Source organism: Rhineura floridana, chromosome 3, assembly GCF_030035675.1.
Source record: "Rhineura floridana isolate rRhiFlo1 chromosome 3, rRhiFlo1.hap2, whole genome shotgun sequence".
Classification (NCBI taxonomy): domain Eukaryota; kingdom Metazoa; phylum Chordata; class Lepidosauria; order Squamata; family Rhineuridae; genus Rhineura; species Rhineura floridana.
Genome location: NC_084482.1, coordinates 21604147 through 21721635, shown reverse-complemented (window position 1 = coordinate 21721635; position 117489 = coordinate 21604147). Strand labels below are relative to the sequence as shown.

At 43.6% G+C, this 117489-nt stretch overlaps 1 protein-coding gene across 2 annotated transcripts; it reads left to right on the top strand.

Moving 5' to 3' along the window:
- Window positions 1-41305: 41305 nt before the first annotated feature.
- On the top strand, window positions 41306-106884 carry FAIM2 (Fas apoptotic inhibitory molecule 2). 2 transcript variants are annotated; one of them, XM_061614923.1, is made up of 12 exons: window positions 41306-41480; window positions 44335-44524; window positions 64182-64282; window positions 67298-67362; window positions 69475-69528; window positions 75405-75455; window positions 77924-77963; window positions 80367-80404; window positions 86598-86685; window positions 87734-87829; window positions 94734-94787; window positions 102449-106884. In XM_061614923.1, exons 1-12 carry the CDS (start codon window positions 41466-41468, stop codon window positions 102596-102598), a joined length of 942 nt encoding a protein of 313 aa, XP_061470907.1. In that variant the 5' UTR covers window positions 41306-41465; the 3' UTR covers window positions 102599-106884. The 2 variants fall into 2 exon arrangements, with proteins under 2 accessions (XP_061470907.1, XP_061470908.1); XM_061614924.1 differs by lacking the exons at window positions 41306-41480; window positions 44335-44524 and adding an exon at window positions 47711-47790.
- Window positions 106885-117489: the final 10605 nt, after the last annotated feature.

Sequence of the window (117489 nt, the reverse complement as noted above, 5' to 3'; positions counted from 1 at the left end):
CTGCATCACACTGCTCAGCTCCTGTTGCAAGATCATTTGTATGCCAGCCATCCCCTCCTTCCTAGTTTCAGGACCTCTGAGAAAGCCAGTGTTGTTGGAAAGCAAATTTTGTGCAACTGTTTTGGCACCACTCCCATCAGTATAATGTAAACCAAGGGATATATTTATAATTGTTTGCCACAAGTGCAACAGGTAAAGGTATTGTCTGCCCTCGTGATTTCCTGTTAAGCAGGCAGAACACTGGATCTCAGTCTTCTTCTGTTGACATATAGGACTCAAAATATAAAGTTCAGCCACGTTGCTAATTATCAGTTCCCAGCACTGCATGCCAATTTCCCCCCCCCCCATGTCTTTATTTTTAATGGTGCCTGGCATGTTTTTCAACATTTATTTTGTTTTATAACTTTATTCATAAGGACTCAAAGTAATTACATAACATTTTAAAATTTAAAAACTAACAGTGTTTTTGCCCACAATATTTATTATAAAACTGGACAATAATTTTTTTTGCATCTAGTCAGTACTGGCTATATTTTCCTGGTGCTTTTTAATTAGATCATTTCTCACTCTCTCTGGCCTAGTTGATTATGGAGATAACTGGGCTGTACCATTTCAGACTACAGGTAAGCTCTCACATCATTGCATATTCTTCCATACCACAAAAACAAAAAGCAAATCTTCCACATGGAAAACTGGATGGGAGAGAGAAGATTTTCAGCCTGGCCTTATCTCACCCTCACATTTTGTTTTCTGTGTGGAAGGACTGGGGTGGAAGGAATGAGGCACAGCACGCAGTCATGTGAGCACACCCCTGCAGCCTGAAGTGGTATAGTCCAGATACAGATTAACCACTTCAATGAGGCAGAGGCCTTTGCCAGCTAACACCCATCATGCTCTTACATCATATAAAGAAAGAGAATCCAGGATTGTGATATGCAGATGAAGGGGCAAGCCTATGCAAATGACATTTGGTTCAGTTCTAAATGGCTCCCATTGAATTCTGTGGGACAAAGTAAGTAAGTTGCCTGTGGGGACAAAACTGACAGGACAAAATTTGCCCCTTGTCCCAGATTCTTTATCTCCAGGGCATGGGGACAGGTATACTATACTTGAATTTACCCCTTCATCTCATATGACATAGTGGCTGCCATTAACTCGGGGGGGATTATAAGTATTACACTTAGGGTAGGGTTGCCATATTCCAGTTCCACAAATCTGGGCAGGCTAATTTGCATATTATTTGCATATTATGTGTATTAATATTTGGATTATCCAGTTGTTTTCTTCTTGTGCCTAGGAATTACCACCAAAAATTTGGGAAAGATGTGAGAAATCTTTTTTTTAAAAGCAACATTTTCAGCCTTAAATGCCTAGACTAGTTTCCAACACTATGGAATATTTATTGATTGATTAAGAGGATTTATATCCTGCCCTTCTGCTGTTAAAAACAGAGCTCAGCACAGCTTACAAATATAATAAAAACAATAAAAATACACAATCAATATAAAAACATAATAAAAACACAAAATAGCAACAAACTTAAAGTAAGTCAGGGCAGCAGTACGGTTAACCATTACATATACGATATATTTCAGAGATGTGGTGGGTGGAGAAAAACAAGAAGCCAAAATGTTAGGAAAATGAGTCTTTCACACCACATGCTCAGTTCTAAATACTGTTGCAGCAAGTTTTACAAGTTCCTCCAGTATTCCACTGGTGCAGTACTCAGACATTCAAAGTATCTGTATGTTTCTTAGGTTTTATAAAAGCAGAGCTTTGCTTAACTCAAAATTTCTTCTCCCTTTGATCAACCACATCTACACAGGTTCCACCTCCATACTCAAAATGAAACTGGGCCTGAAAGTGTGCAACAACCCCAAACATACCTTGCTAATTAGATTACCAATGCCAGGATGTCTGTCTTATCGACTACTCTCCTGCTCCCTCCCCCCACCGGGCATCATGAAAGACCCAGTCCTGGGCTCAGAAAGAAAATAAATATCTGGTCCTCTTCAAAGTACTGATAAGCCTCTTGTTTTAATTAAAATAATAATTATAAATTCTTGCTCTTATCACTAATGGGAGTTAATTACCTTGCATATGTTGTTGTTGCTTCTATGGCTGTAACGGAGTGAGGTTAAAGATAAGTGAAATGCAAACAGGAAAAAAACAACACAAAAGGCAGTAACACTTTCCTAAATGTAATACCATACCAACCACAACTCCTATGAGTAAGGCAGAAAACTCAGCATCCCACAACCAGTCAGGATTCATAACCAAAAACCCACACTAAAAAAATCCTAGCAGCCAGTCAGCCAAGGTCACAGAAATCCCCATGCAGCACAACCCGACCTGGGGACTGCAGTTAATGCAGAATGCTGCAGCAGAATTGCTGACATGAGGGAGATCCTATCAGCACATAATACCTCTGCTCTGAAATCTGTATTGGTTGCTGATTTGCTACCAGGCCAAGTTCAAGCTGTGCTTTCCATGTTATGGGTGCCACATAGTACTTGTTCTGCTCTTGTAAGAAATCAGTCCTGTAAAGTGGCAGCGCCTACGCTTTGGAACTCCTTGCCTATTGACATTAGGCAGATGCCTCTTTTCAGCACCTGCTAAAATCAGTTTTCTTGAAGCAAGCCTCTCCAGGCATGTAGAAGCTATTGTGTTTTTAAATCTGTTTTTAACTCATTGTTGGTTTTATTATTTTGAATGTTTTTAAGCATCTGTCTTTAACACTTTTGCCAATAATTTTATTGTTTTAATTCTTTCTGTAAACCGCTTTGAGATTTTTTACAATAAAGCAGTATATAAATGTTGTAAATAAAAATACATAAATAAATGTTGGAGTCACTGTGGCCCTTGAGTCTCTTCCCACTTTTAGGAACCAAGGAATCTGCCTTATACTGATTCAGGCCATTTTGTTCCATGATTTCTTAAATGCAATACCATACCAACCACAACAAGATTCCTATGAGTAAGGCAGAAAACTAAGCATCTCACAACCAGTCAGGATTCCTAACCAAAAACCAAAAAATAGGATAAATGAAGAAATATTTATATAAGCATGACTATCAAATATATTTATTATTTACACAAACTGTAAATATATTTATAGTGCAATCCTAGGTTTATTTATTCAGAAGCAAGTCCCAGTGTATTCAGTGGGGCTTTCTCAAACCGGGACAGAAATGCAACCTCAAGTGATAAGCAGCTTCATTCACACAACCCAAAATTCAGAATCATGCCACTTTACGCTGTTTTGCAACTGTTTATACTTGTTTTTATGGTTATTGGATTTTAAATGGCTTTATTTCTTGTTGTGAGCTGCTTTGGTTACCAACCCTACCTCACAGGGTTGTTGGAAACACTCCATACACGCATACGCACACGCACACACTGCAGATGTATAAATACATACAGCCCATATAATAGTTTATTGTCAAACCAGTTGGTCATTGCAGAAAAATCAGTATTAGTTTTAAAAAATCAGTATTAGTTTCTACAAAATACAAATTGTAATACCTAAGTAAGCCCTGCCTACTTGCTTTAAAATAGGACTGGAGGGGGGACAGAAAAAGTTAGAACACAAACACAATTCTTTCTTACATTCACTCCAAAGTCCCATTGATTTTCAGCACATTCATAACCATGTCTACTCAAAAGTAAGTCCTATTGAATTCAATGGGATTTACTCTGGGCATATGGGATTAACATTGCTTTTACAAAAGCAAGTATTGGGAAGGTTTTCAAAACACTGCCCAGGATCTGATTACTGCACACGAGAGGAAAAAAAACCTGAAATGTATATACTTACCCAATTTATGAGCTTTTCAGATAAACAGGGGGGGAAACCACCATTTTCTGGCATTGCAATGATGTTTTCTAGACGCTGCCTCAGGTCAATCAAACTAAAACACAACCCTGGCTTCACTGATTGGCTGAAATCCTGAACGGGCGGGGTTAAAGCTACAAAGTGCTACACAGTACTGTTTAAAGAAAGATTTAATAGTCAGGGGGGCAGCTGACGTTTTTATGTATATCTCGAGAACCGAAGCACCTAGAAACTTAATTTTTTAAAAAAATTAAAGCTGAGAATCCGGGCCACCTAAGGGACTAACCGGGCACCGGGTGGCATACAAAGAATCCGGGTAAAACCCAGCTAACCAGGCAATATGGCAACCCTAACTTAGGGATGGTGATGCAATTGGACAAAATATGCTCTTTACATCAGTTGGCTGATTTAGCCACTAGAGACAGGGACTCCATCGAGACCATTGTGGTTCTATGTGGAGAGTAAATGTAGCACTGCTCTCTGAGATGAACAGGCCCCCTTTTCACCCACTCTCTGCCTATTACAATGATAGACATTTCACATGTCTGTTATGTAGAATAGCCAGTTTTCAATACACTGTCACTTCGTCACGCTTTAGCAGGATCACAGAGAGGGACAGAGAAACAGAATTCAAGATGCTCTCTTTGGAAAGAGGACAGAGGCTCATTGCTTCTTCCCCTGCCCTTCCAGAAGCAGGTTGATACTGAATGGAACAAAGTCTAGTCCACAAATGACTCCATCCCAAAAGCAATCTGGTACTTTACCCTGGATCCTGGATCCTTTTCCAGCATAATAAAACTGTAGTGTGTGGGTGCTTCCAGACTAGGGTTGCCAGGTTTTTGGCCTGAGACTGATCCTGTATCATTAAGAGAAGAGAAGGTCAGCCAAGTGCAGGTGTTCTTGCAACTCTGTAATGGGAAAAACCACAAGGTGGAATTCTCCCTTCCCCCTGCACAACTTTGAAAGATACAGAAGATCTCTTGGTTGCCAGGCCTGGCCTCTCTTCTCCTAAAGATACAGGATCAGTCTCAGGCCATGGACCTGACAATCCTATTCCAGACTGTAAATATTTTGCAGGAGTAATTCAGTTGCATAACAACACTTTAGGTTTGATTATTTAAAGTGGATTAAAATGCTCTATTGCCCAACAAATACACTCTTTTTTTAAAAAAAATTGAGGACTTCTGGTTTGGAAAGTGACAGCCAAATGCAATAAAATGTGTGGGATGGACGAATGACTAACAAGAAGACACTCCACGAGCAAATCAGGATGAGTGCTCAAGAAAGATGATATCATCTAGTTTTGCGTAAGCTTGGTGCAAGTAAATCAGGATGAATGCTCAATAGATAGGTTGTCTGGAGGGGCCTGTGTGTTTTTGTGTGTGTTGCAAGTGTGCAGCCTTTGTCAGGGATGGGGAACCCATGGCCCTCCTGTTGCTGTTGAACTCCAACCTCCCACAGCCCTAGCCAGCATGGCAATGGTTAAGCGAATTGCAGTCCAACATCTGGAAGGCCAGAGGTTCTCCATCTCTCAAGAGTCAGGCTGCAAACCTACACACCTCAGAGCAAGCTTCCCTGAATTCAGTGAGAATTACTCAGCAGACATGCATAACGGTGCCACTGCCGCACTGTCAACAGACTACAAGTACTACTGGATGATGAAGAAGGTTTCATTACATTCCCATTTAGATTTTTTTAAAAAGGTACAGGTGTAATTTCCAGATTCACAGCTGCCAGCCCATGCTCCTGTCCAGACTTTGCAGAGAAAGTGGTGTATTTGACTTTCCTCCTCTTCCTTTGCCAAGCCTATAAGGAAAGTTCCCTGGTGAGGCAGAGCCAGATTAAATAACAACGTGGCAGAACGCAATAAAGCACTCCATTGAGTAACAGCATCCTGTTTGTCATGTCAGACGGGATGGATGTCAAGAAGGAAAGCATTTCCTTGGCAGGCAAAGGAATCCAGAGGCAGCATATGCCAATACAGTTGTCTCTGTGCTGTGGCTCATGGGCATAGTTAATCATATGGGTCGTTCTGCTCGACCTATGATTACGGGTGATGAGGGAGCAAGATTTGGCACAACTGGCAATTTTTCAAAGGTAAAAACCTAAGAAGAGCCCTGCAGGATCAGGCCAAAGGCCCCTCTAGTCCAGGATGCTGTTCTCATAGTGGTCAGCCAAATGCCTATGGGAAGCCACCAAGCAGGACCTGAGCGCAACAGCACTGTCCCTGCTTACGTTTCCCAGCAACTGGCATTCACAGGCACATTGTTAAAGACGCTGAGAGTTGGTAAGAGATCCTCACTCCCCTCAGAGAGCTACAGTTCCAGAGTCTCCTAGGAAGGGGGATTGATTCCGATAATTGTAGCTCTGTGAGGAGAATTGGGGTCTCCTAACACCTCTTAAGAAACTATGTTTCCCAGAATTCTTTGGGGAAAACCGTGACTGTTTAAAGTGGTACGATACTGCTTTAAATGTATAGTGCAGCTGGAGCCTCAGTCCAGCAGAGCTGGCCCAGAAACTAGCACATTTACCAAATTAATTAGATCATAGCATGGGTAACTTAGGATCTTTGGAGTATCTCTGTAAGGTTTTTGGGGAAAGAGAACAGAGATGAGATGTTGGGACTTAATCCAGAAAAGTTTTTATTAAAAGGCAAAAATAGACAAACTCACAGTCGAGTAAATGAAAGCAATCCCAGAAAGGAGAGAGGAGGAGGAGCTACAGCACCAAACTAAGACTTTGTGGCTATGCCCAGGCACAGACAGGGCTATAGCTCAGTGGAAGAATATCTGCGTTGCATGCAGAAGATTCCAGGTTCAATCCCTGCCATTTCCAGGAAAGGCAGGAAGAGATCTTCTGCCTGAAAATCAGGCGAGCTACTGCCAGTCAGTGTGGACAATACTGAACTAGATAGACCAGTGGTCTGACATAGTATAAGGCATCTTCCTACATTCCTACTAGGGTTGCCAGGTCACGTGTCCAGTTTTCACCTGGAGACTCTGGAGTTTTGGGGTGTTCTCTGGGTCTCCAGGTGAGTCACCTTAATCTCTGGACTCTGCAGGTGCTGCCTCCACCCACCTGAGCAGCATTCCATCCCCTTCCGGGTCACGTGCCTCCTGACAACCACAGGGGCTGATGGGGGCTGTAGGTTTTATGAGTGAAAAGGCCCGCCCTCAGCATGACGCATGTGCACACGATGCCGAAGACCGGAAGAGTGCTTATGGGTGCCAGTGAGGACTAAACATGGTGGCGGTGGGGGGGTGCAGCAGTGGGGGCGTCCGCAGCAGCAGCTGCAGGAGTGGCGGGCAGGAGTGGGAGCGCATACAGCTTGGGCTTGGCCAACGAGTGCCTGCAGCTGCTGGAGAGCCTAGAGCACGAGATCGGGGCAGCACTGCAGAGCGTGGGTGGGTGAGTGGGCGGGGTCTTGGGGAAGTGGATGGAGCTATTGCAGTCCCATGGGTGGGGCTTGGGGATCCTGCCTGGGGAGGGAGTGGTCTGTTAGCCCCACCCACCACTGACATCATTCAGGCATGCCCCTATGACATCACTAGGGCCCACCCCCAAAATCACAGGGTTTGGGATGCTTCTGACCTGGCAACCCTAATTTCTACAGAGGGAAGAAGCAGAACAAGGGAAAGGGATGAGAAGGGGAAATGAGATGAAAGATCAGGTGGAAGGGATGAGTGAAGAAATGGAGAGAGATTTTACCTACTCTTAGACTGCTGAGACAAACAGAGAAATGGAGTTTCCAGTGGAAGATTAATTCCCAGCAGGGAGGTCAGGATTCCCAGGACACAGTAAGGTATCCAGTCCACTGAACAGAATTGGAAGTGGCCCAACATTTGGATGCCCCTAATACTGGAGGATCCAGTATTACTGGGCCACAGTAACAGTTCCACTTGGCAAAAAAACAAGGATAAGGTGCAAGGCAGGGGTCAGGCCAGGAATTTTGAGAGCAAATGAGGATGAGGAGCTCGGAAGACAATACGATCTTTCTCGAAAGACATAGTCCAGGGGTTCAAAAGCAATTATGTTTTTGAACAGGACTGTCTACTTGAAAGGGATTTTCCAGAGAAACAAAGCTGGATGGAGATGTTTAGGGGTACTCTCTGAAAAAGGGATGTGTGATGAGTGGTTTTGGTGCTAGGTAAAGGGTCAAAAAAGCACATGCCTCTTGGTATTGTCAGTGAACAGGGCCGGTTCTAAAGGGCGGCCAGGTGGGGCACTGGTCTGAGGGCCTCTGGAGCTACAGGGTAACAGGGGGGCCCTCAGCGGCCTCTCCTCTCCCCTTCCACGATCCACGCCCCCCCATGCCCCCTACTTACCTGTCTCCTGCCTTTTAGTATTGCCCTTAATGAAGATGGCGGCCGCGGTTTCCCTAAAGTACTGAAGCCCCTGCCGCCATCTTAGTTGATGGCAGAGATGCATGTACATAGCACGCATGCGTGCCATCAACAAAAATGGCGGCGGAGGCTTCATCCCCTTAGGGAAACCGCGGCTACCATCTTGGTTAATGGCAATAGTAAAAGACAGGAGACAGGTAGGTCGGGGGCCCATGCATGCGCGAATGCAAACGTGCACATATGCTGGGGCCCACGGCAAGCCGATGCCCGAGGGCCTCAGCATGCCTGGAGCCGGCCCTGTCAGTGAATGAATTCACAAGGGGGAATTTGGCTTGGCGCGTTCAAGAGTTCCATAGTCCAGGGCATCCAAGTGTTAGGCCACTCTATTTTCCATTTCAGTGGACCATTCTCCTGCATTGCCAGCTGTTACCAGCTTGGCAAACATAGATGAACAAGACGGGGTGCTGTGGCAACAAGCAGTTTACACTGGTTGAATATCTGCTTTTTGCATAATTTTGCAGTGCCCCATCAGATTTCATATAATTGGGAGTAACTACTATTTAAACATCCTACCTTCCAGTTGTTGCTGAGCTACAACTCCCACAAGCCCCAACCAGCATGGCCAATGGCCAGGGATGATGGGAGTTGTAGTCAATAACTTCTATAGGGCATCACAGGTGAGGCTGTCGATGTGCTAAACCGTTGCCTGACCTCGATAATGGACTGGATGAGAGCTAACAAACTCAGACTCAATCCTGATAAGACTGAGATGCTGTTGGTGAGGGGTTTCTCTGATCAGATGGTGGATATATACCCTGTCCTGGATGGGGTTACACTCCCCCTAAAGGAGCGGGTTCGTAGCTTGGGAGTTCTTTTAGATCCTTCCTTGTCACTAGAGGATCAAGTAGCCTCGGTGGCACGGAATGCGTTCTACCATCTTCGGTTGGTAGCCCAGCTACGTCCCTATCTGAGCAGAGAGGACCTTACATCAGTGGTACATGCTCTGGTAACCTCGCGACTGGACTACTGCAATGCGCTGTACGTAGGGCTGCCTTTGAAGACAGTTCGGAAGCTTCAGCTAGTGCAAAATGCGGCTGCCAGACTGATAACAAGAACTAAGCGGTCCGAACACATAACACCTGTTCTGGCCCACTTGCACTGGCTTCCAATTTGCTTCCGGGCTAAATTCAAAGTGCTGGTTTTGACCTATGAAGCCTTATACGGCACGGGACCACAATACCTGTTGGAACGCCTCTCCCAATATGAACCTGCTCGTACACTGCGCTCTTTATCGAAGGCCCTCCTCCGAGCTCCGTCCCACAGGGAGGCTCGGAGGGTGGTTACAAGAACTAGGGCCTTTTCGGTGGTGGCCCTCGAACTGTGGAACAGTCTCCCCGATGAGGTACGCCTGGCGCCGACGCTGCTGTCTTTTCGGCGCCAGGTTAAAACCTTCCTCTTTTCCAGGGCTTTTAATCTAACTTAATTCTGTTTTAAATTGTATTGTAATTGTTTTTAGATCTCCCATTCTCTGTACTTTGTGGTTCGTTTTATTGGATTTTATTGTATTTTGTATTAATTTGTTGTTCACCGCCCAGAGAGCTATGCTAGTCGGGCGGTATATAAATTTAATAAATAAATAAATAAATAAAAACCAACTCCCTGCCACAAGGCAGGGCTATGTTGATGTGATCCTCCCACTGAAAAAGATACTCTGTATGAGGAACCTTCAAAGACTCTTGCTTACTTCAGGGGAGCAACAACTGGTCAGGTACCAAGACTCGGGAGGAGAGTGTAAGACTGGGGAGGTAGGCAACAATGCATTCAAGTAATTTTAAACTCTGAACACAGTGGTCTTCCAGTGAGATTGCTGCTTAGATGGCAAGGTGCATTACTCAATTTACTTAAAAACAGAGTGAGCCAGCCCTGCTGTGTTTGGGGGCCCTCCTGCTCATCCTGCTAAGTAGGGCCCTGCCCCAAAGTCCTATCCTAAAATACACCTAAAATAGGGTAGGGGTGAGGGAGAAGCTTGTAGTTTAACCATGGTTTATGAAGCCGGCAACAATTCATCCAAATCAGGACAAAGTAAACAATGGTTGTCGCCATCCATAAAGAGCATTTTTCCCTCCATAATCTTGTTTTCAAAACAAGGCACACAAGGATGCAAAAGCAGGAAAGAGCCCAATGAAACCAGACCAGGAAACATAATAGGAAATTACACTTTCTTCAATGAGAATAAACAAGGAAAATAAAGAGGAAAACTCAGGCATGAGAAGTAGGGAAAAATATGATAGAGTTCACTGAAGACAGGCCTTCTTAGAAGATGTACCCTGAGTGGCTGCTGGGGCAGTGGTCATAAAAAAGCTGACCTATCCGGAGCTAACATAGAATATTGGTATAAGCTAGTCTGGAATGAAGCATTGTTAGATAAACTAACATAAAAACTCAAGAGTCTCTAGGGGTCAAAGTAAAAGAGATATGTTTATTTTTACTTGGTATGATTTTGTACGATACACGAACCAGGAAGAACATGGTCAAGTTCCTTTGCCAGCAAACAGATGGATTTGGTTTCTTTAAATGGGTTTTCTCCCCCTCTCTTTTTTGGTTTATCTCATACCCAAAAAGGAACAGGAAAGAATACATACCAGTAAGATGAGCAGTATATTGAAAATTGTAAATAAAAATACCCTGGCATTAAAAGTTGGATTCCATAAACATGCTGTAATACCACCCAATATGAGTTTCTTTTAAATTATTTTGGAGTATTTACGTTTGTTTATATTGTATGATGTATATATGACGTTTTGATTGTTTTATTATGTTCAATAAATTAATAAAGTTTTTTTTTCTTAAAAAAAAGGTGAACAGTAAAGTGCTTATCTTGGACCTTGACACTTGAATCTGAAATCTCTTCTTGATGAGCACTGGCATAGAATTTTTTTCTTAACAGCACAGTTAATGTATTTTTGCCATATCTGGAAGGCTTTCCTTTTCTTGTCAATGATATGTTGAATCTCACTATCATTATCATCAAACCAGTCCTGATGTTTCTTAGTTTGGTATCCAATAGTTTGTTCACATGCTGCAATAATGGAAGTCTTCAGTTTAATCCAGTGCTCCTCAACGTTTTCAGGGAGTTCCACAGGTAGATTTTCTTGAGAGTTGTTTGAAAGCAAGCTTGCTTAATAGGATCTTGAGGTGCGTGAATGTTCATTTTACGCCTTGGTTTTCTTCCTTTGAGCCTATGTTGAGGAACATTATTAATGGCCATAGTGGATCGAATTAATTGGTGATCTGTCCAGCAGTCATCGGCACTGGTGAGGAGTACATCACGACGATCTCTGGCACGGACAATTACGTAATCCAGGAGATGCCAGTGCTTAGACCGAGGGTGCTTCCATAATGTTTTAAATTTATCTTTCTGGTGAAAGAGTGTGTTTGTAATAACAAGATTATGCTCTGCACATTTAGTCAGAAGTAGAATGCCATTCAGGTTGCTATTGCCAACTCCTTCTTTCCCAATGGTTTCTGGCCATAAATCGAAATCACACCCAACTCTTGCATTGAAATCACCCAGGAGGATAATTTTATCCTCCTTAGGTATCTCTGAAAAGATGGTGTCCAGTTGGGTATAAAAAATTTCCTTGATGTCTTCATCAGCATCTAATGTTGGTGCATAAGCACTTAGAATAGTTGCCTGCTGGTTTTTGGTGCGTTTTAATCGGAGAGTTGAGAGTCGTTCATTAATGACAGTAGGAACTTCTGACAAGAGCTTCACAAGATCATTTTTAATAGCAAAGCCTACTCCATGTATTCATCGTTCTTGTTCAGGCAGTCCTTTCCAGCAGAAGGTGTAACCTCCTTTTTCTTCCTTCAATTGTCCCTCTCCTGCTCTTCGAGTTTCTTGGAGTGCTGCTATGTCAATATTAAAACGTCTCAACTCCCTCGCAATGATGGCAGTCCTGCGTTCAGGACGTTCACTATCTGTATTGTCCAGCAATGTCCGTAGATTCCACGTTCCAAAGTTCATTTGTCTTTTGCGATGGTGACCCCACTGGACACAGTGATCTAGTCAGGGAGAGAGATGAGGCAGACTATGTTTAGGGCACCTTTTCTAGCCCCCTCCCTATACAGGGTGAGCAGAGTGGATCCTGAATAGGACTGCTCAGTCATCGATACAGCTGCCGAACTACTCAACTGCCTCGGTCCTTGAGCCAGGACGACTGAGTCTGTATCCCCCTCTCATGTGCCGGTCTATGACTAGGGGCTTCCAGATTTCACAGTCCTGCCCCCGTTGCCATTTGCTGATTGCCATGGGACTTTTGGTTTGGTTTGGCTTGGTTGGAAGACGCCTGTGCATGAATTTGTTTTATGTGGGGAGATCGGTGCACGACGATCAACACACAATCTGGAATTTAAACCTCAGCGACCGACAAGAATACATTTCGAACACTCTCTCATCATCCCATCCACCTTTATAATCCGCCGTGCCAATACTAGAAATAAAGCCTTCTCGACCATAGCGCCCATCCTATGGAATAATCTGCCACCAGAGATCCGACGTTCTTCTTCACTCATGGACTTTCGCCGTCAGTTAAAAACTTTTTTGTTTCGTTTATCTTTTAAACATTTAATAGTTAATTGATTTTTAATGTTGTTGCTGTACTTTTATTATTGTTATTTTAGATTGTATTGGATATTGTTACTGTTCGCCGCTCTGAATTCTCTGAACTAGGGCAGGGTATAAATTATTAAAATAAATAAAAATAAAAAATAATCTTGACAGAAAAAGGCTTTGATCCAATGGCACGGATACCACAATGTTTGGAAGTTTTTATCTGCTGCAGCCTTCATCCGCCTTCACAGCCATTGTAACATACACATTGTTATCCTCCGCCTGTTCTGCCGTTGTCCAGTTCAGAGTGAGAACCACCAGTTGGAGACGAGGGTGCAATCAATTCTTGTTTTATTAAAGTAATGGATACATCAAAGGCTGTGCGCCTCATAGAAACCCCTATGCTAACTCACTACAATCCCTAACTGCAATCTAGACATGCTGTGCAACTTGTGAGGAAAGTTGACTCAGCGCCCACTTCCAAGCGCGGTAGCCTCAAATAGGAGAGGTCTTGGGGCATAACCTCTCACTCCGTCACACACATGCCTCCTTCTGCCCTGTCTGCTTCTCCTGACGTCGTGAGCACGGTGAGGGGGGGCGAGCCTCCGAGGGCTCATCGGAAAGCACAGGTTCCTGATCGGCAGGTGGGAGAGCGGAGGGCGGGGAAGCGGAGGGTGTTTCTAAGATACTGCTTGGTAAAGGAGGAGTGTCTGCTCTCTCAGGAGCATCCCCCAACAGTCCCGTGGGAGTGCTGGGGGCTGAGCGCTGTCCCATTGAGGGGCAGGACCAGCCATGGGAACTGGCGGGGCGGGCGACTCGCTCTCTTCCCCAAGGTTGGGGTTAGACTCAACAACAGCTGGATCGTCCATGCTCCCTAACGGCTGAAGCTTCTGAAACTCACGCCTTCCCCTTCCTTCCTCGGGAAGGAGGCTGGGTCCGCCACCCCTGGGCTCAACAGCCATTGAGGACTTTCTTGGATCGTTCTTTGTCTGGTTCCTTTCCCTTGACCTTACTGCCATGGGTGACCCTGCTGGGAGTACATGACTCCCAACGGCATCGCTCACAGGGTTCACTGGAACACGCAAGCCCACTCACCACTGCAAGGTGACGATCCAGCGAGGGGGGTTCAGTAGCACCATCTCCGTGGCTAGGTTCAGAATGTTCCCAGAGTTGCTCAGAGACCACAAAGAACAACCAAGGTTTCTAGAATGTCAGTGTGTGTGAGAGAGACTGACAGTATGTCCAGCTGAGAGGAAGAACTAGAGCAGGGATGGGGAATCAACCTGTGACCCTCCAGATGTTGTTGGACTTCAACTCCCATCAGCCCCAGCCAGCATGGCCAACAACCAAAGGCATGATGGGAATTGAAGTCTAGCAACATGTGTAGGGCCACAGCTTCCCCACCAACTGAATTGACAAGAAACATACTGGGATTTGTTACACCAGGTTGGAGATTGTTAACTTATAAATTTCACTATATACTGGGAGGGGTGGGTGGGTATTTTAAAAGGATTATGTTTGTTTTGTTCTGTTTAGCCGTATACAAAGGGAGTTATGTGGTAGGTTTTAGGGGCAAAGTGTTGTTAGGGAGGAAAGCAGAGGATGACCAGGATGATGTGCTTCATCAAAGAACCGTCGCGTGCAAGCGATTTCACCCAGTTGACATTAGCATGAGAATAACTCACTTATTAACTGATCACACAGAGAAAGGGATGAGCAAATGTTCTCTTAGGAGAGGGGGTCACATTCTTTTGCTCTTGGTGCTTCTTTCTAGGTAGATGAGGCAAATGAAGAACAACTGCTTCTAAGGGCATATTCACCATCTCATGTTGCCAGTTCATCATCTGGTGAGCGGCAGACAGGCTGTTGTTGCTGCAGGTACAGATGCAATAGGTCAAGCCTATACATCTTCCTAGTGTGAATCCTTCTGTGAACCTTCTGATTGTTAAAGGGATCTCTACAGTTGCAAGGCAGCGTGTGCAAATCTATCAGATCTGCATGGGAGGGGAATGAGTTGAAGTGTCCATGTTGTTTATCTATCAGAGTGGGTTTTTTTCAGTTGTGTGAAAGGTTAGGTAGCCACGTGGCCTACTTTACAGAGGACAGACTTCTAATTAGAGGCTTATCAGAGGACAGTCCTCTATTTGAAGGTGACTTCTATTTGAAAAACTGCCAGATTCAAGACCAGTTTAAAAATAAAGGGTTATATCCTTCTCAGAACTGCTCACAATAGACTCACAATAGTGAACCTAAGTTAGTCATGTCTAATAATTTCAGTGGGTCTACTCTGAGTCAGACTAGCATTGCATACAATCCAAGGCACTTTAAGAATAGATAACATGGAGGGTCTTGAAGTTGCCTGTCAACAAGAAACACTTGGAGAGCAGACTGAGCAAACACACGTTACCTGGTTACAGCCTTCCTACTATGATGAGATGTTTTGTATTCCTAATTCTATTAAAATTCAAGCAATTATTTTAAATTTGCCTCTATACATATGAATTAGCATATTCAATTTTTCTTCTTCTCTCGTTCTAGCAGTGCTTGAGTGGCCACCCTAGTTAAAGGGAACTCTGGCCTTGGCAAGGAAGCAGGCTCCTCTGCCATTTTAAGTATGTCTCTTGACTAGGGTTGCCAGGGTCAGTCCCTGAGACTGATCCTGTATCTTTAGGAGAAGAGGGCAGCCAAGTGCAGGTGTTCTTGCAACCCTCTAATAGGAAAAACCACAAGGTGGAATTCTCCCTTCTCCCTGCACAACTTTTAAAGATACAAAAGACCTCATGGAGGCTGGGCCTGGCAACCAAGAGGTCCACTGTATCTTTAAAAATTATGCGGGGGGGGGGAAGAATTCCACCTTGTGGTTTTTCCCATTACAGTGTTGCAAGAACACCTGCACTTGGCTGACTTTCTCTTCTCCTAAAGATACAGGATCAGTCTCAGGGATTGAACCTGGCAACCCTACTCTTGACTCAAATATCTCAATTTTATCTGGGAAAATAGACTGAGTTAATACATAGGCACCCAGGACAAGAAAGCTGCAAACATGCTATGACTGTTATCCATTAACACAGATAGGAGTGGCTCTCGTGGTAATACTGCATATTTTTCAGCCCAAGAGTTGCATTCCTTTCTGGGCAACCTTCCAAGGGCCACATACTAGTGGTGGTCGGGGCCAGAGGCAAAAGTGGCTGGAGCAATTAATGTAATTTTTACCTTTGTACGGTAGGCAAGTTTCTGCACACAACCCTCTTTATCCTCCATCCAGGCAAGCAAGAGGCATTATCAGAGTTCAAGGTCACATTCCAGCCAAGCAAAACCACTAAAAGGAGGCTGTGAAGTAGGGCTGTTGAGAAGTGTGTCCTGGAGAGAGTTTTGAGTGCCAAACAGAGAGGCTGAGAGAGCCATGTTTGCCTCCCAAACCTGAGATTCCCCACAGTGGTGTAGTCGTCCAAGGTCTCAGGTGGTCTTAGACCCCTTACTTTTTTGGGAGCAGGGTGCCAGCAGGGTCCCTATGTCTCCAGCATCTTATGAGCCCATCGGCATGAAAGGAGACTGAGCTAGCTGCAGAGAAGAGTCTTCTAACATGCTTCCTTGTCCTTTCCTGCTGATTGGAGTCAATCAGAGTGAATGGAGACGAGTCAGCCACTGAGAAGACTCTTTGCAATAGGTAACACTCTTCTCTTTTGTGCTCATTGTCTCCTAGGGACGTCTGTTGTTGTGGGAGAAGGCATTAACAAGGATCTAATTTTTAACCCCGCAGGAAAAGGAGAGAGAGAGGCATAGCTGTGACTAACATGAAGGGACCCTGCACTTCTGAATTTGCCACTACACTACTGGATCCCCATCCTTGCTCTAAACTCTAGCTTGTTGTCATCTTTGCCATTACGTGTCATCATGGCTGTTGGTTATAGATACAAACATGAGTCATTTGGGTACACATGTGTATTATACATGTGTAGATGAAGACATGTGGTAACATTGGCTTTCCTTTGAAACTAATTGTGGGTTTCTCTATGAGATATTTAGTTTACCTATATGCAGCAGCAAGATGGAAATGTTGGGGAGAAACAATGATGGTAAGTCCTCTTCCCCAGCTTCCAGGTGGTGGACTTTCTCATGGTGAATAAGTTTCCTTGAAAACCCACCACTATTAATCTTTCCCTATAATGTGTGCAGCCACAGGGATATGCTGTTGTGTTTAAGAGTACACTCTCAGCCAATAGCAAAGCCCAGCATCGCTGGCCAATGCCCTCACATGAAGTAAGTACCCACCCTAGATCATACCCTCCATAACCTCTGCAACACTCAAGTATTCCATGGCAGGCAACATAACAAGAGTCCTGCTGGATCAGACCAAAGTCCTATCTACTGCAGCATCCTGTTTCCCACAGTAGCCAATCAGGTGCTTCCAGGAAGCCCAGAAGCAGGGCATGAAGGCAATAGCCCTCTCTTGCTGTTGTTTCCCAGTAACTGGTATTTAGAGGAATATGCAGTTATTTATTAATTAAAATGATACGCTGGTTTGGATGCAATGTTAAACCATCATTTTGCACAATGAAAATGAGCCTAGCTCACATGCTCCCACTTGGTCCTTTGATACATGTGCAAGGAATTTGAAACTGTTTGCCTCTGTTTCAGATTAGCCATGTCATCTGAATATGACAAACTGTAGATAATGTAAAGTTTATATTGTAAACTATGGTTTGTTGAGACAAGCCAGCTTAGGGTTGCCATATTCCATTTCCATAAATCTGGGCAGGCTAATTTACATATTATGCAAATTATTTTCTAATTATGCAAATTAAGCATATTAATAGTTGCATTGCTCACCTGCTTTGTTTTTGTGCCTAGTAATTACCACAAAAAAAACTGAGGATGTGAGGAATTAAAAAAAAAAAACAACCTTACATTTTCAGCCTTAAATGCCTAGAGCCTGGTTTCCAACACTATGGAATGTTTACTTATTAAGAGGATTTATATCCTGCCCTTCCACAGTTAAAAAGAGAGCTTAGGGCAGCCTACAAACATAATAAAAACAATAAAAAATACATAATTGATATAAAAACATAATAAAACAAAATAGAAACAAACACAAAACAAGTCAATGCAGCAATATAAGCAATCCAGCATAAAACAAAAAACCTGCAAAGCATCAATTAAAAGCAATATTGTGATAGGGCGGTTGTTTGTACCAACAATTAGGAAATGTGAAATGAACACACCACTACAACTTGTAACAGAGATAGAAATAAAGATTTCAATATTATCAATTCAATCAATCATCTTATCTAAAGAAAGTAGTGTCTGAGCATGTGAGAAGTGTCTTTAGTACACTGATTTTCACATACTAGATCAGGGAGAGGCTAAATGCAGCCTTCTATGATAAAGGCTGGAACTTGATGGAGGCTTGAGTGCTGGCACCTCTTTTTTAAAAAATAAAATAAAAAATGCAGTGAATTTTAGAGACCTGTCAAGCTGTGCTAGCATTAGACATGGCAGCTGTTCCATTCTGTACAGGAAATGAAGTAGGGTGATCTTTGGTGGGGAGATGCCTGCCAGTCATTTAAAAGAAGGAAATGTATTTTTAAAAAAACGTTTTAGCCTTTTTTGAATTGCTAAACAGAGGCTCTGCCGGGCAACAGGATGAAAGAGGCTGCATTCCAATTTTACTAGGGAGTAAGCACCAATTAACAGGGTGGAGCAGGGCCAAAAAATGCAAATGCTAATACCTCAGCCTTTTCTACAGAGAGGCTTGCTTTTATATTTGTATTTGTTCAAGGAGGGAGCATTTGGTGGATTCAACCCCCTTTATTCCATCCTTCATTATGGCAGGCAGACCCATCATTATGGTAGGCAGACCCATTATTCATCACATAAGACACATACCCTGAGACACAGAGGCAATTAAGATGAAGGCTGCTTCTCCTTGCTGACTCAGCCAGAAAGTCTATGGGTAAGGGGTGGAGCTGCATGTGTTGATCAAGTGAGCATGTGCAGTTTTCTAAACTGCTGGATTCTGCATATGCAGCAGGCAGGCAGGCTAAAATTCTTGATTTTCCCAGGACAGCTGTGGTGTCCCTCATTGGCTAAGAATAATGAAAGGCCGCCCTGGGCTCCTTTTGGGAGGAAGGGTGGGATATATATATATATATATATATATATATATATATATATATATATATATATATATATATATTGCTCACAAATGGCAGAAAAGTGCCTCCACATTTTGTCTTGTATCTCTGGATCTGCAAGGGCTAGACACTTGCTTTTATTTTATTTTTTTAAAGAAAGCTGGGAATCCCTGCCATCTAATGCACTGAGTGGACACCAAACCTGGCTAACTGAGCTGTATGGCAACCCTAAACCAGCTTCAAATTATAATTTAAGACGACTTGTTTCAACAAATCATTGATACTACAGTTACTACAGTTTAGGGTTTGGATGGAAAGCTAAACCGTGGTTAATCTAAAATGGAAGTGGAAGCTTCTGATTTCTACCTTATCGACAGGTGGAAGGGGGTAGACAAGTTTGGACTCACTGAGACACATTGTCATAATGCTAAAGTTTAGTGGAGAACCCATTATGTGAACCACGCTGATTTGTAGAGGGCTCCCTGAAGATAAAAAGTTTCAAAACCACTCTTTTTTAGCATTATCCCTGAGAAAACGGCTTGGGTTGGTTGAAAGTTGCCTAGTTCTGCCCTAATGAGCATTTTCAACAAAGGCTCCATTTATGTGATAAAGGCTGAAGTCTTCCTCTCTGCTGGTGCGTGATCAGAAGATTTTATTTATTTATTTATTATTTTGATTTATATACCGCCCTTAGCAAAAGTAGCTCTCAGGGCGGTGAACAAACAAAGTAAAATACAATATATCATAATAAAAACCACAAAAACATATACAAACAAACAACAAAAGACACAATAAAAACGAAATACAGCACAAATTAAAGAAAATACAGATTAAAAGATTAGAAAGGTTAAGAAGATTAAAAGATTAAAATGCCTGGGAGCATAAAAAGGTCTTTACCTGGCACCGAAAAGATAGGAGTGTAGGCGCCAGGCGTACCTCTTCGGGGAGGCTGTTCCACAACTCAGGGGCCACTACAGAAAAGGCCCTAGATCTGGTAACCACCCTCCGGGCTTTGCGATGGGTTGGTACCCGGAGGAGGGCCTTAGATTCTGAACGAAGTGAACGGGTAGGTTCATAGCGAGAGAGGCGTTCCACAAGGTATGTCCTTTTGGGCAGCCAGAAATAATGAAGCTATAAGATTTATTCCCTCTTCCCACACTAATTGGATTCAACAAAATATGTACATTGCAGTTGTTTTGTTGGATATCTAGATCTGATATACTGTTGTCGGTTTTGGCTCTGCATTGGAAAGAGCAACAGAACAAGTCACAGCTTTTAAATAGAACATAAAGTTGCAACCAGGGACTGTCTAAGCTCATTTTTGCAGCAAGAATGGATGGGAAATTCCCTCAGCCGTACTATGGGAGTCTGGCCTGATGCGTTAAATGCCTGTCATGAAGCTCTTGCAATCCTGTCCAGTTAAACCTATCATTAAATTAGCAACGTCCCCTGGAGTCAAGTATAAAAAAAGGAAAAGGAAAAGGAAAGCCCAAATTACATGTCTCATAGGTCGTTAAATGCAAGCTAAGCACAATAATTCATGCTCATAAAAATCCTGACTCTGAAGGCAGTGCTGTGTTGACTCATTTCTATAAAGGCAGAAACCTGGTTATATGCCCCTTCTCCCACTACTAGGGATGGGGAGGGGTGATTTGATGCACCGCTCATTTGAAAGTGAGTCTGTCCAATTTGCACTTCCGGAAACAATACATAAACTGAAACATGCCATCCTTGGAAATTTGCACTTTTTTTGCTGTGCAACTCTCCAGCCAAGTAACGTGTACAAAAATTGCATGTACTTGGGTAAAGTATGCATGCAAATGCACATATTAGTGAAAATAACATGCAATGTACATAAGAGATTCACTCTCATTCCTGTATGGAGGTACATACAGGAATGAGAGTGAATCTCTTATGTACATTGTCATGGATGATCATTTAGAGCTTGCAAGATAAATAAATTAATCCAATTCATTGATAAAAATTGTTTTTGGAAGAGAACTTTTAATTAAAATTAGTGTCCTTTTCATTGGGAACACCTCTCCCCCACTTTCACCCCCACCAAAGCTGTGCCTTTCCATTGATTTTTGCATAGCTAAAGCAGGTTCTAGGTGGAAGCTAAATGAGGTTCTGCTAGTGCTGTCACACATGTAGCTTATGCCCAAGTTAGACAGGATCCTCCATGTCCCTTCACCAACTGCCAGTGTCATGGGCATTTGCAGGAATTTTTCAGGGCAAAAAACACTGCAAACAGGCTAGATTCTCTCTCTCACACACAAAGAGAATTGTCCCTGTACATTTTACCTCATAAGTTCTAAAAGTCCAAGAAACTTACTCTTATTTTTTTTAAAAAAAACTGAAAGCAGGGGATTATGGGTCATCTAGGGAGGGCAACTTGCTTCCCTGCAGACACCCATAGTTTGTGCCACCTAATTCATTCAGCTTTGGCTCCCCCTCTGGCAAGCTGCAGCTCTGAGGGGGTCCCATGGCAAATGCCATCTAGTAGGCCCCCTCCTACATTGGCAGGCCCCTGGCTGTGAGCTTACCTGGTGGCATCAGTGGGTGGCTATTATAATTTTCCACAATGCCCACCCCCAGTGTAGTGTTGCTTCAAGGAACAGGCAACAATCACCAGTCTGCTCCCACTCCACACGCACGGCAGAACCATTCCTGAAGACGGGGAAGGGGGGATTTGGCAACTTTACCTTGATGGAGTTGCAGCGAACCTGATAATTGGAAACAGATGGGAAGCTACAATTTCAAGTTAAAATACTTGTGTGTATCAGAGCAGTAGCTGTGACACCAGTAAAAAAAAGCTCTGAAAATTAAGAGAGTTGTTGGAAACCACTTTCCATTAGCCTCAATCACCATCTAAAATGTGGAGATCATAATACAGGGTGGTGGTCATAACAGAAGTTAGAGAACCATTAAATCACTAATTGTTAAATGCTTAACTATTTACAATTCTATTACTGGGTTTCTTATTGACACTTAAACAAAAAGTAACCATAAGAAAGGAGGCACAGTATTGACAAGCCAATAATGGAGTGGTAAATTATTAAGCAATTAACAATTAGCAGCTCAATGTGTCTCTGACTTCTGTTACAACCACCACCCTGTATTATAATCCTGTATAGATATAAAATTAGTATTTTTAAAGGTGGGGGGAGAGATAAGTTAGAAAATCATGACCAGGAGGGGACAGAATTTCCAAATGAGCCATACATATAGGAACATAAGAACATGAGTCCTTCTGGATGACACCAAAGGCCTAGCTAGTTCAATAATCTGTTTCCCACGCTGGCCACCCAAATTCCTCTGGTAAGCCCACAAGCAAAGCAACAGCCCTTTCCTGCTGTTTTTCCTCAGCAACTGGTATTCAGAAATATTTTCCTCAAAAGATGCATTTCTAAATATATTTTATCCCCTCATCAAAGAAAATGCTTTGAAAGTTATACATCGGTGGCACCTCACTCTGGTCAAACTGAACTATAACAAATCCTCTCTGTCCCCTCTGTGCTGAAGGGGATGCCCGATCCGTGGAGTTTTCCTACAGTTATGGTGGTTTCGCTTTTCTGACTGCTATCTCTTTAAAGCCTCAGGTCAGCTCTTGGTTGAAATAGCGAGCATAAAGCATAATCTGATCAGATCTTTTTATATAAGAGGGGCTGCCTTATAGCATGGGAATATCACCTTCCTTAGAAATGTATCTTGAATCTGCTGAGCTCTCCACTACTGCCTCCCCCACCCAGCCCCTTCTAGTCTCAGTGGCTCCACTTTATATACCTGTGCACATTAATTGCACCTAAATCCACACCATAATGGCAGGAACATGTTCTTCAAGGGATGATGACCCAATCATTATCCTAAATGGCAGAATTTAATCCCTGGGAGTGTCTTGCTTTTGGAATGAGCTGACAAGTCTTTGATCCTCCTACCCCAGCTTTTCCCAACTAGTGGGCCACCAGATGTTGTTGGACCACAACTCCCATCAGCCTCAGCCAGCATTGCCAATGGTCAGGAAGGATGGGAATTGTGGTCCAACAACATCTGGTGGCCCACTAGTTGGGAAACGCTGTCCTACCCCATTCACTGCCACACCTAAGAGTTTTGTTTTTATTTTTTAAATCCGCTGGAAGTTAGGATAGTTTTGCATTTGCCTCCAGTTCTACTGGGGCCATTGAGCTGGAATTAATATTGCAGGTGCATTTTAAACCCAGAATAGATTTGACACTGGATTGCACCTATAAAGTGAAATTGCAAATCAGAGCTAGAGGGTCCTGCTTGGGCAAAATAACTGAGCGATTTTGATGGCAACAGAGATTAGATAAGAGTAGTAAAATTTCAGCAAGAGGGAGGCAGGGAATCTGCACAGGCCTATCTGTGAGACCTGCAGAAAATGTTAACATAGGTTGCTAGTGAAAGTATACTGTTTGGAACATCTTCATGCACTGGGCAAAGTGCAAATGGCATGATGTCAGTGCACCCATGGAGCCAGTCCACTGCTCCTGCAGTGACTCACCTGCCTGGGAGGTCAGGTAAGCTCCTCTGCTCCCCCCATACCGTCTGCTACTGCATACAATCCTGTATATGTCTACAGAGAAGTAACTCAAGCATCATTTAGTTTAATAGGACTTACTCCTAGGTAAGTGTGTATTGGACTGCACTCTAAATTTTCTACTTAAATAAATCACAAGCATAGAAACAATGAAATAAGTCTGTTTTATTGATAATTTTCTAGGCGCCAGACTTCAGAAAACAGCCACTTTTCTGATTGGGATGATTAAACGCTTGCAGTGAAAAGGCAATACAGCAATGATGTTCTGATGCCTTTGGGGCAGGAAGCAGCATCACCTTCCTTCATACGGTGATAGCTGCCCCATCAAGTTTTTTTCATTCTTTTCCCTTCATTTAATGGCCTTTGATATTAGCTTTCATAGTTGACATAATCCCCCCAATCCCCCAGCTCTCCACAGCAAAAACATAGCTGTGTGCAAAGTATTATTTGTTAAAGAATCATTCTCATGCTCAAGCTAGACTGGCATATTTGTTATTTTATTTATTTATTAGATTTACATCCTACCAGTAGGAGCATATAATTTTGAAGATCAGGTTCTCTATTTTTAATTTGGAATGTCTATTGAATTTTGAGTGTCGAACCCTTTTGGTTTCTCCACCTCTGTTGCAGACTCAAACTCAAAACTTAAATTGTTTTAAAAAATTTTTTAACTGTGTTTTAAATTGTTTTTAAAAGATAAGTTTTAAAATTTGTATGTTTGCTTTTAATGTTTTTAGTTGCTGTAAACTGCCGAGAGAGCTTTGGCTATGGGGTGGTATACAAATACAATAAATAAATAAATAAATAAATAAATAAATAAACAAACCGTATTTGGGCCTTCACGTGATTTAGAATGGCGTGCAGGGCTACATGCGTGGACCTGCCCTGTACTTGTATCCCTGCTGGCCCCACACCCCCTACCATCCACGCATTGAGGGCACATCTGTGGATGGGAGGCTGCTCTAAATGCATAGGATCTCTTCATATGATATGGAACCCCTGCTGCCCTGGGCTCCTGCTGGGAGGAAGGGCAGGATATAAATCAAATAATAAATAAATAAGACCCCTCTCTCTCCCTCACCCTATTACACTGCGATAGGGCAAGGACAAGGAAATCTCAGGCCTGGGGACTGAATGCTGCCCTCCAGACCTTCCTGTTTGGCCCTTGGGATTGTTTCCAAGCCACACACCCTATCCTAGCCACACCCCTCACTCCAGGCCACGTCTCTTGCCAGTCCTTTCAGAAGTAGCCACGAATGCGCCAGCCTCACTAGGCAGGAATGTACTGAATCCGTTTGGAGGCGTTCCATTGACAATGCCCAAGCACTCTTTCTCTGGGCCTGGTTTCATAACAAACCCCTCTCCTCTCCTCCCACACTTCTCTGCTCTGAACAGCCTTGATTTCCTTTCAAAACAAACTGGAAACTGATTGACGTTCTTGACATAGCTTCTTTTGGTTCCTTTTATTATTTATTATTATTATTTATCATTATTTATTAAATTTATACCCTGCTTTATGGCCAAAAGGCCCTCAAGGCGGCTTACAAAAAACACAAACATAACAATACATCAATAAAACATAATACATCAATAAAATAATACAATTCTCAAAATTAAATAACAACTCTCACAATTAAATAACAAATAACATTTGCAGTAACTAGATATAAAATAAAGTAGTTCCCACATCATAGCATAACAGTTATCAAAAAACAAAAACAGAGCGGTAGGAGCAAAGACGCTGTTGTTGAAGCTCCTTACATTTCTGGCTATCTGATTTGTATTCACACAGCCAGACGTGGTAGTAAAACATCTGACTATAAAGATTTTATCGGAGTGACAAACAGTCTTTAGACATGGAAGAGGTTTATTGCACTCATATCCCGCTTTCAGGCTTCCCATAGACGTTTGGTTGGCTACTGAGATAACCTGATGTTGGAACAGATGGGCCTTGGGCCTGATATAGCAGGGCCCTTCGTATGTGCTTCTCACGGTTCCTTGGGGCCAATGGAAGCTTCCCTCCCAATGCAAATTACCACTTCTGAGAGCTGATTTTTATCGAGACCACAGCAGTGAGGAGGATTAAACTCTCTCTCCTCCATCTCCTGTAATCCTGATGTTGCTCATCCCCTCCACAGTCCCCACCATTGCTGCTATTTCCTTAAAAAAACCCCAAAACTAGAATCATAGAATCATAGAGTTGGAAGGGGCCTTGTAGGCCATCGAGTCCAACCCCCTGCTCACAGCAGGAAATCCACAGCATAGAATCATAGAAAAAAACATTCATGTTATATGAATCCAGGCAATTAACATCACATCTTACAAATTCTTCCAACGTATGGGAGGGGCTGTTAGTCATCTAACCCCCCCTCCTTTCTCTGTTCTCAGAGCAGCTCACTGTCCAGAATTTTGCTTGGCTTCAGCAAATCAGCAAAACAATCCTCAGACATGACCTACAATTTAGCCTCGATGTTTTCTTCATGATCATAAGTTTCCAGCCCACCCTGGCCCCCCGGCCCAAGTAAACTCTCTCTCCCCCCCCCCTCCCCATGCTTGGGCCCTACCAGTGGTAGATATAGCAGTGCAAATTCTCTTTTGCATTCCGTGTTTACAGAACACCATTTGTCTCTTTTGTTTTGTTTGCGTACATTCATAGTTTGATTGATAATCTTGATTCTGGATAAATACAAAATCTTTTTAGGGGCATCAGTTTTGGGGCATATTTTTGTAAATAGCATAATACTGATCTGCCTACAGAACATGTCATGTTCTTGTGGGTTAGATGGTTCAATAGCTGGCATCTTTCTAGCTGCTGATTAAATGGCCGTAGGTGTTGCCTTGTACGTGAAGTTTATAGGTTGGGTTCTGTGGTTAACTAATTGCTGCATACACAATGCTGTATAGCATGGTGTCAGATGCTGTGGCTTGATGCTTTTACCTAGAGGCATCTCCATGTTGCAAACTTCCTTGAAGAAATGAGTTGTACTGACACTAGAGTAAGGAAGGATGGGACCAATGTTCCCTAAGTACTAAATAGTGCTTATGAATGATATGCAAAAATGCAGAGCAGGGACAGTGGCCTTCCAGAAATTGTCAGACTATAACTTCCATCATTCTTGACCATTGGCCAAGTTGGCTGGGCTGCTGGGAGTTGGACTTCCAACTGCATGTGGAGGGCCAGGACCAGTGCCAGGCATGACTGGGCCCTTGGGCACCAGCCTGCCCTGGGCCCACAGCACCCACCCACACCTACATCTCCTGCTGAGGTAAATGCATCAGCCTCTTAGAGAAGCCTCGGCCACCACCGTGGTTGATAGCAGGCATGTGTGCAGCATGGCCAGCATTCACCCCAACACGAGAGGTAGGTGGGGCATGCAGGTGGTCATCGCGGGCCTGCATGGTTGCAGGGAGGGTGCCTGGGAGTTCCCTCTCTGCGATCCATGTCAGGGTTGGGAGTCGACGCTGCTGCGGATTGTGGAATGTGAGAGCTACCCACCCACCCTAAGGAGGGGCCCTAGGAGCCCTCGGCTAGGGCCTGACCTGGCTGCCCTCTGGCGCTGGCCCTGTAGAAGGCCACAGGTTCCCTGACCCTAATATAGATCATTTTGGGGGCAAAAATTACAGCAAATCCCATGCAACAACAGTCCTAGACAAAAATATCCCAACACAAACCCACCCATACACTACGCTCAACATCAAAGACCCTCCTCCGGGTGCCTACTCCAAGGGAAGCTCAGAGGATGGCAACAAGGGAGAGGACCTTCTCAGTGGTGGCCTCCAAATTATGGAATGATCTCCTTGATGAGGTGTGCCTGGTGCCAACACTTATCTTTTAGGTGCTAGGTCAAGACTTTCCTCTTCTCCCAGCCATATTAGCATGTGTTTTTAAATTGCTTTAAAAAAAAATTGTATATTTGTTTTTGTTTTTAATTGTTGTAAACTGCCCAGAGAGCTTCAGCTATGGGGCTGTATATACATGCAATAAATAAATAAATAAATAAAACAGATTTAGGAAAATGAGTGCACTGGAGGCATAAAGAAGTGGAATTGCACACATAGGCCCCACCCTTGTCCACACCACACTGTCATGTGAAGGTCTGGACAAACCATAGATGCTCACAGTCATGCATACAGAAGCCCTGTAAGAATTGCACCTAAGAACCCTGAGGTCCCAATCATAAGAGAGCCTAAGCCCTTTGTTAAATAGCTGATTTAATATGGAAACTTTGAAATAGCCATTGTCATTGGTGACCACTCGTAGCCGAGTAAGATTGACTTCCAGGGTAAGGTCTTTAACAGCGGGTCCGTAAGTGACCGTGGAGGCCAATTCTGGATCCACACAGCCTCCCACAGTGAGGACATAGGTTTCCAGATGGAAGATGGTCATGATGAGGATCTGCTTGACGTGCCTTCCACTTAGCTCGTTTGTCCCATTCGCCCTGTACTTGTGCTTCTTCAAAGTCCATAGCACCTTTGATAATGGCCGATCTCCAGTTGGGATGCTCTTGGGCCAAATTGCACAATGTTAGGCATGCATAACAATTTTTCACTGAACTACCTAAAATGTAACCCTAGCAAAGAGCAAGTAGTATAACAAATATCTATTTGGCAGGTCGATGCTTCCGTTGTGAAACCTGCCCCCCCATCCAAGGCCATAGCTGGCATGAGCAGGCTGGAGTGTATGTTTGTAGAAGGGGGAAGTAGAGCCTAAATAGGCATTTCCTAGGGATGGGCGAATCAGCCAGTTTCACTTTTGCTCCATTTTTCGTTTTCCAGTCTTGAATTCAGTTCTTCACATTTCCTTATTAGTTTGCTCCTTAAAAACAGGCCTTGTGAAAAATCATCAGCATTTAATGCAAATTCCTCCTAATATACACGTTTGTATACAATATTGCTCAATACACACTTTTTTGCAAACCACTTTTCCCTAAAACAGTGCATTATTATATGTTATTTTCATTTTTATGGACATTTTACCCCAGTATATGCATTTCTTGTACACGTTTCTTCACTTGAGAACAGCATTGCAAAATTTGGATAAGTGCAAATTTCAAAGGATTGCTATGTTTTGGTTCTCATATTGTTTGGGGAAGTGCAAATTAAGTAGGTTCATCTTTAAATGTGAACTGAATTGAATGTCTGCCTCATCCCTAACACTTCGACTCACTATTTTCAAGTGGGATTCAATCACATGCCAACAAAATCAGGTTGCACAATTACAGCTGATTGGGAGGCCTTGTGCAACGAACCCGCTTTCCTACAAGACTGGACTTTTTATAAAAATGATGGGAGCATGCAGTGGAAAGTGTGGGGTAACGCTTGATACAACTTCATCTAACCTCTCCACTAGTGTTGCCAGGACAGAAGCATTCCAAACCCTTAGATTTCAGGAGTGGGCCCTAGCGATGTCACAGGGGCGGGCCTGAGTGATGTCATTAAGCATGACACATTAAGCATCAACCATAGTGCCCAGATCATACCACTCAAACAAACAAACCCTCTGACTGAAAATTTAGATAGAAATCTTAGCTAAATAAGATTGTTCCCAGGTCCAGCTGAAATGACAGGACCATTTCTTCTCACCTGCTTAGGGAGCCTGGATAGGGGACATTTAATCTAGCCTACTTGCTTTGGGCAAGAGGGGTTTAAGTGCCCTCAGACCAGACCAGTCACTAGAATGCCATTGTAGGAAGAAAGGAGCCTAGTGTTGTGGAGATGTTGGATGGAAGCACTCAGGAGTAAAGATAGATGCCCCTGAAGTCTGCAATTCTGAACACACTTATTAAGGAACTGAGCCCCATAGAACTCAACAGGACTTACTTCTGAATAGATATGGTTAGGATTGGCAGGGCTGGCCCCAGGCATGCTGGGGCCCTTGGGCATCAGCTTGCCCCAGGCCCCAGTGTGTGCACATGTGTGTGCATGCATACGTGCGCATGGGAGTCCCCCATGCCCCCCCACCTACCTGTCTCTGCTTTCCCTTCCCCTGGAGCTACAGGGGCCCCTGAGGGGCCCCTCCGCTGACCTTCCTCGATCTGCAGCAACAGCTGTGGATCTCAGGGCAGAAGCTTCCACCTGCCCACCATTCCCTCATCCCACCTACCTGTCTCCTGTCTTTTAACATCGCCATTAACCAAGATGATGGACACAGTTTCCCTAAGGGGATGAAGCCTCTGCTGCCATCTTGGTTGATGGCACGCGTGCATGCTATGTGCGTGCATCTCTGCCATCAACCAAGATGGTGGCAGGGGCTTCAGCACCTTAGGGAAACCTCAGCCGCCATCTTCATTAAGGGCAATGCTAAAAGGCAGGAGACAGGTAGGTGGTGTGAGGGAATGGTGGGCAGGCGGAAGCTCCTGCCCTGCAATCCGCGGCTATTGCCGCGGATTGTGGAAGGGGCGTGGAGGGGCCCCTCAGGGGCCCTTGTAGCTCCAGGGACCCTCAGACCAGTGCCCCACCTGGCTGCCCTTTAGAACCGGCCCTGCCTGTTGGTAAGGCTTGACTGGGGATCCTCTGCAAAGATATCCATATCCAAGCAGGGTTGGCAACCCCCTACCTGGTATGCCCTGCCTGCCTTTTAATGTGCCTCTCCAAACCTCCTTACAGACCTGACCATTCACTGCAGAGAGAGATTTGAGAAATGAGTAAAAGTTAAGAAGAATCCCTACCCTTTTCTGCCTACCCTATGGGCTCCTATAAACTCACTCTGACAGCCAACCCAATTCCAGTGAGTAATAACTGACACAAACACATGGTTTCATCTACATTCATGGGAACAACAGCAATTGAAGCCACACATCCCAGTAAATGAGTTCTATTTTACCACTAAAAACACATGCAACCAACAAGGTGCACCATCACCAGTGGGTTTGAGGGGGTTGAGCTGAGCGTATAGAACCACTGTTGTTGCTTCTATGGACTAAGGGAGTAAGGTCAGAGGTAACTGAAATACAAATAGAAAAAGAAATAGACAGTGATGATTTCCTAAATGCAATACCATACCAACCACAACAAGATTCCTATGAGTAAGGCAGAAAATTCAGCATCCCACAACCAGTGAGGTTTCCTAACCAAAACTAAAAAAAATCCTGCCAAGATCACAGAAATCCCAGTGTATCACAAGCTGACCTGGGGGCTGCAGTTAGTAAAGAATGCTGTGGCACGATTGCTAACATAAATGAGATCTTATCAGCACATCATACCTCTGCTCTGAAATCTGCACTGGTTGCTGATTTGCTACCAGGCCAAGTTCAAGGTGTGGTTTCCATGTTATGGGTACCACATAGTACTTGTTCTGCTCTAAGAAATCAATCATTTACTGTTGCAGTACCTATGCTTTGGAATACCCTGCCTGTTAGGCAGGTGCTTCATCGTACTCATTTTGGCACCTGCTAAAAACATTTTTGTTTAGACAAGCCTACCCAGTAATGTAGAAGCTATTATGTTTTTTATGTTTTTAACTCATTGCTGGGTTTTTTTATTTTGAATGTTTTTAAATAACTGTCTAACTGTTTTTGCCCATAATTTCATTGTTTTAATTCCTTACTGCTTTGAGTTTTTTTACCATAAAGCGGTACGTAAATGTTGTAAATAAAATACATGAATAAATTTTGGAGTCACTGTAGCCCTTGGGTCTCTTTCCACTTTTAGGAACAAAGGAATCTACCTTACAGACTCAGACCATTTGGTACCATCTAGCTCAGTACTGATGACATTGGCTCTCCAGGATTCCAGGCAATAGTCTTTTCCAGAGATTGGATTTTGGACCTTTGCATGCAAAGCATGTGCCCTACCACTGAGCTACAGCTCTTCCCCTGTTTAAAAAAGTATCTTTTAAAATTGTTCTTTTCAATTCACTAATGAATGCACAGCACATCTACGGCAGATGCACACCATTCATTTAAAGCACATTCAACAAACATTTGAAGCACACAAATACCACCTCAGAATCATGGGCATGTATAAAGAGCACGTATAAAGAATGGAAGGAAGGACACATCACCAAGGAAGAGTACCGACGAGCGGCTCGGGCTTGCAGGAATAGCGTAAGGAAAGTTAAAACCCAGAATGAGCTGAGGCTGGCGAGGGAAGCGAGGAACAACAAAAAGGGGTTTTTCAGATATGTTCGAAGCAAGAGAAAGACCAAGCAAATGGTGGGACTGCTGCTCAGTGAGGATGGCAAAATGTTGACAGATAACAAGGAAAAGGCAGAACTGCTCAACACCTATTTTGCCTCCATTTTCTCCCAAAAAGGGAACAGTGTGCAACCTTGCATCAGTAGCAATCTCAGTAAGGGGTCGGGACTGCAGTTCGAGATTGATAAGGAGATAGTCAGGAAATACCTAGTTAACCTAAATGAGTTCAAATCTCCAGGGCCTGATGAACTGCATCCCAGAGTATTGAAGGAACTTGCGGATATACTCTCGGAACCTCTTGCCATCATCTTTGAGAAATCATGGAGAACGGGAGAGGTGCCGGAGGATTGGAGACGGGCAAACATCATCCCGCTCTTTAAAAAGGGTAAAAAAGAAGATCCGGGGAATTACAGGCCGGTCAGTCTGACTTCAATACCAGGAAAGATATTAGAACGGATAATAAAAGAGTCCATTGGCAACTATCTAGATAATAATGCTGTGATTAGAAGGAGCCAGCATGGGTTTGTCAAGAAAAAATCCTGTCAAACTAATCTCATCTCTTTTTTTGATCGGGTCACTAGCTTAGTAGATGGTGGAAATGCTGTAGATGTCATCTATCTAGATTTCAGCAAAGCGTTTGACAAAGTCCCCCACGACCTTTTGATTAGCAAACTCGTCAAATGCGGACTACATGGAAATACTGTCAGGTGGATTCACAACTGGTTGGAAAACCGTACTCAAAGAGTGGTCGTCGGTGGCTCTGCTTCGGACTGGAAGCAGGTCTCAAGTGGAGTGCCACAGGGTTCTGTCCTGGGGCCGATACTCTTCAACATTTTTATCAATGACTTAGATGATGGGGTGGAGGGAAGCCTTATGAAGTTTGCAGATGATACGAAACTGGGAGGGATAGCTAACACAATGGAAGACAGGAATAAAATCCAAAGGGACCTGGATAGACTAGAAAATTGGGCTGAAATTAATAAAATGACATTCAATAAAGACAAATGCAGGATTCTGCATTTAGGCCACAAAAACAAAATGCACAGGTACAGGATGGGAAATACCTGGCTTAGCAGTAGTGCGTGTGAGAAGGACCTTGGAATTGTAGTGGATCGCAAGTTGAACATGACCCAGCAGTGTGATGCTGCGGCAAAAAAGGCAAACGCGGTTTTGGGCTGCATAAACAGAACTATAGTTTCCAGGTCGAGGGAAGTAATAGTCCCACTATATTCTGCATTGGTCAGGCCTCATCTGGAATACTGCGTTCAGTTCTGGGCGCCTCATTTTAAGAAAGGTATAGACAAGTTAGAGCGGGTTCAGAAGAGGGCGACGAGGATGATAGCCGGTATGGAGAACAAGTCTTATGAGGAAAGGTTGAAGGAACTTGGCATGTTCAGTCTGGTGAAGAGAAGGCTGAGGGGTGACATGATTGCACTCTTTAAGTACCTGAAGGGCTGTCACATAGAGGAGGGTACAGATTTGTTCTCTGCTGCCCCAGAGGGTAGGACTAGGTCTAATGGTTTTAAGTTGCAGGAGCGTAGATTCAAATTGGACATTAGAAGAAACTTCTTGACAGTAAGGGCAGTTCGGCAATGGAACCGACTGCCTAGGGAGGTGGTGGGATCCCCTTCGCTGGACGTCTTCAAGCAGAGGCTGGACAGCTATCTGCGGGAGATGCTCTAGCTGTGGATTTCCTGCTGTGAGCAGGGGGTTGGACTCGATGGCCTACAAGGCCCCTTCCAACTCTATGATTCTATGATTCTATGGCATACGTTTTGCATGCAAAGGTCCAAAATTCAATTTCTGGAAAAGAATAAAGCCTGGAATCCTGGAGAGCCAATGGTAGTCCATTTCATCAGTACTGAGCTAGATTGTACAAAATGACCCGAGTCTGTAAGGCAGATTCCTTTGTTCCTAAAAGTGGAAAGAGACCCAAGGGCTACGGTGACTCCAAAATTTATTTATGTATTTTATTTACACCTCTTTATTGTAAAAAAAAAATCTCAAAGCGGTTTACATAAGGAATTAAACAATGAAATTATTGGCAAAAACAGTCAAAGATAGGCATTTAAAATAGTTCAAAATAATAAAACCAACAATGAGTGAAAAAGATAAAAAACACAGTAGCTTCTACATTCCTGGGTAGGCTTGCCTAAACAAAAATGTTTTTAGCAGGTGCTGAAAATAGTACAATGAAGGCATCTGCCTAATGTCAATAGGCAGGGAGTTCCAAAGCAAAGGTGCTGCCACATTAAAGGACTGATTTCTTACAAGAACAGAACAAGTACTATGTGGTACCTGTCACATGGAAACCACATCTTGAACTTGCTTGGTAGCATATCAGCAACCAGTGCAGATTTCAGAGCAGACGTATTTTGTGCTGATAGGGTTGCACTCATGTCAGTAATTATGTTACAGCATTCTGCACCACCTTAAGCCCCTGGGTCAGGTTGTGCTGCGTGGAGATTTCTGTAACTTTGGCTGACCGCCAGGATTTTTTTAGTTTTGGTTTTTGGTTAGGAATCTTGACTGGTTGTGGGATGCTGAGTTTTCTGCCTTACTCATAGGAATTTTGTTGTGGTTGGTGTGGTATTGCATTTAGGACATAATCACTGTCTTATGTTTTTCTTTTTTATTTGCATTTCATTTACCTTTAACCTCACCCCTTTACATCCATAGAAGCAGCAACAATGGTTCCATGCACTCAGCTCATAAGAACATAAGAAGAGCCTGCTGGATCAGGCCAGTGGCCCATCTAGTCCAGCTTCCTGTTCTCACAGTGGCCAACCAGGTGCCTGGGGGAAGCCCGCAAGCAGGACCTCAGTGCAAGAACACTCTCCCCTCCTGAGGCTTCTGGCAACTGGTTTTCAGAAGCATGCTGCCTCTGACTAGGGTGGCAGAGCACAGCCATCATGGCTAGTAGCCATTGATAGCCCTGTCCTCCATGAATTTGTCTAATCTTCTTTTAAAGCCATCCAAGCTGGTGGCCATTACTGCGTCTTGTGGGAGCAAATTCCATAGTTTAACTATGCGCTGAGTAAAGAAGTACTTCCTTCTGTCTGTCCTGAATCTTCCAACATTCAGCTTCATTGAATGTCCACAAGTTCTAGTATTATGAGAGAGGGAGAAGAACTTTTCTCTATCCACTCTCTCAATGCCATGCATAATTTTATACACTTCTATCATGTCTCCTCTGACCCGCCTTTTCTCTAAACTAAAAAGCCCCAAATGCTGCAACCTTTCCTCATAAGGGAGTCGCTCCATCCCCTTGATCATTGTGGTTGCCCTCTTCTGAACCGTTTCCAACTCTATAATATCCTTTTTGAGATGAGGCGACCAGAACTGTGCACAGTATTCCAAATGCAGCCGCACCATAGATTTATACAACGGCATTATGATATCAGCTGTTTTATCTTCAATACCTTTCCTACTTATCTCTAGCATGGAATTTGCCTTTTTCACAGCTGCCGCACACTGGGTCGACATTTTCATCGTGCTGTCCACTACAACCCCGAGGTCTCTCTCCTGGTCGGTCACCGCCAGTTCAGACCCCATGAGCATATATGTGAAATTAAGATTTTTTTGCCCCAATATGCATAATTTTACACTTGTTTATATTGAATTGCATTTGCCATTTTCCCACCCATTCACTCAGTTTGGAGAGGTCTTTTTGGAGCTCTTAGCAATCCCTTTTTGTTTTAACAACCCTGAACAATTTAGTATCGTCAGCAAACTTGGCCACTTCACTGCTCACTCCTAATTCTAGGTCATTAATGAACAAGTTGAAAAATACAGGTCCCAATACCGATCGTTGAGGGACTCCACTTTCTACAGCCCTCCATTGGGAGAACTGTCCATTTATTCCTACTCTCTGCTTTCTGCTTCTTAACCAATTCCTTATCCGCAAGAGGACCTCTCCTCTTATTCCATGACTGCTAAGCTTCCTCAGAAGTCTTTGGTGAGGTACCTTGTCAAAAGCTTTTTGAAAGTCTAAGTACACTATGTCCACTGGATCACCTCTATCTATATGCTTGTTGACACTCTCAAAGAATTCTAATAGGTTACTGAGACAGGACTTTCCCTTGCAGAAGCCATGCTGGCTCTGCTTCAGCAAGGCTTGTTCTTCTATGTACTTAGTTAATCTAGCTTTAATAATAGTTTCTACCAGTTTTCCAGGGACAGAAGTTAAGCTAACTGGCCTGTAATTTCCGGGATCCCCCCCAGATCCCTTTCTGAAGATTGGTGTTACATTTGCCACTTTCCAGTCCTCAGGCACGGAGGAGGACCTGAGGAACAAGTTACATATTTTAGTTAGCAGATCAGCAATTTCATATTTGAGTTCTTTGAGAACTCTCAGGTGGATGCCATCCAGGCCCGGTGATTTGTCAGTTTTTATATTGTCTATTAAGCCTAGAACTTCCTCTCTTGTTACCACTATTTGTCTCAGTTCCTCAGAATCACCTCCTGCAAATGTTAGTTCAGGTTCAGGGATCTGCCCTATATCTTCCACTGCGAAGACAGATGCAAAAAATTCATTTAGCTTCTCTGCAATCTTATCGTTCTTTAGTACACCTTTGACTCTCTTATCATCCAAGGGTCCAATCGCCTCCCTAGATGGTCTCCTGCTTTGAATGTATTTATAGATTTTTTGTTGTTGGTTTTTATGTTCTTAGCAATGTGCTCCTCAAATTCTTTTTTAGCATCCCTTATTGTCTTCTTGCATTTCTTTTGCCAGAGTTTGTGTTCCTTTTTATTTTCTTCATTTCGACAAGACTTCCATTTTCTGAAGGAAGACTTTTTGCCTCTAAGAGCTTCCTTGACTTTGCTCGTTAACCATGCTGGCATCTTCTTGGCCCTGGCGGTACCTTTTCTGATCTGCGGTATGCACTCCAGTTGAGCTTCTAATATAGTGTTTTTAAACAACTTCCAAGCATTTTTGAGTGATGTGACCCTCTGGACTTTGTTTTTCAGCTTTCTTTTTACCAATCCATTCATTTTTGTGAAGTTTCCTCTTTTGAAGTCAAATGTGACCGTGTTGGATTTTCTTGGCAATTGGCCATTTACATGTATGTTTAATTTATTAGCACTATGGTCACTGCTCCCAATCGGTTCGACAACACTGACATCTCGCACCAGGTCCCGGTCCCCATTGAGGATTAAGTCCAGGGTTGCCATTCCTTTGGTCGGTTCCATGACCAACTGGTCTAGGGCATAGTCATTTAGAATATCTAGAAATTTTGCTTCTTTGTCGTGACTGGAACACATATGTGGCCAGTCTATGTCCGGGTAGTTGAAGTCACCCATTACTACCACATTTCCTAGTTTGGATGCTTCCTCAATTTTATATCTCATCTCCAGGTCTCCCTGAGCATTTTGATCAGGGGGACGATAGATCGTTCCCAGTATTAAATCCCTCCTGGGGCATGGTATCACCACCCACAATGATTCTGTGGAGGAGTCCGCCTCTTTTGGGGTTTCGAGCTTGCTGGATTCAATGCCTTCTTTCACTTATAGAGTGACACCGCCACCAATATGTCCTTCCCTGTCCTTCCGATATAGTTTATATCCAGGGATAACTATATCCCACTGGTTTTCTCCATTCTACCAGGTCTCCATTATGCTCACTATATCAATGCTCTCCTCTAAGACCAAGCGCTCCAGTTCTCCCATCTTAGTTCGGAGGCTCCTAGCATTAGCGTACAGGCACTTGTAAGCAGTGTCTCTCTTCAAGTGTCTTTGGCACTTGTGGTTTGGCCTGTGGTAATTTTGCCCTTCTGAATTGATATCCTGTGCACCTGCTCTCACAATGCCTACTTCTAGGCCTACCCCTTTTAAAATTTCATCATTTCTTTGGTCTTTATCCCAGGGGGGAGGTTTATTCTGAACCGGACCTTTCTCAGCTCCTGTCAGGTTTTCCCCCTCAGTCAGTTTAAAAGCTGCTCTGCCACCTTTTTAATTTTAAGTGCCAGCAGTCTGGTTCTATTCTGGTTCAAGTGGAGCCCATCCCTTTTGTACAGGCCCGGCTTGTTACAAAATGTTCCCCAGTGCCTAACAAATCCAAACCCCTCCTCCCGACACCATCATCTCATCCACGCATTGAGACTACAAAGCTGTACCTGTCTGGCTGGTCCTGCACGTGGAACCGGTAGCATTTCAGAGAAAGCCACCTTGGAGGTCCTGGCTTTCAGCATCCTACCTAGCAACCTAAATTTTGCTTCCCGGACCTCACGGCTGCATTTCCCCATATCATTGGTGCCAACGTGCACCACGACCACTGACTCCTCCCCAGCACTGTCTACCAAACTATCTAAACGACGGGCGATATCCGCAACCTTCACACCAGGCAGGCAAAACACCTTGCGGTCTGCACGCCCATCCCACTGTCTATGTTCCTAATGATCGAATCGCCCACTACAAGGATTCCTCCACCGCCGGAGATATATCCTCGGAACGAGAGGATAGCTGCTCATCCCCCAAGGAATGGGTTCCTTCTAAGGGATCGTTTCCCTCTTCCTCAGCTGGATGCTCTCCTTTCCTGAGACCATCGTTCTCCATGATAGCAGGAGAGCTATCATCCGTGGAGTGGGACACAGCTATAGTGTCCCTGAACGCCTCCTCCACACACCTCTCTGTCTCTCTCAGCTTTTCCAGGTCAGCCACCTTGGCCTCAAAGAAATGAAGTTGTTCCCGGAGAGCCAGGAGCTCATTGCACCGAGAGCACACCCACGACTTCTGTCCAACAGGCAGATAGTCGTACATGCTGCAGGCAGTGCAAAACACTGGAAAGCCCCCACACCCCTGCTGGCTTCTTACCTGCATAGTTTTGTTTGAGGTTTATTAAGTTAATGGGTTGGAAACTGCAGTTTAGTTGAGGTCAGGGAACAGACGGGCAGAGTGGGGGGCCCTGGCCCTGGCTCAATCCCCTTAAACCCACTGATGATGCACCTTGTTTGCATGCTGGTTTGTTTCTTGCCCAATAGTGGTAAAAGAGAATTCACATACTGGGAATTGTGACTACAATTGTTATTGTTCCCAAGCTGATGCCTGTGAAGGTAGACCAAACCATGTATGTTTTCCCTCTGTCAATTATTACTCATCGGAATTGGGTTAGCTGTCAAAGTGAGTTTATAGCAGCCCACAGGGTAGTCAGAAAAGGGTAGAGACTCTTCTTACTCCTCCTCATTTCTCCAATCTATTGGGCTAGATTAAATGTTCCCAATCCAGGCTCTATCTTTTAGCTAAGATTTCTCTCTTAATTTCCAATAAGAGAAATTTTTGTGTTTGAGTTGGATGCTCCAAGCAACTGTGGTTGATGCTTAATGTATCATGCTTAATGACATCACTCGGACCCACCCCTGTGGCATCACTCAGGCCCACTCCTGTGACATCACTAGGACCCGCCCCTGAAATCTCAGAGGTTGGGATGCTTCTCACCTGGCAACCCTAGCCATAATTCATCCATTTTATTTTGTGTTATTATATTTGTATCCCATATTTCAGATGAAAATGGACTCCCAAAGCAGCCCTCAGCCATTTAAATTCTGTATGCAATGCCACTGGCAAGCACTATTTATGTTTTGCAAGCAGCAGGTAAGACACAAAAGAGAAGGGGGGAAAGTGGAGGCGTCTTTTGGCACCTTAAAGACTAACAAATGTGTTACGATATAAGCTCCTGTGGACTACAGTCCACCTCATCAGATACATGAATTGGGTCCTAGTAAAAATGTGCGGGTAGTCTGCAAAGGCTTATGCTGTTATAAATTTGTTAATCTTTGAAGTGCCACAAAACTCTTGGTTGTTCTTATTACAACAAAGTAACTCAAGGCTACCATTCTGGGGGGGGGATATAGAGGAGAAAGATCAGTGTTGGCCTGGTGTGGGGAACTTTTGGCCCTCCGGATGTTGCCAAACTATAATTCCCATCTGCCATAGCAAGCATGGCCAATGACCAGGGATTAGGGGAGTTGTAGTTCAGTAACAACTAGAGGACCAAAGCTTCCCCATACCCGGTGCTGACAATGTCAAGAACAAAAGAGGTGAATTGTTAATACTTGCACCCAATTGAGGCTAGGCAGTTCTTATCCTGCTGGTGTTCTTGCTGGTGAGGAGATGGCTCATGATTTTTTTAAAAAGGAGCACAACAATAAAAATTAGAATATTAAGGGGGTGAGCAATTAAGACAAATAAAATATGTGCTGAGCTGTATAAGACATTAGAGTTTTAATGAAAATAGTCCTGTAAGGCATCTAGACCAAAAGGCACATAATGCATAAGTATGTGCATATGTGTTTAAAAGAGAGGAATATGGCAATAAAATTCAAGTGTTGCGAAGAGTCAACTGTTATATGTACAGAGCTACTGTGCTGTTTTAAATGACGTTTTCTTCAGTTAAGCACTTTTAGTGTCTAGTGCTGTTTTAGTGATATATATATATATATATTGTACACCAGTGTGGTGTAGTGGTTAAGGTGTTGGACTATGACCTGGGAGACCAGGGTTCGAATCCCCACATATCCATGAAGCTCACTGGGTGACCTTGGGCAAGTCACTGCCTCTCAGCCTCATGAAAATCCTATTCATAGGGTCGCCATAAGTCGGAATCGACTTGAAGGCAGTACATTTACAATTACATATTAGGGAAGGGTGAGAAATTAGATTCAGTTCTCATTTCAAGCTGAATCTATCAAATTTGTATCTTCTGAAACAATATGAGAACTGAATCACAGCCATCCTTTAAAATTCATACTTATCCGAATTTTGCAATGCAGTTCACCAAACAATATTAGTCAAAATGTATATATTAGGGGAAAGTGTGCATAAAAATGAATATATTTGTGAAAGTAACATACAAAAATACATTATATGATGAGAAATTGCTTTCCAAAATGTGTACATTATTCAAAACTACCTTCAAAAATCATTGGGAGAAATATGGACTACATTGCTGGGAAATTTTCATGAGAATTTTTTTATAAAAAATTCACAAATTGCTGCAGAAACAGGCAGAACTGATTTTAAGATTGGAGAAATGAGAGACAAGAACTAAAATTGACAGATCTTTCCATCCCTTTTATATATATACATATGCACACAAATCATTTTCGGATGCCTTTGGATGGGTGAAGCGATGTATAAATACGATAAACTAGCTGGCTGACTGTGTAGGAATCGGTCTGGAAGCAATTGTGGCAATCTCTTCCCCTTACTGTGAGTGTCCCTGAGCCATCAGATGTGTCCCAGGGCCATGCTGGTGCTAATTGCTTCCTGGGCAGCTGTTTGTAACAGTAGCAAAATAGCGCATCTCGGTCTTAGAAGAGCATCTTTCCTGCCTCTCCTCTGCATCACCTTCTCTCTCTCTCTCTCTCTCTCTCTCTCTCTCTCTCTCTCTCTCTCTCTCTCTCTCCTCCCCCTTTGTTTGTTCACTCTGCCATTCTGGTGCTCAGCCGTTCAGCTTCATTCTGGCATTTGCTGGGTTTTTCTCTCACCTTGTGACACTGCATCACACTCCAAAGGAGCCTACGTCAAAAAGCTTGCACTGTCCCTCCTTGCCACCCCCACCTTCCTTCCTTGCATCCGCTTTCCTCAGCATCCCCCTGTTCAGTAGCATGAGAATGGTACATTCCCACCTCCACCACCAGAAGGGGAGATGAGATCTCGATGTTGCTAGACTGTAAGAGCATCATCATACCATGCTGCAGAGGCTGAAGTGACACCAGGGAGAGAGAGCAAATAATACACAGTCAGTCAGCTGCTAAAGCAGAGGTCTGGAGGAGGAATAGCTCTCCTCACTTTCCCTTCCTTTGAAGTGCCATTCTGTCAGGCAGAGGAGCATCACTCCACGGGAAAACATGACACAGGGAAAGGTAGGTTGGGAGCAGGGCCAGGTGCACCGCTAATCATCAAGCTAGTTTGTAGGTGCTTCGCTGAACCTAGCCAAGTGTAAGGATAAATGCAGTTGTGGGGCTGGTATTATTTCACCATCAATTAATTCTACTACAATTTTGTACAAGAGCAAAACATCCACCTGCTTGCCCTTTGCACTAGACCATCTTTAAAAAATAATAATTAAAAAAGATGGGGGAAGAGCACAGGGCTAGTGATGGAATTGATATCAATCACCCTGTTTTATCCCATATCATTTCTCACCGGGACTTGTGTTCCTGCCAGACCTGAAAAAGTGCTACTGAGATCTTGGGAGAATCAGAAACCCAGATCTTATTCATTCCTGGGGGTTGAACTAAAGGAGATGGAATTTCATCTCATTCCACCTTGGTCTCCCCCCCCCCCCCAAAAAAAACCCTTAAGAAATCAGTTGTCATGAGGACACAGATGGGCTTTGAATGCATGTTTTGGTCTTTAGCTGTCTGTAGATTTTAGGACCCTGGACTGCTAACTATAATATAAGCAATGAATCTATGGTGGTGCAAGGTCAGAGGGTGCTGCCATAGCTTATGTTGACTGTTCCATAATTCTGGGCCTCTCACCTGTGCACAAGAGGAATTATGTAATCCAGGGATGAGTTCTTTTAAATACTCTCTTGCTTGTGGAACAGAACCTGGCCAGGGGATGCTGATGTTCTGCGATCAGATTATACTCCTGTGCCTACTAGAGTATACATAGCAGGACAGGTATGAAATGCAAAATGTTTTGCACAAGCTGTACCTAAAACAGGTCTTTTGCAAAAATCTATCCTTTCTTCCCTGCCACCCACCTCCCTCCTCACCTTCTAGGTACTTGGTTCCTTTGAATTAGGTCATCTCAATCCAGATGGCACCACACTGACGCAACTCTGGGAATAACTCTGTGCGTCTCTGATTTGTTTAGATGTCTTTATGTGCAGGTGCCAAAATAAGCATCAGGCTACAGTAGGAGCTAAATTGTACTGAAGTCAATAGTGCTTATTTTTAAACTGTTATTTAAGACTGTGTGTCAAATGATACTTGATCACATTGTGGCTGCTGTTGTTTTATGTATTTTTCACTGCTGTGAGAAAGACTTTGGTAAGGATTTGTGTTTCCTGCTCAAGCCATATTTGGACAGGCTAATGTCATGAATTAGTGTGGGCATTATGGAGGGAGGAATAGAAGAGGAGGCAGAATTTGTACAGTTATGACAACAGAAGGCTGAGTATCCTACAGTCTGCAGAATGAACTTGTTCACTTTTCTAGGTGGCTAGGCTGAGCTTATAGTTGCACTAGGTAGCTGGGCTAAGCCTACAGTAACACGAAAAGCCAATCAGTCTAGGAAATGTACACAATTTAAATATGTACACATCTACAAAACAAAATGGCATGTGACAGGTGTGGGGAACCTGTGGTCCTCCAGATGTTCTTGGACTCCAAATCCCATAATCCCCAGGTAGCACTGCCAACAGCCAGGGATGATCAGAGCTGTTGTTCAATGATATCTGGAGGGCCACAGTTTCCCAAGCTGTGGCATACATAAGTAAAAAATGGCTTTTATAAAATGTGGGGAGGGGACATTTTGCTGTAACCCTACCAGAACCTCTCTTCCTTCTTTAAAAAGACCACCAACTCAGGCTTCAGGATTAAGGTTCCCTCTTTCAAATACTATTGGTTAATATGCAATGATTGTCAAGATGTCTTAGGCAGGGGTGTAGTCATCCAGGGACTCGGAGGGTCTTAGACCCCTTACATGTTTGGGAGCAGGGTCTCCAGCATCCTACAAGCCAATCAGCATGAAAGGGGAATGTGTTAGCCAGTGAGAAGAGTCTTTTATCATGCTTCCTTGTCTTTTCCAATCAGAGTGAGAGGAGGTGAGTCAGCCTCTGAGAAGACTTTTCTCAGTAGCTAACACTCTCCCCTTTCGTGCTTATTTGCTCCTAGCGATGTCTGTTGATGTAGGAGAAGGCATGAACAAGGATGCCATTCTCAACCCGGCAGGAAACAAATGGGATGAGGGAGGGCATGGCTGTGAAGGGACCCTACACTCCTGAATTTGTCACCACATTTCTGGTCTTAGGAAAAGATCCATTTCCAAGACCCTACTTGATATGTGTGGGAAGCAAGCATGTCCTAAATACATATTTTGATTTAAGTGTCTAGCCTGAAATCATGTTACCTATGTGAAATATAACCCTTCTTTCCTGAAACAAACAAATTGGTGAAGCCTAGCTCAGGCCTGCAAGTAGCTATGTGGGTGGATGGTTGCTGGAGATGCACGTAGCAAACTTTTTATACACAGGTGCTCCCTTCATGGTTTGGGCGGTATGCAACAGATGCATTAAAATAAAATAAAAACAAACCTGTATTAGTCAGGGACTGAACCCAGAACATCTGTATGCAAAATATGTGCTGTACCACCGAGCTATGGAACCACCCCAACATTTTATAGCACCCCAGCTATTAGTAAAACTGAGTTAATAGTTACCATGTACCAGACATTCCTGCAGCATTTCTGCTGGGTTGGCTCCAGAGGGTGGCAAGGCCAGGCATCTAGCAGAACCCTAAGACAAGTCACAGGGCCCATTGCCCAAAAAGTATCACCATTCTTTCAGATGCAGACAATTCTTTGTATCCATGCCCCACCTCTTGCAGGCCAAGAGGCCTGCTGAGGGTCCCTTGATCATGTGCCCACAAAATCCTGAAACTGGCATTTCATTTTGGTTCTCTCTCCACCTTGTCCCATGTAAAGCTTACAAAGCACAAGGAGGTTTCTGTCATTCTTCATGTTCCATTTTTCTCTTTTGCTCTGCAGCTCTCTGTGAATAACAAGCCTGCAAACTCTGAAGGGCAACAGGGAGATGCAGAAAAAAAGGACGACACAACTGTCCCATCAGCACCTCCAACCTACGAAGAGGCAACTTCAGCAGAAGGGTTGAAAACCAGAACATTCCCTCCCCCTCTGAATGCTCCTCTCCATCCTGCATGGGCTTATGTGGATCCCAGTGAGTTCCCTTTATATATAGATTTTAAAATGGTGTTCTGAAATTTAGACTACAATCCTATATCCACTTAGCTGAGAGTAAGTCCCAGTGAAGTTAATCAGACTTATTTTTTAATAGATACATATAGATTTGCACTGTTAGTGACTTATCACCCAGCATGAGTAACTGTGGTGGAATTATGCAATTATGTGCAAGCATGGTCTGAAATTTAGGGTTAGTTTCAGAGGACTTATTCTTCCTCTGAAATGATAATATATAACCCATTGCTTGCAGGAGAAAATAGATACCTTCTTTTCTAGATTGTACCTCCATGGCAGGGAACCCAGCACTCAAATTAGGAATTGACAGAAACTGTAGGTATCACTAACTTGAGTTCTGAAATTATTTTAATTAATTTAGAAACCAATTCCAGAGTCCAAATTAATTACAAGTAAGTCAAATAAGTCACATTGATGACGATGTTGGAGTGTGCCAGGTTTTCACAAGTCCTGAACAACCCAGTCTGGTGCTCTCCTCCAGATGTTTTGAACTCCATCTCTCATCATCTCTGACCATTGGCTATGCTGATTGGGGTTGATGGGAGTTGGAGTCCAAAGCATCTGGAAGAGAGCACCAGGTTGGAGAATCCTGGTATAGAAAGAGATAGTTGCCATATTTTGCTCATTACTATTGTTGGAAAGAACTGAATACTTTAAGATGGAAGGCAGGAAAATAGTCGTGCATTGTTGTCTTCTTTTTTATCATCACTTTTCCAATCATATCTTCAGATTTGCTGAAGGGTAGATTTCTGCATTGGTGCTGCAAAGTCTGTGCATCAATTTCTATAAAATCTCCTCTGGCTATGTCAAAGTATTCTCATTAACAGCCAAAGCAGTCACACTTCCTTTCTTCCTGTTTTCCCTAAATGCCATCCCAGACAGCGATCTCTGTGGGTGAAGCAACGAACCAAACCATGTCTTGTTTGTTCAGATGTAACATCAAAGAAGATTCAATCCATGGTTTCAGATCCTAATTTGACAGCTGCACTTAAATCATGGTTTGCCAGATGACACTGGTTCAGGTATCATGATAAACTATTGTTTGACTTTGCGTCCTATGATTTGGCATTATACCTGAACCACCTCTGAATATTATTTATTTGTTGTTGTTATGCGCCTTCAAGTCGATTACGACTTATGGCAACCCTATGAATCTGTAACTTCCAAGAGCATCTGTCATGAACCACCCTGTTCAGATCTTGTAAGCTCAGGTCTGTGGCTTCCTTTATGGAATTGATCCATATCTTGTTTGGCCTTCCTCTTTTTCTACTCCCTTCTGTTTTTCCCAACATTATTGTCTTTTCTAGTGAAAAATGACTTCTCAGTTTCATCATTTTAGCTTCTAGTGACAGTTCTGGCTTAATTTGTTCTAACACCCAATTATTTGTCTTTTTCGCAGTCCATGGTATGCACAAAGCTCTCCTCCAACACCACATTTCAAATGAGTTGATTTTTCTCTTATCCGCTTTTTCCACTATCCAACTCTCACATCCATACATAGAGATTGGGAATACCATGGTCTGAATGATCCTGACTTTAGTGTTCAGTGATTATTATTTATAAAATTTATATCCCGTCCTTCCTCCCAGAAGGAGCCCAGGGCAGCAAATAAAAATACCAAAAGCTCATCATTTGTATATTGGGTAACACAGGAAGGTCAGTGCAAGAGCTTCTATAATTTTCACGGTGCTAGGGAGATGGTGCAGCATTACACGTGTACCAATGTTAACATGAACCATGGTTCTTATTAATATCAATGCAGAATGACCATGGTGAGGAGACTAGGAATGTTGTATCTGCCCTGGGCCTATGATAATGGCTGACCAAGTAAGGGTAACATGCGATGCACATATTTGCCTCAGTCTGTTCCAGCATTCATTTGCCCTCGCATTTGGTAGTTTCTGTTTATTTTGTATAAGTATGTCTTCCATTTTGCCGTCCACTGATGTGGAAATATACATATTTTAAAGTGTATTTTTCTACATGGTAGTACACAACAGACACAGATTTCTCAGCCATCAACAAATTTATTTATTTATTTATTTATTGAATTTCTTAGTTGCCCATCTGGCTGGCTATCCAGCCACTCTGGGCAACGTACAAAATAGGCATACAAATATAATAGACATTAAAAATCTGAAAACAATAACGATAAAATCTAGCCCACCCCAAAAGCCTGCCTGAAGAGCCCGGTCTTACATATCTAAAAATTAATTACCTTCCATGTGTTTGTTTTTCAAAGTTCATGAATTTCCTGAGGGGTGGCCCTATTAGTCTTTTGCAGCAAAAGGAGTCTTGTTTCACCTTAAATACAAAGTTAATAAAGTGGCTAGTGGCCCATCACAAAACCATCTATGACTGCAGACCTAACCATGTCTACTCAGAAGTAAGTCCCATTGAATTCAGTGGGGATTACTCCCAGATAAGTGGAGTTAGGATTGCAGCCTATCTCATTACTTTGATATCACAGTTCAGTATAAACTTCTCATTTTGTTTTGTTTCCTTAACCCAGGCATCACAAAGGGACAGTTTAGCATCCTGTTGATATTTTTCTCTTTGTGTCCTGGGTTGCATGAATTCCTGTGGATATACTATACATTTTCCAAGCACTCACCTTTGCTGAGTTAGCTTACGTCCTTTTTAAATGCAACATTTTATTTCATGAATGCATATTTTATACAGAAAATGTTCCTGTTTCTGCAGCTGCTGAAACATAGCACTCAACCTAATGTATGCTTCAAATGTTAGTAGTAAACATAATTTTGTATTTGAAAGCTTGAAACTCTGTGTGAATGTATTTCCTCATGTGAAATGAACAATTGTATTTTTATTTTTAAATGTATATCCTGCCCTTCCTCCCAGAAGAAGCCGACTAATGAATTTAAAATTCACAGTATAGTACAAAGGAGTTTGAGTAAATGTCTAGTAAAGAACATCAAGCTATAAATTAACAAAACTTTTTTTGGGGGGGAGAAGGAAAGGAAATTTTATTTTAGGTTTAAAACAAAGATTTAGGAGACAGATGGCAAAAAACGAGCAGTTAAATTCAGATGGTTCTCCCCAGTTTAACAAAGAGGCTCCAACTTGAACTGAGAAGCACAGATAAAATCCATAGAAAACAAGAGATGATTGCTTTCCATGTGAAAAGAACATTAATGAGTGATGCATGGGGGCCCAGCCAAGATGGCCACCTAACAAGACGTTACTCTGGTGCTCTGCAGTTTGACTGTAAGAAATAATCTCATTTCTTATATTGCTTATATTGCTTTTGCTCCAGTTATCTAGTCGAGGCTAGTTAAAGTTTTTGTCTGACTGGTGAAGTGTTTGTGAATCCCAGTGATTGCCAAGCCATGACGTTCTTGAGCGGAGTATTCCCCGATAAGCAAACTTCATTAATTACAGTAGAGTGCTTACTTGTTTTGGCTACCCACACTTTTTTTATCAGTTTTGTAGTACTCCGATTGAGTGTGGCATTCTTGAGTTTGCTCCAGCTGCTTCAGTCAGTAAGAGAGCTGGAATTTATTTTTATTTTTATTTTCTATACATAAGCTTTGATATCTAACTCTGCTGGTGATGGAAGCCGTGGGAAGCTGAATGTAACTTATCGCGATGGACTAGCAGGATCAGCAGGCTTAAAATGATAGGTTTGAATTATACTTAGTTAACTCCTGGGTTGCCAACCAGCAATACCTCAGGAACCTTTCAATACTCAAGCAGATGGTCCTCACTAGGGAGGGATATAAACAACTCAGATTAGTCCCTGTAAAGGAGGATGTCTCAGCAACTAGCAGAAGACATAATCAATGCAAGATCACAGATTTTTACTGTTTAAATCAGAACGTTCAGCCTGACGCGAACTCTTTGGATGTGAGGCTGACAGAAGAAAATGGAACCTGTCTAGATTGGTCCTTGGGACCATATTGCCCAATGGATCCTCCATTTGGAGATGCTATGAGGGCAGGCGAGCGTGCTTTGGCAGAAGAACTGAAGCATGCCAATTTTACAGCTATAGATGCCAGGCAGGTCCGGAATTTTCCCCAGTCACAAATGTGTGAGAGCCTTACGAATGTCTCCTTGCCCCACCTTCAAGAGAAGGTGAAAACAAACAACCTGGATGACAGTACCTCTTTTTCACCCCAGCCCTTTGTGTCTCCACTTAACCAATCCCCAAAGCACACAGGAGCTCCTCATGAAGATCCTGAGCCTGATACGGTGGCTAAACTTCTCAATGCACAGCTTGAGTTAAGTAAAGACTTGTTTTTAAATTGGACGGATGACCTGATGCAAATTAAGAACCTCCTTGTCTATTGTATGGCCCAATTGTCATTGTTGACGGCTACCGCTCAGTTTTGCGTTGGAGGATCTCCCCAGTCTCATTCCAACGATGCGATAAACTCTGAGTTGGTTTCCAAGTCTCGAGCTGATAGGGATCTTGATACCCGACGAGAACTTAATCCCTCGATGGAAAAACCGGCATACGAGATACAATTCTTGGATGCAAAGCGCCTTAGCCTTGCAAGCTCTCACCACTCACACACTAAGCGCGATAAAAAAGTCGTGGCTCCTTTAAAAAAGGACCTTAAATGGAAGAACACTAAGCTTCAACCTAAGATTCATATAAACCAAAATAAGAAAACGAAAAACATTAAAGTGCTCGGCAGTTCCAGGAAGGTATCAAAAATGAATTTTAATAAACTTTTTAAAATTCTGGACTCGAAGGAGAATGAGCAAATAGCTCTGGCCTCGGTACGACAAGCAACTAAAAACAACAATGAAACTAAATTTAAAAAAGTAGAACAAAAACAGACTTTCATGATGTGAAGCCCTGAAGCCACATGCTCAGATGAGATGGTATTAGTCCCGTCGGAGCATCAAACAAATTTGAATTCGCTCAATAGGGGTGTTGCCTCTCTAATTGGAGTGGAGGCTTGTAAGAACTTAGGGAACCCCAGATTGACTTCTACAGATAAAAAGAAGTGGTGTCTCCTGCTGGAGGACAAGATTCTAGTATTCTCCAATTACCCTAAATCATACAGATGGCTGTCACAGAGGAATTGCAAAATCCATCTATTGCAGCTTTTACCAGTCGCCATCCAAGCGCATTTGGATCTAACTCAGTTGAGAAGATCGAATATCTCTATTACAACTCAACCATGGCTCGAGCATTGGTGTCTTCACCTCTGTTTCTGTCACAAACTTAGTTTATTCTCACAAGGAGGAGATCCAAAACAGAGGAATTGGGGTTAAAAGATACTTCAGAAACTATTCCCCCCCTCTCCCTTTGATCACACACAGCTTGGAGAAATGTTCTATATCCCCAAGTACGGCGAAGGAGAAAGTTCTCATCGGAACGGATGTTATTCATTCCAGCCCTCCCCCACATACAATTGATAGCCTGGAGCCAGTTAATTCAGAGATAATACAAACAGTGAATAGTGCAGCTTGGGTGAATTCTGCCCAGAATGTGACGGTTCTGGCTGTTGAGAACTATTGCCCAGAGGAAGTTTTAGTTATAAACAGCTTTGGATCGCTACCCATACAGGATCAACACGAGATCTTGCTTCGTTTGGCATCTCTGAAAGATACCCTTACGAATCTGTCTAATCACAATCGTGAAGCTAAGCAGAATGCTCCTTGTCGGTCAGTGCCAGACTCTAGGATTGAGCCAAACACTATTCCAACTAAGAACTTACTGGAGCATAAAATATGTTTGGCAAGAATAAACCAACACAGTTGCCCAGTGTGGATGCATTATTCTCCTTCTAAATGTCACCCCACTAGTTTGCTGGACCATCGTGTGTTAAGTCCAGAAATAACAGTAATACAGCCAACAGAAGGAATGCATTTACTGTCGTCGCCCCAACGACTTTCTCTTACAACAAAGGAGGGCCCACAATACTCTTCAACCTACCATGATTATGCAAATCCTGAACCAAAACCTTTTGATTGGATGGCTGTACAGTGCTTGGAGTCCAACGAGTACAATCCCCCAGCTCACAATGATAGGGCCTTGGCACTTTGTACTCAATCTGCGCCTATTGGCGTTCCTCCCGCAAATTGTTGTGTGTTAAGGGTCCTTCCAGATGCATTTGACAAAATTGATGAAATAGACTGACTATGTTCGTCGCTTGACCTTTACCCCGCAAAAACCTTTCATAAGCCTGACCAAACATCGGTGTTGTCCTGGAATGTTGCGGGCTGGGCAAACAAGGCCCGGGACCCTGAATTCCAGGATTTTATACAGGGTCATGACATCATTCTCCTTCAAGAAACTTGGCTTAGTGATGATCTATACCTGAGTGATTTTGTGATACATTCGCTCGCAGCGGCCCCTAGTATTGTGGGTGGTCGGCCAAAAGGGGGCTTATCTATTTTAGTTACAACTAAACTCGATACTCTCATTATGAGAATAGGGGTTTTGGATAATTGAGCGCTGGCCTTATTGCTTAAATTTTCTTGTTTTACTGTGTTAATAATTAATGTGTATATCCCCCCGCTTCATAAGCAAGCTGAGATTAAAGACACCTGGAAAAAGCTGGAGGGTTCATTAATAAGCTCCTGAGTGACCATCCAGAAGCCTTGGCCTTGATTGCTGGCGATTTCAATGCCAGGACTGGCGCTAGTGATGTAAAATTGTACTCGCATTATCAGCTTCCCCTGCCAAATATAGAGTTGGAGCACCCCCTCCCTCTGAGATAATCTAAAGACCAGAAGTGTAATTTCGCTGGGCTGTGTTTAATACAACTGACCAAGTTTTTCTTGCCGAGACACAGAATAGGGCCTTTTCGATGGCTGCCCCTAGATTGTGGAACTCCCTCCCTAGCGAGGTTCGGTTGGCTTCCTCGCTATCGTCCTTTCGTGCCCAGGTGAAGACTGTTTTATTTAGGCGGGCTTTTAACTGAAAATGTTATAGTTTTAATCTATTTTGATTTAATCTATTTTTAATTGTTTTTAACATGTATATTGGTTGTTCTGATTGTTTATTGTTTAATTGTGAGCCGCCCTGAGTTCCTCGGAAGAAGGGCGGGGTATAAGTATTTTAAATAATAATAATAATAATAATAATAATAATAATAAATAACTTCCTCGATTTAGTGATTCTGAATGGATCTATAAAGGGAAACACCTGGGGTGAATTTACATTTGTATCCAGCTTGGGGGCCTCTACCATTGATTATTTTATAGTTTCTTATACCTTCCTTAACAGGGTGCACTATTGTGAGGTGGGGACAAGGGTTGACAGTGACCATCTTCTACTGTCTCTGTCCCTTAACCTTGGAGTCCAGGCAAACCACCTGGAGTGTGTACCCATGATGGATCTGCTGGTAGAATATGGATCCTTACGTATGAAATGGTCCCTGAAGTTGGGTGACATCATGTTAAAATTCCTTCAGTCTGAGTCAGCTTTTTGCCTGCGTGAATCTATACTAACTGCGCAGACTCCTGATGTAGCCTTTGAGTCCTATCAGGAACTCATATCTCTCATCTGCCATCTTCTAACTCCAAAAAATATTGGAAGACCGGGGACTTCTCATCCCAATTCTAAATCATGGTTTGACCATGAATGTGTCACTCTAAGGAAACTACTTTTAGGTAAATATAAAACTTACAGATCCTTAGACCTGCCCGCCCTTCCCGAAGAGTACCTTGAGCTTAAGAGAAGTTACAAAGCCTTAATTAAATCAAAAAAGCAGCAAGCTAGGAGGGAGGACTGGGAAAAGTTGATTAATGCTGCTAGAATAAGGGACTCATGTGCCTTCTGGAGACTGGTGTCCAGGGGTGGACAGTTTGTTGCTCCAAATGCGGATTTTCATATCCCACCTAATGTATGGGAATCCCACTTTAGGATGCTCTTTTCTACGCCCCTTACTAAGGAATATCCACACGTGGAGACTAGCCAACTGGAAGTGCTCCTGAAGTGGCCTACAGTCTCTGTTTCGGAGATTGTTTCCCTTATTGACAAACTTAAAACGGATAAGGCCCCAGGAAGTGATAATGTGCCCTCAGAACTTCTCAAAGATAATGTGAATTGGTGGGGCCCACTTTTGGCTGCCCTCTTCACATTTATAGATCAAACAGTTCGTATCCCTGAGGATTGGAGGTTGGCTATTGTAATTCCTGTCTTCAAGAAAGGGAAATGATCCAACCCCGTTAATTATCGCCCAATCAGCCTACTTAGCATAGTCAGCTTTATGCTTCTCACCTTCTTGACAAGTTTCAAAAGTGGCTTGATGGGGAAAAAAATTTAGATGATGAGCAAGCTGGCTTCAGGGTGGGACGCTCCACCCTTGATCAGGGTTTGTTCTTGCAGCACCTTGTAGAGAAGTGTATGCCTCCCGCGGGGGGAACTTTGTATACAGCATTTATCAATTTTAGATCCACTTTCGATTTGATCTCCAGGAATAAATTATGGGAAAAACTGAGAGAACATAATATAGATAGGCGACTTCTCCTCCTGATTCAGGGCCTTTACGGGCACACCTATCTAAAGGTTAGGTGCAACCAAGCAGGCCAGCTAACTGCCCCTATCCCGACCCTCAATGGTGTCAAGCAGGGCTGCGTCCTTGCGCCATCGCTGTTTAATTTCTATATAAATCGGTTAATTAAACACCTTGCTGGGGAAAACGCTCACCCGCCTATGTTGGCGGGAAGACCACTGTCGTCCCTTCTGTATGCGGACGATGCTGCCCTCCTGTCTTTAACATGTGTGGGCTTACGTCGTTAAGAGCACCTAGCCTTTTTTGTAAGACAGAACATCTTACAATTAACTATGAAAAATCTAACATAGTAGTATTTACCCGTAAAAAACTCAAACATTGCTGGAGGTTGAATAATCACCCGATTGAACAAGTCCCCTTTTTTAGATTTTTTAGATTTTTTAGATTTTCATTCTTCGGGTTCCTGGAATCTAAGAAACGTTGCTGCAAGTGCCAAAGAAGCATTAAGGTGCTTCTCTCCTTCTTTTTTCCCAAGGGGGGTCAATATATTCCTGCGGCAATGTTGGTCTTTAATTCTAAAATAATATCCCAACTTTTATATGGTTCTCAATTATGCACCCAGGGCAATTATGCCCCTTTGGAACATGCACAAGCTAAATTTATCAGGAATATTCTAGGGTTACCTTGTTGCGTTCCAAATGTAGCGTTACGCCGAGAGACAGGTATTTTGTTGGTTGAGTCCAGGGCTTGGGTGCACAGGATAAACATGTGGTTAAAGTTGATCTTCTCCCCCCTGGGACTCGCCCCATTAATTCTTATTGATTCCTACCAATCATGTTGGAAATGTCGGGTGAACTCCAAACTGCTGTCTTTGGGTTTCTCATGGGCAGCTGTATTACAGCTGGGATATTTCAAAGCCAAACAACTTATTTTGACACGTATTAGGGATATTGAACTTCAGTATAATTCGAGTCAACTGTGGACGCCCCTTAATATCGGGCCCAGTGTAAAAGCTCCCGCTCCCATGTCTTACTTAACCTCTCTGAGTATCCCCAAGTATAGAAGGGCATTCTCTCTGGCTAGGTTTAACGTTCTCCCCTCTGCTGTACTAGAGGGAAGATATAAGAACGTGCCGCTCATAGAACGAGTTTGCATTTGTAGCTCTGGAGCGGTGGAAGGGATAGAGCATGTTATACTACACTGCTCTTTATATACAGATCTTCGTATCTTGTTTATTTCCCCCCTTTTTACAAGACTTAGACCCGTTGAAGATAACCAGGTTCATGTTTTACTTGACGACCATGATCCATTTATTATGGATATGGTGGCGAGATTTTGTGTGGCGGCCATGACACGTAGAAAGAGTCTGGCCTAAGTATTTTAACTTCATTATGACCTTTTTGTACCTGGTCTGACTAATGTGTGTAATTTTGTTGTTTTAAATTTGTTGGTCTTGTACCGTAATAAACTAATTCATTCAATGAGTGATGCATTCCATTGGTTTTTAAAATTCAGAATAGGAAGTGGAAGAAGGTTGAAATCTTATCCCTGCTTACCTGGGAGTAAGCCTCATTGAATTCAAAGGGATTTACTTCTGAGCAGGCATGGTTTGGATTGCAGTCAATATTATATAGGGCACCTCTGACAATAAACACTTCAGAAACAAGAACAGCATAAATGGCAGTAGCAATTATACATCCATGAATATTCAAGTAACACATATTACAAAGCAATTTATGTATCTAGTTATGTTTAATGTAAGTATGCTTTTGAAAAAAATGCCATTGTAATGAACTAAGGCAAAAAGCATTCATAGCAAGAGTCTGTGCCACAACAGGGCTTGAACAGGTGGATAGAAGGATATCTGCTTGATAGTCCATTGTCAGTGGATTCCTCTGACATCCTTAATTATTTCCCAAGATATTTTCCATGATGAAGCAAAGGCCCCAGGCTACATCTGCCGCCTGAAGGTTCCATTCCTGTGTCATCACAATGATGTGATCAAGGAGGATCTTTCAGAATGGTTACTCTCCCATGGATCTTCATACCTGTTTCTTGCTGCCAGAGCCTTCAGAAGACAACAGACATGTACTTCCTACATAAAAGCAGCAATAAGATGGAAACACTAGAGAAATACAGTAAATGCGAATGATGAACAACTTAATTTTTAGCTTAGATTATAGTGTAATGATATTCGTGGTTTAAAATAAGGACGACTGAGTGGCTGTGAAAAGGCATCAGTGAATGTTGTTTTGGTTCAGGTGCTTGTCTTAGTTCTTAATGCGAACAATCTGATTTAACCAACAAAGATTTCACAGGTAATTAATACATAAACCTTGCAGCACAATGGCAGAATCTAGCTACTGGCAAATCAAGGGTTGGAGTTGCAAATGCGACAATAACACAGATAAGTGAAGAGACAGTATCCACCCTTATCACTAGTTTCCCATGTCTAGCAATCCAGGCTCCCCACCCCACCCCAAATCATAATGAACATTCATGTTCAGTATTTGTGGCCCTGGCTATCTGGGCAGACTGCAGGTTCTGCATTAGGACTGAATCCTCCCTGATAAGTCATTCAAGGGTTCAAGGAAAGTCCTGTTCTTGCCATGGTGTCCCCATAGCCTTCTTTGAGACACTTAATGAATATATGCATATGGCAACTGTATTTGCCCCAGCACCCCAGAATGAAGACACAATAGTATTTGGAATTAAAGTGTGATCCCACCGTGCTTCTGGTGGCCTCATCAGCTGCAGAGCCCCCCCACAACAGAATCTGACAAAGCACAGCAGAGACATATCTCTGTTACATTCTAATCCCCACCAGAGTGTAGGCCAGAGGTTAGGATGGCTTTGCCCATTCAGAGATACCATGGATCAGTTTACATATTGCCAGGGCCGGCTCCAGGCATGCGGGGGCTCTTGGGCATCAGCTTGCCCTGGCCCCCTGGTGGGTGGGTGTGCACGCACATGTGTACGCGTGTATGCATGTCCCCCCGTGCGCCCCCCGGCCCCCCTACCTGTCTAGTCTTTACCATTGCCCTTAATGAAGATGGTGGCCACGGTTTCCCTACGGGGAATGAAGCCTCCGCCGCCATCTTTGTTGATGGCACACGTGTGTGCTATGCGTGCACATCTCTGCCATCAACTAAGATGGCGGCAGCGGCTTCAGTACCTTAGGGAAGCTGCGGCCGCCATCTTCATTAAGGGCAATGCTAAAAAGCCGGCTGACAGGTAAGTGGGGGGCGTGGGGGGCATGGATCACGGAAGGGGAGCGGAGGGCCCCTCAGGGGCTCCTGTAGCTCTGGGGCCCTCAGGCCAGTGCCCAACCTGGCTGCCCTTTAGAACCGACCCTGCATATTGCCCTTATAATGTTCCTTGGTCTTGATTTTTCACAGCTGAATGTGTAAACTGCCTGAACTGAAAATTCCCTTGTTTGAGGTTATATGAGATGAACTGAAGATTTTCTCCTCCACTAATGATTCATTTGTGGTGGCACATTCACATATGCAAATCATCACTTTATGTGACAGGCAATGAGTGATTAACATCTATGTGTGAACTGGCGCATAGAAATCTCTTTCTTTCCTTTTTTTACATTCCATCACAATCTTTGAAATTAGGTGAGCATGCATTCTTGACTAGGAGTAGGTAGTAGAAGGTGTAGGCATCTAATCTAGCTTCCCATCTGGCCTTCAGCATATCTCCCCTGATCCCAAGTAGACGCACCCTTATTACACACACTGACTGCCTTTGCCCATTCAAGCCAAGGCACAGGTGGAGGGCTCTTTAGGCCTCTCCCACAGCATGATCAGCAACCAAGGTTTTGCCTACGTTTTCATTCCTTATATAGCACATGCAAAGGGAAGTATTCTGATGATTGAGGCTCTGCTGTCTTTCACCTGGGACCTTCGCTTATATCGGGGTGGGGAACAGGAATTGGCCGGCTTGACAAGGAACAAGGCTTGCCAAGGTGTGGGGCTCTTTTTCAGGTTCTCAGTTGTTCCTTTTCAGCCACATCTTTACCTGCCCCACACCTAATATACTTTGGATTGCTGCACTGAGCAGAGGGTTGGATTCAATGGCGTTATAGGCCCCTTCCAACTCTACGATTCTATGATTCTTTGATTCTAAATCATTGAAAAATTGTGCCTCTTTACTGGTGTCTCAAAACCTGGTGACTGAGGTGGACTGCCTCACCTTGCCTAATGCTAGGGCTGGCTTTAAGTAGTATACGTCTTGTATGTTTAATGAATATCTTATTTTGCTGGTTTTATTAGAAATTTTACATGTTGTTACCTGCTTTCAACCCTCAGGATAGGGTAGGTTAGAAATCTAATAGACATAAAAACGTTTTTTACTTGATACATCCTACTCTGCTTCCTGAACTGTTGTAAGAGGCCAAGAGTCCTGGTTTCAATATTCCCCAACCTGTTCTAACCACCGAACCTCATTTTGGGGCTTGATTAACCATAACCCAAAGTAGGGTATAGTTTCTGGACAATGGAACACATCTCATTTTGATGCCCCGTACTCTTAGAAATATATGGCAGCTCTAGGAAAGGGTGCTAATAGGAGAAGATTCTGTAGAGTGTTGTACATCCTGTAAAACTGCAACTCCTGAACCTTGGTGACGTTGGCAAAACATCCCTAGGGAGAGATTGCCTGTGAGCTTGAAAGGGTGGTTTAAAATTAATAAGCCCCTAAGCTCCTTACTTGCCACTCCCTTCAGACACTTAAACCTTGATAATCTTTGCTTTCAGCCTGCCACTTCATAATAGTTAAGTATATCTGGAAAAGAAATTGGGCTTAGTAGTAAAGAATGGCAAGCCGCAAGATCCCATATAAATACACTGAGGAATTGCATCATGGTTTGTTGACCACTAAAAGCCCGTGCAATTAAAGAGTCTCTCAAAGCCTCTGACATCTTTCATAGAATGGGAAGGGAGCAAATGCCCAATTAACACCTGCCAAAAGTGTGAACCTTTGTCGAAGACAGTGGGGTTTGCAGGATATTGGGGAGAAGGAAGTAATAATGTGCTGGAAGTTCACATGCAAGAGCAACTTATGTTATGCAAACCAGACCACGATGTGTTACAAGCAGAAAGACAATCTGTGCATGAAATAAAATCATGTGGCCAAGAGTTCCTTGATCTCTACCATTTGAGACTGCAGGTGGACTTTGCATGTTGAAGCTTCTCTACAGTTTGAAAGTCTTGGCAGAAGCTCTGAACCAAGTGTTCATATCAATAGAAAGTTCAGCTCAGAAACCAAGTGATTCATATAAAGGTGTAGTTCCAGGTGACCTAATCATGCAAGCAAAGCTACAAGGCTACAAAGCTATAGAGCAGGAGTGGGCAGAGGTAGATCATGATCTACTGGTTGGTCTCTGGGTGAGTTACAGTTAGGGATGGGGAAGAAATTTTATTCAGTACATGTTTAAAACCTCCTGTATCAAATTCACACTTTCCAAAACAATATGAGAACCAAAACATAGCCATCCTTCAAAATTTGCACTTATCCTAATTATGTGATGCTCTTCTCCAATGAACCAGCCAATGTTTATGAAAATGGATATATCAGGGGAAAGTGTGCATAAAATATATTAGTGAAAGTAACATACAAAATGTGTTATATTAGAAGAAATTGCTTGCAAAATGTGTACATTAGTCAAAACTGCATAAAAATGTACAGCCACTGGTCAGGGATGATGGGAGTAGTAATCATGTAACATCTGGAGGGCACCACATTAACTACCCCTGCTGTAGAGTGGCTACCAGGCTTAAACACAGAATTTTGGTACATTGCAGCAATAAAAAATTGAGTGAGCCTTTCAACAAACAACCAAATCTATCACCATTTTAAACTGAATAACATTGGCAGTTTAGGCACTACAGCAGTTTGAACTCAATGTTTTCATTGATACAAACTCTTTAAATGAAGTTGTCTGTTACATCCCAACCACTTTTGTCTCTGAGGAGGATAGAGTTGTCATAATAGGTGATGTCAAGATAGTTTAATCAGAGACAATTAAACTAAGCTGAGGGATTCCTTCTGCACTAGGAGTAAAGGAGAAATATTCCCTGAGAGACACAACTCATATGCTCACAACCTAATATTCAGTAACAGGAAAAGCCTCTGGCTCACAGTTGAAAGATAAAGGCATCATCCAAGCCCTAATTGCAATATCTAAAAAGTATTTATATACAGGCGGGCCCCGCTTATATGGCCGTAAAGCAGAAATTATGGCCCGCCGTAAAGCAGAAATTGCCGTAAAGCAGAACCCCATTCACTATAATGGGCCGCATCGCATGAAAATGACGCAAAAACTGCGCAAAACATCGCAAAAGAGCAAAAAATACCTTTAAAATTGAAAATGAAAGCTGCCGCATCAGTGGAATGCCTTAAAGTGGAACGCCGTAAAGCAGGGCCCTACTGTACTGCCCTTAATTTTTTAACAACTACATTAAAAAGTATATGGTGAGTGGTGGCAACACTTGCCATCTCCAAAGATAGAGAATTATATTTTTGTATGTTTGCTGGTGTTCTTCTTACTTTGCTTCTTTCCTGTGTTATTAATGTTTCTACAGAGAATCTACACTAGAAAATTTTATTTCCCTCATTATTCATCCTAGAAATCTGTGTCAAATTTATTTTTATAAATTTCAAAGCCTTTTTATTGGTCAGTGTCATATGATGGTGAAGATAGCCTTTTGTGTTTCAAACTGGAAGTTATGTCCTATTTCCATTTTGGGTGCATTAACAGTGGAATTTGGACCTGCAGTTTGATGAAAAATCAGACTGATTCCAATATGTTGCTACTTTAGCAATGACTCTAGCTGTTGGAATAAAGAGGATGCATATTTTCAGCCTGCTATGTTTAAACCACTTCATTTAAGGCAAGGTGGGCACAGTCAATTAAAAACATAGAGCACACCTAGAAGTTTGCTAGAATATATTTCACCTCCCACTGTTTTATCTTGTGCAAATTGAGACACTCCTGAGGTCCACTGGAGACTATTTTGCAGAAGTCAGTGCCCTTATTCCACAATTATGTTTGGAGTTTTTTTAGTATAAATTTTGCAAAGAGTTGCTGTACTTCACATATTCACAGAAACAGAAACAAAAGAAAATGATTTCCTATAGGAAACGTCACTAAAATTGCAAAGTAAATCAGACATATTTAAAGTGACCATCTGTACTATATCAACTGTCTTAATAATGTTGCTTCCTCCCGGCTAAAACAAGATCAGCACAGCACATGTCTTCTTTCTGTTATTTGGGCTGATTGCAGGTGTTGCCACCACTCACCATATGCTCAGAGGCACATGTTACCAAATTCTTCCAAGCTACACAGGAAGTGGATTGGACTGTGAAAGACTAACCCAAATGGTGTTTGCATTTTGACCAATTTGTAGGGCAGTCCAATATCTCAGAGAGGAGTTCAGGTCTCCTGCTCCCCTGGTGCATTCACTATAGCTGCCCAATTTCCCTGCTTTTTAAAGTTTGATAGAATAGCTGTGGGCTATAGGTACATTCTTAAACCGTAAGGTTTTTTGCCTATTAGTGAATTTCCCTGCTTTTTAATCCAGGAGGTAAGAAATGGGATCCTGTCCAAGTTTGCTGAGAATGGATTGATCATTTGCATGCTTATTGAGTTCAATGGGATTTACTCCCCTGCAATCATGCTTAGGATAGGTGAAACTGACCACAGAGGACTGGGAGGGGAGGAGGCAGGATGGAAAGGGGAGGAGAAGGACAGGTTTGATCATTTGCATGTTTATTAAATTCAGTGTGATTTACTCCCGTGCAATCATGCTTAGGATAGGTAAAACTGACCAAGGAAGGGAGGGCTGGAGTGGGCAGGGGAGGAGGAAGGGAGAGGAGAGGGGAGGGGAAAAGCAGGTCTGATCATTTGCATGCTTATTTTCAATGGGATTTACTCCTATGCAATCTTGGTTAGGATAGGAAACACTGGCCATGGGGGAGGAGGAGGGGGAGTGGGAAGGAGCGTATTGGAGGGGGGCAAAGGAAGGTGGAGGGGAGAGCAGGTTTGATCATTTGCATGCTTATAGAGTTCAATGGTATTTACTTCCGTGCAATCATGTTTAAGATAGGTAAAACTGACCATGGGGAGGAGGAAGGGGAGGAGGGGGAAGGGGAAGGGGAAAGAGGGGATTGGAAGGGGATGGGGAGTGAGGGGCAAAGGAAGGGGGAGGGAAGGGGCAAGAGGAGGGGATAGGAGGAAAGAGAAGGGAGGGTGGGTTTGATCATTTGCATATTTTTTGAGTTCAGTGGGATTTATTTCTATGCAATCATGTTTGAAAATGAAAATGGACTGCCTTCAAGTCAATCCCCACCTATTGCGACCCTTTGAATAGGGTTTTCATGGTAAACGGTATTCAGAGGTGATTTCATCATTGCCTTCCTCTGAGGCTGAGAGGCAGTGACTGGCCCAAGGTCACCCAGTGAGCTTCATGGCTGTGTGGGGATTCGAACCCTGGTCTCCCAGGTCATAGTCGATCACTGACCCAGGGAAGCGGCAGGGAGTGGGAGTGGAGGAGATTGGGTGGGTGGGCACTGGGCAGAAGGGAAGCCCCTTTCCTTTCCAAAAGGAAAACATTATAAACAGAATCATTCTTTTTCAGGCTTTCCCCCAGCTTTTTATTCTACAGCAGACACATGTAGCCTCCCACCCAAATTTAAACCAAAGCTTTCCCTGGCCGCATGCACACCAGGCCCTTATTTCACTTTGGACAGTCATGGCTTCTCTCAAAGAATCCTGGGAAGTGTAGTTAGTGAAGGGTGCTGAGAGTTGCTAGGAGATGCCCTGTTCCTCTCACAGACCTTCAATCAGAGTGGCTGACTGTTAAACCATTGTCTCAGGGGAATAGGAGTCTCTTAGCACCCTTCACAAACTACACTTCCCAGGATTCTTTGAGGGAAGCCATGACTCTCTCACATGAAATCAAAGTCTGGTGTGGGTGTGGCCCTCTGATTAGGCAAGCCCAGCAGCTGTGAGGCTTTTAGAACTCTGACAGTTGGTTCTTACTGAGCATGCTCGGCGCTATCATTGGGTCCCAGCCAAAATTTATTAAATTAATTAAAAATCAGCCAGGCATTTTTTAAACTTTTAAACTGCAGCAGATGAAGGTCAGAGTATGGGGCAACATCAGTATTAGGATTACAGGTACTCTGTGAACATTGCTGATTTTTAATGAATTTCAACAGATTATGAGAACAGAGAAAAAAGTCCAAAAGGGCTCTGAGGTTTTTCTCTCTCTTTTTACACTTTGAACTGTCTATTCTCTCTGACTGTTTTGTGTATCACCATGAAAATTGACAGCGTTGTTAAGCAAGTGTTTCTGAGTTTTCAATTTAACATTGCGGAATGTGAAAAATCCCCGCTGGCTAGATACTTTTAAATGCTTTAAATATGTTTTTATTCTATTTTTAATTGTACTGCTTTATCAATTCTTTAGTTGCCACCCTAGGCTCCATTGGGAGGAAGGGTGGAATATAAACTGGATAAATAATAATGCAAACCATTGATATTTAGTACTATCTGAGCCTTCCCCACAGTAGGCAGAATTTCCACATTAGTTACTTTCACAGGACTGTAACATTCTGTTACTGTATTCAGTAACCTTCTGTCAAACTCATCAGTGAAAGAGGAACACTTCTGCTCTTCCATATCTATCCGAAATCTACATGTTAAATTCTCCACACTTTCCTCCAAATAATACCAAGAGCCACTCAGTACATTAATCACAGCTTCAGAATGAGGATTCTATGTTGTGGTCCCTCATGTCTAAAGTGCCCTTTCCAACCTCTTTCCGGTAGGGTTGCCAGGCTCAAGGCCTGAGAATGATTCTGTATCTTTAAGAGAAGAGAAAATTCAGCCAAGTGCAGGTTTTCTTGCAACACTATAATGGGAAAAACCACAAGGTGGAATTCTCCCTTCCCCCTGCAGAACTTTTAAAGATACAGAACACCTCTTGGAGGGTGGGCTTGGAAAGAGAAATTTAAAAACAGAATCCTATACGCTGATATAATATAGTATTGCATTGTTCTGAAAGTGGTGGTGAGGGGAGAGGAGTTTGAAATGTCCCTATGCAACCAAAGAATAAACTAGCTTAGTGACCCCTCACATTTAGTTCAAAACAGAAACATTGCAGGGTTGCCCCTTTCTTGGGACACTCACATGATCCTGAGAGAGTACAAAGTCTGCCTGGGCTCCCCAGGCCCTATGGCCTTTTGATCCTCTTCTGCAGTTCATTGGCCAGAACTGGAACATGCAGTTTTCAGTGTTATGCTGGGTTTGCCTTTGCCTTTCCCCCCATTATATCTTTGATCTCTGATGCTGTCACCTGTGACATCTTTTAAAACTGCTTGTCTTGAAGATGGGAACTTTCAATTCACTTCACCTTCAGAAGTAAATCAAACTTTGTGCTTTACGTCCCTGTGATGCCTTTTCTGTTGTTCCTCATTTACCATAGCCACAATCTAACAAATGTTGTCAGTTTCATATACTGACCCAGTTTGCATATCACAATAAACCATAGTTAATAGGTCTGGGCCACTTTGCTCCTCCTTGCTAGTGCAACAGAGAGACAAACCATGACTCCTTGCTTAGCATTATATCTGAATCATGGTTTGTTTTGCTCAAACAAGTCACAATCAATAAGCCAAGAACAAACCTTGGTTACAGATCATGGTTTGTTTGGAGTGAAACAAATCAAGATTCCCAGCTTGGATGTAATGCTAAGTCAGGGATCATGGTTTATTACTCCTGTGCACTAATCATGCTTAGAATTTTATGTGCACTAGTGCAAAGTCATGCTTTGAATTTTATAATGCCTGTAAAAGGCTTACATGTGACCAAGATGCAAGGGGTTTTATTTGCTTGCAAAGGCTTTTGGTTATGGGCAGTAAAATTCATTCAAAAACATGCTTTTCCTAGTGTGATGGAACATTGTGCTGTTGCTAATGGTGATTTCAATGTGCAAATGCTGATCTGATGTAGAAGATATCTGACTTGCTGAAAATATTTAGGAAATCCATGGCCGAATGGCACACCAGGAAAAATTTGTGCTGCTTTGAAGAGAGATGTGCTCTACTTACCTCCAGGAGAGAGCTATGGAACAAAACTGGACATTTCTTGTTTTCCATCCTTTTTAGGTACCAGTCCTAACTATGGGAGTGGATACTCAGGGGACACTGAAACACTCACAACTTTCAGCTGGGATGACCGCAGCGTGCGCAGGGTGTTCATCAGGAAGGTATCATCTAAAACAGCTGACTGTTGTCGTATGGGGAAGGAATCCATTGGGGAGGATGTAATCATGGCTTGGGTATGTGGGCTATTGAACCCCAGCAGCACCTCAAGGTACCACCTTCTGTCTCAGTTCAAGTCCAAAGCAGAGAGGCAAACTTTTTCCAGCTTTGCTCTGGTGGAGAGACTTCTAAAGCTGCAGGTCTGTTAAGCTCAATTCAGTTACTTCTGAGTAAACATGCATAAGGTAACCTGTCCAGCTGCCAGTTGGCACCTAACCAGAGCTTGGAAGATTACTTTTAAAAAGTAATAAATTACAGTTACAGTAGGGCCCCGCTTCTCGGTGCCCCGCTTTTAGGCTTTCCACTAATATTGCTCCAGTAGGGTGATCAGCTGTAGGGGGGCTGGAGCTCCCCGCACTCCAGCTGATCGTGCCGGAGGAGGGGAAGATCTGATCTTCTCCTCCTCTGGTGTAATCAGCGGGTTAGGTTCCACACCCCCGTGCTACAGCTGATCCACTTTCCGGCGGTTTTTGCTTTCCGGCGGGGGTCTGGAACCTAACCTGCCGTATGAGTGGGGCCCTACTGTACAATTACATGGCCCCAAAAAGTAGTAATTACCATTACAATTACAATTGCTCTGAAAGTAACTGATCACTTTTTCTTAAAAGTAATCACTACAATTACATTTCAGTTACTTTTTAAAAAAAATAAACTGCCTACCAGGTGCTGGCCTTGGCTGCTGCACATCTAAGTAGCTTAAAACAACATTAAAAATAAACCCACACATACAGAGGTAGTAGAATAATTCTTTTTATCCATAAAATAGCAATGGTGGTCTCTCCACTGGTAAGGGAGGTGGGGAGGGAGGCAGAAGCCACTACTCAGACCTTTGCATGTCAAACCAAGTGCACCCCCCCCACTCAGCCAGCAAGCATAATCTCTTAACCACCTCCTGGATCCTGCCCTGCCGCCAACTAAGGGACACTCACTCAAGCAAACATTTTTCCCTGAGATTCAAAAAAATTAAAATACTGCAAATACAGCACAGTAGCCAGAGAGGGTGGTGGAGGCCACATTGTGTGCCAAGTGCAAACATGGTGTACATACACGCACACACACGTTGTCATCTTTCACCTCCACAGTTCTTTATCTCCATTCTGCTGCTGCCTCCTTCTCCTCCTTTATCTGTGTTATTGCTCTCTGGCTCCTTTCTCCCTCCACTCCATTCTTCTCCACCACCATCCATTGTTTTCTCCACTCCACTCCTGTCTCGCTCTCCAGCTCCTCCCTTGTCGCCTCCTACCCACCCACAGAGCGTGAGAGAGGAGTGATGCTGCACAGAAGCCCAGTTTGAGGCACATGATTTTCATCCACAAATCAGAGGAGCAGAAGACTTCCCCTGCTTTCCCCCCCCCCAAGTAATGCCCAAAAGTAATGCTGGAAATGCTACAATTACTCCACAAAAGTAATAAAATTACTCCTAGTTCTATTACTATCAAAATGTAAAGGAATTACCCATTCATTCCTCAAAAAAGTAATAAATTAGAAGTAATTCATTACTTGTAATGAATTACTTCCAAGCTCTGCACCTAACAACCCCAGTCCTCCTTAGCAAGATTGTAACGGATTCACTGTCTGGGCCCTTCAGGGGTGCTCTACAGCAGGAGTGAGAAACCCCAGGGCTGTGGGTAAAACACAAGCAGTCAGTTTGGACTTTAGCAGCCTGCAGAGAGGAATGGGAATTGCTGCACTGACTGCAGCCCTGCTGCCTCCAGCCACTTCCACAGTCAGCATGCGAGCCCTGACAGATTACCCCCTAGGCCAGTGGTTCTCAATCTTTTTTGGTTCATGGCGCACTGTAAAACATATAAAAATTTTCTGGCGCACTTCGTGTACAAAATTAAAAAGATATTAATATATTTTAAACTATGAATAAAAATATCTTAATAATAATATACTTTCATAATATTCGCGGCACACCTAGCCACCTCTTGCGGCACACCAGTGTCAGAGCTTGGAAAAGTTACTTTTTTAAACTACAACTCCCATCAGCCCCAGCTAGCATGGCCGCTGGATTGGGCTGATGGGAGTTGTAGTTTAAAAAAGTAACTTTTCCAAGCTCTGACCAGTGTGCCCCGGCGCACCGTTTGAGCATCACTGCCCTAGGAAATGTGAGCCTCAACAGAAAAAAGTTTACCCACCCCTGCTCTAGAGTAGAGATGTGCTAGAATTCCACCCAATTCAGATGTGGTATCTAATTTTCCATTAATTCACTTATTTGCTATTGTTGCAAATCCGATTTTTATGTAGTGATTTTCCATGGCTATTTTTGCAGACAGTTTTTTTTAAGTGTCTAAAATATCAATATTAACAGCAATTTTTATCGCTATTTCCTTCAGTGTATCAATATTTCCTTTCAAAATATTGATATTTAATATCAATATTTTTCTGAGGCGGTGGGGACCGGATCTGCAAAAGCAGCGGCTTGTAGACAGAGAACAAACTCAAATTGATACCAGCCTGTTAGGACAACAGAATGCTTTCAAACTAGCACTGGCCAATGGATCCCATCCCTACTCCCCTTATGCATTTACAAATATGTGATGGGATTGCACCTACCAGCTCATGTCCCCCTGCACTGTGCCATCCATGTTCCTGCCCCAATGGTCCCAGAATTCCCATTCAAGCGGAGGAGCTCTTCATGTGTACCTCTGTATGAGCATATGGCCTTGTCTCCCTGAATGCGGAATGCACTGCCTAAAGGGGGAATGGCCAGAAGATCTGCTTGCATGCTGGGAGCCATGGGATGGGGGAGAAACCAATGGGTGTGATCCCACATACCCCGCATGGCTTTGTGACTGTGTGAGAGGGGTGTGTGTTGTGTGAATCTCTATCAAAAGACAGAGTCGATGGGCAGGACTATCTTTCTTAACAGCTCAGGTCCCACAAGGAGGGCATTTGTCAAACTTTGGCTCTATGCACCAGCCATGCTGATTTCTAGCCTCTTTTCCCAATTCCAGGTTTACAGCATCCTTTTGCTTCAGCTTCTTGTTACAGTCAGCATTGTGGCTCTCTTCACCTTCTGGTAAGTCTCTGGGTTCACAACAAGTGTTTTGCTCTGGGTTCCTTTTCTGGTTTGACTGATGTTTCCTAATGACATTGTGATTCCTGCATGATTTCTCTCTGTGCATGGAAAAACAAGGAGCAAAACATGCATGACGGTCTAACTTGTGGACTATCTGACCAATCTCTGTTTAAGTCCACAGACTCTTATTCAAGCCGACAAACCTGATTGGTGGTTTATACATATTTATTTACTGACCGTGTGCCTGGGGCATTAAATAGAATGAGAGCAAACTATAAGGCATTGTTATAGTATTCCTCAAAATTCCTTGGATATTTTAACCAAAGAGGAACATCCACAATTGCCTTGAATGTTACTTTCAGGGGTAACCAACCTGATGCCCTCTGGATGTTGTTGGGACTCTAACTCCTATCCACTCCAGCCAGCATGACTGATTGTCAAGGATGATGGGAATTGTAGCCCACAACATCTGGAAGGCACCATGTTTGCCACCTCTACTTCAGGCGAGATTTGGTGGCAACTGCTCAAAAGCTCTATGGGCCGCCACCTGTATGAATGGGGTGGCTGCCTCTTACATTAAGAGCTGAAGAGAAAGAGAGAAATTTAATGTAATTTTATATCTAACTATCGTGCCTTTCTGCATGCTCAAGCTGGCTATCAAAATCAAGATAAAAATCACCAAAGAAAGAAAGGTGTCCTTTGCTCTGCTTGTGAAGTGGCCCACAGAGGGCTAGTGCTTGGGTATTTCATCCTTATCTGCCTTTTGCCACCATAAGTGATACATTAGATATCACCCTCTCTGTACCCGGCAACTTCGTCTTGAAGAATAAAACTTAAGGATTCTGCAGCACAGTTGCATGCACTTTTATTCATGGCCTCACTTACAGTGGCTGGCTGCCTGATGCTCAAATAACCAAGATGAGCAATGCCAAGGGCTACCAGCATCAAATTGCATGTAGCATCAATAATAAATTGGCATCACTTGAGACCTTTCAGGCCATTTAATCACCCATCTACAAAGCCAACAGCCATCTCCCTGGAGCAGAATAAAGGGAAGAAATCAATGGCAATAGGGCTGATTGTGATGCACTCTTCAATTATCTTTAAGGCGGTGTGGAAAGTTAGTAGCATTGCTCCCCCTTCTTTGAGCACTGGGAGGTTTGAGGGCTCTTTCCAAGAATGGCATGTGGTGTTCGCAGGGTTTTGCTCTAGAAGTACATGAAGCATTAATTTGCCACATCTGCATCCAAATCAGCAAAGAGCTATGCAGAAAATGCCTCAGAGAAGGCTCCCTCCCAGTACTGGGGCAAAATGGGTAGACTATTCCTTGGCACTGATGCTGGGATGGGACCCAGTTCCCTCCCCCCAATGCTAACACAGTAGCAGCCATCAGCCTGTTATACAAGACTGAGAACATTCTGACTAGTCCCAGATCTGATACAAACCTGTAATTAGACCCTACAGCATGGCTGGCTCACATTCTGGGGTGGGGTGGGGTTGAGGGTTGCATTCACCCTTGGCCAACTGTCTGCGGGCCACGTGGCAACAGTGGGTGTGGCCAAACATTTTCTCATGCAAATTCTTATATGCACACCTGCACACAGATACACATACAGGGACACAAGGCTCCTCCTCAACTAATACATGCGGGCCATCAGGGGGGTTATTGCCACCTATTTGTTCATCCAATGATCAATCTGATGACTGGCGGGGGGATACATTGCATTCTCATCAGGCTGCTTGACTCCACCCAACCCAGCACTGTCTCTACTTTTTTTTTTTAATGATAAAAATTGGTGGGTCTTTCAGAAGGGCTGAAAAAATGCTCGGGGGCTGGATCAAGGTCCCCATTTGCTGGTTAGTTGTCCATGCTCTACAGCAATCACCCCATTTAGCAACATAGAACAGTACATTATGGCTACAGTGGGATGGAGAGGAGGCAAGAGAGGAAAGAGGCAATAGTTGAGTGGGGGCACTTGAGTTAAGTGTGGCTCATACAGATCATGTCCAAGCTGCACAGAAGAAGGCTCATGGATCAAGTGTTTTGGCTTCCATGCTCTGCTCTCTATGAATTATTCTTATGTATCACGTCTTTCTTTTCCTTTACTGCAGTGAACCAGTCAAAGGATACATCCAGGCAAATCCAGCCTGGTACTGGGCTTCCTAGTAAGTACTAACTTTACCTCAGAAATAATCTTTATTCCTTTTTTTTAATGTGGCAGAAATTGATGGCATCCCTGCCGCCGCCAAAAAAACCCACACCCTAACCAAAACCTGTACAAAATGAACCTGCGGCTTCAGTGGCATTGGGAATTGTCATGCAGGCAATCAGGGCTCACATTGTGAATGTGATGGCAGCCAACCATATTTAGCTTTATGACAGTGTCACAAAGCTAGCTGAGAGTGAGGGCAATGTTTTCTGCATCAAAATTGCCCTCACTCACAATAAACACTTTCACCCCTTTTCAAAAAATTCCCAAAAATTGCCAAGGGAGGCACTTTTCACACCTCAAGAAAATATTCTTGAAAAGCAGTTACCCTTTTCAACTAGCTGCAATGGTCTGACTCAGTCTAAGCCAGCTTCTCTTGTTCCCAACTCTGCAGTAACTCCTTCCGCCGATAGGAATAGCCTGCAACACTATTTGTTTTAGTTTGCATTTGGCCAATATATTTAGAATCTGCCTCTCCAGTGACTATCATTTCCCTGGGTTCAAGCAACTTGCCAGTACTAGAGTCTATATTACTTTTCCTCCGGCCCCGCTTCTAACCAGAGCAGTAGCCTGATGTGACAAAATTAACCGCTTATCAGTGTATCATGAAAAGCTTCATCTGTGCTCAGTTTGTTTGCGTTAGGCAGCTGTTAAAGGAACAGGAAGGAGTGGGCTAAGGTGGAGGAAGAGAAAAGGTGAAAGCACAGTGTGGCCAGATTGTACCTGAGTCATAGATAAGCCTTTGAAATCCACTTCACATTAACCAGCTGTTGAACCTAAATGATTGTGGGAAATGCCAACTTTTCTTCAGCTACATCCCATGGTGTTAAAGGTATTTGCTGATGTGGCACATGCTTGTGATGTCTGAAATGTTATTTCTGGCATTTTAGAGAGACAAATTAACATAACCAGAAGGTGTGCAGTGCTGAATGTTGAAATGGGCATGTGACAGCAAGGCTCAGAACCTCCAGCCTATGTTTTAGGCATTTATTCAGAAGAAAAAATTAAATAAGACTTTCATTAATGTGGTGGTTAGGGCAAACATTTATTGCTTATGGCCAGTTACCTTTGCAGAAATTCAGACGTGCTCGAAAGTATATTATATAACAAATTAGGTTGTGAATATAAATACTAAAAAAAAGTATGTCTATAAAACAGGAAATAAAAGACAGCATCAAGTTTTTTTAAAAAAAATCAATAAAACAAAGGATTTTTTAAAAAAAACAATAAAAATAAACAATAAAATGTCAAATCAGAGCATCACAATGACAATGTACTGTATAGATATCTCAGAAAGTTTTTTTTTGCACAGAGTGGATATGTTTAATGCTTCTTTTAAGTATTGTTGTGCATTTGTGTATTTGTATATGTTCAGTTTGGTCTATGACCGTAAATAAAAATCAGTCAATCTGATTGTTGTAGCAATCAGCTCAGAAAGAGATACTCTGTCAGTCACACAGAGAAGTGACCACCCAATTAGGACTGGCATAGTTAACAGCACATGACCACTTCCCACAAATTACCATTTCTAAGAAAGGGTTGACAAATGCCCCATAAAAGAGAACATATCTGAATTATAAACTATCACAGAAAACATACAGGTCTCACAGTGCACAAAAATGTAGCCAGTCCAACGTAGCTATATATGACACACAGGGCTGGTTCAGGCATGGGTACTCATCATCACTCATTGATGACAATCAAAACCCGATTTCTTAAATCTATTATCTGTTCCTGCAACTTCTACCCTGCTTAACCAATAAAACTCACAAATATTAAAAAGATGAACACAACAGCACTCTGAAATAAAGCAACAGATAAATAAAAATCAATCCAGTTGGAGAACAGCAGCAATAACATATATACCCTCTAATAATGTTCTTCTGGAAAAGCCTGATAATATAAAACCATTTTTGCTGCCCACCTAAAATCAATCAGCAAAGAGGCCAGGCATACATCTTTTGGAAAGCTGTTCCAAAATTCAGTGCACCATGACCAAAAAGGCTCTACCCCATGTATCCCCCTGCCATACCTTCGGATAGCAGAGGAACCCAAAGAAGGGCCTGCATCAGAAGAGAAAGATAGCTCTTATCTGGTACATTCTTAAGATAATTTGGCCCTGACCTTTGCGGGCTTTGAAGGTCAAAGCCATAAAATTTTCACATGTGAATGACCCAATTCAGATGAATCATCACAGACAGAACTTTCATCACACCTTGTAATAGCAAACTCAGGTGTAGCAGGTGTTGAGAGCCAATTGATATGTAGCCAACACTGGGCCTCTGAGAAAACAGGGAAGTATCACTGTGCTCTGGAGAAGTCCAAGGTTTGTACAACTACAAAAGAAAAATCTGTAAGGAGGGAAAACTAGGAGGATTGAGCATGCTCAGTGGCTATGGAACGTTGGGGGGGGGGGAAATGGGGAGTGGGAATGGAGTATTCTGGGACATGGCTGACTGACTGGAACACTGAATAGGAGCACTCCATGCTGCAGCATTTTGTCACATATCCTACTTGTATCCGGGGATGGGTGAGAATTTCAATTCAGTTCGCATTTCAAGCAGAATTTATCAAATTCACAATTTCCAAAACAATATGAGAACCAAAACACAGGCATCCTTCGAAATTTGCATGTATTAGAATTTTGGGATGCAGTTCACCAACTAAACATTTACAAAAAATGCATATATCAGGGGAAAGTGCGCATAAAAATGAATATATGAGTAAAAACAACATGCAAAAAGGCATGAAGTGATGAGAAATGGCTTGCAAAAATGTGTCCCTTTGTCAAAACTGCCTACAAAAATGTGCTTATTTGGAGAAATTCGCACTAAAATGAAAAAAATCACAGATCACTGTAGAAATGTAGAGAACTGAATTTAAAATTGGAAAAATGAGAAACTGAGAGAACGGAAACAGACATCCCTACTTGTATCATATAATGTGAACTAGCATGTGATACTCCTCTCTGGAATCTCTTCCAGTGCTGACCCAAGAATTTTGGAGTCTCTTGGGGAAGGCACCCTCAGTTGTCTTAACCTGGAAGAGGCAGGACATGCCATTCAAGGCCTCTTACCATCTTGGATGCTCTGTGCAAAACAGGAATGGTGATAGGGTTGGGTTGGTGGACCCGTTGCCAGTCTTGGGGTTCTGATTTTCCCAAACCTGGTCAGTTCACAGAGCCACCTATTAACATGTAATTGGGTATAGGGAAATCAAGCAACAAGCATGCCAGAGTAAACAAATCTCCAGATGCCTGTAATGCTGGAGAAAGTACAGACACAAGGAAGATGCTGATGCCACCAATGAATCCATGCCTAGGGTCACTGCATCGAGGATGGGGGCTCCTATGGTTTTAACAGTTGTGTTGAAGAGCAAATATTGGCAGGTGCAACTTGCCGAAACAGATGACAAATGCTAGTGCTAATGAGCAGCACTCTTTCAGTACCTCTCGGCTCCTCAAAATCCTATGATTTTTCAGTCTTCCTTGGGTTTTTTTTGCAGCTTACAATAAAAGTCCTAAACACTCAAGAGGCTATCAAGAACCAGAATTAAGGGGTGGGGTGAGACACGGCAACTGTAGGTGATAGTTTCTCCTCAGCCTGACAACATGTCACAGCCTCACTGTTGCTAATGTAAGCGGAGCCTGTCTTCTCAGTAGAAAGCAAGCTCCCCACCAGGCAGAAGGTGACAGCATGGCAAGTAGTTTAGGGTTACGCTCTACAGCCCTTTACATAGTGGAAAAATACTTGTGGAAGGTTTTTTTTAAGAGTGTCTCTGGGGGTTGACCTCCTGTTCCCTACTCAGTCAGGTGTGTGGAATCACTGACAATTCCCCACCAGGTTTAACTGGTTGGTTGTGCAGATCATCTTTCCCCAACCCACGAGGGCGGTTGTTCTCAGTTTCTGTTTTAGCCCTTAGTCCTCCAAGATGTAGGATGGGGTTCAACATGAAACCTGAGAAGCTTGGGCTATTGTGCCAATTAAGCCATCACTCAGTAGCCCTCTCCTCCTTTTCTATTAGCCCAGGAATGCAGAGCCTGTGGCCCTCCAGATGTGTGTGGATTCCAGCTCCCATCAGCCCCAGCCAGCATGGCCAATAGTCAGGGATGGAGGGAACTGGAGTCCAGCAGCAATCTGGAGAGCCACAGGTTCCACCTAACCCTACATTAAGCCAATATCAGAAAGGGATGTATCTCAGTGGTAGAGCATCTTGCTTTACAAGCAGAAGGTCCCAGGTTCAATCCTTGGTGTCTCCAGGTAGGACAAGAAATGTTCCCTGTCTGAAACCCTGGCCGATGGTCAGGGATCCTTCTACCTTCCATCCTGACCTTGAAGGGAGGAAGGATTCACATTTGCTTGCATTGTGTTGTTCAACCTAGTTATCGCTAGTTGACTGATGGCTTTCCTGCAAGGCTTCCACAGACTACTTGTGGGTGCTGGAGAAAACTGGAGTAATCATTAGACAAAAAGCTGTACAGAGCCAGACCAAAGCAAAACTGGGGAGGGGGGCATTTTCTCTCTCCCACATCACACAGATTGAACAGAGCGTGTATTCCCAGCTCTGCCTCTCTAATGTCATTCTCATTGCAGAGGACACATCCTCATACTTGACCTCAATTTTACAAGTCCTTAGCAAAATGCCTATCATGATGACAGACTATGTTTATGTGTGGTTGGGGGACATTTGTATAGTGCAAAGGCCTCTGCATAGAGATACTTTACATCCCCCTGTGGGAACTTTTGTCAGGGAAGGGGCTGAAGCTCTGTGGCAGAGCACATGCTTTGCAGGCAGAAAGTCCCAGGTTCAATCCCCAGCATTTCCACTTAAAAGGAGAATGCAACAGGTGATAAAAAGGAAACAGTAGTGGTCGGTAGTGAGGCAGAGCAGCAAGGTGTTACCTGACCTCCCATCTCACATGTTGCTCCTGCTTACTGGGAGGTAAAGAGGGAGGGGTGAGGCAGCAGTGAGGTTGGTGCAATGCAAAGGCACCAGCGGAAGCAACAGATTTTCTCCACCAGTACATATGCACTGCGCCAACTTTGACATGTGTCACCCCTCTCCCTCTCCCTCCCAGTAAGCAGCAGCAACACAGGTGATAGGAGGTCAGGTATGCACCACCCTACCCCACCCCAAGTGCTACTGGAAGAACCTCTCTTGGTCTGAGAGCCATTGCCAAGTGGAGCAGACAAACGTGGGCCACATTGACTTGTATAAGACAGCGGCATTGTGTACTCCTACACTGGTGAGAGCCAAGGCCTGAGCGAAGGGCTTTCTTTACTCCCCTCCCCTTAAAAAAAATTGATTGGCAACCATTTACTTACTTAGGGACCCCCTGGAGTGGGGACTAAACTCACTTCCTGATCTTGGTAATTTCAGCCACTGAGAATTAATTTCCTCTTATCATCCACATAGCTCCTCTCCTTCATCTACACAGCTCTATCTGGAGTTCTCTTTCTTGATCACTATAGGTTGTGATGGAAAGATAAGAACCAACTTTTTAATGTATAGATCAAACTTTGCCAGTGTGGTACCTTCCAGATGTAAATGGACTACAGCTCCCACCATCCCTGACCATTGACCATGTTGGCTGGGGATGATGGGACGCGGAGTCTGATGACATCTAGAGGGTATCGGGTTAGCAAAGGCTGGTATAGATGATGATTATATTTAATAATTATACCCCATTTTTTCTATGGGATGGTTTGCACCTGATGCTTTATGAAAGGAGAAATGAACAAGCAATTCTTTTAGTCACAGGAGTGGCAACAGCTTTTCCTCCTTGGTTCACCTCTTTCTTTCTCTCTCTATCTCCCTCCCCCCCCCTTACAGTGCTGTTTTCTTTATTACCTACTTGATCCTGGCTTGCTGCTCTGGACCCAGGTAAAATGCTACCTTCTGTGCAATCGATAGATAGACAAAGGATCTGTGTCCTCCATATATCTATGTATCTATTTTGTTTGAGGAAGAGTTCTGTGTCACCTCGGGAGCTTGGATATTCTCATGTCAGCACAAGCTGATCTTCTAGCTATCACTCCCTTTATTAATTTTGTGCCTTTTTTTCCTATTCGAATGATCAAACGCCGTCCAGACACTAGATTTCTTTTTGGTATTAACTGTTTCATACTTCCCGTCTCCCCAAGAGATAAGATATTCCAGGAGTCACCTAGGCTTTTACAGGCTTGTGAGAAGAGAGATCGGGAGTGCTAGGATGTTTCTGCAATGATATTTGTGTTTTTTACAAATATTCCAGTTGAGTGTGAGTGGCAGGGGGTTGGAAAGAGTAGGTAAGAGCCCAGATATTGTGAGTCTCCAGTGCAGGATCAGTTTCCTAAATGTAAACAGTATGTCTTTAGGCCCCCCTCTCTCACAAACATACTATCTTTTGCCAGCCATGTTCAAAATTATTAAACTGTCTAGAACCACCTTCCAAGCATGTGGGTGTGTCCAGTAGTAGCCACCAGTCATCAAAAGACATGAAATGTTAATTCAATCAAGGACCATCTAGCACAGCCTTTCCCAACTAGTGGGCCACCAGATGTTGTTGGACCACAATTCCCATCTTTCCTGACCATTGGCAATGCTGGCTGAGGCTGATGGGAGTTGTGGTCCAGCAACACCTGGTGGCCCACTAGTTAGGAAAAGCTGGTGTAGCATCACTGTCCATGGAAGAAACATCATCATCCATTAGATGTACAAAAGTCTAGTTTAGGGGGAGCCAATGAGGTGCCCTCCAGATGTTGTTGGACTGTGCAACTCCTATAATCCCTGGTCATTGGCCAGGCTGGGTGGTGCTGATGAGAACTGGAGTCCATCATCATCTGGTGGGCACCACATTGGCTCTCCCTGCACTAGCGTATCTATTTAGCTGCGAGTGCAGGGGCAGTCTGTATTATACAGCCACAAGAGTGGCTGTATACTATAGCCAGTGTGGATTTTTCACATTCCGCAATGTTAAATAGAAAATACCCCCATGCCATTCTGAAGCTTCCCATAAGCTCATTTCAAAACAAAACCTTACAAATCTTATAGTCCTGAACTCAGACACGCTTGCTTAACAACCCTCTAAATTTTCATGGTGATACACAAAACAGTCAGAGAGAATCGAGAGTTCAAAGTCTATAAAGAGAGGGGGGAAACCACACCCCTTTTGGAGTTTTTTCTGTCAGAGTTCTCATGATTCATTAAAAATCAGCCATGTTCACAGTGTACCTGGAATCAGCCATGTTCACAGTGTACCTATTACTGACCTTGCCCCATACTCTGACCTTCATATTCTGCAGTTTAAAAGTTAAAAAAATGCCTGGCTGATTTTTAATTAATTTAAGAAATTTTGCATTGAACTGAATGATAGTGTAGGGCATGCTCAGTAAGAATCAACTGTCAGTGTTCTAAAAGCCAGACTCACAGCTGATTGGCTTGCCTAATCAGGGGGCCACACCCACACTAGACTTTGATTTTACGTGAGACAGTAATGGCTACCCTCAGAGAATCCTGGGAAGTGTAGTTTGTGAAGGGTCCTGAGAGGAGACTCCTATTCCACTGAGAGAGCCACTCTGATTGAAGGTCTGTGAGGGGAAGAGGGAGTCTCCTAGCAACTCTCAGCACCCTTCACTAACTTCACTTCCCAGGATTCTTTGAGAGAATCCATGACTGTCCAAAGTGAAATAAAGGCCTGGTGTGGATGTGGCCAGGGACAACTTTGGCTTAAATTTGGGTGGGAGGCTACATGTTCCTGGTGTAGAACAAAACAGTGAGGGAAACGCTGAAAAGCAATCATACTGTTCACAATGTTTTCATTTTGGAAAGAAAAGGGGCTTCCCCTCTGCCCAGTGCCCACCCACCCAATCTCCTCCCCTCCCCTCCTTGGGGTCAGTGTTGGACTATGACCTGGGAGACCAGAGTTCGAATCCCCACACAGCTGAAAGTGCAGACGTTTTTCAGCATCTTGATATCCCTGGATAACATTGCATTCCAATTAGACTTGACAGTGTTTCATGCAGCTTCTAACTGCTGTGTCATTTAGCAGCAGCCAACACCTGCATCAATGAGGAGGTGACAACAATCTGCCAAATCATGCACAACAATCATGCACAATGAGCCACTTCAAAAGGCACACCTGCAGACCCTGATTGAAAAGTTGAATTGAGGAGATAAGCATCTATGCCCCAACACCAGAGCATCTTAGGACCGATAGTTGAATTGTGTGCATGCAGTTGCCCTCCTGCTCTAATAGCTGTGCTGTTCTTTAATTATCTTATTATGCAAGATGACATTGTGCAATTTTCCTTTCAGTTATCCTCTTTGGCTAACAGCAATGCTTTCTTGGCTCCCTTTCATTTAATTCACAGGAGGTACTTCCCATGGAATCTGATCCTCCTGAGCATCTTTGTAAGTAGCATACCTGGCACTGTGGTTTGTGTTGAGCCAACGGGGAGTGGCTGCAAGTCAAACACTGAAGGCCCAAGAGATATGCTGAGCGAATCATTGAAGCAGCTTCCTCTAACTTGGTACTCTCCAGATGCTGTTGGGCTCCAACTCCCATCAGCCCCAGACAGCATGTCCAATGGTCAGGGATGGCGGGAGTTGCAGTCTGGCAATGTCTGTTGTTGATGAACCACAGCTCCCATCATCCCTGACCATTGGGCATGCTGTCTGGGGCTGATGGGAGTTGAAGCCCAACTATATCAGGAAGGGCTAACATCAAGAAGATGTTAACAAAAGCTGATGTAAAGTTTGGGATGTATTAATACATCACTTAGAGTGTCCAGATGCAAAGAAGGGCTGGGCTCAAGACCTTTATAGAAGAAGAGTTTGGGGCAGCACAGTTTCTCATGCAGGAGTACGAAAAACTGCACCAGCTGAATTTCCATCTGTGACACTAGTTAATACTAGTCCTTTAATAGGAGTCTTGTCCTCTTATGTTTCTGTTCCCTGTCTGGCACCATAGAGGAAGGTGAATACATTCCTAGGCCAAGAAGTGAAGACATGGGATTTGAGTCACTTTTTTTTTTTTGCAATGTGCAGTATGAAAAGGGGCTGTGTTGACCCCCTCCTACCACCAATAAACCCCAGGCATGAACGTTGTGTAGATATAAAAAGCCAGCCATTCTGCTCCTGTTGCCAGTGACTGTTGGGAGGTGGGAGTCATTTCAACAGAGTCCTCAGCCAAGAGCAGCAGCTCTGCACAAAGTAAAGCAGCCTGTCAGACCAGCCCCACGACAGGGAACAGGGAAACACGGATCTGTGACTGGAGGTCGTTGAAATGGCTTCTCCCCTCCCTGCCAGCTCCTGCCAGCAACAGTAGCAGCAGGAGAAAGAGAAAGATAGCTGGGCTTGGGTAAAGGCTCTCCGCACTTGCTCAGAAGGGCTGTCCTCTCTAACCACCCTACATGGTGCAGTGGCAAAGTCCTAGTCTTAGGTAAAAATGGGCCTCTTCAGATGACCTGCATATTGAGCATTCGTCCTAATTTGCTTGCACAAAACCTACCCAGAAGTTAGATTATATCTAATGTTTATTGAGCATTTGTACCGATTTGTTTGCGAGGAGGTTATACAACAGTAAGTATCCATCCAGAATTCATTATAGTTTGTTGGTGGGGTGGTTATACACCTCCCCATTAGTGATCTGTTCATCTCACACTTTTCAATGCATTTCCCTGTTACATCCTTAATCACAAATAGGCGTTTTAAAAAAAAAAAATTGGTTGCACCAAGGTGACAGAGCACTTCAATGCACTTTAATTGTGCACACCTAAATTCCACGTATGTGCCTGAATCACTTCCACAAAATACTGACAACCTGGACCAATATAAGACTCTGTGGATTAAAACCACACTGAGAAAGTTCAGACCCTGATGAACTGACATTGATCATTTGAATCTGGTTTTTTAGGACGCAGGAGCAGTTGGGCATGCATGGTAAAGAATTAGATTCAAATGATCACTGTCGTATGGCCATTATGTGATGAGTGCATGGGATATGTGTGTGTGCACATGTGTATGAGTGAAAGGGGGGCCATTAAAAGTAAGAGGTGAGGAGTCAGTGGTTAGGAGAAATTAAAACTGTGCTACAATATTAGGGCTCCTCCAGACATCCTTTTTTATTGTGCATTCTTGATGATCTGTGCTCATGATGGTGTGGGGGGCAGTTGCACGTGGTTCCTCTTTCAATGCTATTAGTGCCTGTAAAAGTTTTGCTTTTTCATGTCCAGTCAGTGCTTGTGCTATAACCTTCACCAGTGTTGTCTCTGCATGAGAGTGTTTTTATAAACACTCACGTGGTGTTTTTAAGTGCACCAGTGCTGGTGCTCAGAAGCATGCCCTTTTGGCAAAGGATGAGAAAAATAATATGCTGGTAAAACTGAAAAGTCTTTCCCCAAGTTTTTCGCTTTCAGCAGAGACCATGGAAAGGCATTGGCGAGCTGGATGAGTGGCTACCTCTGCTGTGTATCTTCTGTATGTTGCATTGATAAGTGCAGTCCTTTATGATCACAAGTCCAAATGCAGATCACCAGCGTTTTATGATGACAGCTTGCCTGACACAATCCTAGGCCATCTCCCCCCCAAGTTTGCAGTCCCAGGCAGGCAGTTAAAAACAAGAGGTTTATTGAATGTGGGGGGACCACCATCCATGGCTGGTGGGCTGCTTTTAGCTTGGGTGGGTTGCAAGTTCTTCAGGGGTGCCCTGGATAAGCACAAAGAGTGTGCCCTTGTGGTACCATGTGGTTGTGTCTCTTTTCTTGGTACTCAGCTTCACTTCCTAAAGTTAACTGAGTGTCGTTCCCTCCACAGACTCTGTCCATGGCCTATCTGACTGGGATGCTGTCCAGGTAGGTGGCTCACAGGAACAGCTTGGATGCTCTCTATATTTCTTCTTTGTGTGAGATTTTCATTCTCTGGGGTGTCTCTCTCTCTCAGTAGCCCAGGGGTTCCCAAAGTGTGGCCCATGGACCACCAGTGAAAAAAATGAAACGGACTGCCGTCAAGTCAATTCTGACTTATGGGCGACCCTATGAATAGGGTTTTCATGGGAAGCAGTATTCAGAGGGGGTTTGCCATTGCCTTCCTCTGAGGCTGAGAGGCAGTGACTGGCCCAAGGTCACCCAGTGAGCTTCATGGCTGTGTGGGGATTCGAACCCTGGTCTCCCTGGTTTTCTTCAGGTGGCCTGCAGAATGTTCACATTAAATATTCATATTGATTTGTATTGTATTTGTATTGCTTCCTTTATTTCTTTTATTGCATTATCATTTGAATTCCTTGGAATGCAAATCGTAATACTATAAAAATACAATATAAGGAGCAATAATAATACATTAAAAATTATACAGCATCTCACACAGCACATTACAATTGCTGCAACTGGCAGGAAAAACATCGTTAAGTGGTCTGCCAAGACCATCAGCAATTTTCAAGTGGTCTGTGTGGGGGAAAGTTTGGGAACCGCTGGTCTAGCATATCTTCTCTGATGTTTCATCTGAAAATCAGAGCCTGCTTCCTTTTTGATATATATATATAAGACAGTTTTGAAAGCAACAAACAGAACTTCACTCAAGCTTGCTCTGGATCCCTATAAGGATTCTGTTAATCACCTATATATATATATATATATATATATATATATATATAAGTGGATAAGTAAGGCAATAGATACAAATGTATGCCTTGATTTCTAGGTTCACTGAAAGTTGTGCTTCCTAATTATTCCAACTGCATAAAAAACTAGTGGAAGGGGAGTGCTGCAGACTTGGCCATTCGGCACTGGAGTGACGGCTGCATTCCAGGATGGTGGGTAGGGGGGTAGGAGGGCAGTGAGTGTAGACACACCAGCAGAGCCAGCCCAGTGCTCTTGCTGATGTACCTGCACCACCCTGCCCTGCTGCCCTCCACAGCATCAGAGTAAGCAACAGCCAAGGAAGTGCCCAGAGGTCAGATCCACAGCGGTGCGTCCTCCCTGCCAGCTGCTTCTGTCCAACTGTGGCCCAAATTAGAAGAAAAAAACTTCGGTAATAAAGGAAACCTGTAGCTGATAATCTGCCACCTTTTCCCAGCAGGGGTTGGATTTTAACACAGTACCACCAGATATGCAAAAAATAGCTTTATTTGCATTCTATCCCCAGCAAATAAAGGGTGAATGATAAAGTTTATTTAATCTAGCTGGTATGTAGCAGCATTGATGTAGGATTTAAAAAAAAAAAACTTTGCAGAAATAAATCCATTCTCTTTCTTTCAGACATACATTTTTCCATCTAAAGGAAAGAGTAGGATGGATTAGAATTACGATCAAATGAGTTGTAACTAGGGGGGTGGGACCCACATTTTGGTGTCGGTTCATTTTTTGCTCTGTTGAACTTCTTTCTGGTATTGCTTCATAAGGGATCAATATTCGATATTTGTGATAAATACTTTCAGGGTTTTTTCTGCAAGAATATCAATATTAATATTGATATTTTTTAAAATACCATTTTATCTTGATTTTTTTAAAAAAATGATATTTTTCTCAGAATATCATCATTTATATTTTGAGGGAGATGTCAATATTAATATCACTATTTCGAGGAAACTATTGATATTAATATCGATATTTTTAGGTGATTTTTTTAAAAAACCCAGCTTCAGCTATGGAAAACCACTAGAAAATAACCTGATCTGCGCAGACAAAAAAAAGCTAATAAATAGGAAATCTGGTGCCAATTTTGAATTTTGCAAAATTCAAGCATGTCCCTAGTTGTAACTGTGTGTGGTCTGTTAAAAGATCATGATGTAACTAAGGGACATCATACTTTGGTAGGGAATTTTTCCACAGCAGACAAGATAACCAATTTCATTCTAACATAGAATCCTTTCTAGTTTACACAAAAGCTAATAAGGCCCTTGGGAATAAAGTCCAAAATGTTAGTTCTATATTTATATATTGAACCCACAATACAGGCATTTATCATAAAATACTGCAATGTGTTACTCTGTTAATGTTTTGCTACTCCTTTAATTTATTTGTAAATTAAATTGTGTTTGAAACTTTAATTGTAAATTATTTTATGAACAGAAATGATTTTTTTAAAACAAGATATTCCTAAACATACTTACCTAGGAGTAAATGTAATTGAACTTAATGAGGTTTTCTTCTGAGTAAACATGCATGGAATTACATTATTAGGCTGCAATCCAGTACACACCTACCTGGGAGTTAGTCCCATTGAAGCCAATGGAACTTACTTCTGAGTAGACATGTATTGGATTGCACTGTTAGTTAACTGAAGCTACTTACACACACAATTACCTCTTTGGCTTCTGATATTTCAAACAGACACTATGCACACCTTATTATTAAATTTGTTCCCATAGCCACATGGACTAGATAGAATCTTGGTTTTCTTCTTTAAAAAAAATGAAAACTGACATTTTCATTTTGCTGAATCCTGTATCTCATATATAGCATGTCTCTGCAGATGCTATATGAGATATGTTCCATCATGACTGCAACCTGACATCTCTGCAAGGAGAGGTGCTCTTATGAGTGAGACAGAAGGGATAGCACAAACGCTATTCCAGTTCTTGACTTTCCCAACAGAATGAGGTATTTGAGTACCGCCAAGTGGTCTGAGCTGTGGTGGCTCCTGTAGCAAACGGCGTGGGAGGGGGTGGGAGGTGTTGCTAGATAGAAGCTTGCTTTGCAACCTGTCTTGTGGCCCAAGTCTTGTACAACTTTCCTTTGGTTTCTGAAATAGCAATCTCATGGCCAGATGCTTCATGGATTTTCATTGTGCACGGATTCATAGGGTCACCATAAGTCATAACTGACTTGAAGGCACACAACACACACACAGATTTATCAGATAGCCAGCCGGTGGCAGTGGAGGGGCAATAATAATAATAATACAGCGAGAGGAGCAGTGAGCAAAGCCATCAGTCGGTCACAGAATCCAGAGCAATAAATGCATTGCAGCAAGCCATTCTGCTGTTGCAAATACAAAACCAGAGGAAATGTACATTTGGACTGCAACCTTCAGCATATTTATCTGGCAAGTCTTACTTGAAATCAGTAGAATTTACTTCTGCAAAACCGTTCAGGATTGGTGTATCTTGAATATAACATTAGCATCATAATAGCTGATTAAGGCTGCAATCCTAACCCCATTTACCTAAGCACCATTGAATTCAATAGGATCTACTGAATTAGGATTGCACTATTATTTATTTATTTATTTATTTATTTATTTATTTATTATTATAGTTATTTTTACCCCACCCTTTTTCCAAAACTAGAACTCACGGCGGCTTCCAGATAAAAGCACACATATAATTAAAAACATACAAAAGTCTAGATTAAAATCAAATTAGGGGCTCATCCAGACGACTGCAAAATGTGTGACACGCACGCTATGTGTGTTTATTACTTTTCGGTTGTCCAAATGATGTCGTGTACTGTTACACATTTTCGCGGGTTAAATCCGCTCCTTCCAATACCGGCAAAAATGCAATTTGCTTTTTTAAACTGGTAATCATCCGCTGCACCATTAGGGGCTCGGATGCAAAACCGCGGTTTATAGAGATGTAGGTGGTCCGTAGGCGGATCTTGGGCATGTCCCAGTACCCCTTCCGTCTTTACCATCCAATCATGGATTTTCACTTGTGCACATGTGCGCGAATGTGCTTGGAAAAGCCCGGGAAACTGAACCAATCAGAGCCACAGGATGTTACATTGTACTTCTCAGATGCAGAAATGTGCATTTCCGCATTTGCACACAAGGAGGTACTGCAGTTTACGCAGCCACGTTGTAGGTAGGGGACAAAGAAGTGGTGGTTGCCAGCCTAATTCATCTTTCCACTTCTGCACAAGCTAGCAAGGGGTGGCAGGTCGCAGTGGACCGCCGGCCAGCTGGTCGTCAGCCGCAGCTGGGGTCACTTCACTGCCCAGGCTGATGGAAGCCAGGGGCAGTAGCCATGACAAAAGGCTGGGGGGGGGTGCCAAGCAGCCCACCAGCTGATGGCCAGCTGCCTCACAGCTGATTGGTTCGCTGCACTGCCCTGGCAGCAAGCGGCAGTAGCCACAAGAAAGCCTCCTTTGCTTCATGCTGGCTCCAGGGGGAAGGAGATCGGCACAGATCTGGCCCTGAACACCACGCTCTACTGGGCTTTTAAGATCTTTTAGGGTTTTTTTTCCTTTTCTCTCTCCCGCCCCTTCTTCCCTTTCAAATTATTTTACCCCTCTTAAGGACGAAAGGTTTTTCTCTCTCTGCAGAGCTGCAGAGCTACTGCTACTGCCTGCTTGTTAATTTCACATTGAAGTGGAAAGATAATCATCCATCCCTTTATGTGCGTTCTGTAGAGCTGCTGCTGCTTCCTGCTCCTGCTTGTTAATTTCGGAGTGAGCAGAAACATTGTAATCCAAGGATAATGATCCATCCCTTTACGTGCATTCTGCAGAGGGGCTGCTGCTGCTGCTGCTGCTGCTACTGCTTGTCAATTTCACATTGAAGTGTAAACAGTTGCAAAGTATAACGATCCCATCCCTTCATGCAAGAACTAATGTTCTCTTTCGCTGCTTGATGTTTAACCCTTATGGCAGCTTGAATTCATGAAAGGGAAATATAGTTATGTACAATGCAATAGGAACCCAAATAGTAGCTGGATATAAGCTCTTATTGCATGCAGTTTTTTTCTTTTTTAAAATGTATCTCCAGAAACGTTAACATGCATAAAGGTAGAAAAGCATACAGTTGGTTTTGCAAAATATCGCGAATATGAGCTAACAGAAATACAAAAATACAAATGCTCCAGAGTGGCGAGCAGCAAAGACTTCCATTACAGCCACAGGAAATTCAAACTTTCGCGCTCACATTTTGTGCTTCATTGCAAACGGGGAGAGGAGCACATGTCATTTGTTGTGGGCCAATTGGCTGATAGGGGGTGGTCTTACAGGAGGAGCTGGGAAAAAGAGAAAAGAATATACGGATCTTCCTGCTGCGTGTGTGGGCACAAAAAAACTGTGGTTTTTTTATCGGGAAAGAGCGAATAACAGGCAAAGTGAGGACTGTCAGATGACAAACCGAATATGGAAAACGTGGAATATCCCGCTCCGTTTGGATGAGCCCTAGGTCTCAATGGGTGCATACTGCTCAGTGTTTTTCACCACATTTTAAGATGAGCAAGTACTTTTGGAAAGAACATAAAAATGTAAGAATTGCTCTGCTGGATGCAGGCTAAAGATCCCCCCTAACCCCAGCAATGGTCCACATTACTCATACTGTGTTTTTGGAAAGCTCATAAGCCGGGCATGAAGGGCACGTTGAACATCCCTGTTGTTTTATTCTCAGCATGAGAATCTCAGAGCTACTGCCCCTATTCACTAAGATTCCTATGAGGTCAGCAGCTGTAGCTCAGTGGCAGCGCACCAGCTTTGCTTGCAGAAGGTGCTAAGATCCTCCACTTAGAAAAGCTTGGGTACCAGTTCAAGAGAAGGCCTGAGTGATTGGAGACACCACCAGCTGCCATGGACAGTGCAGGCCCTAGATGGGCCAATGGTCTGACCTGGTATAAAGCAACTTCAGAATTTCATATAATCATATTAAGGGGGGGTACTTCTTTGAATGAGGAAAGTTCAGGTATCTTGGCCATGGATCATGGTCAACTATGAATAAATCCATTGGAATGAATGGACCTAAGCTGAATGAATGGAGCCGTCCTGGGCTCCTGCTGGGAGCAAGGGCGGGATATAAATAAATAAGCTAGCCATATCTGTTAACTTCAGTGGGTCTACTCTGAGTAGGACTAGCATGGAATATCACCCTATATCTGTTCCTCTTGCTCCTGAGTGGCATGCACCAGCTGGATTTCCTCTGCCAACTGAGAGTGTTGGCATTTCTCTGTCCTTCCCTAATTTGGCAGCTACCAGCCTCTGAAGTTAGATTTGAAGCCAAATGCATCCCAAGCTTCTGATAACTGAAGCATACATCCTTCCTGAAAGTAGAGCTCTTTGCTTGGATCTCATCTAATGTCATGTCATTTCTTTCTTCCTTGTGCAGCTACTACAACACCAAGTCAGTCCTCCTCTGCTTGGGGATCACAGCCCTGGTCTGCCTCTCCGTCACCATGTTCAGTTTCCAGACCAAGGTGAGTCTGTAAGGTATCTTAGTAGGGTTGAGCCTCCTCAATCTTGCAACTCCTTAATCTTGCAGGTGAAGGAGAAGTTGGCAGGATCATTCTGGCCATGTTCAGGAGGGGGGAGGCAAAATGGGGCAAAACCAAGCTAAATCTACCATTAGTAAATGCAGACTTAGCAGCAAGCAGCCACCATTTTTGTACCCAGATGTATCTTCAGAACAACACTACATGATGGCATAGCTTTCTTCTGAGGAGACATCTGGATTTTAAAAATGGCAACCACCAGTCACCATTGTCATTTCTATTGGGAAGAGTGCCACCACCATGAAGCAAGCACCAGCAAAACATATTTTTTAAAAGAGAGGTGAGGTACTTTGGTGACACCTTTTGCCCCTGAATTTGCTTATTTCCCCCTCCCTACCAGACCATTTTCCTTTTGTGCAATGTCTTTTTAGATTGATTGATTGATTGATTAAATTTATATCCCGCCCTTCCTCCCAGAAGAGTGTGAGCCTGAGGGCTGGGACTACTTTTCTTTTAGTGGTCTGCAAGTCATTCTGGGAGACTTTCCTGGCTGAAGAGCAGAATAAACATTCTATAACACTATCATCCCATTTTAATCCAAACATTTGCTTTAGATAGAAGGGGGGAGGATGTCAACATGAGCCAGGTTCAAATCTGGAAGGGTCTGATTTCAGATTGTTTTGAGCTGAGGTGTCTTGAATTCCTCCACTTCTGAATTTCCCCTCATCACTTGTGCTCAAGTGGAATGCTGTGGTTCATCTACAAGTAGTTAAAGCTAGATGTGATAGAGAGGTTATATGAGTCTAATGCAGCATTAAGTGCAGGGAACTCAGGGCATGAGGTATGACATGAGAAGGATGAGCTCCCATCTGGGTACAAGATTCAGTAGCAATTGCCCGACCAAGTCTGTGTGTGTGTGTGTGTGGGGGGGGTTATGTGAGCACCTCATGCTCCTGGCAACAAGGGAGCTCTCAAATCCACCCCTTCAGTGTATGCACAGACAGAGTGATGGCCTTTTGTTTTCCTTCTGCAGTATGACTTCACCTCTTGCCAGGGAGTGCTGTTTGTGATGCTGATGGTGCTGTTTTTTAGCGGGATCATCCTGGCTATTATGCTTCCTTTCAAATACGTAAGTCTCTTCTTGCATCTGGCAAGAGAACCGTAGCCCATATTATGATGATGGTGATGATGATTACTACTACTGCTACTACTACTACTACTACTACTACTACTACTACTACTACTACTACTATCATTATTAGATTTGTTAGTTGCTTCTTACCCAAAGGTCTATGAGAAACTTACAACGTTGTTTAAAACAAAAATAAATACATCATAACCTAAAAACAAAACTATTAAACAACCACCAGCACCTCCATACAGCCACAGGAGGCTTTGGCAGCAGCCTTCCATGTGCTATGTTTTCAGACCCAGTGGAACAGCAAGGGGCAAGCCCAAAGCACTCAGAAATTGTTTAAAGCAAGGGTAGCCAATGTGGCACCCTACCGATATAGCTGGACTACAACACCCATCATCCCTGACTGTCAGCCATGCTGGCTGTGGCTGGTGGGAATTGTAGCCCAACAACTCCAGAGGGCACCATGTTGGCTACCCCTCGTTTAAAGCCTCTACAACAAATCACAGCATTGGAACAGAAGCCAAAAGGCCTTCACACCCAACCTTCTGCTCTTTACTAGTTCCCCACTGTTCAACCTTCAAAATCCAGACTACAAAACAAAAACAGAGCGCAGAAAGATACTTGGAATGCAAAGAGCTTCACCTGTGTCAAGAACATGAGCAGGGATGAGCAACTCTGTCAATTTCAGTTTCTCCCAGTTTCTTGTTTTCCCAATTTTAAATTGTTTGCCACATTTCTACATTAGTTTCAGTTTTTTTAAGTCATCACGAAAATTTGTAAGCATTTCAGAGCGCATTTCTCCTAACATGCAGATTTTTGCCTGCAGTTTTGCTGAATATACACACTTTTCTGAGCCATTTTCCCCATGCTACTTTCTCTACTAAATGCATTTTTATACACATTAACATGCATATTTTTGTGCAAATTAGGTCGGTGTACTTTATGAAATGAAATCTCCACCTCCCCAAGATAACATGGGCCATGATTTGTAAGGACGTTTTTCTGCATGTGCCCCATTGAAATTAGGAATGAGAGGAGGATTTCCCGTATTTTTGATCCTTGCTTGTTTCTCAGGTTTTGCTTTGTCTTTCTGTGTTTTCCAGTGCTCCTGACTCTTGGTTTAAATCAGATAATTTCTGACAACTCTGGAACTGGAGTCTGTGCATTCTTGCCACAGCGTTCATTTCATTTCTATCACTCCCCACAGCTCCATATTACCAATAGGCACATGCACGTCAATAAAACACTGGAAGAAAAACAGCAGTGATATGATGCAGGAGTAGAATGATTTCATCAAGGTTCTTTTTGTGTGGTGTGTAATTGATACACAAAAGAAGGATCTAGATGCAATCATACTTACAATTGCATCAAGACTACAGTGCCTTTTGCAGTGTTTTATTAATGTGCACTTATAGAATGGAGGGGAAAGTGTTAATGAATCAAAGGAACTGATAGCTGCAGCAAACTGGGCGATGCATAGCACTCATTACCAAATTTAGAAGTTTAGAAAATGGAACAATGGAGATGAGGGTGCCTAATGTGTTGGACCCACCTTGGAAGTAAGACCAGAACATTTGGGACTTGAAAATCTGGTGAGAGAATATGGATGAGGATAATTTCAGAAGCGCACCCCATCAAAATGGAACTGCAGCTGAGAGAGCGCACAACAATGCCCTTGGGCAACTCTTGCTTCATTTGGTAGGGTTTGCATAAGATGACTCCCTAGTACAGGAGTAGTGCATTAGTGAAAGTAATGTATAAGAAGTCCATTATATCAGGCAAAACTGTGAGCAAAACTGCATACTAATGTTCATGCAGATAATTTAAAAAAATTACAAACTGATGCAGGAATGGGGTGAACTGAACTTAAGAGTGGAAAAATAAGAAATTGAGATAACCTGAAATTGACGAATGTGTCCATCTCTATTCTCAGGCAAAAGGCTGCCTTGGGTGGCCCAGCCCATTAACGTTTTCTGCCGCAGCCTGTGAAATCCTGCCTACAGGCCACTAATCATGCTCTGCCTAGACTGGATTATGAGCCTTCATTTTGGTTCTCCCTGTTCTTTTCTGAGCACGTTTCTGTGATGTTCCTGCTTGTAGGGTAAATATGGTACCACCGGACTGGTGATGTCTCTGGTGGTGCCTAGTGAAAGGCAGTAGCCACAAGCAGGTGGGAACCTGACAGGGAGAACCAGAGAAGGGCGTCACAGTTCCCCCTGCTAACTTCCTAATCATTATCTCGGTTTCTTTTGTGACCTCTGTTTCCACATCTCTCTCACCTGCACCCATACAAACTCTGCAAGGTTTGGCACTGGGTTGTGTTTACTGTTCCTGACCAGTGGTTCTTCATGAAGCAAAAACTGATTATGACAGGGAGGGGGGAAAATGGGAAGGAGGGCAAAGATGCTGGAATCTCTCAGCCATTCCCCACGAGGGAGTTTTCATGCTGCAGTTTGTTATCACGAGAGCCTGCTAGATAATAGGAAATGTTGACAAAAGAAGGTGTGTTAGCCTGGGTCCTGAAGCCCCCATTAATCACTGTGGACTTGACTTGTTTGCCTGATGCCCAGATTAGACTGGGCTTTCCATTACCCCAGTGGGCTGGAATCATTTTGAGAACCTGATGATCTCGCTTCAAAAGAACATTTTGGCCTTTGATTCACACCCTTCCACGATTCAGGCCTGAATAAGCTGAATCTCGAAGGCTTGTTAAGAGCGTTGCACTTTGTTACAGAGTTAACTTCTAATTCCAGTTGTTATCTGAAAGGAACTTAAATGGTGAAGACATCTTTTTGGGTGAGATGGGGGGTGTTTTGTGTATAAACACTTTCAACCTCCTTTTCAGAATTGCTGCGGCTTCAGAATTCTCATTTGATGAACACCCAAGCAGGAATGGAAGGATACCAACTCCCATCAGCCCTAGCCAGCATAGCCAATGGACAGAGATGATGGGAGTTTTAGCTGAACAACATGTGGAGAATCGCATGATCCCCACCTTTGATTTAGAGTGAGTGTTGTGTCTTTGGGCACTGGGAACTTTAAACAATAACGGATGCCAAGAGATGATGTTCCCAAAGGACAACACATACTGGAGAGTCAAACATCTCAGGCACACAGCTAACCACTGGTCAGTTCTTCCCCTGTGCCTCCTCTTTACTCTGTCTTTTTACTCTTTCATAACATGGGATGGGCCAGTCTGCAGCTGTTCTGGCTACTCTATAAAACAGGGAGTGGAACTATCATAAAGCCTACTCAGCAAATGGTCATTATACTAAGGGTAATTTCAGAATGGTCACTCAGGCCTAATCTACACAAACACCAGACCATGTTGTAAAATTATCTCTGTGGGATCACATAGAATCATAGACTAGTAGAGTTGGAAGGGGCCTATAAGGCCATCGAGTCCAACCCTCTGCTCAATGCAGGAATCCAATTTACAACATACCAGACAGGTGGCTGTCTAGCTGCCTCTTGAGCACCTCCACTGATGGAGAGTCCACCAACTCCCTAGGCAATTGGTTCCATTGTTGCATGCCTCTAACGGTTAGGAAGTTTTTCCTGGTGTTCAATCAAAATCTGGCTTCCTGTAACTTGAGCCCATTTTTCCATGTCCTGCACTCCAAGACGATTGAGAAAAGATCCTGTCCCCCCTCTGTGTGGCAACTTTTCAAGTACTTGAAGAGTGCTATCATATCTCCCCTCAGTCTTCTCTTCTCAGTGCTAAACATGCCCAGTTCTTTCAGTCTCTCTTCATAGGGCTTTGTTTCCAGTCCCCTGATCATCCTCATTGCCCTTCTCTGAACCCGTTCTAGTCTGTCTGCATCCTTCTTAAAGTGTGGTCTCTGTCAAAGATCCATCCCCCTGGGGTTCCTTACCCTCAGTACTCCAAGGGGGTTCCTTGCTTCTGAGAACAGTCCCTACCCCACTGGGTTCCCACTTCTCAGGCACACTTCTCCCTTTCCACGGAAGTAACTATCCCTGGTATTCACTGCCAACACCCTTCTTTCTAAATTCTTCCCCTGAGTGAAGGGACCTCAGAGAACTATGGGATTTTAGAGGGATTTACCCTCACTAATCAATCTGTAGCGTTCAGCCTTCCAGCACTAGATTTAGAATCCTTAGTTCCAAGCCAATACACATCTTTTATACAAAGATTGTTTATTTAAGAGTAGATACGTTGGTATATACAAAAGGAGAAATAGTAGTTTGATTCCTTAAAGCTAATCACCCTCAGGCGGGCTACACACGGTCATTGACATAACAAAAGGAGAGATGTTCAATACAGACACAAAACAAAAGAAAGAGTTATCCTAACTAGGATCCTATACTTACATCCAATTAACTCTATTCCTTCATGGAGCAGCCGGGTTCCCAAGCGGCTGTCCCTGTTACACATCAGCGAGTCTAGGTAGATGGAACAAAAAGGGAACTTCGTTTTGAAAGAACCTCCTTCATATTTATGGGTTTCTTTTCCTCAACAAGGAGGGGGGAAAGTAAATAGCCATATCCCGCCCCTGCTGGGGATCCCTTCCTTTGAAGCCTTTGAAGATTGAGAGAGCTAGACAGCATCATCCAGGTGTCCCGATCTACAACATCCCCTCTTCCTGACTTTTAATCCCAGGAAGCTGATAAGGAGCAACACCTAAGAATCAGTTGCATTTCCTTGCAAGGTTGTAAATTGCCTGTCTGACACTGAGCTTCGGATCTTCCCCAGTAGGGAATCTTAAGGAAGCCACAGGCTCCCAGAATTCCCTCTGGTTGCCTCACTTCAGCTTGACCAAAGTTAGCTATTCTTGACAGTCTCCAGAACTGGAGACAGTACTCAAGAAGAGGCCTAACCAGTGCTGAACAGAGAGGAACTAGTATTTCATGCGATTTGGAACTATACTTCTGTTAACGCAGCCTAAAATAGTATTTGCCTTTTTTTCCAGCCACATTGCACTGTTGGCTCATATTTAGCTTGTGATTAACAACAATTCCAAGATCCTTCTTGTGTGTAGTATTTCTGAGCCAAGTATCCCCCATCTTATAATTGTGCCTTTGGTTTCTTTTTCCTAGGCATAGAACTTTGCATTTATCCCTGTTAAACTTCATTCTGTTGTTTTCAGCCCAATGCTCCAGCCTATCAAGGTCCCTTTGAATTTTATTTCTGTCTTCCAGGGTATTCGCTTTCCTCCCAATTTTGTATCATCTGCAAATTTAATAAGCATGCTCTGTACCTCCTCATCCAAGTCATTAATAAAAATGTTGAAGAGTACTGAGCCCAAGACCGAGCCCTGTGCTACCCACTCGTTACTTCTGCCCAGTTTGAGAAGGAACCATTGATAAGCATTCTTTGAGTATGATTCTGTAGTCAACTGTGGATCCATCTGATAGATGTTCCATCCAGCCCACATTTAGCTAGCTTGCCAATCAGAATACTGTGGGGCACTTTGTCAAATCATGGAGCACATGGAAGGGAATCATATGTTTGACTGCTTAAAACAAACCAGGAAGGGGGAAGTCTCCACATAGAAAACTAGCAAATCGGCGATAAGGCTAGCTTTCTTCTTGACATTTAGTTTTCTGTATGCCAGAAATATTTTTTTAATTGGGGGGGGTTCAGTCATGTGATCTCCTACTTGCAGTCTCCAGTGACACGGGCCAGAGGTTTTAGCACATGATCTATGTAGGTCAGGGAAGGTGGAACCTGCGGCCTTCCTTTTGTTGTTTGATTCCATCTCCCATCATCCCTCACCATTGGCCATGCTGTCTGGGGCTAATTGGAGTTGGTGTCCGACAACATCTGGAGGACCCAGGTTCCTCATCTCTGATGTAGGACCTCTGTAGAGCTATGCACTTCCAGACAAACACCATAATGCCCTTATCCTGACTGTTCTTGTTTTAATTTGGCATAGCGGTGGGGGATGATCCAAAATCTGACCCTGGTGAATTTGTGCTTTCATTGTCTTCACCAAGCTCAATAATGTAAAAACAAGATGTTATCAAGTTGTGTAGGAAATGTATAACACATTCCTGTCATACATTTATTTAAATATTAACTGGGACAGGGAGGGGAGAGTAATGATTCCCAAATTTCATAAGCCATGTTATATGAAACCAAGTAAATGTTGCTCCCCAAGGTCGCCCTTCATTCTGATGGAAACGGAAGAAAAGTGAGGGAAGCAGCAACAATAGGAAAGAGTTGTTGTGTTCAAGTCGTGCTTGTGAGCTTCCTGTAGGCATCTGGCATGCATGCAATCCCAACCCCATATACCTGGGAGTAAGCCCCATTGAATTCAATAGGACTTCACAGTAGATATGGTTGCTCTGACACACATCGGGAGTCCCTGCTCTGGAAAGAGCTTTATTTAATTTCCAGTTATCATCCATCACGGTCAGCATCATCCTTTGATTCATTATCAAGTGACACTTGGTTCCCAGCCTGTGCCTGGGAGCCTGTCTAATGAGGTGAGAACAATGCAGGAGCCATTTTTCTTCCTTGCACTTGGCTCCTTTTCCACCTTCTTTATGGAGGTAGTGGTGATTGTGGTGGTGGTAGTGGTGGTGGTGATTATTTTGACTTTGGGCCAATTGAGCCTACCTGTACCAGAGTCTCTACCAGGGGAAGAGCCATAGCTCAGTGGCAGAGCATCTGGTTTAGGTCCCTGGTTCAATCTCCAGCATTTCCAGGTAGGACCAGGAATGTCCCCCACCTGAAACCCTGGAGAGCTACTGCCAGTTGGTGTAGTAGACAATACTGAGCTGGATGGACTGATGGTCTCACTCAGGATAAGGCAGCTTCCTATGTTCCTATGTACAGACAACCGGCCATCCATCCTCCCACATTGGCTGTATCTTTTCCATCCTTCTGTCTTATTAGGCTGACCAATCTCTCTTGCCTCTTCCCCTGTAGGTGCCGTGGCTCCAGGCCATTTATGCTGTGCTGGGTGCAATTGTATTTACTATGGTAAGTAAGCTCACATTCACAAAACAATTCTCTCTCTTCTCCCCCCCCGACCATTAGCAGTGAGAATTTGCAGAGCTTATCAGATCAGCTGAGCTTCCCAGGCAACCATTTGTGGGAAGTAAAGGAAGAGGCAAAATAGTACTAGGGGGAAAATGGGTGCTAGGTCATGTGACCAGGCTGACTTTGGAATAGGGGTAGTTTTCCTTTGCCACAACCTAAAATTCTCTCTTTGGGGGACTTACTCCAGCCTCTGCTGAGCCAGCTTTGGTTGAGCCCCGGCTGAACCGACACAGCCCTGGCTGAGCCAGGATGGAGAAGTTACACCAGTGTATCTCTGGCTGAGCCAGGATGGGGGACTTCAGCTCTGCTGGGTCTGCCAGAGATTCCCCGAAGATCTTGGGTCTGAATTGCTCCCTTAGTCCCTATAAAACAATTGAATGTTTAGCGGGTTATATTCTCCCTGTGCCCCTGAAGAAGGTTGTCATCAACCAAAATGTGTTGGGCACCATATTGTTTTATAAAGACTATGATTATTTTATACAGATCCATTTTTCAGTTCCATTTTGAGGCTTTGCTTCTTGTGCTTCCTGTGATTTTTTTTTTTGGGGGGGGGAGGGAGCTTCCCCTTTCCCTGCTCCTTCAAATGCAGTCGCAGAGCTTCCCTTTGTACTTCATGAATCTCTCATTTGTACAATCCAATCTGCAGGGTTTGTGTTCAAGTCCTTTGCTGTTCAGGGTTCAGTCTCTGTAATGATGAGCGACATGCACACTGGTCTCAGTTCAGAATGGGAGAACCAAGCTATCCCCTCCCGCCTCGAAAAAAAGAAAGAAAAGCCAGAAAAAAATGTGTTTCTTCCAAGCCTAATCCAGAATTGCAAAACCCAGTCATAGATCTATTGGTGTCACTGGGAGCATGATGGACTTTGAGCATTTTCTCTCCCTACGCCCCACCTTATCTAAGTGCCCCCCCTTTAAAAACCCTTAAAACTACCCCCTTTCCTTCTCCCTATATTAGTGGGTATATTGGGGCCACAGCAGTAACAAGACCTCTCTGGAGGCTTCTGTCCATGTCCCCTCCCCCGTGCCTAGAATGCATGGATGCAGGTAAACCAGGAACAATAGGAACCGGGGGATGCATTTTCCCAGGGTGCCTAGGTTCCTAAGAAGGATGCGCTCCTGCGATGTGCATCAGAGAAGCTGCTAGTTGTGCATTCTAGGTATTAATGAGGGGGAGACCCGCTCAGAGATCCTGCTACTGCTGCCCCACCATCAGAAAGAGAGAGGGAAGATGGGGATGGACAAATCTGTCATTCACTTTCTTTCAGGACCTCATTTTTCCAAACTTAAGTTCAGTTTGCCCACTTTCTGCATCTGTAACTGGGGAAAAAATGTCCCCCTGAAATGCACATTTCTCCTTATATATACAGTTCTGCACACAATTCTGTCTAATATGCACATTTTTGCAAGCTATTTCCCCCAATATAATACATTTTTGTATGTTGTTTTCATTACCTTGAGCTCCTTGGAGGAAAGGTAGGATCTGAATGTGGTAATAGATAAAGAATTTGTGCACACTTTCTCCTAATGTACACATTTTGTGGGGATGGCTGGGTTAAGGACTGTGTTGCAAAATCCAGAGAAGTTCAGATTTCAACAGATAACTGCACTCAGTTTGTGTATTGTTTTGGGAAGTGCACATTCAGTATCTCTCCCCCATCATGCAAAAAGAAGGTGGTGGCAGGTCATGGAGGAAGGGCTTCTCCTCTCTGGCAGTACAGTAACTGGCAGGGATGAAAGCCAATATAATCCCCGTCAGAAGGCAGAAGCATCTGGGCTCAGCTCTTCTTGCGGCGAGACCTTCTCAATGGGAGCAGAGTCCATATTTGACGTTTCCCCCATCTCAGCTCATCCGCTTATAGCTTTGCATCCCAAAATACACCCCTAGATGCCATGGGACAAGTGCCGACGTGGCCCGCCTGGCAGGGCTATGCTAGCTTCCTGGCAGGTAGGTCACTGTTGCCTACCAGGAGGGAGAAGGAGAGGCAGCAAAAAGAGGTCAGCATAGTGCAAATGCACCAGTGGGAGCACCAGGTTGGCACCACCGGTGCATTTGCACTGCAGAAGCCTCCATGCTGCCTCGCCCCTCGCTTCCCAGGAAGCAACAGTGCCCCCCCAGGAAGCTAGCATAGCAGCTTTGCCCCACCCAGTGAGCCAGTTCTGGGCATATGAACCTTATGTCGTTGCAAAGATCTAAGAGCCTGACTACAGGACATTATATTCATCATTTAAAAACAAAACAAAAAGCACCAGCCCTGTGTAAAATCCTGAAGAGCCCTGAATCTTAAAGCTGCTCAGGAAAAACAGGCAGAGAAGGCTGGAGAGGCCCAATGACAGAGGAGCGGGCTGAACATGTTGTTTATCTCTTGGCCACCTTCTCTCTCTCCTTTTTACAGCGAATTGTCCTGAGGGCTTGAGAAGGGGAGGAGCAGGGCCACTGGCCACTGAAGGAGAGATAAGCAGCAGAGATAAGATAAACAATGGGGTCAGCGCTTTGCCTTCCTTGTGCATTTCTGTAGCTTCCTCTGCCTGTCTCCTGGGGGGCTACAGGACTCTCCACAATCAGAGCCTGACTTTTTTCTTTTTTGATCTAATGAATGTATTCCCTTTATGTGTATGTGAATGTAACCTTTAGCCAGCTTCTAACTGTATGGTGGGAGCCAGTAAGAGAAGACAACCATCAGAGAGACAGCAGGTACCAAGAGATACTAGAAAACTGGAACGTTTGGCCAGGTGAACAAGGGCATCAGGGCCTGCGTCAGAGGTCGGTAAAGCTGGGCACCTGCTGAGGGCATAGGGGCTTGGAAGGGCCCACCGCTGATCCTGCCAGCCCCACCAGCATTGGGACCCCTACAGCCATCGGAGCTGCAGCACTGCACTGCTGCTCCTCCTATAACCCTTTGCCCCCTCCTCCCTGCAGACATGCTTACCCAAAGTGATGATAGGCTGGATCATATGAGTGTGAGGGGGTGGGGAGGTGGGGCTGAGGTGTTGAAATGAATCACAAGATTCTTCTTGCTCAAGCTGCAGCATGAAGTCTGAGCATATATCCCCAAAACATTGCTGCATGTCTGTTTGATGTGTTAGAAATGAATGAATGTGTCTAACCGATGTAGCTGGGTGTGCCAGCTTCTCAAACTGCATGCAAGTTCAGCTGATGCTTAGCTCATTGCATATCACTGATTCAGCATTCAGGCACTGCCCTAGGGAGAAGAAGTTCCCCAAGCACGATAGGAACCCCTGATCACATTAGAACAAAGATGATGGAGCTTTTTCAGTCAGAGGGCCGCATTTCCTTCGTGGCAACCTTCTGAGGACCACATGCCAGTGTGGGAGGGGGAAAGAACCAAAAGTGGACGGAGGAACAAATGGGCATTTTACCTTTGTATAGTTGCCTAGTTTGTATGCCAGATGGATATGTGACTGTGTGTGTAGAGCAGACAGGGAACTTTGGTCCTCCAGATGTTGCTAGGACTCCAACTTCTACTAGCCCCAGAAAGCATGACCAATGGTCATGGATGATGGGAGCTATAGTTGAGCAACATCTGGAGGGCCCAAAGTTTCCCATACCTGTACTATAGAAAGCACACAGAAGCAAAACATGTGTGGTAGTTATAATCCAGGGATGGGGAACCTGCGGTCTTCCAGGTGTTGTTGGACTCAAGCTCCCATCAGCCCCAGTCAGATAGCCAGTGATGAAGGATAATGGGAGTGGTAGTCCGGCAGCATCTGGAGGGACACATTTTCCCCATTTCTATTATAAACCATGGAACACCTTCCCAGAGTGCAATCAATTTTTCCAAACAAAGATAGCAGCGAGTTGGGGAAGCTAAGGCAAATACGTTGCCTCTATAGGCTGAAAGTTGCCACCATAGGCCAGGAGAAGCAGGGGAAGTCTACTGGATTCAGTATCTCACCAAGACCCATTGAATTCTCTTGTCCTCTTTCCATTTGAGAGCTGCAGAGATGCTAGCATATTGGACCTGCTTGCCTGCTGATTGTGTTTAATCTTAGCCCTGGGCCCCTGGCACAAGGCAGATGGGTGAGGCATTGCAGCTGGGTGGTGAAATCTTGAATGCACTGGCTCAGGCTGCAAAGTCAGGCTGGCAGCCACCCAGAGAGGATCCTCCCCTTTAATCTGAGCCATGGGAACTGGCAGAGCATTCCAAGTGAGGAGCAAAGCCAGGGACCTGTGCATGGATCTGACCTGCCAGCACCAAGAGAGGTACCCAGGCAATGCCTTGCTCGTGGTTTTCCCATACTTTGACCTGTGACTTTAATGACTGCTAGGAAGAAGCTTTGCTTATCTCCATGCAAATTGGTGTTTGGTTTTTTTTTGGACAGCAAAAACAGTCTAACTGTTGGGGGGGGGGCAATAGCATCAGAATTATCCCTTTCCAAGGGCTGTGAGTCACGATATGCTGCAGCTGCTGCTTAAAATGTATCCATCTAAAATATGAAAGGTGATGTGAAATAAACATGCATTTTAAGGCTTGTCCTACTAAAAGGTAAAACAGAGGTATCCTCACTGGAATTTAGAGCTGATTATAAGGTCTGGGATAACTCATGCAGGGCAAACTCCCCATGGCTCAGTTTGCAGTTGGCTCTTGGTTCTGAGGAGGATCTCTCTCTCTCTCTCTCTCTCTCTCTCTCTCTCTCTCTCACACACACACACACACGGAAAATACACTGCTTTTCCTCCAAGCCCAATTCTGACATTTGGAAACTCTGTTGTACTCTTGGTGACATTGTTAAAACACCTGAATGCCTCCCACTGCAAGAGTTGAACATATAAGAATCTTTACACTGGCTATCTGTTTGTTTCTGAACAAGCAGAGTTTTGACCTTTTAAAGCCCCAAATGATCTGGGACAGGAACATCTGAAGATCTACCTGCTCTGTGTCTGTAGGAAACTGCCTGTCAATTGACATGTTCTACTGCGGCCTTCCTCTGAGCCTTCACAGCTGAGGGCAGGTAGACATTGGAATACTTTTCCCAGTGATATTCATCAGTCATCCACATTGTTGAAATTTAAATGCCGAGGGGTGTTTTTTTTACAAAAAAACCCCAGTGTTTTGTGAAGCTTTCGACAGTGCTGTTTTTGCTATTCTTGACTACTGGATCTGATTCTTAATTTTAATTTCTTGTTTTATTTGAACAGATTGCTTTACTTACTATTAACCACCATGGTGGCCTAGTCTTGATAGAAAGGCAGGATATCAATATTATTAAAAACTAGGGGGGCTCTGCCTCACTGCTAGCTTTGGTCATCAACCCCTGCCAACTCCTAGGCAAACCCACTCTCCTCACCAACCTGCTTGCCTCACCTGTTTTTCTGCTGAAGCTGCTGCTGCCTTGTACAAATAGTGCCACAGTGCAGGGCAGGTAGGCCTCAGACTGGCCTCCTGCCAACCCATCCAGGCTGCCACTGCTGCCACCTCCACTGCCCCATGACACCTCCTCCCTTGGACAAATGCCGCCATGCAGTGTACCGGCCATCGCCCCCCCCCCCGACAGGTCTGTGGCACTGCAAACTGCATCATGATGCTTGAGTTTTATTTAGATAGAAATAAACAAATACGTAAAACTTTCTGTTCATACTGTAATTCAGCATTCCCCAACGTGGTGTCCTCTGGATATTTTGCACTACAGCCTTCATTATCCCTGGCCATTGGCCTGATGGTAGTTGTAGTCTGAAACATCTGGACAGCACCATGTTGGGGAAGGCTGTTATAATTAGAGGCAGAATGAAGAGTTAATAATTGCTGGATGTTACTTGCTTCTCTCCATGCCTCCTCCCCCATTCTTGTGTTTTGATTCAATTTTAAGGTAGGACTAGACATGACAATAGATGCTCTGCATCAAACTTTCTCTCCTCTTCCTAGTAATTCCTAGTCAAATACAGCATGTGATGTGACCCCATCACACTGCCTTTCCCTGCCACTTCTTCACAGCATAGGTGGGCAGGGGAAGGGAAATATGCAGCGTGGTGATATATCACATGTTGTGTAATGACATATATGTTACGAAGAAGAGATAAGAAAGTGGCACAGAATGGCAGCAGATCAGTGTCTCTTTTAAAGTCTAGCTCCTTCCTCAGCTTAATATTGTATGTGAAAAGTAAGATATTTTAATACATGCGCTGGTAGCATTTAGTAATGTGCTGGTAACCTCCAGGCTGGATTACTGTAATGCGCTGTAATTACTGTAATTACTGTGGGGTTGTCCTTGAGGTTGCTCTGGAAGCTGCAGCTGGTGCAAAATGCAATGGCATGATTGCTTATTGGGGCAGGATATTGCCAGCATATTACCCCACTGCTGAAAGAATTGCACTGGCTGCCCATTAGCTACTGCGCTAAGTTCAAACTGCTGGTTTTGGTGTATACAGCTTGGGACCAGGATACCTGAAAGTTTGTCTTACCCCTTATATACCCAGTCAGTCACTGCACTCTGCAGGTGAGGGCCTCCTGCAGATACCATCTCATCTGGAGGTCCATTCCACACAACATAGGAAATGGACTTTTAGTTTTGTGGCATCTACCCTTTGGAAATCACTCCTCCTAAATATTAGACAGGTGCTGCCTCTGTTGTCTTTTTGGTGCTTGCTGAAGACCTTCCTCTTTCAACAAGCCTTTTAAGTAGAGACCTTATCCTAGTCTGCATCAGTGTTGGAATTGTTTTTAGTTTTTTTTTTAAAAAAGATATTTTAAAGATTTATTTTTAAAGATGTTTTGTTTTTTTAAATATTTCAGAGATGTTTCTAGCATTTTTGTTTGCTACCCTGGGCTCCTTCTGGGAGGAGGGGTTGCATATAAATTTAATTAACAACAGATCTTGGCCAACTGGGGAAAGGAACTGAGCCATTTTGCCATCTATTCATGGGCTGAACCTATTCCTATGCCAAACACTTTGAAAGTAAGAGAAACTGGGATGAGAAGGAAACTCAGTTCAGTTCGCATTTTAATGTAACTCTACCTAATGTACACTCTCTAAGACAATATACAAACCAAAAAGCACAGCTTTCCTTCATAATTCACATTTATCTGAATTTTGCAATGCACTTCTGTAACCAAAAATGTGTACAAAATGCATCTATTAGGAGCAAGTGTGCATAAAAATGCATATAAAGTGTTGTAAACTGCCCAGAGAGCATCGGCTCTGGGGCGGTATACAAATGCAATAAATAAATAAATAAATAATATAATTATTATCAGTAATGGTAGTATTTAGGTTTTTATCCTAACCATCCTTCTGAATGCATTGTATTAGGGAAAATTGCTTACAAAAATATGTATAAAGAGCAAAACTGCATACAAAAATGTGAATATTAGGAGAAATGCATGCAGACTAAAAAGTTGATGAATTTCCATGAGGACTTTTTTTAAAGTAAACTGATGTGGAAATGTGGCAAACTGAAATTATAATGGAAAAATGAGAAACTGGGAGAAACTAAAAGTGACAGATTTGTCCATCCCTGCAGAGAGGTTATTGTCATATTTAGCCTGCAATCTTGTACTCATTTACATGGGAGCAAATCCCATTGAATTCAGCAGGGCTCAGAGGGCACTGTTGACCTTTGCCTGTATTTGGTTTTCTCTCCTCAGTTTCTGGCCTTTGACACACAGCTCCTGATGGGAAACCGCCGCTATGCCATGAGCCCGGAGGAATACATCTTTGGAGCCCTCAACATCTATCTGGACATCATCTACATATTCTCCTTTTTCCTACAGATCTTTGGGTCCAGCCGAGAGTGAGCTTGGCAAGCTCTTAGGTCCTGTGTGGGATAAAACAGAATATATCTATCTGATGACCCAACAACCAGGAAAGGAGAGAGGAAGAATCAGCTAACCTCTCTAGCCCTTTAGCAAGCTCCATTCCATCCATCAGATGGGTGCCTACCCACCCATTGGCCTTCTTGAGCTCCTTCTACAGGCTGTACATATATATATGTATATATATATGCGCGCTTAAACCTTTTATGACTCAAAAAGCAAACTGGGGTGTAAATATACTAGGCCCTCCCTTGCTCCCACAACTGTATTCAAGCTGTAAATGGAACTTGGAGTTGTAGTACTAGAATGAACACGGGAGGAGAAGGGGGCATCCCATGGTTGCTTTCAGCTGAAACAAAGCAACCAGAATTGAAACATGGCCTTATCGAGGGTGTCACGCAAGGAGCAATTTGTGACGTTTTACAGAATGGTTTTTTGTGTGTGTGGTGTTCTCAATGCAAACTGTTGCAAGCCTCTAAATCCAAGTTCTGGCACAAAGTCAAGGCCAATCTGTTTTTAACTTGTACCTGCTTTTTGCCCCAAGGAGCTTAGAGCAGCATTTTTTTTAGGGTTCCCAGGTAGTCTCCTATCCAAGCAGTTTACAAGGTCCACTTTGCTTCACTTCAGTGGTAAAACCTAGCTGTGTGCCCTCATGTTCACTAGGAAGACTTAGGCTGAAATCATTCTGCCTGGTTTTGAGTTTTAACTTGCCAATTTGAAGTAGGGGGTATCTGTCAAATTTCAGCTGTTCTGCAAATTTTTGTTTAAGCTCTAATTCCAGCACAGTAAGAGAAGGAGGGTGAACATCCACAAGAAATTGTCATTGTGGCCCTGCTGAAATAGGGATGGTCCTGGAGCAGTGACTGTGCCCCAGCCACTGATTCAGAGCAAACATTTGTTTGTCCACTGCCAGGTTTGGGGTTATGGGATAGTTCCTTTTGCTGTCACTTTAACACTCCCCTCCCTTGCACCAATGACCATCTGTCTCACCATCCCTTTTTTGGGACATTGATGACATTACTCATGAGACTTCTTCCCAGGAGTTAATCAGGGCTTGAAAGGAGGCAAGGCACAGATATATAGTGCAATACTTTCTTCTTTTGTATACCTAACTAAGCAAGGCTGGCTTTCAGAGAGCCAGTTCAGATTTGGAGAGGGTAGCTGCAGCTTTTCTAATTGTGTATAATTTATTTCAAAGAGTTTTGCCAATCTTTACAGACAGATACACACACACACACACACACACACACATCTGAGTAGTGAATAATTTATAAGAGATTCCAATTAGAGTATTCAGATCACTTTTGCATTATGACATTATCATCTTAGAAATAGTGTGTTCACGAATGGGAGCCCTGTGTCTCCCATAAGTCTCATCTATAGGTGGTGTTCTCCAAGAGTTATAACCCTGATCACCTTGGCTTATCACAAATGGTTTGGCAACCTTCTCTTGCGAAGCTCTCCAGTGGTTATCTACGTCACCTAGCCATCTAGGCCAGAACAGCTGCCTAAATTAAACATAGTTCCACATTGGAGTTTGAAGCCATCCTGCATGCAGTCCCTCAGTTGCTCAAAGTAGATGGGTGATAGGAAAAGTGCTGAGGTTGGGGCTAGGGATGGGATAGGTCGGTCAGTGCCGGTTCGAAAGCATTCCAACTACCTAACAGGCTGGTATCGATTGGAGTTCGTTCTTTGTCTGCAAGCTGCTGCTTTTACTGATCCAGGATTTCTCCCCTCAGAAAAAATATATTAATATTGATATTTTAAAGGAAATTCAATATTTTGAATGAAACGTTGACAAATTCAAATATCGATAAATTGAAGGAAATCCTGATAAAAATATTGATATTAATATGAATATTTTAGATGCGGATTTTTGTGTGTGGAAAAAATCCATTTCCAATAATAGCTGCAGAAAATCACTAGATAAAAATCTGATCCTCAATGATAGCAAATAAGCAAATTAATGGAAAATTCTGTAAAAAAAATCTGAATTGGGCAAAATTCTAGCACATCCCTAGTTGGGGTCAAGGGTTCCAGGATGAAAAAGCTTGACAAGGAATGTTAATAACTTATCCCAAATTGACCAAGGCAATGAGGCCATCTCTAACCTTAGTGCAAACCATATATTTGTTAATCAGGTGACGACAGCACGCAATCATCCTGGGCAAACTGCAGTGTTTACTGCACCCTCTGCATATATAACCATTGACACAATTGCAATGTTGGTATTTGCACTCGGTTCAGTTGTGTGATCTGATGAACCTCAGTATCATTATCTGTGCATTCATGGCATTGGTACCTTTCTGACCCTGAATTTATGTGTGGGTGTCAACCTGCACTCTTTATTTGGCTATCCCCAACCTGGTGCCATCCAGAGGTTTTGGAATACGACTCCCATCAGCCCCTGCCAGCCTGAACAACTATGCTCGTTAGGGCTGATGGGAGTTGTAGGCCAAAACATCTGAAGATGGGAGTTGTAGGCCAAAACATCTGAAGATGGGAGTTGTAGGCCAAAACATCTGAACGGCACCAGGTTGGAGAAGGACAGATTAGACCGAGATGACGACAGTTCACTCAAGGCCACCCAGGGAGTTTCACAGCCGAGAAAGGTCTCTAAACTTAGGTCTCCAAGGTGCAAATCCAGCACTTTGTCCATTGTACCAGACCTAATCTGTAGATAGCGATAATATCACATGATGCATTGTGCATTTATCTCTTTATTGGCTTGTGGTGCTGATATTCTGCTTTTGTTCCTATAAGCTCAGAGCACCTTACAAGGGGCTCCCAGGGAATCTCTCATCCAGGCATTGACCAGGCTGAGACCTACGTGGCTTTATACGTCCCCAGATGTCCCAGGGTGATTTATTTCCTTACAGCAACGGCACAGTCACCAGTTTAGATAGATCGTCCCCACTCTAAGACTGGCTGCGTTGCTGCAGTCCATCTGTTCCTTACACTAGGCGGGACGTATAAAGGGGCTCCAGCCCACTCAGGCCTGCATGGCTTTAAAAAGCTGATTGTGTGACCAAGGAGATCTCTTGTCTTCACCGTTTCCATGGGGAGCTTCTTTGCACACTGGCAGTGGAAGCACCTCAGTGCAATCTGCTTTCCCCACTGGAAATGTCACCATGTCCCCGGTTGGTGCACTTCCTTTCTGAACCAGAAGCCTAGGAAACCACCGGGTGGAGACACCAGAGTCAAGTGGTCAGCAACTGACAGCCACCCCACGTACCCCCACTAGGCCATGTCTGCCCTCTCCTGAATCTCACTTTCAGTTGTCAATCCAGAGGTGTCCAAAGAGGAGTTTAAAGGGGCTGCAGGCAGCAGGGCACGAATCTTGACCAACTGGGGTCAGGGTCTTTTTCCATCACCCTCTTCTCAAACTGGCCCTTTGGGGAGACAAATACTAGTTATGGCCAGTGTTCATGAGAGGTCTTTATTGGCTCAGCAGCAATCACGTTTCCAGAGAGCGTGATCCCAGCCTGGAAGGGGCAGACAGATTGTCTCCCATCCCCTGCCACCGCCACCTCCCTTTGCATGTCCCCAGGCTACAGCCTGAATGAACTCAAGAGTGCACCCGAGTATCTTTCCATCATTCTGCATGTGGTGTTAGCGTTGCCCATTTGGAAACCAACCAGCTATTTTCTAATGGCAGGCCTGGGGCTGAGATAGCCTCTAACTCTTATTTAAAAGGCAATCCTACCACCCGATAGGGGCAGCTTATCTGAAATCTACCTGGGAATGCTGAGGAGTATGCGTCACGCCGTTGCCCATGGCATTTCTGAGCAGGGAAGAAAGGGGAGGGGATCTGAGCAGGCCAGTGCCAAGCCGTGTGTGCCTGCACATCCTTCTCCTCCTCCTCCTGCTGCTGCTACTGTCTCCTCCTCTAGCACTCACATGTTTCCATCGTCATTGCACACGGGTTCAGTTTACCAGCTGGTGGTGCCCCTGAGCTAACAAGAGGAAAGTTACTGTGCACATGTGGAGGAACAGTGGTCTGCGCAAAGCAGCTGCCTGCCGGCCTGCTTGCTTGTTTCTCCTTGCTTTTCTATCAGATGAGTTCTGCTCTCCCAACGGCTTCGTTTACGTAATGAATGCTCTGGTTTCATACCCAGGTTGTAATGTAGACGAGAGCCACGCGCCTTCTGTAAGAGTGGACAGAAAGGAGATGGAGGGATGCCAGTGGAGAAAAGCAAATGGGCACAATAATCAGATATGCAATGCCAGCCTGTTTGTCTTTCTTCTGTAACTAGCAAATGTGAATGGCGGGGGATAACAAATTTCTTCAATTTCATTGATTGAGCTAATAAATAAAAGGCCCTATCAGGTCTGACGCATTGCTGGTGCGGGGTGGGGTGTGTGCTGCCAAAGTCAATTGCTATGAGTAGCATGAGGGATGGGGCCTGGGCAGGCCTGCTTTTCAAAAGCTGCCCTTGAATGACACGGGGCAACAGTGAGAACACAGGAATGATTATTGAGCAGGATGAACCTGACTGACAGAGTGACAAAGGGGGAGACCGAAGCAGGATGCTCTCCACATGAGGGAACACAAGGAAGAGATCCTACATGGCCGCATTTTTTGGTCCTGCCACAGAGAGTTCCTTTCCTGGTACCACCTTGGTCTACATGCTGTTTTGCCCAGCAGTGGAGGGAGAGAGAAATGCTGGAAGTCTGGTGCTTTAGGGGAGGCACGGATAGGGAAGGAAATCTTTTCAGCACACATCCTTACAATTCCATGCTCTGGTGGCCCCAGGGTCAGGCAGTCTTGCTCAAGGGCAGAGCTCCATCCCTTGGTCATGTGCAAACTATGCTTCCTTGAGCTCCCAAAGGGACCCTGTTTGACTAGCAGTAGGGTTAGTTCAGAGCTGAGCTGTGTGATGCCACTTCAAAAGGATGGTGAAAGAACACAGGAGAAAAATCCCACCTCCCTTCCCCTTTCCAGTGTCATCTTATTAGGGACTTCGGTTGCAGACAGAGGATTTTCAGCCACTAGACCCTTCTGAGGACAAGAAGAGTCTTCATCAGACTTTGTTTCCCATACTTGGCTCATTCCATGAGCAGGGAGAACAGGCAGCCCTTTGGGGCACAAACTGTGTCATCGGGAAGAAGTTAAAGACAATTTATCAAATTTAAAAAACCCAACCCCAAAACTTTATCCGCAGCATTCCCTGCTGGACTCTGCACCATTTTATTCCTAGGCATGAGGTTATCAACAGCATGTCAGTGGCACATGGAAATACCTACCTATGCAACTGGGAGGTTGCCCTGTGTTCCCAATCTGGACAGCCATTCACATCTGACTTTTTGGGGATTCCTGGGATGCCATCACACCAGGAGCAGCTCGTCTGGTAGAGCAGAGCTCTGACAATAGCCTCCCATCAGGGGCATCACTGTTGGGGGTAGGGGAGAAATTCAGTTCCGTTAGCATTTGAAGGCGAACCTACCCAATTCACATTTTCTGAAAATGCATGAACCACCATCATTCAAAATCTGCACTTCTCTGAATTGTGCAGCGCAGCTCTCCAGTCAGGTAATGTGTACAAAGATGCATATACAAGGGTAAAATGTGCATTAAAATGCGTCATTTATCAAAAATAACATTAAAAATGTGTTGCATTAGGGGGAAATCGCTTTACAAAAATGTGTGTATTAGGCAAAATTGCCTGCAAATGCAACTATTTGCACCCAAACGCTAATGAATTTTCAGAAGGACTTTAAACGAGAGCAGTTGCAAACTGATGTGGCAATGTGAAGAACTGGACTTAAGACTGGAAAATTAGAAATGGAGAGAAGCACAAATTGACAGTTTTGCCCATCCCTAGTCACTGCTTCTTTCAGGAGGGGTGAGGTGGGGCTGTGTGAGCACATAAGTGGGAGCACTGGATTGGCTCCCCTGGCACACCCACATATCCCCAATCTCGCTGCCACTTTACTCCTCCCCATCTCAGTCATGTTTGCCGGGAGGCTGTTCCTCCAAACAGTCTAAAGCCCAAATGGTCTGATTCCTTTTGTGGTTTCAACCCCCGCAATCATCCCAAGTCCTCCAAACCGAAAGAGGAAGCCTCCAAGCCTGTCAGAAGGAGCCATGCCTCTAACAAACAGCAGCCCTTGAATTTGGGATGTGAAAAGGAATGACGTTCCACGTGATGCCACACCAGCTAGCCACTCTGCAAGGACAGGGCACCATTGCCAACATTTCAGAGGGAACAGGCAGAAACATTCTGCTGGAGTTTGAGACTGTCCTCCAGGGACACATTCCTAGAATCAAGAAAAATCACATGCCACTCCAAGCACACATTTATCCTTTCAGCCATCACACTTCTGCTGGAGATAGGGGTTATCAGACCAGTTCTTCTGGGCCTAACCCTGCTCCAGAATTTACTATGCTTTTCTTAAACAGCACCCAAGAAGATTGGGGGTGTGCACACAAGTTTAGATCTGAAATGGCTCAGCAGGAGAATGTGGAAATGACACTTCGGAATGGGTCTTTTTTTATTCCATAAGGGCAGTCCTCAACCACAAGGAGTTTGTAGATCTCTCAGAAGCATTGTCTACGTGTATGTGTTCACCTAACATCCTGGAAATATTACTGCTTTGCTTGTGCCAGGAGGAACATCCCACATAAAGCACTTCCAGTTGACCTTTTATCAGTACCAAGACATGGAGGGGCTTAAGGGTGCTTATGGCTTAAGAGCTGCAATCAAAGCACTTGCAAAAGCTTGAACTTTTTGGTAAACATTATTTCGATGCCGAGGCCTACCTGTTACAAGAAAGACAAGTGAGAATATGAGATCTGCCTTCAAATTCCTGGATGACCACATTTCTCTCACCTAATGACGCTGGTGCAGATTATGGAGGATTCTGGGGCCTTCCCAAAAGATGATTCTGTGGCCAAGATGCTACATGAAGTATCTCCAAAAAAGCTTTGGCAACTTTTCCCCCCAAGACTAGATTGCCAATCAAGTCCACCTTCCAATAACCCTAGTGATGATGATTTGCCAAGAGCGGCAATGATAGTTGCCCCGCGCTTGCTGAGCCATGAGAATGCCACTCTAGAAAACCATCCTGCCTGCTGACGATCATGATGGAGGTCAGTCTATTCAGCTCAGGGGTGTGTGTCTCTTTTGCAGAGTATGTTGAGGCATAAAAATGGAACATGTTACTATAGTACTGAACACAATGGTAGAATGGCTCAGCAGGAAAACTTTGGATCAAATTTATTTATTTGTTTGTTTGTTTGTTTAATATCTCGCCCTTCCTCCCAGAAGATACCCATAGCTTGAACAATAAGCTATATATATTAGCATTCTAGCAGATTTGCACCTGATTTAAAGGCAGCTAAAACTGCTGTTTGTGACTTGGGGAACCTCTGCCTCCGCCAATTCTTGGCTCCATACCGATGTCCACAGGCCACTCAAACGAATGCTTTAGCTAGGAGTAGGGACTGTATCGGGCTCTGTGTGTGATATATAGTCCATTCTTCCCATTAAGGTTATTCCCAGAGTAATAGAGTGTGGTGTAGTGGTCAGAGTGTTGGACCTGGGAGACCAGGGTTCAAATCCCCACTAAGCCATGAAGCATGGTGAGCCATTCACTGTCTCTCAGCCTAACCTACCTCACAGGGTTGCTGTGAGGATAAATAGGGGAGGGGAGGAGGACTGTGTATGCCACTTTGAGTTCCTTGGAGGAAATAGGGATATAATAGTAATAAATAAATTGGGAGTGATTATTATTCTGGTCACCCTGTACTGGGGGGCAGGATACTACAGCTGGAGTTCTTTTTATATGTTTAGTATCTATTGTTGGGAATAAGTCCTTTCCCCAGGGGGCTCTGCATGGCCTATAGGTCTAGGAGTCAAAGGAAACCCCTCCCCACAGTATAATTTGCAGCTGACCCTGGTTACTAAGAGGGGGAGCTATCCTACTAATCAAGACTGTCTCACCCCAACACTCCTGAAAAAAGAACATTCACAACTAAATCCAGCTTTTCATGTAGCCCTCTTATCTCAGGTAGACTTTATCCTGCACACCTTTTTGTCCTGTAAGCATGACCCAACACAAAGATGGTTTGCTAGCTGCCCAAGGCCCACTGATATTTTGGGAGTCCATGATGCAATCTCTTCAAATGCAAAGATGTATCAATGAACAGTAAAGTCAGGATCATTCAGACCATGGTATTTCCGATCTCTATGTATGGATGTGAAAGTTGGACAGTGAAAAAAGCGGACAAGAGAAAAACCAACTCATTTGAAATGTGGTGTTGGAGGAGAGCTTGCGGATACCATGGACTGCAAAAAAAGACCAATGATTGGGTGTTAGAACAAATTAAACCAGAACTATCACTAGAAGCTAAAATGATGAAACTGAGGTTATCCTACTTTGGACACATCATGAGAAGACATGATTCACTAGAAAAGACAATACTGCTTGGAAAAACAGAAGGGAGTAGAAAAAGAGGAAGGCCAAACAAGAGATGGATTGATTCCATAAAGGAAGCCACAGACCTGAACTTACAAGATCTGAACAGGGTGGTTCATGACAGAAGCTCTTGGAGGTTGCTGATTCATAGGGTAGCCATAAGTCACAGTCAACTTGGAGGCACATAACAACAACAACAAATGGTGCAATCTCTAGCTCCTCTTTCTCTCTCTCTTGTGGCTCATTGTCCTCAGGAAAAGTAGCAGATGGCACAGTGGGATGCTGTAGCCGCTCATCTGACCTCTGATCAGTCTTGTCACTGCTGCTGCTTCCTGGGAGGGAAAGGCGACAAGGTGGCTGTGAGATCCATGCAGTGCAAATGCACCAGTGGAGCCAATCTGGTGTCTGTGCCAACCTCCCCACTTCCTTGCCCCTCCCCCTCTACCTCCTAGTAAGCAGCAGCAATGCAAACAAGCAAAGATCAGGGGAATGATGCTGCCCCAACCCAGCTGCCTGCTGTTGCTTAGGAAAATGGTGGGGTATGCGGATTAAGCATCATGGAAGAAACGGTAGAAGCAGACACTTGCTGGGGGAAGGGTAAAGCAGCCCAGGACCCCTTAGAAAACCTAGATCTGGTCTTCAGCTTCAGAATCTACTTGGTTCAACCCCATCCTCTCAGGGACGCACATGTCTTTCACATATCCAGCCAGTGGCGGCTGGTGGCTCCATGTCAGTGGGGCAATGAATCTGCTCCAGGGTTTAGTCTGAACTTTCAAGGAGACATCCATTGTGATTTCAGCTTTCAGCACCTTGGACAGCTTCTTGAAAATTCTAACACCCAGAGCAGATTCATTGCCCCACTGACATCGGAGCCACCAGACTCCACTGTATCCAGCCTCTCTTTTAAACTGGGTTTAAGCTACCAAGGTAGCTATACTGCTGGTGACTTGTCTCCAGTGTCCCTTTAACACACACATTTTCCAGTGTTCGTTCTTGCCCTGGCCTCTTATCTTTGGCTCACGTACTCATCTGCTTAGGCAACTTCTGGTTAAAGAAGGTTGCGGCATCCAGCGTGCTGCAGAAGATTCCTGATCAAGTCACCTGTATGGTTTCGGTAGGAGAGGACTCTGGTGGGCAGTAGGCAGATGTGACCTGAACAGTTACTGTCACTGTCCTACTTCTGTAATGAACAATTGGAGTGGGGCTGGTGGAGTAGGAAAGGAATCAGAGATTCAAGGAGTGTCATCCTCATCCTCATTTGGTTCCCCATCCCCACCATCTCTTTTTCCTACACTTCTTTCTCTCTAGTGTTTGAAATGCTGGCCATACAAAGCTCTCTTCTGATTTGTAGAGCAGCTAGAGAGGGGAGAAATTTTAATATTTATCATCATCTCTTCTTTTTCCATGAAGCGTGGGTGTTTGTGTAAATTTAAGTTTCAAGAAAGGTGTGCAATAGTTCACTGCCACCTTGTGTTTTTTTTATGAAACAGCACAAGTTGATTCTTTGATTGTTGTTCCGTCCTCATTAGCTAGTTATCTGTCCCATGGCCACAGGCTTGATGATGCTTTTAGTGAAGTCAAGAAGAAAAGGTCCGCAGCTATCACTGTGGTGAGAAGAGAGAGAAAACATGGTTTAAGCCAGGGGTGGGCAGAAGCTAGAACTGGATCTGCTGGTAAATCTCTGAGTGACTTGTGGTATTTATTTATTATTTTTTATTTATTTGTTACATTTATACCCTGCTTTTCTTTCACCATGGAACCCAAGGCAGCATACATGTGGTTCTCAGGCAGCATCCTATCCAGGCACTGACCAGACCCAGACCTGCTTAGCTTCAGCAAGATGGCGGCCTCATGTGCCTTCAGACCATAGCCTGGGACCAAGCTATGGTTATAGCAGATCAGCAATGGCTTCTGACAGCCAACTGTACAATGGCAGCACCACCAAATTTTCTTTCCTACCTAAATTAGGCTGCTGAAATGAAGGAAAACTAATCATTCAGGAGTGGGCTTTTCTAAAGGGTCTTTGAGCTCAGTTTAGTCCTGATACTAAAAATTCCCAGGCTCAGAGGAGCACCCTGTTCTTTCATTCTGATTGCCTTTTGCACCGGGCTCTGATTAGCAGATCTGGTTGGGGTTCTAGAGGTTTGTTTTCTTTTTAATTTTAAAAAAGTAGATCTAGCAAGGTCTAAGTCTGTCCACCCCAGTTTAGGCAATGTGTGGTGAGGATTTCTGATGGGGAGAACCACCAACAAGGGCACAGGCTGATCTTTCAACAGCTAGGCGTAGTAGGTGCTGTATCTGTGTTACTCTCTTTCTACTTGAAAATATTATTTTCTCCTTAAGCATGTCTGCCACCTGCGGAACCCAGCTTGCCCAGAACCCTCCATTATTTTCAGTGTAAAATGGATTATTTGTATTTTCTCCAGACATTGCTAATAAATTGTGGCAAAACAGATACAGGAAGTGAATGTCCCTTCAATTTGAGGATCATGACAGAAGGGGATAAAGGGCGGGCTGCTAGGCTCCGCGTTTTTGCCAGAAGACAGAGAGATGACATGGGAGTTGCACAGGAAACAATCTGGCATTAGGGACGGGGGAATGTCTCTTTCAGTGTCTCTCCATTTCTCAATTTTCCAGTCTTAAGTTCAGCTCTCCACATTTCTGCATCGACTTGCATTTAAAAAAAAAAAATTATTCCAATTTTGCTTTATATATGTATTTTTGCAAGCGGTTTCCCCAATTATAACATATTTTACACATTATTTTCACCAATAAATGCACTTTTATGCACACTTTCCCCATATATACACATTTTTGTACACATATTTTGGTTGGACAACAGTATCACAACATTTGGAGTGTGAATGCAAAGGATAGCTGTGCTTCATTTCATATATTTTTTTCAGAACATGCAAATTAGGTAGGTTTGCATTAAAATTTGAAGCAAACTGAATTTCTCCTCCATCCCTATCTGGCATTGCCATTACCAGCAAAAACTACTGAAGGCTCGTGCCTCTTCTTATGGAGCAGAGAGAAGTGTCATAGTAACTACCCCCAACCTATCACTAGGGATGGGCAAATCTGTCTTGGTCCCTCCCTCCTGGTTTCGCATGGAGACATCTTAAGGTATGTCCTGCCCTGCTCTTGTTTCTTTATTCTTTTTTAGGATAATTCTGAGGAAAAAATCCTCCCATAAAAACAGCCATAAAACATACCCAAACACAAAAATGAGGGGTACTTACAAGGTGAGCTGATTACTTGCACATCATTTCCTGTGTAACTGTATGTACAAAGGATCATTGTGCACACAAAATGGCTGCCCACATCAGTACACTATAGAGGCAGCCATTTTTTGTACGCACAATTACACAGGAAATGACATGCAGCCTTCCACGGGAAGAGGGACATTGTTAAAACACATTGAGAATTGTGGCTCTGTAAGGGGAATAGGGGTCTCCTATCAATGCTCAGCGCTCTTAACAAACTACAGTTTACCTCTTTATGCAAAGACAGGTTACAACAGTTTAAAATTCAATATTAAAATCAGTTAAAACAAATTAGTCACAGGAATAGGATGGGTCCCGAAAATAAGTATTTCAGGTGGCAGGGATAGAGAAGTGTGTTTTCAGCAGTTGCCAAAAACTGTACAGTGAAGGTAGAAGATGCACCTCTGTGGGGAAGGAATTCCACAACTCAGGGCCTGCCACAGAGAAAGCTCTCTCCTGGGCCACCACCGCTGTGATCCTAAACTTCTGAGGGCAGCAAAACAATGAAGATGACACAACTGTCCATGAGGGATGGGGGAGAAATCTCATTCAGTTCACATTTATAGGTGAACTTACATTCACTTCCTGAAACAATGCGCAAACCAAAACACAGCAATCCTTCAAAATTCACACTTCTGTGAATGCTACAATGCAGTTCTCCAGCCAAGTAATGTGTACAAAAATACATACATTAAAGTGTGCATAAAAATGCATATATATTTGTGAAAATAACGTACAAAATGCATTGTAGTAGGGAAACCTGCTCTGCAAAAAGACTATATTAGGCAAATATGTGTATATTAGGAGAGATTTGCATTAAAATGCTGGCAAATTTTCACAAGGACTTTTGAAAGGAAGATTGCAAATCGATGTGGAAAACCAAATTTAAGATTGGGTAACTAAGAAATTAGAGAAACCGAAACGGAGAGATTCACCCATCCCTACTGCCTGCTTCATGTATGGACGCTTGAAATAGGCTATAGTTGCAAGAACTGAAAACACACACACACCCCCCCCTACAGAGCAATCCAACTTGCTGGAGGCCTCGTGGAAGGGAGGATGCCGGTGCAGCAGAAGAGAACAAAATACACGTGTCCTTCTGCTACATCTTTTCCCAGTGTACCTGCTGCTGCAACAGACAGCTGCAAGAGGGATATCAGGTAAGCCCCCCTCTCAGTCCCTCTTCTGACATGCCTCTGTAACACCCCTTTTGCAGGCCTTCTGCCAGCTTCCGCCAGCTTCTGCCGGCTCCCCTTATGCCAGGCTGGGCTTCTCTGATGGACCTCCAGTTTATGCCGGTTTAGCCCCACATAGCCTGGCTGACCTAGACCCAGCCAGCTCAGCCACAGGTCCGCCATATCCAATTCCCCTCAGCCCAGTGTATATGCAAGTTGGATTGTGCCCCTACACAGTTAGATGTAATCAATCGGCAGCACATTAATGAGGCCAGATGCAGAGCTTGGAAGGTTACTTTTAAAAAGGAATAAATTACCATCACAATTACAATTATTCTGAAAGGAATTGATTACTTTACCATTACTCAACAGTAAATCCTACAATTATACTTGTCACTTTTTAAAAAAAACTAGAGTGCCTACAAGGTGCTGGCCTTGGCTGCTGCACACCTAAGTCACCTAAAACAACATTAAAAATAAACACACACATACAGGGAGTAATAGAATAATTCTTGTTATCCATAAGATAGCAGTGGTGTTCTCTCTGCTGGTAAGGGAAGTGGGGAGGGAGGCAGAGGCAATCACTCAAATCTTTGCACATCAAACCAAGTGCAACCTCTTAGCCAGCAAGCATAATCTCTCTCACTGCCCTGCCACCAACTAAGGGACACCCACCCAAACAAATTTCCCTGTGAGATGCAAAAAAGTTAAAACACTGCAAATTCAGCAAAGTAGCCAGGGAGGACAGCAGAGGCAGCTTTGTGTGCAAAGTGCAAACACAGTATTCCCCCCTCAAGTCATCTTTCACCTCCACAGTTCTTTATCTCCATTCTGCTGCAGCCTCCTTCTGCCTTATCCTTGTTCTTCCTCCACTCCATTCTTCTCCATCACCATCCATTTTTTAAACAATTGTTTTCTCCACTCCACCCCTATCTTGCTCTCCACCTCCTCCCTCGTCGCCTCCTACCTAACCACAGAGCACAAGGGAAGAGTGATTCTGCGCAGAAGCCCAGTTTGAGGCATATGATTTTCATCGACAAATCAGAGGAGCAGAAGACTTCCCCTGGTTCCCCCTCCCAAGTAATGCCCAAAAGTAATGCTGGAAACTTACAGTTACTCCTCAAAAGTAATAAAAGTACTCCTCATTCTATTACAATCAAAATGTAAAGGAATTACCCACTCGTTCCTCAAAAAAATAATGAATTACAAGTAATTTGGTTTTTGTAACTAATTACTTCCAAGCTCTGGCCAGATGCATGTTTATTGCATAATATCAGAAGCAGACCTTAGAAGAAAGGCTTCCATGGAAGCTTACAAGAAGAAAAATAGAAGGGATTCTATTTTAAAAGACTGTTATTCAAAGTTTTAAACACACACACACAAACAATTCATGTGATTCTTCTAGTCTGTTTCATATTTTACTGTCCATTTCTGGGGGGTAGTCAGGGTGCCTTGGCTCTCCCTTTGGATGGCCCATGGATAATTCAACCTTTACTCACAGGTTGTTTAAAACTGCCTCTACATGACATTTCAATGAGGTTTGGCATCAGCATCTCCTTAGCCATGTTGGTTGCAGTTACTCATGGAAGCATTCTATAGATGTTTTTGTGGTTATTAGCAATCTGAGACCTTTTGCATAAGAGTGTTCCTAGAAAAAAGGAAATGACCGGTATCATTAGCATGGTAAATAGATTAAAATTATTAACATTTAAATAACAAGGTATAATTATAGCAACTCCCTCTGATTTAATCTGGTTTTCATCGCTCAACATGACATCCAGATGATTCAGGTGGATTTTGACACAGCTGAAAGGCTAATGAGCGGCATCAGCTCAGACTTGTTGTGCTCAAAGGATATATCGCACAGCCAATCATGATGTGTGTGTAGGGAGTTCCATAGTAAATATATTAATGCAGATTTTGTTATAAACAAAATATTAAGGCTTTCCCAGTCTTCCAAGAAACCAAATATACTCCAGTGGCCTCTATTAAATGGGGATAGTCCTGATTT

Bases quoted from the DNA above. Each gene is read 5' to 3' on its own strand.
- FAIM2 (XM_061614923.1), top strand. The intron at 69,529-75,404 runs GTAAGTACTAAC...CCCCCCTTACAG, and splicing joins GCCTGGTACTGGGCTTCCTA to TGCTGTTTTCTTTATTACCT. The intron at 77,964-80,366 runs GTAAGTAGCATA...TTCCCTCCACAG, and splicing joins TGATCCTCCTGAGCATCTTT to ACTCTGTCCATGGCCTATCT.